General features: G+C 37.4%; 7 protein-coding genes across 7 annotated transcripts in view; 5 read left to right on the top strand and 2 right to left on the bottom strand.

The window, feature by feature from the left end:
- The first annotated feature begins 37362 nt into the window (after nucleotides 1–37362).
- Nucleotides 37363–39161, top strand: LOC140246899 (uncharacterized). The gene is made up of 3 exons (XM_072326224.1): nucleotides 37363–37455; nucleotides 37726–37790; nucleotides 38354–39161. The coding sequence occupies exons 1-3, from the start codon at nucleotides 37363–37365 to the stop codon at nucleotides 39159–39161; spliced, it is 966 nt and encodes a 321-aa protein (XP_072182325.1).
- Nucleotides 37411–51709, top strand: LOC140226409 (dual specificity protein phosphatase 3-like). The gene is made up of 5 exons (XM_072306884.1): nucleotides 37411–37455; nucleotides 40083–40252; nucleotides 43923–44034; nucleotides 47833–47947; nucleotides 51522–51709. The coding sequence occupies exons 2-5, from the start codon at nucleotides 40113–40115 to the stop codon at nucleotides 51707–51709; spliced, it is 555 nt and encodes a 184-aa protein (XP_072162985.1). The 5' UTR covers nucleotides 37411–37455; nucleotides 40083–40112.
- A 6721-nt stretch (nucleotides 51710–58430) lies between these two features.
- LOC140226410 (dual specificity protein phosphatase 3-like) lies at nucleotides 58431–70161 on the top strand. The gene is made up of 5 exons (XM_072306885.1): nucleotides 58431–58549; nucleotides 60529–60694; nucleotides 61641–61752; nucleotides 68168–68282; nucleotides 69938–70161. Exons 2-5 carry the CDS (start codon nucleotides 60564–60566, stop codon nucleotides 70126–70128), a joined length of 549 nt encoding a protein of 182 aa, XP_072162986.1. The 5' UTR covers nucleotides 58431–58549; nucleotides 60529–60563; the 3' UTR covers nucleotides 70129–70161.
- Nucleotides 70162–88458: 18297 nt separating this feature from the next.
- LOC140226411 (dual specificity protein phosphatase 3-like) lies at nucleotides 88459–94342 on the top strand. Its single transcript, XM_072306886.1, has 4 exons — nucleotides 88459–88613; nucleotides 90362–90473; nucleotides 92817–92931; nucleotides 94082–94342. Exons 1-4 carry the CDS (start codon nucleotides 88483–88485, stop codon nucleotides 94270–94272), a joined length of 549 nt encoding a protein of 182 aa, XP_072162987.1. The 5' UTR covers nucleotides 88459–88482; the 3' UTR covers nucleotides 94273–94342.
- A 12782-nt stretch (nucleotides 94343–107124) lies between these two features.
- LOC140226412 (dual specificity protein phosphatase 3-like) lies at nucleotides 107125–113364 on the bottom strand. Its single transcript, XM_072306887.1, has 4 exons — nucleotides 113220–113364; nucleotides 110105–110219; nucleotides 108739–108853; nucleotides 107125–108039 (listed from the first exon to the last, which is right to left on the bottom strand). The coding sequence occupies exons 1-4, from the start codon at nucleotides 113357–113359 to the stop codon at nucleotides 107849–107851; spliced, it is 561 nt and encodes a 186-aa protein (XP_072162988.1). The 5' UTR covers nucleotides 113360–113364; the 3' UTR covers nucleotides 107125–107848.
- Nucleotides 113365–130423: 17059 nt separating this feature from the next.
- On the top strand, nucleotides 130424–131524 carry LOC140246900 (heparan sulfate glucosamine 3-O-sulfotransferase 1-like). Its single transcript, XM_072326225.1, has one exon. It carries the CDS (start codon nucleotides 130424–130426, stop codon nucleotides 131522–131524), a length of 1101 nt encoding a protein of 366 aa, XP_072182326.1.
- A 5892-nt stretch (nucleotides 131525–137416) lies between these two features.
- Nucleotides 137417–144179, bottom strand: part of LOC140226597 (uncharacterized) — a 9991-nt gene continuing 3228 nt past the window's right edge. The window contains exons 4-8 of the mRNA XM_072307051.1: nucleotides 142659–142835; nucleotides 139902–140183; nucleotides 138801–139100; nucleotides 138227–138367; nucleotides 137417–137502 (exon numbers count right to left, since the gene is read on the bottom strand). Coding sequence (XP_072163152.1) covers nucleotides 138231–138367; nucleotides 138801–139100; nucleotides 139902–140183; nucleotides 142659–142835 — 896 coding nt within the window. The 3' untranslated portion in view covers nucleotides 137417–137502; nucleotides 138227–138230. The remainder of the gene's footprint in view (nucleotides 137503–138226; nucleotides 138368–138800; nucleotides 139101–139901; nucleotides 140184–142658; nucleotides 142836–144179) is intronic.

Raw genomic sequence — 144179 nt, forward strand, 5'->3', positions numbered from 1 at the left:
TTGCAGAATGAAAATATCTGAAGATCAACACTTATTTTTCCTCTCTTTTTTTTTTTTTTTTTTTTTTTTTTGGTAGAAATGAAATCATTATCAGCAATGCTCTCTTCAAAATACATGTATATCAGTGCTGAATAATGAATATCTAAATGAATTAGAAATGCACTCTAGGACCACAGACCTCCACAACCAGCCTGCTACTCACTTCCACCACTGATCTTGTTCTTCGAAAGAGATCACTGATTTCCATTCATGGATTCTAAAAAATCACCTACTTTCCCAATATAGAAGCATTTTGTTTGCATTGTCAGCCTTCAGCTGCACAGCACATAGCCCGAGCAGAGCACGCACATTACAGCATTACATTACAGACAAACAAACAAACAAATGCCAATGAAAACATAACCTCCTTCGTAGGCGGAGGTAATGATTATGTGTATAACAAGAACACATTGTATTTTAAGGTACAGGCAGAAGAAACTACATTGTACCATCAAGATCAAAGTACAGCTGTAGTTTGCTTTTATAAATAACCTGAATAAAGATCAAGGGGCAACGTGATAGAATGTATCTTACAAGTAATTCTTTTTTTTTATTTTTAACCCAAGAAAGAAAACACACACTTACAAGCTCACATACACAACTAACTTGAATGTCACAACGTTAAAAACAAAAGAAATGTACAGGGTCAGTTACTATGCAAATAATGCCTTTATGGCCATTTTTTAACCAGAGATCATGCATGAGATTCGTGTATTATAGCAATAAGATGATTTGCCACAGAAGCTGGACTACAAGAATTAAAGATCAACGTCAGTTTCATTAAAGGGCTTTATAAAAAAATATATTTCTAGATGAAATGTACTCAAACAATAAGTATAAGTATGCATTGTTTCAACCTCTGCCTTTTCTTCTTCTCTTTTCATTGTATCTTCCACCTTTGTTTTATAAATTGAATTTGTCTGATAATTGTTCAATTGAAATGAATTGTTTGTACAGGATCATTTCCAACAAGCCTCTTGTGTGCTTTCTATAGATGATCCCTCATTAAAAATGTATGAATTATTGTACTAAGGTTATCGTGTTTTGATATTTGTAAATGTTGTTTTAATATGGAAATAAATGAATGAATGAATGAATGAATGAATGAATGAATGAATGAATGAATGAATGAATGAATGAATGAATGAAGATTATGTTTGGTAACAGCAGCAAAATAGGACAGACTGCCAAATTGCTTGAACCTTGTACACATCCACATTGTAGAACCCACATCTCAGTTGAGGACTTTTAACTCTTTATGTGCCACGGTGTAAACCCCCTCTATGCCACATTATTCTGAGACAGTGATGTAGTCCTGCTTTGGGAAAACATTCTGTTTTTCAAATCTATGTAACTTATATAGATTTGTGTTACCCTCAACATGTAATGAGCAAAGTTGTAGAGAAAATGCCTAGCTTCAGTTTGATGTAAATTGCGTGACAAATCTATAATTATTAAAACTTTCAGAAGAGAAATAACTATATTATTGTAGAGGTATGCTTTTGCACACAATCCATTGACACAAACATATAATTTACTTGCAAATCTAGGAAGGAACCCTGGTTGATATTCAATCACCACATAAAACACCAGCTACGCATTCAGGAATGGTACCGTGTGAAATGTTTCCATTGTACTGTGGCACTGGGCGATTTACTGATCGGCTTGGGCGGGTTTGTGCATTTGAGCAGAATATGCGAAGTTGGCACGCCGTCGACTGAGTCGGACGTGCGAACGTGGCACATAAAGAGTTAATGTACGTACTTTGTGTGGTGTGCCAGGCAAGTTTCACACTTCGAGCCAGATTTCACAATGTTGACACAACAGCAAATATTAAGAATGCAAGTTCATTAATGACTCACTTGCAGATAGCACTATAACAAACACAGAACAAGGCATTTAATAAACTTGTATGTTTCAGTAATCAGTGATTACATAGGTAGCCAAGAATGTACAAGCTTTCTACCTATCAGAAACACCATTCACTAAAAACTCTCATTTGATGACAATAATCAAAACAAATAAATGTAATATACATTTTAAAAAAAAACTATGATAATGACAGTATTTAGAAGAAGACTTGAATCTATCAAAGTCCTAGTGAGAACAAAAGGGTATACTAAAATATACTTGTAGTACTGTGTCAATCTTTCATATGTACACTATCAGGCCTTATTGATGCTTTCCATATATCAATATGGCAAAGAAAAAGTAGATTTTGACCTTTTGACCTTTACCGAGAGCGAAACATCAGGGAAAGAACATCAATCAATACGAACTAAGCAGGTGGATATTTGAATTCGATATGGGAATGCCAGCATGTGTAATAAGGAAAGTCTGGTTATTTCAGCGCAAATGATGCATTCACACAGGACTGCTTCCCCCCTTCAACGAGTTCTATGCATGCATGTATCATAAATTCACTCCTCTGAACCACTCTAATTCCATGACATGGCATGGCGCGTGTTGCAGCTTTCCTCCCGAGAGACTGGGCGTGAATAGAAGGGTTGCCACGGCAACGGCTTCAAGTGCCATGCAAGAGGAGGTGTGCTATCAAACGCAGGTGGGTGAGAGGGGAAATGTGTGTGCACATAACGATACAATTTGCATTCCTCTTCCATTGTGGAGTCTCTAAACAAACTTTCACTGCAATGTGTTCTACTAATGTTGCTGCTTTCACTCAATCCACATTTTTCTTTAGGTTTTCGTTTCCTACAAACAGTGATTGAGCAACCAGCATACAATGAAATGAGATATTGTCTATCAATAATCAACACAAAAATCTTCATATAAACTCCAGCTTGCAACTGATTGACAAATTGCCCTACATCGACGTAAATAAGCACTGAATTGATCAGTGTTTTAGTACACAGTGTAGTAGCCATGATAAAAATCATGGGCATACATACTCGAGCAGGATTCGAACCTTCAATGTACCACCTCCTGATCACCAGTGATCAGGAGGTCGTAGATTTGAATCCTGCTCGAGTCGTAGGTTCGTATACTGCTCGAGTATGTATGTCCATGATTTTTATCATGGCTACTAGTAAAACACTGATCAATTCAGTGCTTATTGAATACATCAATGTAGGGAAATTTGTCAATCAAATGTAATGAAAACATCTCAACAGAAGAATTTCATGAACTTGAATAAACTCCCCCTTTTCAATTGCAAAGTTCTACTGCTGATTTCATGGGTGGTTGGACCCCATCCCAAAAGTAAAATTTCAACATTATTTTTTTTGGGGGGTTCGGTTTTTTGTTACGTTTTTTTATGGCTTTCTGCTTTCTGGAAAACATTTTTTTTTTCTAAATGGCTCGTTTGCTATGCATCTTTGAGGCGGCGGAAGTCGACTCCGGCACAAACAAAAATTGAAGCAACAGCATGTCTTGTGCTTGTGAGTGTGTGTGTGTAATGTGGGAAGAGGAAAATTTATCCATGGAGAGAGATTCAACACACTGTGAATGTTAAACACACGAGGGCTCCTATACGCCAGCAATGTCACATTCAGCTCAGCTATTTTGAGCAATCCAACCCACCGGGCAACAATCCGGACGACTATGTGGCATTTCGAACGGCAGCAATGTCACACAATGAGTATCTGATTTTGATCAAATTTCAAACATCTGTTGCAAGCGAGTTTGCCAGCGTAACTAGAAACACCTCCTCTACTTTTCCTTGTTGTATTTCTCTCATGGTTCATTTGCTGATTAAATCAGAGAGGTGCACAGAATGGGCCTCTTTTTTCTAGTTCTTATTCCAAACTTTGACAATCAACAAACTCATAGCTTTCAAATGAGAAAGGAATCATGAGTACATTCTTTTCTTTGTTGTTACCTCCGCCAAGGAAGGAGGTTATGTTTTCAAATTAATTACTGTTTGTTTGTTTGTCTGTGTGCGAAATAACTCAAAAGTTGAGAACGGATTTGGATGAAACTTGCAGGAAAGGTTGATAATGACACAAGGAACAGATGATTAAATTTTGGTTGTGATCCAGAATTTATCAGGATCTCTTTGTTTCACCTTGTTTTTGGATATCTCGGCCATTTCAAAACCAATTTTCATCAAATAAACTTTTGATACCCCTAAGAATCGCATGCTCTTTGACATCTCATAGAGTGGTTTCTGAATATATCGCAAAACGTTAAAAGCTAAATCCTCACCTCGACCAGAACTGTACACACCCTTGAACTTTAAATAATCAGTGTCATGAACATCCTGCTATGGAAACTAAGCACTTATTTTCACATCATGTCCTCAGCTGCTTGGAATATTTCTACACTAAAATGTGAACAAATTTCAGAACACCCTTTCTGAAGCTGAAATTGATATCATACTACGTTTATGAGCATCAAATTTTGAAATGAAAAGAAAAAAGCTGCAGTACACAGTCATGAAATGTTGATGTTCAATGACACAAATTTCATTTACTGATGACATTTACCTCAACAGAGCGATAATTCTACAAAAATATTCGTCAGGTTTTTTCCCTGATTTAGCAGACTTCCAAGAAAAAGGAGCATATATAAGAAAACTATATCGTCGCTGGGGTGACAAGACCTTGTATCTCAAATTTTGGTGAAAATGACTTTTTTGCATTAGTGGTCAAATAATTGGTTAACCCTAACTAGGCCTGGGGGGGGGGGGGGTGGGGTGGGGCCTCCGAGGCCCCCCCTCGACGTTCCGCGCAATGTATCGCTAACGCGAAAAGCTATCGCCGCGACGTTTCATGACTTTTTTCTTTCAAGTCTCCCGCATCTTTTGACACCAAATTTGCGATGCCCGGGCGTGCGGTTTTGAAGTTGCGCATAAATATGTATGTGCATGTCAGACCAAAAATTGCTCAAAAACGTGAATTTGTGTACAATTTCAATGCAAACTGTGCTTAAGGCAAATTTCACAAAAGCATGATTATTTGGGGGTTTTATTGATTAAAATCAATTATTAATATATTTTCTTGTTCGGAACAATGTCGCAAACAAGTTTCATCGAAAAAACAATGAAAAACATAAAGTCGAAAAAAACAAAGAAATACATAAGAAATTCAAAAAAACAATAAAATACTTAAGAAATTTTTTCTGATGGCACAATTTTTTCTCTTATATTTGCTCAGGACACTAAAAAGAATATTTACACAAAAAATGTGCCCATTTTGAGCTTTATTTAGTGATTTATACCAAATTGTCTGATTTCATGCATCATCACGCATAAATTAGCATAATTTAGCATAAATGATATTTTTTTTTCTAAATTTAACTTCATGGTACTTTAGATTACATCATAGGCAATGTGTGTGCCAATTTTTGTCGCGATCGCGCGGTCGACGGCCGAGATCTGGAGGGGGGGCCTGGGAGGCCCCCCCCCCCCCCCGGCTCTATGATCTTCCTAAATAGCCCGGCCTAGTTAGGGTTAAGTGATGTCCTGTCCAAATCCCAGCTGTCTTACCCCAAAAATGAAGCCACCACGGCATGTCAAAGGAACGGCTATCCCATTCAGTATAGTGCTTTGGCCGCCATGTTTTTTGGCTCTCCTGAACATTTGACAGTTTTGAGATACGAGGTCTTGTCGCCCCAGCGACGATATATCAACTTGTAAGGCAAAGCATAATGCACAAATTCACATAAACACAAACACACGTTTTTCACGTTTGATTCATGATTTTAAAGGGATAGTACAGTATTGGTGGAGATGAGAATCGGGCTTTAAACTTTTTTGCGAGATACCAAGAAAGTACTTATGATATAGTACAGAGCATACCATTTTAAGAGGAATTCAAAGTTTATTTGATGAAAATCGGGTTTGGAATGACTGAAACATCTAAAAAAAAGTAAAACAAAGTGATCGTAATAAAGTGTGGGTCCCACACTTTATTAGAATCCCTCTTTTTTGGATATCTCAGCCATTTGAAAACCAATTTTCATCAAATAAACGTTGAATTCGTCATTAAATTACATGCTCTTTCATATTACATAAGAGGTTTCTCATTATCTCACCAAAAAATGTTAGAAACCTGAAATTAGGTCTGAACCAAAACTGTGCGATCCCTTTAATTGTGTGTCACCGACATCCTGATTGAAATGATACATTTTGGTTGTGTGTAAATGCAAACTGCATTCCTGGAGGGTGATTTGAATCCTGATTAAATGCTAATGACAAACGGTCCGGAGGTGTTTTCCAATAACGATTCTCCAGGATTACAAAACGAAATACTGTAAAACGAGGAATGTTCGTGTGCACTTTAGTTTCGCAAATTTCGCAAGAGCCAAGATTTGCAAAATTAAAATGCACATGAAAGTTCTTGTCTACACTACACAAACTGAATGTTAGAGGCATTTCAGAGGCATTTCACGAAAAATTTCATGCTGCGAAAAAGCCCATCGCCTCCAATTCGTGAAAATTTCATGCCGTAAAAATATTGTGTTTTACAGTTGTTGCGTGTACGGCTTGACCTCCAAATTCTATTTTGAGGAGTGATGCTTACGGTAAAGTTTCACCTACTTCTCCAGAACATCCGCGATCCTCAAATGCTCAAACTACAGTCAACGTGTGCGCTATTAACCCACTGAGGACGAGTCCCAAGTATACGCAGGTAGGTGTCTATTGGAAATGTGTGTTGTACATCTATAGCAAAATAAGTCCGTCCTCCATGGGTTAAATACATGTACTTCAATACTGCTTAAGAGAGATTGATATGAACTCAGAAAGAAGTAAGTCTCATCTCTTTACTTCAGCACTGAAAACCACAGAGTTTGCCTAGCTTTCCTTCGTTGTGTGTACCGACAAAAATTCTAATCATAATTTTAATCATAACTGTAATGTAATACAGCATTGCAATTGTATATCTCGACTGGTGTGAAATGGTCTGGATATCTTCAGTGTTGGTCTGAATGCTGGAAATTTATCATCCTGTTGTTTGCCTTTTAAAAGAGTATAGGCGTTCAGCGCTTGTCCTTGGACACGCAAAAAACATATTTACAGAAATGTCATGAATGCATCAAGGAATAATACCAACACTCTTTGTTCAATGTGCAGATAATCAAAAGAGGTTGCAAATGGCATGTTATCAACTGTTTGTTTGTTTGTTTGTTTTTTATTGAAGGGATAATAATACATGATATGTATGGTAGTTATCATCACACTAATGTCTATTTCAATGTGTCTATAGTAAGCATGTCTCACATAGTTTCTGTAATTACATGTAGAGGATATAATTCCATAAGTGTCTGCAGATAACAACACAGTCACTCTTGTACATAGTATGAGTTGAATAGGGACTGTACAGTAATGGTTGAGGTGAGGATTCAGCTTGTAACATTTTGTGAGATACTTAGAAACCACTCTATGAAATGTCAAGGAGCATACAATTCTAAAGGGGAATCAAAAGTTTATTTGATGAATATCTGTTTCGAAATGACTGAGATATAAAATCAAGGAAAGACAAAGAGCTATACTAATAAAACCTGTGCCCTGTCATTTTATTTGGATCACTTTTGGGGATATCTCAGCCATTTCAAGGCCAATTTTCATCAAATAAACATTGCATCCTTCTTGACATTGTACACTCTTTCATGTTTCAAAAGAGGTTTCTCATCTCACCAACAACAACAACAACAAATATTATAAACCCCTGAATCCTCACCTCCACCAGCACTGTACAGTCCCTTTAACATGTTTAGGGTCCCATTAACTTAACCCATCCCCTCCTGGATTTTTATCCTTAGAGACAAGGCACAGGATTCATCAAGCTCTGGTGGGCAAAGGGTTAGTATCACAGCACAAACAGACAGCTATAAAAGGAATGGGTTGGGCAGCCTGGACAGTCAATCAATGGCTGCCACAAAAACCACCTGGAAGTCATCAATGTGCTACTCACTTACTTTTTATTCTCTCTCTCTCTCTCTCTCTCCCTCTCTTTCTCTCTCTCTCTCTATCTATGTGTCTCCATATATTTCTCTTTCTGTTTCTCTCTCTCTGTCTCTGTCTCTCTATAACATACACTGTATGATCAACAAATCAACGGTATATTGTTTTTCATATCTTTCTGTATGTAATATAATCATAAAACTTTGTCTTATAACTTTATAACTTTTATTTCAACTTTATAAATCTTTCTTTCTCTCTCTCTCTCTCTCTATCCAATGCATATATTGTATCTTTCTTTATCTCTCTCTCTCTCTCTCTCTTTCTTTCTTTCTAAATACATCTGGATAAAGTATGCACTACATGGAAACCTAAAAGTTAACCATAAAATGTAGCTACTCCCAGATACAGAATGTGGTGTACATGTACATGTCTCTTACAACAAGACCTGAAAAAAAGAAAAAGAAAAACCAAACATAAAAACCACTTTAAATGTCTTGCGGTGAGTTAAAAGCACCCATGTGAAGAAAGGGACTCCTTAAACACAGAATGGAGGAAAAATGCGGACTTCCAGGGATGGTGATTGAGCGGTCGCGGGGAAAAGTGCGCAAAAAAAGGTTTTTTTTAACGGGCAAGCGGTAAACAGTAACTGTGATGTTGATTGGCCGGCTGAAATATGGCATGTGGTAATTTGCAATATATCTTCGCCTTCCTGTCGGTAAATTTTTTCACGATAGCGTGCCCCTTGCCTATTGATCCAACTGGATCAGAGCCACTTAAAGGGATGATATGGCATTGGTTTAGGTGAGGATTCAGCTTTTAACTCTTTGCTTGATACAAGTTTGAAACCAATTGAGGAAATGTTAAAGAGCAAGCAATTCTAAGAGGTTTTTCAATGTTTATTTGATGAAAATCCACTTTGAAAAGGCCGAGTTATTCAAACACAAAATAAAACAAAGCGATCCTAGTAAAAGGTGGGTCTCACCTTTTATTAGGATTGCTTTGTTTTGGATATCTCGGCCATTTCAAAACCAATTCTTTGACTCAAATAAACTTCACATTCCTCTTAATTACATGCTCTTTCATATTTCAGAAGAGGTTTGTCATCATCTCTAAAAAACCATCATCAAAAAATGTTGTAGCACCATCTCAACCTTTGGGAGCAGTGATTTCAAAAAATTTCAAAATATCACATTTGATGCATACAGTGTAGGTCTGTATCACAAAACATCCTACCATATAAAATTTTCTCAATAGAGCCTAAAATATAAGGAGATATCAGTGTTTTTCTCAATAAACCGTAACTGTAGACGGTTTAGTCTGGAAACATTTTTTTATAATAACTATTGTTCACATTTTGTGTATGTAGCAACACTTAACATCAATTATACGGATTCAAATTTTTACAGTGGTTGTTTCTATCCCTAACTCAAATTTTAGAACCATTTTAAAGCACTAATGCTGGGTTTTTGTTTCATGTGCAAATGGTAGATTATGCCTTTAAAGGGTCACTTTACTTACAAACAAGAGCAGAATTCTATTAAAGTACACCAATACTGAATAAAAAGGAAAAAACAGTTTGAACTGCTACATGTACAATAAAATGCAGAAAATTAGAGAATGCCTGGAGCACTTAATCTTGAATGGAGGATGAATGTATGACATAATGCATTCAATTAATGCAGTATATTTCACCATTTAAAGCAAAAGGCCCTGGTATAAACAGGGTTCGAAATTGGCGATGGTCCGCTGGCCATTGGCCACCCAAAATCACGTCGGACTAGCTAAAAATCATAAAATTCTGAAGTTACTAGTCCGTCTGGCTAGCCAAAATATTGCTTTAGTGTTAAAATTGATTTTAAGTAGTCCGCCTGGCTAGTTGAAAAAAAAGTTAAGCGCGACCCCTGTATAAAGGAGGGCTAGTTAAGAATAAGAATGTATTGATTGGCTGGAATAGTGCATGAGACTAAGACAGCTTGCAACAGTTGTTATACTGTAGTTAGAATCATTCAGAACATTAATTTGTCAAGGCTAGGAGTATTTCCCATGGAAGAATCAAAAGCCTAAATACTATAAAGCTAGATATTATCACAGCATAAAATTTTCACAAAGTGCCACTGGTATCTAGCATTCAATATGTATGTAAACAGTAGACACAAGAAAGTTTATTCTTGGCTCTCACAAAATTTGCTGGTCTCTTACAAGACCAGCACAAAATTCACGAAATTAAAGGACAAGTTCACCTTCATAGGATTGAGAGAATGCAGCAATATTAGTTGAACACATCAGTGAAAGTTTGAGGAAAATTGGACAATCGATGCAAAAGTTATGAATTTTTAACATTTTTGTGTTGGAACCGCTGGATGAGGAGACTACTAAGGCTCGTGATGTCATATGAGTAAAACCGTAAAAGAAAATGTAAAGAAAATTTAACATATTTTCACTTTTTTTGCATAATAAAAGAGTACTTGACTTGCCTCTTTCTAAAGGCAATGTGAATAATATTACCCATAACATATCAATGTCAGTAACAAGTCCGAAAGGGAATGTGTACTTTTTTCAAAAGATGAAATTTTGTGAAATTCTCTTTATATTTTCCTTATATTATTATACGCATGTGACATCATACACTGCAGTAGTCTTCTCATCCAGTGGTGACTGCACAAAAACTTCAAAACTTAATAACTTTTGAACGGATTGTCTAATTTTCCTCAAACTTTCAATGATGTGTTCTACTAATATTACTATTCTCTCAATCCTTATGTTACTGAAGGTGATCTTGTCCTTTGGAGATGCTCACAAAACTCACGTAATGAAGATGCACATGAACATTTCTGGTTTTACAGTGCATCACAACCGTGAATTATAATGAAATCAATGAATGTCAAGTGGTACTGTATACGGCATATATTTCGCGAGTCTAAATTTTCACGAATTGGGAATTCCCGACGATTTCGCGAGTGGTTAAATCCGCGATCGTGGAGTCTTGTAATGAACGGAGAAATGTACAACTGTACAGGCCTATGTCACATCCACATTGGGATCAGAGTCAATATTTTCGCGTGTCTTTAATTTCGCGAATAGCACCTGACTCGCGAAATTCGCGCAAATAAAAACCCTCGCAAAATATTCGCCATATACAGTACCCATTCAACAAATCACAACCATCAAAGACTATTTATCATATTGTATGCAAGAGAGTTATTATTTAGATGCAGTATATAGTGATGAACATGATACAGCTTGTAGGCCTATATAATATCATTAGCATATCAAAAATATCTGGATTTCTCTGGTGATATACCCCTCTGTGTGACCCAAACTATTCCTGAACCAGCTGGGGTTGGAATCCCATTACACATGTGTACAGCAGATCCTGCCGAACAGGTACCAGCGATAAAGATCAGAGCACCAGCGATAAAGATCAGAGCAGCATCTGTACAAATGAAAATAATTTGGCCATATGGACCTGCGACACTTCCCCATCCCGCCCAAACCCCTTTCTTCAACAAAACAGAGAGAGAGAAAAAAAAAAAAATGCAGCCGATATAGAGACAAGATACTTTCAGACGTACTGACTTGTAGTTGATAGTCATGCGTGTGGAAATGCAACACAGGAAATAATTTTTTCCTGGTATCGCATCGCAATTTGCTATGCATTTTTACACCACTGCTACACAAACCAGGGAATAGCAATTTGCTATGCATTTTGGTATGACTGCTATACAAAATGTAATTTGCATAGCAGTTTCATTACATAGATTTGTATACCATTTTGTTGAAAATGTATGTCCATCGACAAAAATTGCTATTCAATTTTGAGAAGGAAAATTATTCCCTGCAAACTATCTTTTGTGTGGGAGTTTTCTTCCATAGAAGTGTACAGGATACCATTTGAAATACATTATTAATCAGCTGAAGTTGCTAATCATGTGAGTTGGAAAATTATTCCCTGATGACCCCATTCATATGCAACGCTCCGTTTATCCGACAATGATATGGGAGCATTCAGACCTCTGACTCATGCCAGTTGAATAATCATGGGAAGCTCATGTATTAAAGTCTCTTTGTTCAGCAGTAGGAACTACGACTGTATACGCCGAATATTTTGCGAGGTTTTTATTTTTGTGAATTTTGCGAGTCAGCTGCTATTCGCAAACTTAAAGACACACGAAAATACTGACTCTTTATGCCGATATGAATGTGACATACGCGTATAATACATTCCTCCATTCAGTACAGGACTCCACGATCACAAATTTAACCACTCGCGAAATTGTCGGGAAGTCCCGATTCGCGAAAATTCAGTAAATTACAGTACATGTATGTACTGGCTTTGCGCTTCATGTTTACACTTTGTGCTAGACTCATCTGTAGTAGAGGTCAGGCCCAAAGTGCATGTTGTGAATAAGCCCCGCCTACTTAATACGACATATGGATACATATATGAGAGCTTTCAGATGAAAAAAAAAAATGTATGGATGTAGGATAATTGTACAAAAATATGATCAAAACAACATTTCGAAAAACGTCCTATATACTGGAATAACGTACCAATATACAACGTATACCAGCATTGTGCAAAAAAAAAGAAGAAGATATCAACACGTCGTATGTCATACATCAATACGAAAACTCGATATCATCTGAAAGGGAGGACAGAAAGGGAGAAAAATTACGTTCAGACGACAAGCCTTAACCTCAAGGTTTTATTAGGGACCGTGTAGACGCACTCGTAGTTACAGTACATGTAGCTAACCTCGAGGTTACATGTAGCTCGATGTTAAGAGCCACAAGATATCGTAGGGTTAGCGCTCTAACCACGAGCCGCGGGGAGTCCCCACTCATCCTTAAGCACCGTGTGGACACAAAAATCAACGCACTCAAAGGGGCAGGAGTTTAACCTCAAGGTTTCCTAACCACGAGGTTAAGTTTTGTCGTATGGACGCACATCGAAGTGAAGGGGCAAGAGCTTAACCTCGAGGTTACGACTTGTCGTTTGAACGTAACTAAAGAGAAGGAAAAGAAAAAGAAAGAGTCAGGCAGACAGACAGACAGACGGGCTACAACAGTGTATAAAGATTGGAGAGTCAATTGGATTATAACCCTTTCAATACCACTGGCACCAGTATTGGTCTATACAATGGCATTTTGAAATGTGAACACTTATAGGGTTAATGCCAAAAAAAAAAAAAATGTGCAAAAATGTTTTCCTCCCTTTTTCTTTGTCTTTCTCTGTTTTACCTCTCTTCATCTCTCTCTCAGTCTGTCAGTCTTGTCTGTATGTCTGTCTGTCTGTCTCTCTCTCTCTCTCTCTGTATAATATATATCTTTTTATCTCGATCTGTTTCTCTCTTTCATTTCATTTATGAAATCATATCTATTCTGTGCTTTCAGCACAGATTGGCACAGAAATCCCCATAGCATTGAACACGCTGTCCAAAGTCCCTGGCACAGGAAGGGTTAAATATTGAGAGTGACACAGAAAGGCAGTGAAGACTTATGCTAGTCCCATCAGCAATGCACTACACAGTAGTGTCAGTGAAAGTTTGCGAGCATGCTTGTGAGAGGGATTTTAAAAGGATTAGTTTTAGTTGAGACGTAACTTCAGGTTTTTATAATTTTTTGGTGAGATAGTGAGAAACCTCTAATGAAATATGAAAGAGCATGTAATTCCAAGAGGGATTCAATGTTTATTTGATGAAAATTGGTTTTGAAATGGCCGGGATATCCAAAAAAGAGCGATCCTAATAAAGTGTGGGACCCACAATTTATTACGATCGTTTTATTTCACTTTGTTTTTGGATGTTTCAGCTATTCCAAACCCGATTTTTATCAAATAAACTTTGAATTCCTCTTAAAATGGTATGCTCTGTACTATTTCATAAGTGTTTTCTTGGTATCTCGCAAAAAAGTTAAGGCTCATTTTTTCATCTCCACCAATACTGCACCATTTCTTTAAGCTATTAGGAGAACATGTTGAAAATGATTCTTTCTTTTTTTCTGGGTCAATGTGTCATAATCCACTGAAATCATTGCCCTCTACAGTGCTTTCTATTAAGTTTTCTTGAGAAGATGAGCTTTGGTTTTTGCCCGTGTTAGCGCCTTTCTCATTACAAAATTTCGAATTTTGGTTCACAATCAAGGTCACATTCTTTTGATTTTGCAGCATTCTCACTGTAGAAGATGTTGAAACTTTTTGGGTCGAGATTATCTGCACAGAGCTAACCTAAACATTATGTTTTAATGAATGGTATGCTTCGCAGTCTATGTGACAAGGCTGATTCAATATCAAAGTGTACCACAGCTGGTAAAAATAGCAGGGAGCAACACATGCACTGCATTGTGGGATATACAATGTAAGATTTCACAGTTTTGCAGTCGCCATTCAATTTTTCACTTCATGATTGAAACTCACTTCTTTTTGCGCAAAAAAAAAAAAAAAAATCGCACTTGAAAGCAAGTTTATTGGGATTTGGATCACGATGCAAATCTAATGTTAAAATAACAGGTTTCTGTTGTCAGTGTACAATTTCAAACCAGGTTGCCATCCTGATCACGATCCCAGTAACATAAAATTCTGAATGTAATGAGAATGGTACTAAGCTGTACTAATAAGCTGTTTATGGATTTGTATTGGAGAGGGTATAATTTTCACAAATTTTGCAAATCATTGTTGGACCACAAATTTAACAACACACAAAAATATATCCATGCTCAAGGGTGATAGTGCACTTTACAACAGTCTTGGTGTCAATTCACGAAAACAACATCTCATAAAAATGTCTGTGACCTCCTCATTCGCAAAAATATCTGTACGCAAAAATAACAGCTCAAATACAATACTGTTACCTTCTGGTTTTAATGTTGTTTGTGGTGTGTTGCTCAGTTGTTTGTTTGTACACAGTATACAATCTTTATTTTCTTTTTCTTTCTTTTTTTCGGGGGAGGGGGGTTCATGTACTCTTTAACGACCTTCTGGCAATCAAGGAAATGCATGGCTTCATCTAAACGGGAAGTGTCTTTTCAATGAGGCCAGCTGGTATGTACATCACACAGAGAGCGACCGAATAAACCAGAAGAAAGAAAAAAAATATGGAGACGCAGAGGCTCAGAATCTGTGCAGGTGAACGTTGGAAAACTCATCAGCAAAAATTATGATACTATAACTTGATATGGAGACACACATCTCCCATGCTTTGTAAACTTCTCGGCGACCAATCCTGCATGGCATACGAAAAATGCCTATCTATTTAAACGAAGAACTTTTCACACTGTAAATACTACACCATACACACAGCTATACTTCATGTGAAATGAAGAATCATAGCTTTCGAGGTACGAAGTGGATTGATGTGAGGCTCAAATACAAAGTTTGCTGACATAAAAATATTCATTATTTTTTCAGACCCTAATATATCAGAATGACTTTTCCTGACAAGAATAGGCTTGCTCGAGGTAGCTTGACTAATGTATGTCGACTATCACTACCGTCAAATCAGTTTGAAATGCAATAGAGCAGTACTTGAAATGAGTATGTAGGGGAGGTGGAGGCGAATATCTCTTTACTTAATACTGGCTTCTCTCGGGAAAAATAAGTCCTATAGAAAATTATACATGTTTGAATTCACTTGTAAAATGGCCATCTGTATGGTCCCTAGTACAAGGGACAGATCAGAGTCAAATTCTTTGGCTCTATGGAGATTTGCTTCAAATTTAATAGAAACATACATAAAGGTGTGGAAAGACCTTTCCCATTTGACAGCGTTGTAAATATTACATTTGACAAGTATACTTTTTTCTTCTAATTTCAAGAGGATGAAATTCTATCTCTTGCCCCAGTGTGGCATTGGGCTGTAGAGGGCTCCCTATTTATTGTGGGCGAGTGCCCACGGATTTATTGTACTTGTCCACAGTCAGTTTTACATCAGATTCACAGGGGAAGGTTGCATGTGGGTATAGTGAGGTGTCCTGGTATAGTCAGGTTATTAAAGGTCCTGTTTACCTTTGGGAGCAGTGATTTTAAAAAAATTTCAAGATCTCACATTTTTGATGCATACGTGTAGGTCTGTTGTATCACAAAACATCCTACCATATAAGATTTTTGCAAGAAAGCCTAAAATATACAAAAGGAGATATCAGTATTTTTCTCAATAAACCGTAACTGTAGACGGTTTAGTCTGGAATCATTTTTATTATAACTATTGTTCACATTTTGTGTATTTAACAATACTTAAAACTGTTTATACGGATTCAAGTTTTTACAGAGGTCGTTTCTATCCATAACTCACATTTTAGACCCATTTTAGAGCACTAACGCTGGGTTTTTGTTTCTTCTGCAAATGGTAAATTATGCCTTTAAAGTACCTTTTTACTAAATTTGAAATTGAGCACATGGAGAAAATGGACTGATTGAAAGCAACATCACTATTGAATGACTTGGAATTTCAATGACAAAATTGCAGCATTCTATATATACCTATATGACTGAATAACAGTGTACATATGAAATCAATACAATATATCACACTCCGCAGCGAACACGTTCAGAGATGTGTACAGAATTCTCCATTGCACAGTGCTTCCAAAGGCTGACGATGACTATAGATGGAATCTCGCTGTCGCCGTCGTATCCCCGAGGATCCGGTATTGACACGAAATCGTCCACATCAATTTCTGGCATTGTTCAACTCCCTGTCAATGCCGCGCACACCTCATGCTCCGCCTTCATTAGATTAACCGCACAACCCTGGATATTTTCCTCAAAGCCACAATTGATGTAAAGCAGTAATGTACATCTGGCAACACATCGCAATATTTTGCCACTGAAAGCCTGTGTCTGTCCAGAGAACCACTCAAATACATTTTTCTTTTATCATAATTTTCCTTCCTGTACGTTACTCTCATCGTACAAAAGAGAAGGAAAAATAGTCCAAACTTCATGTACTGTACAAAGCCATAGGTGTGCATAAATTGCATGCAAGACCACTGAAACTTTTGTAATCAAATCACCAATTTGAAAACTTGGTGGAGCGGAATGTAATCTAATATAACTAAAAGGCATTATGGTTGATAGTATTGAAAGTAAAATTTCAAGCGTACCTATTTTACCATCTGGAATTTTGCAGAGTATAATCTGTATTCTACATCACGAATCATGTGGTCTTGTACAATATGTATGGCTGTCTGTTGTTTTGAATCAACGATTTCCTTTATGCCTCATATATTTAAAGCCATTTCAAACAAATGCCTGGTAAAAATTTGCTAGTTTTACTATGCAATTATTTATCTGAGCATAAATTATTAAAGCCACTGAGGATGAGCTGATTTTTCTGTAACACGCACTCCCCATAGACACTTGATCTAGTGATACTTGGACTAGTCTTCAACATGTTATCAAAGTACAAGACTTAAAACAAATTTGCAAACCTCTGCTATGTTCTGTTGCAGTTTGTTTATTTTTCAACTATTTATTGCATTTACATACACACACACACATAAAATACAGCACTACAATTGAACTCATTTCAGAATGAATGTAAATATACGAGTAGTTCTGACATTAAAATATGACCCAAATTCATGAAGGCAAATTCATGGCCAATGGATGGATTGTCTGCGTTCATTTGTGATGGATCGCACGCACCAACATACATTGTACATGCATCCTAGATGATGAATGCGTGCTGATGCGCTATAATGCCTATGTCAAATTTATGTCAATTTCACGCTTAAAACCATGGGTTAAATGTACCTACAATGTAGGATGTGAATATAGGTCTCTGTGTCCGGGCATTTCAAGCTTAAAGGACAAGTTCACCTTCATTAACATAAGGATTGAGAGAATGCAGCAATATTAGTAGAACACATCAGTGAAAGTTTGAGGAAAATTGGACAATCGATGCAAAAGTTATGAGTTTTTAAAACTTTTGTGTTGGAACCGCTGGATGAGGAGACTACTAAGGCTCGTGATGTCATATGAGTACAACAGTATAAAGAAAATGTAAAGAAAATTCAACATATTTTCACTTTTTTTGCATTTATAAGAAGAGCACTTGACTTGCCTCTTTCTAAAGGCAGGGGGAATAATATTACCCATAACATTTGTCGGTAATGAGTCAGGGGAATGTGTACTTTTTTCAAAAGATGAAATTTTGTGAAATTCTCTTTATATTTTCCTAATATTGTTGTACGCACATGACATCTACGTTATTCATACACTGCAGTAGTCTTCTCATCCAGCGGTTACTGCACAAAAACTTCAAAAATTCATAACTTTTGAACGGATACAAGTCCGATTTTCCTCAAACTTTCAATGATGTGTTCCAAATATTGAGCTACTACATTCTCTCAATCCTTATGTTAATGAAGGTGAACTTGTCCTTTAACGATCTCATTGTTGGTCACTACCAATCAAACAAATAACATATGAAGGGATATTTTACTTATATTTCATTTTATTTCTGTATCAATTCCTGAAAAATTATGTGCAACCCTAGAGCATGACATGCTAGCAAGTGCTGTATTTGAGAATACTCTCTTTTCCCGCTAAGTCGATTCTAAATCCAGACACCCGCGGTTCCCACGTGGTCGGATAATCGAGGTCCTACTGTACTACAGTACAGGGAATATTTGGAGAGTGTACGCGAATCATGCTGATAACAAAGATCTAGATATTTTGAAGTTATGTGTAAAATCTCCCCTTTCTTGTGGGGTATTAAAGTATTAACTGTAAGACACAATATTTTCGCAGCATGAAATTTTCGCGAATTGGAGCCGACGGCCTTCTTCGCGGCATGAAATTTTCATGCGTTGCCTTTCACTTGCATTTTAATTTTCGTGAATCTTGGCTCTCGCGAAATTAAAATGCACGCGAACACTCCTCGTTTTACAGTATATCACACACCTCTGACTTTGAGTGTTGCATCTGGTGCCCCTTTTCTGTGGAACTACACTTCACTGACAATTTGTAGTTTGTGGATACTGTATTTGTACTGATTGTTGAACAGTTTTCTAGCCAAGAACAGCAGACTATTGAGGATTAATGAAAGACAGGAGAGCTACATTGAGGAGGGTGGGTAACTTGGAGCAATGACCTCCATGACATCACACTTCCCATGGTTGTTGACGACGGGACAGGGCGTGTTTTCCAGCCCTCTCGTCTGGCCGCCACACCGCAGGATATCGTTGAGTCACGACCCATGCGGACCCTACTACAACTGACTCGAAAGGCGTCACACATAATGCCCTGTCCCAACAACGAGGTCAAACTTATGATTTTCTAGCCACAACAGAATTGTCCTCACTTACTTGCTGTGCTCAGAATTGGATTAAAGGCATAATTTACCATTTGCAGATGAAACGAAAACCCAGCATTGGTACTTCAAAATAGTTCTAAAATGTGAGTTAGCGATAGAAACAGCCACTGAAAAAAATTGAATCCGTATAATCAATGTTAAGTATTGTTAAGTACACAAAATGTGAACAATAGTTATAATAAGAATGCTTCCAGACTAAACCGTCTACAGTTATGGTTTATTGAGAAAAATACTGATACAAAATGTATCTCCTTACATTTTAGGCTTTATTACAAAAATTGTATATGGTTGGATGTTTTGTGATACAGCAGACCTACACATATGCATCAAATGTGATATTTTGAACATTTTTAAAATCACTGCTCCCAAAGGTAAACTGGACCTTTAAACTTGTACTGTAAAAGTGGATATTTTCGCGTGACTAATTTTTCGCGCTAGGCCGGGTCAGAAGAGTTTCGCGTGTTTTTAATTCCGCGGAATCAAGACATCACGCACAGGAACGTATGGCAAGCAAAAATATTCGCGTGTTTTTATTTTCGCGCTAGTTTCTGGTTGCGCGAAATGCGCGAAAATTTCAACACCGCGAAAATTTCCACTTTTACAGTATTACTTTTCTAGCATAATGAAAGAGCATTTGACTAACCGCTTTCAGAAAGCGGGGGGAATAATTGCTACTCTTAACATATTAAATATTGTCAACTGTATCAAGTTGATGGAATGTGTGATTTTCATGAAAAATGATTTCTTTTTTTTGGAATTCCCTTTATATTTTCTTTATATTGTTGTCCACACATGACGCCATAACCTCTAGTAGTGTCCTCATCCAGCGGTTTCACCACCAAAACTTTAAAAATTCATAACTTTTGCATCAATTGTCTGATTTTCCTCAAACTTTCACTGATCAATGTGTTCTACTAAATGTAGCTGCTTTCATTCAATCCACATTTCTCTTTGATTTCTTTTCACCCCTTCTGAGCCAATGTACACAACGCTATGAGGTTTACTACGCCAGTCAGCACTCATAGTGGCCCAGTAAGAGTTAAACCTTTCTGTAACAGGGCTTGTTTAATACAATTTTTTGTGTATACTTTGAAACAAAAGTGTATTTTTGATATTGAACGACCCGTTTCAGATAATACCATAACTGTCCAGTAATTTTGAGAAAGCTCTTGCTTGCCATCTGGATAGAACTGATATTCAAATTGGCAACATATTTCAAAATACTGAAGTTCCTGTTTCTCTCACACATTGACAAACTGTCAAAAATATTCTGTGCTCATTCAATGGAATTTTCCTACCTAAAGCCAGTCTTTCCTCCATTTAAATGAGATATTATGCAGTGAAACATTGAAACTCAGAGTTGCCAACTTAGTACCATCATGGCAAGATGACGATTTCTGCGGCAAAATGTTATACCCAGGATTTGATGAGCTCCACAGCTCTAAAGGTACGAAGCAGCTCCACAGTGTGATAGCCACAACATAGAAATGGTAAAGGATAGAATACATAAGTTTATCAATATCATGTGGCCATGAAAGACCTGGTTTTACAAGTGAATTGACCTTTATCCTTTTTGTCGATTTGTATTCACTGTTAATCGATTTATGCTTTGCAAATGATGTTCACTATCACGACAAACTTCAGACAGCATACTGCCTCCTTTTGTATTCAGTGCACAAGGTTGCAATGTACTCTATCGATATGACGGAGTTGTCCAGGGCTGGGGAAAAATTAACTTCTCCATTTCCATAATTGGCAGCATTGTCAGAAATAATTGCTTTATAATTGCCATCAACAGCAGAGTTTCCAGTGCCTATACCTACAGGGGCTGAGGGCTGAGTGTGTGCAGGAAACAATATGACAGACAAAACACAAATAAGCAAAAACAAGTAATTGCTCTATTGTCTTGAGATGGAATTATGATTAGCCTCCTAATACAGGATTCTTCCTAAATATCACAGGTTGATCTCTGGCATTCTTAGAGAGAAAGAAAAAAGTGCAAAGTCAACCTATTGGCTGGGTCTCAATGACATTAATTTAACCCAAGAAGACTAGTCCTGAGTACATACACTTGTACAAATGTTACCGCGGAGGTGTCAATGGGAAATGTGTGTTAAAGCAAAAATCAGCTCGTCCTTTTAACAGGTTAAGATTTGGAAATATATTCTGTGACTTGCAAAGAGTTGCAGCTTTACACTTTGGGAAATATATTCACATTACCCATGACTGATTGGTTCCATCATGGCTGATATTGGTAGTAAATTCAACATTGCCCAATCTCTTAACAATCAATGCCTTGATGCAAATAATTGAAAATCTGTATGATTTTGAGATAGCAAAGGGCCTTTGCACTAGTTTGCAATTGATGCATTTTGCTGTTTTTGAACGTCACCTACAACAGTAACCTGTTAGTGGGACTTCATCAAGAACAAAGTACAGTGTTTATGAAGAATATAATCCTCAGTTCTCCTCCCTTATCATGGAAAATAAACCTACACTGTATAACACGTAGAACCCCAGCTACAAACTCATCAAATTTGAGCGCTCAAAAATTTAGAAATGTTGTTGTCTCCTTCCTGATGAATGCAAATTGGCAATGTTCCAAATGATTACTATTTTTACAGAGTTGTCCATTGTTGGTTCCTCCATTTTTAGCAGAATGCAATCATTTTTTTAATACATAAATTGCCTGCTGTGTTGCATAAATTTTATGAATATTTCACAGGGAGGCTTGGTGAATTTCATTGTAGGTTGTGAATATCTATAGGAAAGAAGAAAAAGGGAGCTCTAACGACACAACAACAAAGGACCGAAAATGAATTACTCATAAAATGATCTAGCCTTCGATCAAGGAATAGACTGACTAAAAAATGTGGAGATTCTCTTTCAAGGAGATACATTGTACATAGTGAAACATGTCATAGAGTCTGAAACAGACTCAATCGCAAAACCCATCATCAAAGAATGAATTGATAAACAATGTTATCACATGTTGCTCGATGAGATATAGTTACACTGTACCAAAGTGCCCTTGAATAAAGAAAACAGTGTATGTACGGGGGGGGGGGGGGGGGGGGGGGAAACTCAATGCAATTTCATACAAAGCTGTGTATACTGTATGTACGATGTATGTCAGATCTGCCAAGATGGCCTCCGAGTATTCATATTGCATTAACCCATATTGAGCTTTGTTCATTTATTGGCAATCATGATAGAGTGCTTTCCTTGGTAAATTGGCATCAGTGTCTGGAAATCAAATTGTCAATGACTGTAGAGATTAAATCTAATCCCTATTAGTGTCAGTGTGGCCTCCTGTTGGACTGAAAAACATTACTACACCAGAACAGGCTTGCTAACTTACCACTAGGTCAAGTTTGGCCGGATTACCGAATGGCTGATGAAGTTAAGATTTGGTACCTCAGTACGTAAGGGGTTAAGGCCCTGGCACTGCCAAGTACCAGCAATTTTCCAGATCTTACCCTGACCACGCTAGAGTGGACGTGGTATGCTTTATTAAAGACACTGAACATTTCTACATTGTGGCTTCTCACTATAAGATATTGTTGAATTTTGTTTGAACTAAAGCTGAATGAGCAATATAAGAGGACTGTGTTCAGTACTGTCAACAGCGTGTACAAAAACACTCCAGCATACAAACATTTGTTTTGTTCATTTTGTTTTGTTTTGCTTTATTTTGTTTTTATTGATGTTGCAACCATCACAAGAAACTTTTATCCTACACCAAAGCTAATCATCAATTCCTAGCACAAAAGAAAAGAAAAGCAAACAGTATCAGAGTACCAAAGAACACACACTTGGGAATCTCTTTTTCTGCCATTTTAGATCATTTTTATGATGACACATAAACCTGTTACATATCTCATAAAGAATGAGCGAGGCACTAAACATTAACTCTGATATAACAAATGCAGGTACAGTTTTTCCACATTTCCTATACCCAGGGCTTACCAATAATTAATATTTTGCTCTTTTCACGATCAACCTGCCATAAAATCAATAAAGAAAACTAGCCATTAAAAAAAAAAATACCGATGTTGAGAGACCCAAACCCCAAAAGGTAAATGCATAGCACCATGGTCCCAGAGTCACAGAAAATAAAAGGTTTCAATCAGTACAGTCTTTCAGACTTTGAAACTCTCATACAGCAGTAAGTTGCTCAACTCGCCCTTTTTTTTTCTTTTTTTTTTTTTTGATCACTTTCTACTTGGTACTGTATAATTCTTGCAGTGGCCTCTTTCCAGGACATTTCTTCCTGTGACAATACATTGCTCCCATAAAATATCTGCACGCTATTAAAGCCAAACATAAATTCTACCGTCAAATATAACCCTAACCCTAATCCTAATCCTCACATCAACCTAAAACCTAAACCCTTTTGAACATAACCCTAACCATAAGGTATCGTACCCCCTGGGAGAAAATAAGAGCAGAGCAATTGTTGCAGAGCTGAGCAAATGCTGTAACACCTTTTATTTGCTGAGATCGATCATGGAAACCATTTATCACTGTGCTACAGCACAGTTAGGTTAACGGATGACATCCTGAGGGAATTTGACTGTAGAGAGATGGAAGACTTTAAACTCATGGAAGGAGAATTCATGGGAATTGTTAGGTTACTTCAAATGATTATGGCACTGAATGGTTCGTCCCTCAAGTAAACCATCTCTGGAATTAACCTTTGTCCAAGACCTTCTCACTGCATTAATTGCAAGCAAAGCAAGCAGAGATTCATCATGTTTTTGTTTTGTTTTTTATTTGGCGTTTATCATTCCCCCTAGAATATTTACGCCATCTCTGGAATTAACCGTAAGTTGGCCAAGACCTTCTCATGATTGCAAGCAAAGCAACTTGTAGAGATTCATCATAGGGGATAGTGTCAAGAGGCAAAGTAGTGTGTCCTATTTCTATCAAGTTTACTCTGAGCAGATTCAATTGACAAATTCATTTGTAGAGTATTTCAGCAGCTTTATGAATGGGTTACTAGAATTATCAATATTACTTGATTTTTGTATTAGATTAAATGTAATATAAAAAAAAAATATGTCAGAATTGAATTATTCTATATTGTTTTGAAACAGATCAATCAAATGTATCATCTTTGTGACTGTTATTTTTGTGCCCCTGTCACATATAAACAGTTTCATTTGCATAGTACATCTGCTTACTTGTACCTGCCCGAAGAATGTTCACATGAAATGCATTTTATGCTTTGATCTATGAGGAAATAAAGCACATTGTATGAAACAATTTCACCGAATTTTGCTTTGCGCATAGTACAGTGTTCTGTACAAACGCAAACACTGAACAGCATTCAAAGACTCAAATGCCAATTGTTTTCTCACTGATGGCCACTAGATGATTCTGGCAAATTCCATTGCTTGAGGCAGCCCACTGAATTATTCAAAATTTCCTGAATTTTTTAGTATGAGTGATGTGCACGTTCACTCCTGACCAACAAATAATCATAATTTTTGTATTGCGTGAACAATCCAAAAAGGGCACTTGCATTGATGTGCTCAGCTTTGGGTTAGCTTGAGGGTAGCTTAGAAAATAATATAACCTTTATGGATTGTAAGATCTTAAATATAAATCAACATAATCACACACACACACACACACACACAAACCTCAAATACCTCAATTACCTCAAATTTCTCTGTCACAAGGAAGAAATTGTGGCAAGGGTCACCATAATTTCTTAAATGGAGTATTCACCTTGTGTACTGTTTAAATGTACGAATGGTGTCCAGAATATGTATCAAAATAATAAACTCTGTGAAAAGGCTCTGAATGAATAGAAGCACTAGATCTATTCTGGATGTACACATGTATTCCCACTTGCGGAAGCTAAAATTATAAAACAAAGTTTAACTTTTTAAAGACTTGACTGAAGAGACATTGAAGTCAACACATAATTATGTAGCAACCATATCAAGAGTTGACATGCAGGTTTCTATCATTGCTATACAGATCTAATGTACAGTACATGTGTTCAGTTTTCATCTTGAATATAAACAGAAACAAAAAAAAATCATACAGTTCCAGCTGAAAACATACAACTGTTTCAGTCTCTAAAACCCGTTGAGGACGGATTGATTTTGCTACAACACGCATTTCCCATAGACACCTGCCCGAGTATACTCGGGACTCGTCCTCAACGGGTTAAAGTGAAATCTGAAAACTCACACAGGGGTTCATGTGAAACATCAACTTTTTAGCCAACCAAATCAGGTGTCATAGCAATTTGTCTCAGTCTAACTGGAAGACCATGGCGACATGCTCGTAACAAAGATAAGGGGAATTAAAGGGGAAATCCAGTCCAAATTTTAAGTTAGTCTGATAAGAAAGAGTAAAATATTACGAGTTCAACGGCAAAATTTTGGTCAAAATCGGGTGAAAAATAAGGAAGCTATGACATTTTGAAGTTTCGCTAATTTTTCAGGAAATAGTTCTTGAACAGTCTGCAACTTATGCAAAGCGAGGATGTCATCCCCTCACAACTTGCTGTATATAAAATTGTGAAATTTCCAGTTTTTCGTTCAAATCCAATTATGCCCGAGGCTCAAATCCTGGAATATCTAATTGATTATTATTCTGAAGTTATTCAACCAGCAATAATTTTAGACCTCAATGACAGTTCTAAACATTGAATTTTCGTCATTTTTTGTACATGATCAGTGGACAATTGTGAGGGCATGACATGGATAGCTCACTCATTTGCTATTCATCCACTGTACAAGAACTGTTTTGAAGAAATTAGCAAAACTTCAAAATGTCATAACTTCTTTATTTTTCATTCAATTCCAGTCAAATTTTTACTGCTGAATTTGTGAGATTTTACTCTTTTTTTATCAGATTAACTTATATTTGGACTGGATTTCCCCTTTAAGTATCTCTATTCATTGCCATCATTAGTTTTCAGGCATCTACATTGTATGCCAATCAGCTTTAATACATGTAGATGGCAGTACAGTGGGCGTGTCAATCAGTGTACGTAATATACAACGTGTAGCACAGTACAGAAGAGCCATGCCATGCCTGGTAACTACAATGTAATACAAGAATTCAAAATCCTACGTGAGGTCAGGATATACAGTGTACACTGTAGTTAACCCATTGGGGATAAACTGATTTCCCTAGGACACACATTTCCCATCTACCTGCCTGAGTGTACTCAAGACTAGTCATCAATGGGTTAAAACATCACCTCCCAACTCCCAAGAATTCACCCGCACTGCCAAAAACAGAATTCTCTAACATCCTGTTTCATGGTTTACATCCTTGTTTCAGACCAATGTACACTGTATATATCCCACTAGTATGCTTGCACACTGTGGGCAGAAACCCAGCATGGGTTCAAAGTTTACTTTGCATAATACCATTTGGCAGCATTTGTATTCTTATAATGATAACACATGTAATTCATTTTTTATTTTTATGATAATTCAGAAAAGTGATTGATACTTGGAATGATTGTGCCAAGCTAAATTTCTCACGATTAATGGTGTGAGTTCAAGCACAATCTAAACAAAACTTGATCGAGTACATCTCCATTTGCAGCAAAAAGTTAAAACATTGCATTTGTGCTCGAAAATATGCAATTAAAAAAAAAAAAACTCACAAAGTACTCTTCTTCCACATTCCATAATGAAGAGATTTGTAGAGGAGTTTTCCCCCCTTTGGGTTCCCAGTGAATTCAAAAGTATGGCTTAAAAATTCATGAGGCTTGTTTCTCTTTTGAAAGAAACAGTGTAAAATTAAAATCATTTGAATGCATACTCTTTGTTAACAAAATTATTCAATAGAAACAAATGAAAGAAAATGGAGGGCATGATATGAAATTAGCAAAATCTATAATATGAAGGCTAATTGCAACTACATTGTGCATTGTAATTACACAACAGTACTGCAGTTAAAACTACTTCATTTTGTAGTGCAAAGGATACAATAATACACTGTACTTCAAATATTCTTCTAGAGGAAAAGTGGCAGGCAGGATAGTGAAAAAACTTAAGCAGAACCAGCAATGAAACATTCTCTATTTAACAGCAACCAAAAGTAACTTCAGCCTGTCACTTTAAGTATCAGAGCCAATTGAGATTTTATGGTTACGAGTACAAGTACTGTCACGTGGTGGCTTCAAATGCAATGAGACCGCAGCAATACATTTTACACATGTTGTTGGCAAAGGGAGTACCGGTATATAACATGCATGATTTAGTACCCTACAGTGCAAAATGAAGCAGAACCAAATTTTTAACACAGCAATTCTTGAGGTTACTTTGCTGAAAAATTCATCCACTTGTCCTACATGTAACTGGCCCTCTAGTCCACAGGTCTGCAAGCTATAAATGTGATAATATGGAATTCATCTACAGTGTGGTATTGCAGAAAGGTTATCAAACTGCTCAATTTCATTTTAAAATCTGCACAAGTTCAGCAGTATAGTTGAGTGACCCGCACCTCGTCATATATGCATGTTTAAATCACATTTCGTCACTGAAATTCTATGAAATCCCACTCACATACAGGAAAAATGCTGAAGATTCCAACAGAACCACAAGTTCACTGATCGGTACCGGATATTTGCAGCTATCATCGTCAAACGCGAACGCTGCGGAATAGTTGTGCGCTAAGGAAGGGGCCTGCAACTCATCACCCGCGCTCCCATAGACAAAGCACGTAAAAGATGCGTGCGGGTGACCGTGATGATACTTAAAACACATTTCCTAATATAAATTTAAGATTTTCGCCAAAAACTGTTCCGTTTTCACCACAGTTTGCTTCATTGTGGTAACCCTGCCAAGTTTCAAGCGTACTAAAACACAGTCCCAGGAATAAATTTTTGTTCAGTGCACTTGTAACAAATTTAAGCAGGGTGACGGTATTACAATGTAGGGCCCCTGACGAGGTGCGGGCACCTCACTATACAGTGTAATTTTCAATTTCAGACAGAAATTTATATATTTAATCTTGTCAAATGTCTCACAGTAGCTGCCTAATTTAAATACACATCAATCAGTCATGAATTTCAATATACCAAGTTTGATAATTGTGCAATTTTAAAGTATGAAAGATGTTTCTACGCGCTGTAAAAACTCAAACGGCAGTGGCACTATTTAATTTCCATATAATTACATATTATATGTTGATAATCACTGTTCCATTGCACAGTGTGAGCTCTAGCGATTTTTACAGTGTATTACATTGTATTGATTGTACAAGAAGAACATGGAATACTATATCTTTTTCCAAACTACAGTTTATTTGTAGATTTTCACAGCAATTGTTCAACATGTTGGGAAAAGAAATGTTTATAAACTGTAACATATAATTTTATATACTTGTATGCATTTCTATTGTAGACAATGTTCTAGTCATATGGAAAAAATTAGATGAGGTTACCGCATAACACTGTATTTCACACTCTACATATTAAGTCTACCTGTGCCTACTGCACAGTATTAAACTCCAAATTTTTTTTGTTCAAAACTTTATATCATCACTGTATCATGTACAGTTTAGTTGTGCTGAAAAAGCCCTATAACCCACTGGGGATGAGTTGATTTTAGCAATGACATTTCCTGTCCTACAGAAAATTAAATAACTACATTTGTATGTAAATTGATTTTCATTTGTGGATATAAGATGTACAGTATAGTGGGGTTTTTTGGTGTTTGTTTTTTTTTTGTAATGTTCATTCTGGTATTTTCTTTCATGTTTGTAATGTTATGATATACTGTATCCTATATTCTTTATCTGGTCAAATAAATAAATAAATAAATAAATAAATAAATAATAACAATGTTGTTTTGGTTTTAATGCCGTGTATCAATCAATTCTATATAACGATAAACAATAATAATAGACTCCTGCCCCAGAATTTTTGGGACTAGTCTTCAAAGGGTTAAGTCTATGAATTCATCAGGCTAAACTCAATAAATTCATGCAAAAGCAGATAGAAACTTTTACGTTTGTTAATTTTAGAAAAAGGCAGGAACTGTACAATTGCAATCATCTAAAACATAACGTGTCACCAGACACAGTCAGCTATCAAGGCATAGGATTGTATTTGGTAGTGGTAGTGGTAGCATTTACAAGACTAGAGTCTTGAGTATTTTCTGGCTGGGGTAAATGGGAAATGTGTATTTTGATAGGAAAATCAGTCCATCTCCAATCCTTGAACCTTGAATGAATGAGTACTCTCCCAAAAGCGAAGACGCTGTCCCGGAGAGGGCAATGAATTATTAGTGAGAGATTTATTGTTTTTCTTGACTGGCACCTGAAGTGAATCAATGGACAATAGACCTAGGGGCCCGTTTCATAAAACTTGTTATCAATGACAACTGCCACATTTCTATGACAAACTGCTCTCAGCCAATCAGATGCGAGGATTTCAGTAGCTTGTCACATCTATGACAACTTGTCACTGATAACAAGTTTTATGAAACGGGGCCGTTAACCTACTGTATGTCATTGCGTTGCCATCCTAGAGGCTGAAGCCAATGGCAATGCCTTGTACACATTACAATTAGTGATCTGCATGCTGCAGTTGGTGCATTTCTGGCAATTGTGTTTAAACATGTATTCCTATATCCTCTGAATGGAAGGAGGGCCCTTAGTATGAGATTATGACATCATACACATTTCAGGTCTATTGATGAATTTATGTAAACAAATGCAATGGAAACTGTGATAGTTATATAAATATCAATGAAGAATTCTAATTCAAAGTTGTTGAACTGATTCATCAACAACAAAATCTGAAATGAAGTTTTTGTTCTGATGAGACACTAACCACGAATAAAAACAACAAAGGAAAAGATACAACACCAAACAACAACAATAACAAAATTAGTTTGTAGCACTTGATGTAGGTTCGAACAGACACACAGGTTTACATATTGTATGTACACTATGCGTATGTCGTTGTACACTGTATCCTGCACAGGCATGCAGGCTCCTGTTTCACCCGCACCTACCTAGCCACACACCATAAATAGCCCACATTACTGGTGTATCTAATATTCCTAATAGATCATGTGTACTAGTAGAACTAATGCTGCTGGGCCCCGGCCTCTGGGTAGTGTAGTCAGCAGAGCCAGGTAGTAAATACGACGGTGTACCGTATGCAGCAGTAAATAGGCCTACACACGCTGCTGACACTGCCGTAGTTCCTGTCCGCCCTTTGAATAAGTTTCATTTCATTATTTTCATCCCATCGCCTTTCGTTCACCAAACTCGTAACAAAGAATACATTCCATATGTGCCGGGAAGGATTCAGTGCATAGTGGCAGCAAATATTCTGATAACTTACCTTTGGATATAGGTTTTTCTTCGGGGAAACTAGAGAACGACACGGTCTTCTTCCGAGAGCGCTTCTTAGCGACATCCTTGATCAGGCTGGACCGACGGGGCAGGCCGGCTTGATCGCAGCTTCCCGCTGACTGATCGTCTCGTTCCTGCTGCGTGCTCGAATTGTCTTCCTCCTTTATTGGATCAGAACTTTGGCTAATGTCCGATGCTTCCGAGCCATTTTCAGCCATTTTCAGAATCACCTGGCTGGCAGCACACACAAGCAATGTGAAATATCCTATATAAACAATCCAATTTGGGACAAGATGATATTAAATCCTCGGGACTTCGAAGGCGGAGGTCCCTCAGTAGGATTAATTAGCACTGTCTGCATTCACTGTGAAAATTCCATGTAGGTCAAAATGCGGACCCAGATGAGCAGAATGTTATCCTTTCTTGTGTTCAGTCAAGCTAGGCTTCGTGACGCTATGACTCCCGGAGCTCCCCGCAAATGTTACCAAGACTCGTTCTCAATCTGTTACGAAGACGGTCATTGGGCAGTAGATGGCGCTATGAAAAAAAAAAAAATCTGCTTCGCCCTCGCTCGCCGCATTATTAATTTTTATCATTCTTTTCCTTTTTCATGGCCTAAATCTTCATCAAATGAAATAGATAGTGGAGTGTGATGTGTGTGTGTGTGTGTGTGTGTGTGTGTGTGTGTGGGGGGGGGGGGGGAGGGGTATAGAATCTGCATTGAATTGCTTTGGAACTTTGGAACGAGTCCCACTGACTTGACCCAAATTTGAGATACTACTCGACAGCAAAAGCGTCATTGTTTTAATAAAATACACATTAGTTACGGTATAGCACCTACAAAATTATGGATTTCATACATTATCATTTTCAATGATTATTGTCAAGTCCAATGTTGATTTTTCGTTGTTGTTGCTGCTTGTATTGATTTGTAATCATTCTTGTAAGTTGAAATCAAAATGCGTTGTAGGCCTACGTTCAATTTGACTTTAACACAGAAGCCAATTATAGTGTAAAATCTGACCAACTGAACGGCCTACAAGCGTTTCATTCAATTTGATATCGACTTTAATCCTAAAAGGGCGGGGCTTTTTTGGCTATGCTGAGACCGAGGGGGGCGGATTCCGACCCCTCCCCCCCCCCCCCCCCCCCCCCCGAGATCTCGGCCATCGGTGGTGCGATCGCGATGAAATTTTGCGTGCGTGAGACCCACGTCATAAATCTACAAGATTGTGTCATAAGATTTTTTGAAACAATCAATTTCTAATTTTAATTAATTAATTATGCAAATTAAGCTGAAGATCATATTTTAGCCTAATTAAAAGCATTGAGAGTCTAATTTTTGATCTGTAAATCTGTTTCAGCATATTCAACAATTGCACATCACAAAAACTTCCAAAACTCATTTCAATTCTTAAGTATTTTATTGTTTTCAGAATTTCTTATGTATTTCGTTGTTTTTCAACTTTTGTTTTTTCTTTGTTTTATTATTTGGAAATTGTCACTGACCACTTTTCTACCATAGTTAGTATAGAATTAATCAATGAAAGTGATAAAAGTGTAAAAATAATCAGGTTTTTATGACTTTCATGACAGAGCACTGTTTTCCATATAGGAAATGTACACAAAATCACAAAATTGTGCCCGTTTTGGGGCGACATTCCGTTACAAAAATGGGCGTGGCTTCGCAAAAGTATGCGCGGACGTTGCAAATTTGGTCTCAACAGTTGCGCGAGACTTGAACAAAGAAAGTCAAGAAGCCTTGCGACTAGGCCTTCTCGCGTTACAGATAAATAGCGCGAAACGTCGGCCCTTTTAGGGTTAATCAAGTGCTAGAATGCAACGAAATTTCACTGTCAAAAAAAAAAAAAAAAAATGCGCCCTGTGCAAATATCACGTGCAAACAATGTCATAGCTTGTGAATCAAAAGGGTGGAATATATTGCCAGGTATAAGGAAGTATAAGCTTAGCTGTATGAACACCCTCAATATGAAATTTTAACGAAGAAATTTAAAAGCCCATTCTATATTATACTGACGTAATCGTGATGGTGATGAAAGACAGTACAAAAAGTAGAAATGAGTATTTTACTGGAAATGCGCTGAATAGAAGAGACATTTTTAGCAACTTTTTTTTAATTTTATTATCATCGAAAACTTTGTTAAAGTGAGCGTGCTGAGCACCCTTGAGTGGATAATCAAAACTGAGATAGGAGCACGCATTTCAGCAATGAGCAATCAAATTTATTTCAAGCCGGAGACGGAATCTCGACGGTCATTCAAATTCGTGAAAAGGCAACTATATGTTCCAAATAAGTGCATTCAATTTAAATGAAATCTTGAATTTAGGTACTTTGCGGCCGACGTATATGAAGACCTGAATACAAGAACGACCCAAGTCCAATTTTGGCCAAATTCAGTTTGACATTGGAAATTGTAGCTTATGCATGGACTCATCTTGTGTATAAATGATAAATCCTAATTACCCCCGAAAGTGCCTGAAATGAATGAGTTAAATCTTATATTAATGTAAGAATGAAGGACTCAATTGGGTCATTCTTACATTCATATTATAGCGCCCTCTCTCATCCTTCTCTCATCTCTATAGCAGAATATCATGTATATGAATCAAAGAACGACCCAAGTCCATATGATTCAAAGAACGACCCAAGTCCATCACACAAAATGGCCTCTCCACAATTAATGTAAATGTTAATTGTCATAATAATATATGTTATAATTTGTATATACAATGTTGCCTTCCCATCACAATTAAATAGAATATTATTGGAAAAATAAAAAAAAGGTATGAAGTTTTTTTTTTAAGTTTACTCGAAATGGTCTTCCAAGGACTTGGGTCGTTCTTATATTCAGATACTCATATTATGTGTGTATATTTCATATAGCTTTGAATGGATAGGGCCTCATTATGAAGACCATTTATTTTGCCGTATTAGGTCCACCCGTTTATTCTAAAATTCAAACATCACGTGTATGACAAGGGTAATGGCAGCCATAATTATGATACAGGCATATCTGGCGCTACATACAAAAGCGCATATTAGGGGAGGTTGATTGGCACCTTCTAGAAAAACAATGTCGACTTTACTAAAACTGATAACGTGAACATTGTATACATCTTACTCCGTTGTTTACTGTTTCTTTTTGGTTTATTTTTGCGCGTTTAATGTGAAATCGTTGCGTGTCAGTATTATTTGTCCTTAAATTATCTGACTAGTGCATTGTGTGGTTATAGTGTTGGACGTTATCCTTTTTTTAGTGAGTGCATCAGGTTACTTGTCAGCTGAAGAAACCCGGAAGTGGCACCATGCATAGAAGTTGGGCTGAAGGCCTTTTTTTTTTTTTTGCTTGCTTGCTTGTTAGCTCATGAAACCCAGGAATGGGCCCCACTTTTAAAAACGTTCCGCCGGCCGTGTGCATTGTCATTAAGGAGTTATGCTTAATTGGTCATTATGTTGCTTGGATGCACTGCTGATTGGGCGTTGTAATATCAAATTTCTTGGAAAAAAAAAAACCTACAAGAATATATTAACCCAGATCAATACAGAAGCCTTTGCGATAATCATAAATAAATGCATATAGGCCTAAGCCTGATTTGTGCGTCCGTCTTTGTTCCTTTTATACTGAGATTGTCGCCCCTTTCTGGCCCCATCCTCACCCACCCTATTCTTTAAAAAAAAGACAAGGAAAAAAGATCTATTCTGTTTCCTTCATTAAAGGGATCGTATAGTTTTGGTTGAGACCTAATTTCAGGTTTAAAATTTTTTGGTGAGATAATGAGAAACGTCTGATGAAATATGAGATAGCATTTCATTTCATTTCATTTCATTTCTTTATTGTCCAAATTATGTATAGAAACATGGCATGGAAATCTGAGTTTGTCACACATTCATAAACACATATTGACAACAGATAAATAACAGTAATATAGGTTTTCCCGCCCAATTTCATCAGATTTTCATTCGAATTAATGACAAGGCGTTCAAATTCAAGGGATTTTTGTCACTGCTCTACTTTCACTGTTCATTTTAATTCTTTGAGTATTCAATTTCATTTCATATCATTCCTTTTAGATTTTATTTCATTCAATTCAGAGAGAAATTCATTCAATTTAACGGCTCAAAGTTGGCATTCAATTTCGCGCCAGCTGGATAGACGTTCAAATTCGCATTAAATACCAACTTCAACCTTTGAACGTTCAAATTCAATTGGCATAACCAAGTCCTGTAATTCTATGCAATTCTTACGAATATTTTTACGTTGATGAATGGCAAATTCATTAACTTTCAGTGTTATTGTTTCAATTTCAACATCTCTTTTCATTTTTTTTCCCGGCTAGTTTCACTTTATTTCCCCATCAAAATGGATATCACATTATTTTGCAGAATGGTTGAACTCCGACTTTGCTAACATAACTAGAGATCACATGAGAACATCGATATGTCAAGTGTGATTATAGTCGTTTTACAGATTTTGTTTTCAATCACGTTTGAGGTGTGAATTGTGTGTAAGATACATTGCACTAAATATTCTTTCATTTTCATAATTATTCATAATTTCGATGCTCAGTCTCTCAGTATCTTCAGTCGTCGATCTGTTGACGCGCCAGGCACCTTGGCATGTCTACGTCTTCTGAAAGCGGTTGTACCATTAACCATTATTCAAACGGATGGAGAAAATACAAAGAACATGAGCAGCAACGAAAACACTGCCCAGATGCTGCAAATGTTTGCCTATTCGTTAAGTTGAATTCCTTAATGTTCATTGCATCTGTGCTGGTGCGATTTTGAATGCGTTTCACGTGCATTTTTAATTTGAACGCGCTTTTTACACGTTTATGTGACAAAATCATGAATTCGAATGCTGATGAAATTAAATTGAATAAACTACTTAGCTTTTTGAATGTGGATCTCGATGATCATTCGAATTCGCTTGAAAATGAATGCTTGCATCATTAAATCGAATGCAAATCTGATGAAATTGGGCGGGAAAACCTATATTACATTACATATGAAACATCAAATGTTTCATATGCATGTAATTCCATGAGGAATGTTTCATAATATGCGTGTAATTTCACGAGGAATTCAACGTTTATTTTTATGAAAATTGGTTTTGAAATGGGTGAGATATCCAAAACAGAGCGATTCTAATAAGTGTGGGACCCACATTTTATTACGATCGCTTTGTTTTACTTTGTTTTTGGATGTTTCAGTAATTCCAAACTCGATTTTCATCAAATAAACTTTGAATTCCTCTTAGAATGGTATGCTGTGTACTATTTCATGAGTGTTTTCTTGGTATCTTGTAAAAAGTTAAAAGCCCAATTTTCATCCCCACCAATACCGTACCATCCCTTTAAATTGATCGCACGACAAAGCACAAAGTAGGAATTTGATCATCTGAAAATGAAATATATTGAACTCCCTAAACAAGCTCAGTTTGCACTATTGCGTGATATATATTTTCTTTATTTTTCTCCGCGAACTCTCCTTCTTTATGTTTCTGTGAATTTTATTGTTTAAATCACGCAAATCGTAAACAAAATGATTCTTAATATATATATATTTTTTTTTTCTAATAAAACATAAGACATAAGACAACCCTCCATCAAAAAACAAACAAAGAAATAAAGAAACAAACTTAAAAGAATGTATAGTTTTTGGTTGTGGCCCGAATATAAGGCGGGATCAACCTTTTGTTATAACCACTTTGTTTTGGGATATCTCAGCCGTTTCAAAACCGACCTTCATCAAACTACTTATAAAGTATGAACAATCATACAATTCCAAGAGGAATTCAAAATTTATATGGTGAAAATCTATTACATTTAAAATGGCGGATATATCCCGAAGCAAAATGGTCCTTATAAAAGTTGGGACCCACCTTTTATCAGGAAAACAACCAAAACTCTATACCATCCCTTTAAAGGAAGGATGATTACATTATTCTGTAAGTACAAATAAAATTTACGTCTCTCTTTAAAAAAGAAATGTACTCTTAAAATATCGAGCGTTTGCATTTTATTATTAGGTAAATTTGTATGGAATTTCAAGTTCCTACTCATGCCTTCGTAACCTTTCCAGAAAACTGAATAGTAGACACTTGTTTTTGTTTCTCTCTTTTCTTTCTTATGGTTATCTTAAGTTTGTTTTGCTGCCTGTTCCGTCCCTGCTTTCGTTCTTGTCCCTAATTGTGTAGTCCTTTATTTCTGTTTGTTTCGCCTGACGTCAAGATATAAACATTTTCACAGATGGAGTCCTTGACGGATCTTGAGATGCCCTCATCTCCTAGAGGAATTTACAAATTTTACAAGCTATGCTTCTCTTGTGAATTCATCTTTTCCATAATACAATTTATACAAAATAGCTTGCTTACTTGTTTATCTACCTAAAAACCAAAGTTGATATATTGTATCCATGTTTTGTTGAAACTTATGTGATTCAAAGTTCCTTTAAATATTATGTACTCATATAAGCGTTATGTTTATTGCTTTGTATTACTTATGTAAAATAATATCACTTGAATTGAATTGAATTGAATTGAATTGAATTGAAGACAGTTTTGCAGCTGTAATAACATTATTACTAACCTGCACAGTCAACGTCTAAACGCCCCGCCCTCAGTGATTTACGTTGTACGTAAGATCAGACACGCCCCTCGTTTCCTCCCACCGCCCTGGTTGCGCAATCCACCCTGTGTTTACAGCCGCACCGTGGAGCAAATGACGTGTGTTGCGTGATGTTGATCGACACTGTTTGTTGTGGTACATTGCATGTCGTTGGTGCAACGCCTCACCACTAGCACATCCAGCTCCAGCGACTTTGGTAGCTCGGAAGCTCTCAAAACATCGACTTTTGGCGACGTGGTGAGTACTCGTGCGAGTTTATGTACACTACTTTTCAAGAGGGTAGGAGATTAACGGGCCCGGCGAAGAAATTACTTTGGATCGACTGTACGGGATCCAATGCAATACATCTGTACTACTGCAGTCCCACGCGTTGTGTTTTTGCGAGGTGAGACCATGGAGTTGACTGAGTGCCGTGAACGGCGGTAATGCTAATACCTTGGAAATATACCTTGGAAGTAGGCATTTAAAGTTAATAACTTATTTGCCTCTCGTTGACGTTATCATCAGGACGAAGAATCCACATTAGGACACAAGTCTAGTGGCGCTGTACAGCAGTTGCTGAACATGGACAGGCAAAGGACTCTTCTGGGTCAAATTGGTCTTTTCTTAACAACCAAAATTTATGATACGTAAAATTGTATTGCTTGGGATTGATTATTGTTACGGCTATCGTGGTATCTACTTCGTAGTTTGAATGACATTTACGTGTGCAAGAGGGAATTTTAAAGAAGAGGGAACATGGCTTGTCATTCTTCTCTCAACTTTTCTGGTTTTACTCTTGCTTAGAGATTTAGACCATCATCATGAACAGTCATTGTCATGATGAATGACACCATGCATGGACATTGGAACTCTCAACACACTTGCTACAACAGGTGTGTATGCTATAGCCTGGCTATAGGATAGATCTAGGTTCTAAACCATACATGGCATGACCTGGTGAATTGCGCTTTGTAAATAGAACAAAACAAAGAATATACACAGAATTGATGGTTGATATTTGACAAGAGGGTGATGAAAAAGAAACAGACCCCTACTGTTTTGATTTCATTTTCTTGTTGTTGCTGTTTTATGATACCAAATAGTTCTAACTCCCTGACCTCCCTGAGTATGTCTCGCTCGGTTGCACCGTCAGGCTCTTTGCTGATGACTGCATGCTCTATCGAAGAATCAACTCAGAGGCCGACGCAAAACACCTGCAAGAGGATCTGGATGCCTTGCAAGAATGGGAGAGTGACTGGCTTATGGAATTCAACCCCCTCAAGTGCCAAGTCCTCACCATCACAAACAAGAGGAAACCTGTCCAATGGTCCGACAACATCCATGGCCAGATCCTGGCAAAAGCAGACACAGCCAAATATCTCGGAATCCATCTCAAGAACAACATGAACTGGACTCCCCACATAAAAGCTGTCACCAAGAAAGCAAGTAGCATCAGTGCATTCTTGCAACGAAACATCAGACCTTGCCCTCGAAAAACCAAAATGTTGTGCTACTTGGCATTAGTTCGTCCCATCCTAGAATATGCTAGCACAGTTTGGGACCTTCATACCCAGGAAAACATCCAGAGGCTGGAAATGGTTCAACGTCGATATGCCCGCTTTGTTGTAGGAGACTATCACAGGACAAGTAGCTTGACAATGATGTTGCACCAACTCCAGTGGCCATCTCTTCAAGAACGCCGAGCTCAGCTCAAGATGATGGTGATGTATCGCATCCTCAACCGACTCACAGACATCCCTCATACCAACCTACTTCCGGTAACAACATCAAACCGTGGACACTCTCAACAGCTTCAAGTACCCTTTGCAAGAACCCTACTCTACCAGAAATCATTCTTTCCTGACTCCATAAGGCTGTGGAACTCTCTGCCAGAAGCCCTCATCAAATGTACCTCTACTGACAGTTTCAGGCAGGAGGTGCAGAAACTCCAGCTCCGATAGAAGGGGAATGCTGTTTTTTTTAGCTGCACTTAGTTATCATGTAGTTATTTTATATATGGCACTGTACATACACCGCACCAGACCCGCCAAACAGTGCGAAAATACACCAGATGGTGGACTGCACTTACTCAGAAGAAGAAGAACTGTAATAGGTTCTATAATTGTACATAGAAAGTAAATTTCAGTAAGCTGCCTAGCATTAAATAATTTGTCGTTTGTGTTATGCTCACTATTCCCACAATAACTGTCTTTTCATGAAGCAGAAAAATGTAGAAATGTGCCAAAACTTTAAAACCAATTAAAGGTACAACTTGTATCTGAGTGCCACAAACATGTGTCAGCTTGGTGGCCATGAGATGGCAAAACAATAGATGTCAAAACTTTTGGAAAATTGACATAATCACATATTTCTGTTTGTTTTATTGTAAGCTAACTCTTCAACCTGATCACCGGGTAAACTACAGTATGTAAAGTTACATGTAGCCCTAGCTTGGCCATGTTCATACATCGTTGTACATGTATATTATGGTAGGACAATGTATGTTTTGCTTCATGCAAATTATTCACCGAATAAGGGCTCTATGGAAATTGATTTGAATCATTCAAGATGTCATTGATACTGTTGGTCCTTCAAAGGCAAAACATGAAATATTAAACAGATAAACAAATTATATAAAAAGAGTTGAAACTTTGCAAATCTTTGAACTCATTGCTGGAAAAGAGGCTGTATGTGTGGAAATGTTGTTTTGCCATTTCATAGCTGTTGGATGGGGTAACTAAATTACTCCTTGTTGGGGAGAAAAATGAATTGATATTATCCTGCTTTGTGTATAGAGCCCTTTGTCAAAATTCGGACAAATTGGAGAAATGATTTTCCTGATTTCATACTTGTGCTGTAAATTTGCATTGCTGCATCCACAGGTGTTTTCTCATACAGGTCATCTTGTTACCATGGCAACAGAATCCTCGACCACATCCTCTTCATGCAGCGTGGAAGAGCTACAGGAGTTGCTGAAGAAAGGAGGAAAGAGCATTTCGCTCCCACTAAACCCGATAGATGAAGTCTACGAGAACGTGTACGTCGGTGGAAAGTATGTGCAGTACAAGTACTAATAGGGAGCTTTAGATTTTTGCAACGGGGACGTTCAGAGGGAAAAAAAAACCTGGTCTGAGCATGCAGAATCGCGTATCAAAGTCGATCTACATAGCTTGGGTGCCTGGGTTTTCACAGATGTGTTCCGGGCCATTTTTACATTCACACAATTTACGACGTAGAGAGCTACTTCATGCACCGATCATATGGTGGCGCCATTTTATTTCAATTGTATTTAAATTAATCTAAAGCTACTTTTCAACACGGCGCAGGAAAGAGGAGAACGTCCAGCTCAAGCGTCGTCTCAAACGTCCGCGCTGCAAATCTAAAACTCCCTATTCAATCCAATGCTGACAACATGTATGCATTTTATAACTGACAAGCAGAACATATGAGTGGCTTATGAAGGAATCAGACAATCCATTCAGAAGTTTCAAGTTTTAAAAGTGTCAGTGCTGCCAATCGTTGGAAGTCAAGACTAGAATGGCATTTTGTAACATCATGCGTGGACAGTGATGTAAAGAAAACATAAAGAGAACTCTGCAGAATTTAACCTTTTTGCATGATAAAGAGCACTTGACTTTTAAAATACCTCTCTAGAAAGCAGGGGAATATTATACCCTTTTCGTATGTCAGAAACAAGTTAAAGGGATCTAGACTACTATACATTTTTGTAGAAAGAAGACAATACAATTTTGTGAACAAAAGAAAAATATCCTATTTTGTTCTACAGTTACATTAGAAGCTGTACTGTAATATTCTCATGCAGCAATGGCAGCACGGAATCTTCAAAATTCCACTTTAAAAAAGAGTGCCTGATTTTCCTCAAACTTTAATGACGTGTTCTGCTAGTATTGCTGATCTACTCAATCCACATGAGGTTTCATTCCCCTATCTTGGCAGACATATTTTGATGATGAACAAGAAAAATTAGGGCCCGTCAATTTTGTTACTGTGTTTATTCTGCCAGATTCGGGCAGTAAATAAGGCCAGTTTCCCACTTGTTGATACAAGACGAACTTTGCACACATCAACAAAATGTTGATGGCCACAAATTTGTCCATTGTGGAGTTCCATGGTCTTCATGAATTCCTTTGCTTCTGGATTGGTGCCAAGTTTCTCTGTTGAAGTGGTTTGTGTTCTGATAGTCCCGTTGAACTAATTTCAAAGTTAAAGGACAAGTTCACCTTCATAAACATAAGGATTGAGAGAATGTAGCAATATTAGTAGAACACATCAGTGAAAGTTTGAGGAAAATCGGACAATCCGTTCAAAAGTTATGAATTTTTGAAGTTTTTGTGCAGTAACCGCTGGATGAGAAGACTACTGCAGTGTGTGAATAACTTAGATGTCACATGCGTACAACAATATAAGGAAAATATAAAGAGAATTTCACAAAATTTCATCTTTTGAAAAAAAGTACACGTTTCCCCGATTCGTTACCGGCAAATGTTATGGGTAATATTATTCCCCCTGCCTTTAGAAAGAGGCAAGTCAAGTGCTCTTTTATTATGCGAAAAAAGTGAAAATATGTTGAATTTTCTTTACATTTTCTTTATACTGTTGTACGCATATGACTCACAAGCTGTAGTAGTCTCCTCATCCAGCGGTTCCAACACAAAAATTTAAAGAATTCATAACTTTTGCATCGATTGTCCAATTTTCCTTAAACTTTTACTGATGTGTTCTACTAATATTGCTGCATTCTCTCAATCCTTATGTTTATGAAGGTGAACTTGTCCTTACTTTAAAGAAACTATGCTGTGATAATGCATTCTTATATTGATTCATATTTGATACGCATTTCCTTCAATGTTTTTTGTTCGTCATAATATTACAACTTACATGGAAACTTGCAAGTTATACTCTGTCTATGGGAAGGTGCATTCCAAACATTTTTTGATTTTGGAAAATAATATCAGTATTCTACCATTGATTTGGCAGATGACGTTATTGACAGAATCTTGGTATTCAAGGTTTATCATTATTATTTTTTTTTTAATGTATGTGTGTGTGTATCCAAGAAATCTGAAGAAAAATAGTAGAATATATGGCACATTATTTAGATATTCATTTGGCCACATAAGTGATGCTGAGCATATCATGCACTGTAAATCATAAGTCACTTAGATGCATTTGCATCTCGTAGTTCCTCTGTGTTGGTAGAGGTCGATTATGTTTGGTTTAGTTGATAGCACTCTGCTCTTAAAGGGTGTGTACAGTTCTGGTCAAGGTGAGGATTTAGCTTTTAACGTTTTGAGAAACCACGTTCAGAAACCACTCTATGAGATGTCAAAGAGCATGCAGATCTAAGGGATATCAAAAGTTTATTCGATGAAAATCGGTTTTGAAATGGCTGAGATATCCAAAAACAAGGTGAAACAAAGAGATCCTGATAAAGTTGTGGCATGTCGCCTTTTATTATTAGCACTTTTTTGGATATCTCAGCCATTTAAAAACCAATTTTCATCAAATAAACGTTGAATCCTTCTTAAAATTACATGCTCTTTCATATTTCATAAGAGGCTTTTCATTATCTCACTTAGGAATGTTCAAAACATGAATCCCCACCTCAACCAGTACTGTACAGTCTCTTTAAGACAGGAAGGTCAGGGTTTCAAGTCTTGCCACAGATCTTGTGTCCTTGGGCCAAGACACCTTGAAATCTATTCACCCTCGGTCAGTAAACTGGTAGGCAGTAGGTACGTGTATTTGAAGTCAATGAAAGGAATTCACAGAGGTACTTGTGGTAGTTAAGTATACATCGTATCAGGGCAATTACCCCGGCTAAATACTGGTCAGTCAGTGATAAGGTTAGAGTAAAGAATAGCGTTAGGGTTAGGTTTAGTGTTAGAGTTTGGGTTAGGGTTAGGATTAGGTTTGGGATTAGGATTAGGGTTAGTGTCAGAGAGGTTAATGGTCTGGGGTAATTGCCCAGGGGGTAATTGCCGTAGACCTGTGATGGATGCTTTAACTAATAGGAAGCAATGAAAGGAAGTACTATAAAACGTGATATTTCTGCGGCATGAAATTTTTTGCGAATTGGAGCCGACGGCCTTTTTTGTGGCATGAAATTTTCGCGAATTGTCTCTAACATTCAATGCGTATATTGAAAACAAGAACTTTCATACTATGTGCATTTTAATTTCGCGAATCTTGGCTCTCACGAAATTCGCAAAATTAAAATGCACACGAACAATATACCTTGTTTCACAGTAACCATGGATCAACAGGCCTCTGCTTGGTTCCATTAGAAGGACTATTTAAATGCAAATTTTTGTTAGCTTTCAAATGTGTGCGACAAGACATATATGACAACAGTGTTGCCAACAGATGTTTTATATAATGAGCTGACACCCACATGTAAAAGGTACTACCTCTTACACTTCTTTAGTTCATGGACCAAATGAAAACAATAAACTTGATTAAAAAAATTATATATATACATGTACTTGTGATATGTAGATTCGGACCAGTCAGCCGGTTCACAGACTTTACTTTAATACAATCTGAGCATGTTTAATAAAGGCCAATGCAGACTCCTCTCCCCAGGGTTGATGGGTTTAAAAAGTATACAGCTGTGTCATCTAGCTATGAATTGATGAGGCGGATATTGCTTTATTGTTAATGGACCGTGATATTGCATTGTTTAACCCCTTGTGTGCCAGAACTGTTGCAGGAGACAAAGACAAGCTTAAGGAGCTGGGGATTACACACATCTTAAACTGCGCCCAGGGAGCAAAGTTCTTTCACGTCGACACCAGTGCGGAAGACTACGCCGTAAGTCGTAATTCAGTCAACCATGAAATAAATCTGGGGCCCGTTGCATAAAAGTTACTATTATGGTAACTTTGCCATCCAGTGGTAACTTCCATGGAATTCTTGATTTTGATTGGCTGTTGAGTATTGTTGCCATGCAGGGGCGTCACCAGCTTTTTTTCAAGGGGGGTGCGTTTTGACACTAAATGTTTACGAGATTTTTTGGACAGACATTTGGAATATAGGAAGCTCTCAATCCCTAGTCTTTGACTGTTTATTGAGGGAAACCAAGCGGGGAAAGGGCACCGGCGTAGCTAGGATTTTATCTTGGGGGGGGGGGGGGGGATGTTAGTATACGAGGGAGCGAGCAAGGGTGGGGGGGGGGGGGAGGGTGTGGAAGTGCCGGAGGGGGTTGTACCCCCTATAAATGGATTATGCAATGACGGTGTGACACACCAAATTACTGGCAGCGATATCAGGAGAATGGCATAACGACTACATGCGAGCGAGCGGAGCGAGCGAGCTTGAAAATTTTGACATTTTACAAACTGCCGTTTGTAGCCGTATTCTTTTTTTTTTGCTTTGGAAATTAAGGGGGGGGGGGCGCACCGGGCGCAACTGCTGGCAAATACTGGCAGCACTAATCAGGAGAGCATAATGATTACATTCGAGCGAGCGGAACGAGCGAGCTTGAAAATTTTACATTTTACAGTCCAAAAACTGCCGTTCTTAGCCATATTTTTTCGCTTTGGAAATTAAGGGGAGAGGGGCACCGGGCGGAACTGCTGGCAATTACTGGCAGCAACATCAGGTGAATTGCATAACGATTAAATGCGAGCGAGCAAAGAGAGCGAGCTTGAAGATTTTACATTTTACAGTCCAAAAACTGCCGTTCTTAGCCATATTTTTTCGCTTTGGAAATTAAGGGGGGGGGGGGGGCACCGGGCGCAACTGCAGGCAATTACTAGCAGCAAAATCAGGTGAATTGTATAACGCTTGAAAATTTTGACATTTTACAAGTAAAAAAAAACAAACTGCCGTTTGTAGCTATATTTTTTCGCTTTGGAAATTAAGGGGGGCGCACCGGGCGCAACTGCAGGCAATTGCTGGCAGTAACATCAGAAGAATGGCATGAAGATTAAATGCGAGCGAGCTTGAAAATTTTGACATTCTACAGTCCAAAAACTGCCATTTGAAGCTATAGCTTTTTTGCTTTCGAAATTAAGGGGGCGCACCGGACGCAACTGCTGGCAATTACTGGCAGCAATATCAGGAGAATTTAAATGCGAGCGAGCTTGAAAATTGTGACATTTTACAGTCCCCAAACTGCCGTTTGTAGCTATATTTTTTCGCTTTTGAAATTAAGGGGGGCGCACCAGGCGCAACTGCCGGCAATTACTGGCAGCAACTTCAGGAAAATGGCATTGCGACTAAATGCAGGCGAGCGGAGCGAGCGAGCTTGAAAATTTTGACATTTTACTGTCCAAAAACTGCCGTTTGAAGCTACATTACATTTTTTTTTTTTCGCTTAGGAAATTAAAGGGGAGGGGGGACGCCCGGTGCGCCCCTACCCCTGGATCTGCCACTGGTAGTCAAGGGTGTGGGTTCTGTTCATGACTGGGGGAGGTATGACCAGCGAGGTGGCGTCGAAGTGACCAAGCAGGGGAAGGATGTCCAAAATCTGCACTTTAGAGCATCCCCTAAACTAATTGTGCGTTTTTGTTTGTGTGTGTGTATTATGTACATGGAAAAGTTAGGAATTAGCCCAGGTCAAGTCTTTTTATCGGCAATGCAAGACATTTTTATATAGAGAAAGACACGTAAGGTACAAAGGTGTACATTATACATCACATTGCGCAACATTGTAGCGACTCTTCGTTCGATGTACTGAGTACACTGCGCACATCCTGCTTATTATGCAGAATGCCAACCAGGAATCACGCTGAATCACAATCTTTTGTCGGGTCCGGGCTTTTTGAACAATGTTTCACACTATATACCTATTCAATTATGGTTAAAAGAAATCATAGAAAAATATGTTATTTCTTGATCACCCTTTCATTCAAAAGCAGTTTACTAACACTTGAATTACTATTTCGGTAAGTCTTCTTTTTTTTTTTTTTACCAGCGGATTGGGAGGGGGCGCACCCACCCCCCCCCCCCCCCTCCGTAGTTACGCCACTACTTTTGGGTGAAATAATTGGACAGATTTCTTGAATTCTAACAAAAAAGCAAGAAAATCTTTTCATCGCGGGAATTATGATTATTTGGGGTGGGGCAAATGGTGCGCTTGTCTTCCAATATTTTTATGGGGGCAACATTTTCTTTTTTCTTTCAAAAGGCAAGAAAATCATCTCATTTCGGGAATTATTAATTATGGGGGGGGGGGGGCAAAATTAAAATATGCTTGCCCCTCCAATATTTATATGGAAGTAACTTTTTGTTTTTCTGTCAAAAAAAAAGATAAGAAAATCTTCTCGTCTCTGGAATTATGGAGGGGGGGGGGGGGGGTGGGCAAAATGATATGCTTGCCCCTGCATTTTTTTTTCCATTTTTTTTTTTTTTTTTTTTTTTAATGAGGCTAAGGCTCGCTCTTGGGCTGGCAATATGGATTGGTCAGAAGTAACGTACATAGACCCTACATACTTGTAGGAAGCACACGTACATGCAAACGTGTATAAGTGCTCCATATCGTACGGATGTACAGTACGGTCGATAAATAGTAAACACTGTAGAATACTAGTAGATAATATGTATAAAATCAGTGCTGCCAGAACCAGGGGTGCGAATTGTTTTTTGCCGACGATTTTTTTTTTTTTTTTTTTGCCGACGAATTTTTTTTTTTTTTTTTTTTTTTTTTTTTTTTTTTTTTTTGCCGACGAATTGTTTTTGCCGACGATTTTTTTTTTTTTTTTTTTTTTTGTCCCTGGTGCAAAATATAAAAAAAAAAATAGAAAAGACTAATTATTTAGCGTCCGGCGTTGAGGTCGCTCGCAGACTGATTTTTTTTTTTTTTTTTTAAGGATCTGAAGGGGGGTGCGTTCGCACCCAACGCACCCCCCCTGGTGACGCCCATGCCATGGTAGTTACCATTGGATGGCAAAGTTACCACAATAGTAACTTTTATGCAACAGGACCCAGGTGTGTATTGCCACTGATTAATAAATCACGCTTCATGGACGTCAATCAATTGCAATTAAAACATCCTGCAATGTCGATGCAAAGTCTATCAAAAGACTGTATGATGTCTTGTGAATGGGTTGAAATCAAATCAGATGACTGAATGGATGAATTGATTGATTATAACATAACTGACTGAATGAACCATAAGTTACTAATGGAATGAAAGAATAAATCAATAAATGGATAGTGGTATATATGGATGGATGGATGGATGGATGAGTGCTTGTTGATTTTGAATCAAAAGGAAAGTGCAAATATGTTCATTTTCTGTCTTTGAAGTATTCTAATGATTTGTTTTCAATGAGTAACCTTTTTTGTGATAAGTGTCAGCTTGAGAGAAAAAAGCAACAACAACAATAAACAGCTATGTAAAGATGTCAGCTTGGAAAGACAAAAAGCTCTGGTCTTTGCTATTTTTCATTCAGTATGATTGTTTTATTTCTCTTAACAAAATTAATCTTTTATCTTAACTCGTTGAAGACGTGTCCTAACAATACTTGGGCAGGTGTCTATGGGAAATGCATGTTATATAGCAAAAGCAGTTCGTCCTCAATGGGTTTAAGAGATATATTGCAAATCACTGGCAGTCAGAGCTAAATGATTCAGACTGTTCTCTACACCATTCATTTTTACCAGGACGTGGACATCAAGTTTTGCGGTCTCATGGTCTCCGACTTCCCTACGTCGGACATCAAGCAGCATTTTGACACAGCTGTTTCATTCATTGATGAAGCTCTGGCCCAAGAAAATGGTAATGAGAAAAATATTTTAACAGTTATAGAGTGGAACCTCACTGTAACTAAGGAGGACGGATGTAGTGAGATAGTATTATACCTATAGCAAGGTAATTTTGTAGGTCTCATTCATTTTATACTCTTTAAGTCTCTCTAAGTCTTTCTCCCTCAGATATCAAGGAATATTTCTCTGGTTCCAAGCAGCTGTTTCTTATGAGGTTCCTCCCTCTGTATGAGGATATCAGAGATAGCTAACACCACAAAATATAACAAGATTAGTTGTGCAAATCCCATTCCTTTTCTGTTCTTGTTTTTATCCCTGATAAAATTAGATGCTTGATATTTTGAGAAGATTTGGCAGGCCTGAGCAGCATAAAACAGCTCCCTCGTACCTGCTCAGCATCACCTGGGCTTACCCTGTCAGTTGATGGGACTTTTAATGGTATTTCAATTGATGTGGCAGGATCTAACAAACAAACAAACAAACAAACAAACACACAAACAAACAAACAAACAAACAAACAAACAAACAAACAAACACACAGTTTATATGAAAGTCAAGTCTATTACATGACAGTACATACTCATCAGGATGTCAAAGTATCTTTTTCTTTTAATCACAGATTTCACATTTAGAGTGAAAAAGTGTAAAATATGAAACCAAGTCAGTTCCGTGTGCAAACAAAAAAGAACTTGTGTAACCAAGGAGGTACTTTAGGTGCTTGCCTGGTACCTCCTTGATGTAACTTAACCCGTTGAGTCCCAAGTATACTTGGGCAAGTGTCTATGGGAAATGCGTGTTGTAGCAAAATCAGCCTGTCTTCAATGGGTTAAAGTGTATCAATGAAACGTAATGGAATTGACTGTGCCCGAAACTTTGGATAGTGTGTACACTGATGTGTCAATCAACATACAAAGCACAAAAAGCGTTCTTTAAAGGGGATGGCTAGTAACTGATCAGTGGGAATGCTGGGGAATGATTATTCCAGTCCTTGTGGGATTCATTTAAGAGTACATTATCTATCTTGTGGAGGCACATTATAATTCATTGCAGACTTCGGGCTGGCTGGGTACTTTCATTTATTAACACTCAACAATGCGAGGTACATATCATGAGAGGCATTGGTAGCATTGTAGGTAAAACAAAAGTTTCTCTATCCTGGGGCTAGGCCCTCTCCGTACTGCCATGTTTCCCTGACCGAAGTCCCGTACAACCTGTGTATTCACTTAATCTTGGTTCTCTATATCTATGGTATCCTTCAATGAACATTTTTTATTTCATCTTATCTCTACATATCTATTGTTGTGTGAAAATTATTTGCTTCAGAATGGTCTCATATTCAAGTAATGTGCAATTTAATGTTTCCAGGTTAGCATGCCTGTACAGTGACAGGGCCTTAAACTGCACATTACTTGAATATGAGACCATTCTGAATCAAATAATTTTCACACAACAATAGATATATAATGTACTGTGAACGTGGAAATTTTCGCGGTACATTAATTTTCGCGGATTTCGCGCTACGCTCGGCTAGCGCGAATTCAAAAACGCGCGAATATATCTTCACAATTTTCTACGCACATTTTGAACGGGATGAATAATTGTGTGCGCTTCATCGATGTGCGAAGAGACGATACCCTAGATTGCTGTGTACTGTAGCATGCATGTGTGCACCGCACGCATCCCCCGTGACTACGGTACTAGAGTCACAGCTGTACTACGTATTTGAGTGCTTGTACTCGCAGTCGAGCCGCTCGCTACGTCGCTTGTCGTACGCTGGCATAGCAAGCTATGTAGCAGAGGCTTTGGATGAAAGCAGTGAATGTGTACTACAGTAAAGTAACCTGCTGCGGAGCGCGAATTTAAGAACCCGCGAATACGTTTTCGAGCCGCTCAGCGCGAAAAATTAATCGCGCGAAAATATTGACGTTTACAGTACTCTTAAATGAATCCCACAAGGATTGGAACAATCATCCCCCAGCATTCCCACTGATTTCCACTGATCAGTTACTAGCCATCCCCTTTAATGACTGTGTTCTTGATTTAATTTTCTGCTTTTTCCTGTTTGGAGTCAAAATAAGGAGCAGACTACACTCATATTACTCTTAACGCATATATATGATTGTGTAATTATGTTTTGTAGATGATTGACACATTTTTTTGTGAGCTTAAAAAAGAAGAAAGAAAAGTGTTACCTCGACACTATTTTTTTTTGTATTCCTCGTGAATGCATGATTCAATTTGTAACCAAACTAACACAGCAAGTATGAACTGATACATTTTGTAAATGCCTGACAAATTTATTGTGAGCTTTAAAAAAAAAAAGAAGAAGAAGAAAACTTAATGTGTTACCTCACCACATTTTTTTTTTTTTTTTTTTTTAAATCCTGAATGTATGAGTTACTTTGGAGAATTCAGCAAGTTTGAACTGGTTGTGTTACCTCACCACATTTTTTTTTTTTGTCCCCGCCGAACGAGTTCGAGCAGGGGACTATGAAACGGGCTCCGTACGTGTGTGTGTCCGTGTGTCCGTCCGTCCGTGTGTCCGTCCGTCCGTGTGTCCGTCCGTCCGTGTGTCCGTGTGTCCGTGTGTGCGTCCGTGTGTGATCAAAATGTTCAAAATGCTACTCCTTCGCCATTTCTAACCCGATTTTGATTCTGTTTGCTTTATATGATAGCACTACATGGGAGCTTTGAAACTTTTATACAGAATTTCAGTTGTGACCTTTGACCTTGACCTTTGACCTATATTGTACATTTTGCTTCAAAATGCTACTCCTTCGCCATTTCTAACCCGATTTTGATTCCGTTTGCTTTATATGATGGCACTAGGTGAGGGCTTCAAAACTTCTACACAGAATTTTGACCTTTGACTTCTTTGACCTTTGACCTTGATTTTTGACCTATATTGTACATTGCCTACAAAATGCTACTCCTTCGCCATTTGTAACCCGATTACAATTCCGTTTGCTTTAAGTGATGGCACTAGGTGAGGGCTTCAAAACTTCTACACAGAATTTTGACCTTTGACTTCTTTGACCTTTGACCTTGATTTTTGACCTGTATTGTACATTTTGCTACCAAATGCTACTCCTTCGCCATTTCTAACCCGATTTCGATTCCGTTTGCTTTATGTGATGGCACTAGGTGAGGGCTTCAAAACTTCTACACAGAATTTTGACCTTTGACTTCTTTGACCTTTGACCTTGATTTTTTTTACCTATATTGTACATTGGCTACAAAATGCTACTCCTTCGCCATTTCTAACCCGATTTCGATTCCGTTAGCTTTATGTGATGGCACTAGGTGAGGGCTTCAAAACTTCTACATAGAATTTTGACCTTTGACTTCTTTGACCTTTGACCTTCATCTTTTTACCTATATTGTACATTTTGCTACTAAATGCTACTTCCGGCGGGGACATATATTACGCACCGCGTAATTTCTACTTTTCCTTGTTTTTTTTTTTTTTAAATCCTGAATGTATGAGTTACTTTGGAGAATTCAGCAAGTTTGAACTGGTTGTGGTGTAAATCACTGCACATGTGCAATAATGATTGTGAAACTAATTCCTCATTGATTCTCCGCAGGGAAGGTGCTGGTCCACTGCGTGCAGGGCTTCAGCCGCTCCGCCTCTGTTGCCGTGGCGTACCTGATGCTCCGCCGCGGCATGACGGTCCAGGAGGCGGTAAAGACCGTCAGGGAGAAGAGGGAGATCGGACCAAACAGTGGATTCCTGAAGCAGCTGTGCGCCCTCAATGACGAACTCCACAAGTGATGACACAGCGGGATGACGATTCCTTTTCTTCTCACTTGAGCTATTCCTAGACAAAGTCATACAGATCTGCATTCGCACAATTGTTGCTCTCATTTTCCTCTTGTAGTGACAAAACGTCTGTAATGTGAGACTATAGTTGTTGTTTTTTCCTTCAACATTTACTACTGTTGTTTCTTTTATTATACTTAAAAGGGGATTCAAAGATTATTACTTCTTTTATGGTAAACTGCTGCTTTTAAGTTCCATTACTTGCAAAGAGCTATGTGGAAAGACTGCTGTATTCCTTACATTTGAAAAAAAAAAGTAGAGAAGATTGTAATGAAAGCAACAGGCTATTAAGCAGTGGGGTAGAAAGGGTAACAGTGTTGGAATTTCAGAGCTTGGCTATTTCTTCCAAGTTCATCGTGTCACTGCCGGCAACCAGGGACAGCCTGGTGGTAGTGTTTCTGCCTGGAAAGCAGTAGATGACAGGTTTGATTCCCGCCGGTTCCCATTTTCCGATATGTTTGTTACAAATGTAGATCAGCAGTTGCAATTTTACAAAGTTCATTTGTACAGATGGAGACAAATTGAAGAAATCTCATACCTTAGATTGTAATGGGTCACTAATTCTCTTGTATGAATTAGTTCTGTTATCTGAAAATGCACAAAAGGAATGAGACTAAACAAAAAGACAAGATGACATGGTTTAGTCTTCTTGAAAGTGTTTTTGACATCTTGCATAGTATTCTGAAATCTTGATTGTCGTTATCGGTATTCCTGAAATAGTGCAATGTTAACGTCGTGCAAACGTGCTCATTTACCAAATATTCATGGTGGCGTGACAATGTGTTTACAGTGTACTCATAGTTCATATTATTGTCATCACACACTTAATCCGCTTTGTGGAGTAGACAGGACATAATATAGTGTGCGTGATACTTGCAATATTGTTATACCCGGAACTTATGTAGGTAGAATGTATTTAAACTGTTATCATGCTGAAAGAATCACACTCTTGTGGATTGTATGTATATCACATGGTACGTACTTGCAACTGTTCTTTACCATTCTTTGTGGAGACATATGCAAGAGTGCCTGCATTTGTGGCCTAAATTCATTTTTATTTGTGTTATGCTCGCAAGCAATTTGACTTTGATCAAAAAATTAGAGCTTCTTCTATCAATATCTGTTATTTTTCTGTATCAAAACTCTATATTTCTGTCTAACCTTTTCCAATAAGGTAGTGCACTTGTTTTGCTATAAAAGTTGTGTGAAGATGTACATAGCTGCAGTCAATCCTGAGCTCACTTGATTTTGACTTTCGCTGATCCCATGTGGGTGCCATTATAGTGTACAACAAAAGAACCCAGCCCGCGCTCTATTTACACTATTTACATCTCATGGCTAATCGATCATTTGCATTGTTCCCAAGATGAAGACTAGAGTGCTTGCTTTCGTGGCCTAAATTCATGTTTCTTTGTATTATAGTGCCAAGAAAATTTGTTTGATAAAAAGATAGGAGTTTATCCTATCACCATAATTTTTATTTTTTTCTGTTGGAAAAATGCGTGTATCACAGTGTTATCTACTTTTTTTCTGATATAGTTTCCGCTTGTTTGGCTATAAAACTCATATGAACATGTACATATCGATTAAAGCTGAGCCCAGTACAATGTAGATTTCCTTTTCTCATACCTCTTTTTCACTGGTATTTTCTTTCTGCTTCTCTTTCTTGTGCCATGAGCATCTATTCATGATGGATACCGGCGCTTTACAAGTGTTCATATTATCATTATTATTATTATTATTATTATTATTATTATTATTATTATTATTATTATTATTATTATTATTATTATTATTATTATTATTATTATTTCTCTGTTTGCTGACCTCAGTCATCCCATTCAGGTACCTGGTTTTGTGTAGAACAAAAGAGTCTGTGAGCCCATCAGCGCACGCTCTATTCATACCTCACGCCCGATCGATATTTTCATTGTTTGATGGCACATGTAGTTGACCGTAGAAAGGGTATACACGTACCGCTTGACTACCAACCTGTCTGCTCTCTGTCGACGGGCGAAAAGAATCTTGTTTGGGGGCATTTGAGGCATTCAGAGAATTGCGGAAGGAATGGGTTCAATCATAAGTACAGTCTGTAGTACTGAAATAATTTTTAAGACGTACATAATGTAGTAGTATTTGATATTCTGAGAGTGGTGTATGACAAATTTCCTTGTCGTTAATGGAACACTGTATTGCTACAGCTATTGTGTAACAATGCACTGGAAGTATTTTGCTGCTGTTGCTCTTACTTTCATTTATGAAAGATGGAAGATAATTGTCATGAAGCTACATTTGTAGGTAACAGTCTCTGATAACTTTTCGTATTTGTTGTCTCTGATTTTGTGACGACAATAGGTCTATTACTAGCAGTTTGTCAATAGAAATCAAGTTTTTGTTTTATGAAGACATAATGTAGTCAATGACCAGTGGCGGATCCATGGGGGGGGGGGGGGGGGGGTGCGCGCTCCCTCTTTACTTTTTTGTCAAAAAAATAAAAAATAAAAGGAACAAAATAAAATGAAAGCCGGAAGTACCACCAAAAGTATTCTTTGCACCCCCCCCCCCTTTACGAAATTCCTGGATCTGCCCCTGATGACTGTGTATCAAAGAGCAAAGGATAAAAAACCAAGTAGCATTGGGATTTGTGAGGGCCCCATTCATTTGCTGACTATTGGGGTGCTTTCAAAAAAGAACAGATAGTACCAGTCAGTGAATACATGCTCCAAAGCGTACGCTCATCGGTATTCAATGGTCTGCTCCACTCAAGATTCTATGGCTATGTGTGGTCTTATATCAGAGAGTTTTTTCCCAGTAAGTACTAGAGTGCGGAGTATGAATACGCCTTGTACTATTGTTTTGTGAGCGCACGGGAAGCACTGGATGACAACGAGGCTGTAGGCTCACCCCTCGTGCTAACACGCTAGCAAACGAGCAAACGAGGAGCAGCCAAATCTAGAAGTGCGTAGTCGCATAAAAGTTCAAAAGCTCAAAATACGCGCTGTAAAAATGTTACTTCACTATGCAAAAAGTCTGCCATTAATAAGTGGGTACCATAATGGCAGCCCCCATGAAATCTCAGACACCATTATATAGTTTGCCCTCTAGTGGTTGAGAGGAGAAAAATCTCTATACTCGGGTTCATGTCACATGACCAACACCTACAAGTCATTCAGCTCACGAGTCATGCTGCCCATGAGTTATACAGGTCACGAGTCATACAGCCCATGAGTTCGACACTCGGCTAACAAGGCCCACGAGACTGACACCCACATTAAGCCCTGTGTTGTATCTACTGAACTCGTGAGCTGTTTTTACCTAGTGTCGAACTCATGGGCTGTATGACTCATGGACCTGTTATCAGTGTTGAACTCGTGGGCTGTGATGTCTCATTGGTGTCAATTTTTTTTTTTTTTAAAGTGGGATGACCCCATATACTCGGGCAGGTGTCTATGGGAAAAGCGTGTCATAGCAAAATCAGTCCGTCCTCAACGGGTTATCAAAGCAGATAAAGGTTATCCGTACTTGATAGATGAAGCAATCATACCCAACTAAATGTAACAATAGTCCAGGGATCAAGTTCTGTGCATGGCTGCAACAGTTTTGTCCCTATCAACAATTTGCTGTATGCTCATTGCATAGTCCTTTTGAACGGGCTTTCAAGTGTTGGTCACATGGGGTGGTATTCTGAAAATCTTCCTAAGTTTCTTCCTAAGTTTCTTCCTAAGTCAGAAACTTAGGAAGTGCCTAGGAAAGACAGAATTGGTATTCTGAAAGTTCTCCCTAGGCACTTCTTAATGCAAATTAGGCCATCCTTCTCCCGCCCACGTCCTTTCTTATTAGCCAATATGAAATGCCGTCTCATAAGGAACTTACCAATGACAATCGCATATTATTATGACGTAGGGTCAAATACACGTGTGTGCGGCACATCCCCTTTCTCATGCTCATTTCGCGCATCAAAGTACATGTGCGCACAGTTACTGACAAGTGCGCCTATCACGATGCTTGCAGTTTGCTATTCTTAACAACGTACTTAGGACAGGGGTGGAGCTTTTCTAAATATTTTCATAAAATTCTTTCCTAAGTGCATTCGAGAATACCAACTTCTTCCTATAAAGTCAGAAATTTGCATACTCCGGCCCCTTTCAAGTTTCTTCCTAAGTCTAGGAAAAAACTTATGAACAGAATTAGGAAGAAACTTAGGAATATTTTCAGAATACCACTTAGGAAAAAATCCTGACTTAGGAAGAAATTTCTTCCTAGGAAGGATTTCAGAATATCACCCATGGTTGCTTGCTAACAAATATTAATTTTTTTTTTTTCTCCATAGCAGCCATATGAAAAAATGCAAATCATTTCTGATCTACTCGTATGAATTCAAGCTGTGGTGCAATTACAATTATCATGTCTTCGTTTGATTTTGGCGATATTGGTGAAGTGAACATGTTCATAAGTTGTGGATGAAACTACTTTAATATATTGAATTTATATTTTTGGTACAAATTCAAATATCTTTTTAAATCTTTGCATGTTCAATCTTTTGTAGCTGTTCCATGGAGTATGAATTTCGCTACGACTCTCAAGCCATGTAATATTCCATGTTAGCAATGTGTCAGTTTGCTAATATTGTGCAATTATGGAAATTCAAACATACCAGAATATTATTTCCCTTGAAAATTTTATAATGAGGTATAAAATCACATATTCCTCTTGATTGCATTTCAGTACTTACAAGTCCAGTTTGCATCATATTGCTATGTTTTCCAAGCATCAGTTGTGATTTTTGGATGTCAAAAACAAACCTTTTTTTTTAAAACTAATTTATACATGAAACTAAAAGAAAAAAAAAAGAAGAAAATAATGTAAATCAGTCTTTTGCATTATTGTGATTCCCTTCGTGGCAAATGAATTGTTCTTTCAAGATTTGAATGTCTTTATGAAATTGTACAAACATGATGGTTAACATATTTTTGCACGTTTTTATGTTTGTACGTTTTGTGATGCAAAGTTCACATTTCATTCCTCTGCATGAAAAGACGCACAAAAACTTTGTTTTTATTCTAGAGATGGACATTACAAAATTGTACATACTTATTTCATATGTATGCAATATGCTGCTTGCACAAACTTGGTGTAGTAAATATTATCATGTGTATACACTATTTTGATATATATGTTTGCATTAAACATGACTTACAAGTATACACAAAGTGGAAAAATTATCTATTGTGTCTCATGTTTCTATTACAGTTCTGTGTTAAAAAGATTAAAGAGAATTGATGCATTGTGTGAGGAAAGTAGTTTTACTCTCTGACAATAAAACAGCTTTTATTTTTTATCTTTTAGGCAGAATTGAAAGACATATCATCTGTATGTTTGTACATGTCTTGATTATGAAGGAATAATTTTTAAAAGCTTTTATAAGATTGAAAAAAAAGTTATGTTTTTATTGCATTTCGAGTAATGAACAAGACCATCATTGACAAAACAAAACAAAACAGAACAAAGAACAAATCTTATTAATTTCAAAACCTTGCAACGGATTGTCCAGTTTTCCTCAACTCTTCACCGACATGTTCTACTGATCTTGCTGCATTCACTCAATCCATAACTACACATTATATTTGGCTTTATTCTCCAAAGATACTTAAGTTAGTGTGTGTGTGTGTGTGTGTGTGTGTGTGTGTGTGTCTGTGTGTGTCTGTGTCTGTGTGTGTGTGTCTGTGTGTGTCTGTGTGTGTGTGTGTGTGTGTGTGTGTGTTTAAGTTACCATATTTCGAGCAGAGTCAAAGAATCAATGGTCCAGCAAATGCTGTGATCCCTATTGTTAAAAAAAAAAAAAATAATACTTTTCCCCCACTGGGATATTTATTATTTTACATCAAACATATATATTCATCTAAATACATGATACATCATAATGTTTCAAACAAAGTACTTTGAAAAAAAAAAAACAGGCAATGAAATATTGTGACTCAGACCATCATATCATACATATCAAGAGAACAGGTGACTATTAAAACAGACAACATTTTTTTTTTTTTCTGAAGCACTTGAAGCTTGTGATTATTTCTTGCAATAAATTTTCCTTATCATAATATTCCCTTATGTTTTCTTTACATGAATTAAAACAAGGAATTATTCCTTTTGTATTACAAGCATAAATGTTATATCTCACAAGCATACAAGATAATTATGATAGAGAAGAGAGAGAGAAAAAAACCCAACATGAATTGCAATTATAAGTTTTAGGCAGCTTGTCCTTTTTCCACATTATGATTGTCTTTTCCATTTTGCAATAGTGTTGAATGTCTTACACATTTGAACGGATATTTGGCATTTTCCCTCGCTTTTTATTGATGTAATCATACCAAATTAGATTTCAGTTTTGGAAGATGAGAGCTGAGACCAGAAGTGAAGAAGAGAATAGTGGTAACGATAAAAGATATTATTGTGGCTTATGTTATCATTATATATTACTGATTGCTATTGCTGTTATTATTAACATTACTATCAATGTTATAAGATTTATCACCATCGTTTTTCGTTATACAGTATTGCAGTTATTCGCTGCGATATGTTATTCATTTTCACTCAGTTGCACGTGCCACCTGTGAATCGTAGTGCAGGACACGCCCACCCTGGAAACGGAATAAGCCACTCCCATTTGTAGGAGACTGGATTGTGTGATCGAATCAAGTGACGCTTTGAAATAAGGGCTCGCAGACCAAGGCAAGGAAGAGCTGTGTTCTCATAAACTCGCGCTTGTTAGATCCTTTTACTTTGGTGTTGGTAAGTGTTTATTTGACGTTCATGATTCATAATTGCAGTATATCATCAACTTTTTCTCTCTTTGTACGAGCGAATAACAGTAGGTCCACGCAATGTGGTGTCCTTCATAGTCCGATACATGCTCGTTGATGTTTGTAAATTGTATCTTTTTTTTTTTTCTTTTTTTTTTCAGTTGCGGACTGCGGCGTTAGTATTTCCGCTGTCAATAATGGCAATGAATAGAAAAAAAAAAAATGTTATTTCATGGCAGACTGTTTTGTGTTGCAAGCAGTGACGAAAGTGGCATTCTATTCCATTATGATGTGGTGGTCCTGCATCCTGATCCCTGAGTTTCTTTTGTGAACAGTTCATGTCACACACTGCCTTATAACCTGGTTGGGGCGCTCCTTAAAGTAGTCACTGCCGTGCCCAAGCAAAATTTCTGAAAAGTTGTGTTAGGTCTAGATCTAATGTAAAGTCGCTTAAGATTTATTCTAGAAGTAATGGAAGTCGAGCTCGAGATGCTTGATGATAGAATTTCTACTGTTTTTTTGGACCTCTCTTGTCAGTCTTGATACTATCTGTAACTTGTAAGATATTTTGATGAGACTCAAACCAAAGACTAGCTAGAATATTCTTGGAAATGGGAGCTATCGTCTTGTCTATTGAATACACAAATAGCCACAGGCCTGAGCTGAGAGGTTTTGGTTGAAACTACATGTACCGGTATATGCATGAGGTGACTTCAATATTCCTATTTTCTGAGAGGCACATTCTCTCAGAAAGTATAGTACTATATTGTACATTGAAGTCACTGAAGACTTGTCTTGTAGTTTAACCAGAACCTTGAACAATGGCCTAGGTTCATATCCCTCCCAATGAATTTTAAGAGTAACAGCGAAGTAAAGAGGGTGGTTGACCGATCTCAAAGTTATTTTTTTCCACGCACAAATGTACACATAAAAGTGAATGCATGGCGTTGACTGTGCGATACTCTTATCTACCATCTTCTCTTGAAAGAAGTGTAGATACCGAGCGTTTGGTGGAAAACTGTACTGTGATGTGATGTTGTCCTATGCACTACGTACTTGTGACATGAGTGCAGCGCGTGTATTTAGCAAACATTGCCATGGCAGTAGAATATCTATATTTTATATTGTGCTATTTTCCTTGGGAAAATAGTTAGAAACTGATTTACATAAAGGAACTATACTTTGTAACTTTCAATGCTTGACCAATCAATGAACCAGAAATGCATGTAAGTTGTGAGGAATATAATTCCAGATATGTGGATCCTCAGTCGGTGGGTTGTAGAAAGGGGGGGGGGGGTGATAATTGCCCCTTGATGTTACAAGTTTTCTTTAACTTGCTATAAGAATGGTAGGAATCAGCTCAGGCCCGAAAATAGTAGACCTATCAACCACATATCAAACGAAAAGGAAGTTGGGATACTGTTTAAATAAGATCTTAACATTAAAAACATTGACAATCTAGTTTAATATTTTATTTTATTTATTTTCTTTTTTTTTTTTTGTGGTGTTCAGTTCAGTAGTTGAGTGTCTAGTGTAAAATGTACAAATTCATACATTACAGATGTACATGTCCTGCCTTGGGAAATTCAAATTTTATATTTACAAGTCACTTATTATCATAACATCCATATCATGCACCAATCATTCAGTCAGTTCATTCAATCTGTTAACTTTTTCTTGTTAGCTGGTGCTCAGCATAATTGTTAGAATGCTTTATAGCAAAAATTCCTATCAGATCACTTTCAGATGAATCATTGTTCTTGGACTTATGATTCTAACAATGTGCAGAATTTCTCACATACCTTCCTTCAATACCCAGAACTTCTCGACTATCAATTAGTGATTTTACATAGTTCTAAAATGTTTATTTGTCCTGTGTATATGCATGTATATAGCTTTTTTTTCTGAGTGTGTGTTTGTTTTTTGTTTGTTTGTTTTTTTATTTGTTTTTGTATCTTTTGACTGCAGAGATAAGACTCACTACTTGCCTCATTTGTGTTGCCATGGCAGCTGACTCCGATCCCTGCACTGTAGAGGAGCTCGACAGGATTTTGTGGTCCTCTGAAGATGGGCTGCTTCGGGTCCTGAGGAACGACTGTGATGAAGTCTTCCCCAATGTTTACGTCGGAGATGAGTGAGTACAATTGAATAAAGACAGTTTAGAACACCCTCCACTTTGCAAGAGACTCCAACTCTCACACTTTAAGATGATATTTGCAAAAGCTTCCTCTTGACTAGGATCTCCCACTTGATTTTGAATTTTTCCTGCTCTAGGTGTAAGTTTCTCACTTCATCAAAGATGTACTATTGATCTTGCTTAAATTTTAGCTTTCTCCTGGCAAACTACATTTGTATGTTGTTCAATGTTCACAGAAAAGGCTAAGATACTGTAGAACCAGAAATATTCACGCCATGAAACTTTCACCAATTTGAGCAGACAGCCTTTTTCAGTGCATGAAACTTATTTCCAGTGGTAGTTAATACAGTACATTGTGCAGGAAAAAAAGATGTGACTACGTTTGTTTACTCTTTCTTTGACAAAATTTGGCTCCTCACAGAATTGGCAATTGAAGTTTCAAGCACCCCAAATTTCTGATTTTACAAAACACTTTCTGTTAGAATCAGAACACATAAAACCTTTGGAGCTTTTACAATCCTTACACAGAACTGGACCCTGCCACAAGGCCAAGGGACATAACCCTTAGACTAGTTGGTGATGTACACACATAATATTGTTTGCGTGCTCATGTGATCTGAATCTGTACTAGCCTGTTGTTATGCCTGAGATAGTACTACATCATGGGCCACACAGTTTGCTAGACTGACAATAGTTGCTACTGGTACTATTGTTGTGCACGGTCCAGTGCTGACTTGCATTTTTTTTTTTTTTTTTGGGGGGGATAATTCTTGCATGTTGTTGTTACTGCACATTTTTACTTTCGCCGTTCAAAAGCAATTCACTAAGTTCAAGAAAACAAAATCACCATGAAAGTTTTAGCTCATATAATACAATGTACATTCTATCTCTGTCATGTTCATTATAATCATTGACAGTTTCTAACTATATCCTCCTTCTATAGGAGCATTGCCAGGAACAAGGACAAACTGGTCAAGCTTGGTATCACCCACGTCTTGAACTGTGGGCAGGGGAGTGCAGCCTTCCACGTCAACACAGATGAAAGTTATTATGAGGTTTGTGATTGCATGCCGTCAATCCCTCGTTTGAGGCGAGACCCCACTTCCACAAAGCTGATGGGGTGCTATACCTCGCTAAAGATTTTTCGTTTGGGAGTTGGGAGTCGAAGTATTTGTCCATTGCAAATTAACTTTCTGCTCAGGCGTGACAAACCTGGAGGCCAAGCCAGGGTTTAATGACTCCAGCTGCTGTCGTATTACGTAAGAGCATGATAAGGATATCTGCCTGTGGCAGACCATTCAAAGTGAACTCAATTTTCTCTATCCTTTCTAAAGTTTTCAATTTTATATTCTATTGAGAAATTCTATGGTCATCCATTTTACATTTCGAACGAAAAAAAATTGACCCGTAAATAACGAAAATACAGGAATAAGAAGGAGCTACATAGCCCATGCCAAAACCAAAACAATCTCCTCCTCTCGCCCCCCCCCCTCCCCCCCCGCTGTGGCGATGACTGATGCTTAGATTAGGCCAGGGTCAAGAAACAGGTGTTTTATATCTTTGGTTTTTAAGTCATTGATTGCCAAGATATACACTGGCATTATTTACGGGGGTGTAGCCTCTTCAAACGAGAGATTTGCGTCATGGGTCCAAAGTTATTATGAAGTTTGTGATTGGTCCAAAGTTATTATGAGGTTTGTGATTGGTCCAAAGTTATTATGAGGCATGTGATTGGTCCAAAGTTATTATGGGGTTTGTGATTGGTCCAAAGTTATTAACATTGGAGGTATGTGATTGGTCCAGAGTTATTACGAGGTATGTGATTGGTCCAAAGTTACTGAGGGGACATGAGCATAAGACTGGCAATGCATGCTATTGGTCTGTAGATGCACAACTAAAGTTATGAAGTAATTACTAAATTAGTGGTTTTAGGTTACAGATTGTGAACAATTACTCAAAATGTAATGGATCCTAGCCACATTTATTTTGAAGATTTGTATTGGCTTTAGGTTCGTCAACAGAATACAGTGTATAAGGAGTATAGGACTTGAAAAGACGCTCTAGGGCAATTCCGTATGGGAAGGGCAAAAACAGCAAAATTCAAAGTTAAGTAAATGCTCAAAAATTGAAGTTTCCTGTACAGACGGATTGTTGTATTTACGGAAACAAAAAACCCTTTTCCAATTACTTTCCTCGTTTTTGTTGTACACACTTTTAAAGTTGGAAAACTATTTATTATATTTATCTTAAATTTCACAATATCAAATGAAAATTCAAAATGACACAACTTAAATATCTCTCTGCTTTATCCATACTTCCACATCTTTCTTCCTATGCTTCAACAATCACATTTAATGAAGCATTCAGTCACTCTCATTATGATATCTATTTGAGAAATTTTCAAAATCTACTGACAAATTGACGTAATTCCGTTACCATAAAATTGAAAAAAGTTTTCTCCTGAACAAACTAATCACTGATTTTTTCTCCCCTTGTAAATTTTTTCACTACATGTGACTCCCTGAAAACTCACAAAACATTTTGTGAAATATCTCCTTTAGTTCTTCTGTAATTGCGGTAACGGAATTACATGGTAACGGAATTACACGCACATCTAATATGGAAGAGAATGACATAACCTACTTTCGTGCCAATATGTATGTGAACTGTTCATGAAATAGCTTCAGGGCATTATCCTTGAGCTTAACAGTGTTAGTGATTGGCAGTAAAGCAGTGAAAGTTGAAATATGGTATGATACACTGACATGACTCAGCATAGCTGGATGCCTCTAACAGTGAGTCCTGACATCAGGGTACATGCTGAACAAGACTTGTTGTCCTGAAAGTCTCCTCCCTTCTTTTACCTTTTCTCATATGTACAAGAACTACATGGAGACTGTGCTAACTGATAACTTTATAAGGTTTGCTACATATACTCATTCTCAAATGTTAAAAATCATACTAAATTCTGAGATATCAATGTATATTTACTTGTTAAAAAGTCTCATGGTTTCATACAAAATCTATTATATAGTAAGTATAGTGATGAGGGACTATTGAATGGGTGTGATGCAGCATAAATTAAACAAAGGTTAGAAAGATCAAGAGGAAGGACATAAAATTTCTTTAAAAGGAAAAAAAGAGCACTGCTACTGACAGAGAGAAATAAACAGGATAATTTTTGTGAGGAAAGATCAAGAATTCAAGAGAAGGATCATACACAATGTGATAGGAGTCATTATTTGACACGGGATGCCCACAGAATGTGACGCCTTTGATCTTTCTGTATGCTAAAGGCTTTATTATCACCACGTCGATAGTCTGACCTCAAGTCCTTTATCTTTAATGGTAAGTGTATGACTATGACCTTCTTTCATCTGTTTCTTAGATCTTTCCTCCACAGAGACATGTATTTTGATTTTCATGCCCATTTGATACAGAGCATCTGCTACCCTTTGAAATGTGTTCTTTAATCCTTTCTTTTTAAAATGAATAAAGACAAAAACACCATTTGTAATGAACATTTACCCAGTCAGTAATTGTGATACAGCTCTAAAATAAAATATTTAGGCCTATACTTTCCCATCCTAAGAAGATTTTAAACATTAAAGTCAATGGGCTTCTGCTTCTACCTTTACTCTTCATGTTACCATTTGCTGTACAATCCAGTTTCCTTTCATACAAGTGTCATTACAGTGTATTTTATCATTTGCTTTCAGGCAGTCAAAATACAACTTACTGCAAAAGAGAAGATGCACATTTCTTCTGAGTAAATATATGGCAACACTCAGGATGAGAAAATAGACAAAGTCAAAGAAGAAAGACAGAGACAGGAAATTTGTAGGAAATTTATAGGCCAAGACATGATTACAGTCAATGATTAAATCACTGTCGTGTTTCTGAAGACGTCATTTTGAAAGTTTGTGTGGTCAGAAGTAAATACTAACATAATTCACAGGTTGATTAATCTGACTCTAACCATGTAACACAGTGAGCTGCAGATGGATAAAAGAGGCCCTCTTACCTTTCTATGAATTAACAGAATTTGATGGACTCACTCTAATGGTTCAAAAAGTTGTAGTTTGTTAACGTTATTTTGCTGTATTCTATTTCATTTTAGTTTAGTTCATTTTATTCTGGTGGGCTTAAGTAGGACTTACACTGTAAGGGAATTATCAAATCATGCACTACATTATATACCAGGGGGCAACTTCAGCTATTAGTAAAATGTCACAAATTTTATAGTGATTAATATAAGCTACAACATACAAATAATAATGATTGAGCACTGGTACAGTACCATAATCATATAAGAAAATTTTCTTTTCAATATGATTGAATTGTAATTTCTTATATTTGTCATTGAACCACAACTGCATCTTTTCACTTAACAAATTAAAAGTTTCAAGCATCCTCTGTGTTCATCCTTAATATTAAACATTGTGTTCAATGATGGGGCTGCACACTGAGCTCTTGCACTGTAAATTGGCACTTTATGATTTACATTTAAATTCAGTGTCAATCCGGACAGTTTTTATTATTTTCTTGTACATGTGCCCATAATATTTATGTACAATACTTGTAAGTAATTCACACATATTATCAATTATTGGCATATTTAGAAAGAAGAAAACAGAGAAATCTGTCTTGCATGATATCAACAAAAGAAATACAAGAAAATTTGAGTATTGTTGACTGGATTTATAGAATTGTACTTGTGTAGGGCTATTCTAGCGCAATTCCGTTACCATGTGTCTTAGATGTCATTTACTTGCAGAGAGTGAAATTCTTAACTTGAAAGTAGACAAATTTTGATGGATGTGGTACTTACAAGTTACGAGATCTTGACTGACATAGTTACAACTTCAAATCACGTTCGTTAGCATGAAAATTTTATGTTTTTTTGACAATAAAAACTCATTTGGCACCTATACACTTGTAGCAGTTCAAGGTCAAAGGCTAGAGAGTACTTATTTAGTGGTTATATTATAGCTAAAGGCATAAACAATCTTTATCAAGACATTTCAGAATACAGGAGTACCAAGAATGTGTATTTTTTCTAGTGTATTTCAGAAGACGTAATTCCGTTACCATTTGTGTAATTCCGTTACCACTGACTTTACAGGGAAAAAGCCTGCTGCTGGAAAAATGTGATGAAATATTTGAAAAACAATACAACTAAATTGAAGTTGACACAATCAAAGATGAAATCAGACAACAACCTACAGTATAGTGTATGTGTTATAGATTTCAGAGAAACAACTCCCAAAGTCAGAGTTGAAGTTGTGACTCAATTTTCTGGTAATTCCGTTACCATCGCACATAGACCTCCTTTGTAACCAACCAAGAGACAACATTTAACAAATTTGTATTTGGGGTGACAGTGTGAGTACCTCTGCATCTTTTAAATGTGTCAAGAGAAGGCAAAGTAATCAATCCAGTATACAGGGTGAAAGAATATGAGCCAAAATTCTCTGATTTGTAATTCCGTTACCGCGGAATTGCCCTCTACTTAAGCAGTTATTGGACTTATGTGAGGTTGACTGGTTGTAAGCAAGGTGCACTGTTTACTGCTAAGGTGATTTGGAATATCTGAAAATGTTTTAATGTAGATGATTGTGCATTTGGGTGAGATCTACCAAACTTTGTAAATATCTTGTGCAGCTTCTGTACATTTGTTACTGAAAAGGAGTAAAAACATCATAAATGGTTGAGACAAACTGATATTGCTATATTAAAATCACATTCCCTATAGACACCTGTCCTAGTATACTCCGGAATAGTCTTCAGCTGGTTAAATGTATCTGACCAGGCATTTAGCTTTCGAACCTGACAAGCTCTTTCATTAGCATATTAACCAATCCATCCAAACCTGATCTAATTGTAAAGTTAGCAAGCCCCCTTGGGTATAGCAATGTTCCTCAGTTCAACAGGAAAACAATGGTGGCACATTTAAGATTAAGGTTACAATCTCTATCCATTGATGAACATGTTCCAGACATCTGTGCCTATTTGTAAAGAAAGTATTTTATTCCACATACTAAGAATGATGCAATAGGATTGGTCCAGAGCTGATCACGTGATGAAGCGTAGTTTTGCCCATCACATCACCTAAGAAGAAAAATTTGTTACCCTCTATGTTGATAGTCCCTTTTGTTTTGCTGATCTCCACACAGTCCACACAGTCCTAACGCAAGATGAGTAAGCGCGAAATAAAAGTGCTTGCACTGTGGACCATCATGTGACCTAGGTCACTTGATAGTACACAGTGCAACGCACTTTCACTTCGGTGCCGCGCGGTGCAAATTCATTGTTTTGTCATCTACACGCGCACACATAGCCTAAGCCCTAAGGATACCTTAAGACAGCTAAAACGGTTTCAGATGTGGAATAAAATGGGAATTTCTAGGACCCTAGATGTGGAATATAAAGCAAATAATCAACTTTCCTCGGCAATCTGAATGTGTACGCTATCTTTCCTCAGCTGCGCTTCGGAAAGATAGCTACATCCAGATCGCCTCGGAAGTGATAGTTTGTCCCATCACCTTCACCAACGTTGATTATTTGCTTTTTATCAATGGATGTCCCAATCAGTGAACAAAGCAGAGTTTATGTGTTGTTTTTAAATGTGAATGGTGATGTTAATAACAAAGAGAGGTTTGCGGTAACACCAACTGTATGTAACCATGAAAGGACTGTTTTTTGGTGAAAGTCCCTAGATAGAGGAGAGTGAGGAAGTAAAGTGACTAGGGAGTGTGTAAGTTGTATAACAACAGCCCTTTCAGAGACTACATACAGAGTGTCACCGCGAAACTCGTCCTCATAGCACAGGGTTTAAACCGTTCCTGATGGGAACCTGGTACATCAGGTTTCCAAAATGTACGCAGAGTGCCTGCATTCGTGGCCTAAAGTCATGTTTATTTGTGCAGTTTTGGCCAGTAAAATGACTTTGATCAAAAGATTACAGTTTCTGAAATATCAATATCTGTTGTCTTTCTGGATGAAAATTGCATGTATTGCAGTATTATTTACCTGTTTTCCAATGAAATATGCACTTGATTTGCTATGAAACTCATATGAAGACGTACATAGCAATCAAGGCTGAGCTGAGTAGATGCTCACATATGGTGACCCCATTCAGGTGCTTCTTTTGTGTATGACAAAAGAGTCTGTGAGCCCATCAATGCACGCTCTATTCATACCTCGCACCCTATCAACATATTTCCATTGATGGCACATGAAGTTGACTGTGGAAAGGGGATATACAAATGTGTACCACTTGACTGCTTTCGCACAGGTGGATTACCAACCTGTTTGTTCTCTGTCGACCTGCAAAAAGAATCTCATTTGGAGGCATTGAAAGCTGTCAGAGAATTGTGGGAGGAACAACCACAATGTGTTCACAGCTGTGGTCTCCTCAGAAGATGGGCACTGAAATTCTGAATTCATGGCTTTGGTTATTCATTTCAGGATGTGAAGATCAAATTTTGTGGCCTGAAGGTCGCAGACATCGAAGGTGCCAATCTCAAGGAACATTTTGGCACCGCTGTGAGATTCATCGATGAAGCACTTGATGAAGGGAACGGTAAGAACATCCTTTTATCTTACCTCAAAGATAGCCACCCTTGCCCTGTGGGAGAAATATACATGTGGGGGAAAAAAATAACAGTCAAGGTTGGATATAGCAAGATGCCTGATATAATAATAGAAATATACTAGGCCTGAGGGGTTTTGATTGAAACTACAGCCTGTACATGCATGAGGTGGCTTCTGGAGTACTATTTACTGAGGGGCGCAGCACAAAGAAAATAGTAGCATTGAAGTCACTGAAGGCACATGGTTTTTTTAATAATAACCAGAACCTTCAACAATGGCCTGGGGCCTGTTGCATAAAAGTGACTATTATGGTAATTTTGCCATCCAATGGGAACTACCATGGCGACAATACTCAACAGCAAATCAAAATCAAGAATCCCATAGAAGTTACCATTGGATGGCAAAGTTGTCATAATTGTAACTTTTATGCAACGGGCCTCATAGTAGTCTAGTATATTGTTTTGTATCCCTCCCAATGAATTTTTAGAGTACCAGCAAAGTAAAGTGGATGGTTGACAGATCCGAGGTTACTTCTCTTTCCATGCCCAAAATTATACATATGTAAAATGTTCACATTGCTACCCTTTATTGTCTTTTTGTGAAACATAGCTATGGCCTGCATGGTAACGTGCAGCTGTCTCATGCACTACATGCTTGTAACAAGAGTGGTGTGCATGTGCTTTCAATAACAAATGTCGCAGTGGCAGTGTGATATAGTCTTTATTACTTTTTCCTTAAAGGGAAATAGTTGGACTAGGATTTTCATGGTGGAAATATATATCTGTGACTCTCAATGCTCTCGACCAATCAGAGGACAAGAAATAATTTGTGAGGGATATAATGAGATGATTATTGCAGGTTCCATGCAGTCCCGAAATGATGAGATACCCAGAATAATAGAAAGAAATTCTGTGATCACAAGCAGCTTCGTTTTAACTAGGTTTCCCTGCACCTGTCCTACCAGGAGAAACATGAATATAACCTAGGGAACCACATAAGGAGGATCTAAAAAAGGTCATGACAACTACTTTGTTCTATCTGGTTTCTAACTATGTCAGGATACAAAAACAAAGTAATATAAAAAGTTGGACATTCAAAAAACACTTGAACATATAAAGAAGATTTTGTTTTATCTCTCCTCTTGATAAGAGGTTCCGAGTGTGTACGTACCAACATCCATTCTGCTATAATGAGCTTTACATTGATCTGTGAAGAAGCAATAACTGTGCATTCTTTTGAATGATTAAGGAAAAGGTTAAATCTAGGAATGATAATCCTTTTGCCAAACAATCAAACAATTTGTGTGAATTTACTCCTCAATGACATATCTACTCATACTTTTTTTTTTTTTGCATAAAGGGAAAAAAAGGAAATAGTGGCAAAGTAAGAAATAGCTATTAGTATCGACAAACCACACCTCAATAAGAATGGGAGTTACCAAATAAAGAAATTGACCAAAAAGTCTTTAAATTGCACACAAACCAAAAATGTAATGATACATCATAATTATTATTATATATTTATTCATCTTCCATAGGTTAACCCTTTTGTCATATGAAAAAAAAAAAATCCCTCAAACAGTGATGTCTAGATACCAATGACTTTTTGATTGTTTGATTTATTCTTTGATCATTTGGTCATCAGGAAAAATCTTGGTCCACTGCGTTGCTGGCTACAGTCGTTCTGCTACCGTGGCGATGGCTTACCTCATGATGAGGCGGGGGATGCGGGCACGCGATGCGGTCCGCGCGGTGAAAGAGAAACGGCACGTGGGACCAAACGACGGATTTCTACTGCAGCTTTGCCAACTCGACGAGGAACTACGCCAGAAATAGCACTTGCCTTGTGTGCTACGACTAGTCTACTCCTCAGCGATATTTTATCCCGTTCCTTACGGGAACCTGGTTTACCAGGTTCCCATGGGAGCAACTGATATACGGGAACCTGGTTTACCAGGTTCCCAAAATGAAGACAAGGGTGCCTGCTTCAGTGACCTAAATCCATGTTTCTTTGTGTTAAAATGCTCAGAAAAGTGGGTTTGATAAAAAGATCAGAGTTTATTCTATCAGGATTTGTTCTCCTGCTGTTTAAAAAAGGGGGTTTTACAGTATTATGTACCTTTTCGTGATTTAGTGTTTTGCTTGTTTTGCTGTAAACTTGTACGAACATGTATATAATGATCAAGGCTGAGATCAGTTAGAAATGCGGGTTCGCTGACCCCAGTCACCTCATTCAGGTACCTGGTTTTGCGTAGAACAAAAGATTCTGAGAGCTCATCAACGCACGCTCTATTCATACCTCGCACCCGATCGATATTTCCATTGTTCACGGGCACAGGGGGACATAATGAACCGCTTGACTGCCTTCAAACAGCTGTATTACCAACCTGTGTGCCTCTCTGTCGACGGGCGAAAAGAATCTCGTTTCGGGGCATTAAAGGCACTCAGAGAATTGCGGAAGGAACTGGTTAATAGAGTGCTCTTATTGGCTGGATTTATGAAACTGACAGCTGTCAGTCTGTATGAATGATGTCATATGCTGACCATGGGCATCTCCATGGAACAGGCAGACGCAGGGTTCCCAGCCCATCAGGGAAAAGTCAGGGAATTTGATGAAAATGCCTCAAATCAGGGAAAGTCAGGGAATTTTGATCGGCCCAAAAATCGAAAGTAGTTAGTGAGACTCTGTCTGCAGAAGGTGAGAAAGGGATGGTTGTAAGGGGCGAAGGGAGGCCATTACATGCCTGTGTAATAGTACTAATTAGTTTTATATTACAGTGCTTTATACTGCAAATAGTTCACTACAACAACCTAGAAAACATGTGAAACTGGAAATGAGTTGAAATAATTATCATGGAATTTTGAGACTTCATCAGGAAAACATCAGGGAAAAATCAGGGAATTTTGTTTTCGTGAAATGCTGGGAACCCTGATTTCACGTAACAAGACGTAGATTGTGTAACATGATGGCCTCGATCCCACAATCACCATCCTAAAATTTTGTGTGTGCATTTCATAGTAGAATCATCACATATCATGTGATATCAGGGTCATTGACCTCAGCATCAGATGGGGTGCACAAAAAAGCTCAATGTCCATTTCATACCTCAGATCACATCATTCATACAAAATGAAAAGCTCACCAGGAATAGATCCAGAAAATCTACGCAATGCTCAAAGGACGCCCCAGTCTACCTTTTATAATGTACCGTATGTCCCCCCCCCCCCCAAAAAAAAAAAAAAAAAAAAAAAATACAATGGTACCCTCCGCTACAATAACTTTAAAAATCGTTACCGTATTCAATCCAAACACAATTTCAGGGCATAAAACTAATAACTCATAGCCTACATCTTACAGAAAACCCCGTTCAATTTGCTTCAGTGGTCAAAGAGAAATAAGGATTTTTGTAGAGCATGTCAGGAATCCCTTCCCTCCAAGTTCTGTCTATTGTGTTTACACATTAATATGCAGTTCCAAGAGCATCTGAGTGCTAAACATGGAAGAATCAGACTCATGACATGATTTACAACAATCCACATTTCCTTGTGACTGCTTAACCAAATTGACTGGGGTTTTCTGCAAAATATAGCTACGATGTTATATTTTAAGACCCTGAAGTAGGAATAGATGGTTTAATCATATTGGTTGCTATCTATGCAAAAATCTGATTGTATTTTTTTTTTTTGGGGGGGGGGGGAACGTACGTACTGTACTTTATAAAATGCATGTGTAATGAAATCTTGATATAGATACCTCAACTGCTTGTTTGTTGAAACGTGTAGAAACACAAGGAGGACTTTAACGTTTGATAGAAAATGGATTTACGTAAATTTAAGTTTGATGGAATTTTAGTGTGAAGAGCGGCTTGGCAACAGTCAATTTTCTTTATTGTGCCAGGTACTTTATCAAATCAAAATGTCTATTAAAAGTCATTGAGAAATAAGGGAATATTTCACATGGGACCTAAAAAAAGAAAAGAAAGACAGTTTGTCATAATTATATTCCATGCTTAATATCTGTCAGATCTGTCTAGACTGAGATCTGAAATTTTCACATCAGCTTTGGAGGTCTCTGGAGCAGTTTCAGCTATTAGTCACTGTCCTTTAAGACAGTAGTATTGTCCAAGCAACTTGGCCACAGGAAGGAGAATGTTGTGTGTAGGGCTTTCATGTGTCTCAAGCAATAATTTATGCTATGACTTTGACTGACTAATGATACTGCTTCCAAACATATGACAATCATCATTGCCAAACATAAAATGTGTGGTTTTTTATGCCTCCGCCACGAAGTGGTGCCGGAGGCATTATGTTTTCGGGTTGTCCGTCCGTCCGTCCGTCCGTCCGTCCGTCCGTCCGTCCGTCCGTCCGTCCGTCCGTCCTTCCGTCCGTCCGTCCGTCCGTCCGTCCTTCCGTCCGTCCGTAATGAATTTTGTGGACAAGGTAGCTATCAAAACCTGTTGAGGTATCCTAATGAAACTTGGCATGTATGTGTATTAGGGGGTGAAGTTGTGCCTATCAACTTTTGGGTGCACATGCTCAAGGTCAAAGGTCAAAAGGTCAAGGTCAAATACATAAAATTTCACTATTTCCACCATATCTATTGAATGCCTGAAGATATTTTCTTGAAACTTAGTGTATACATGTATTACCCAATTAAGATTCTCTGGTGAAAGTTTGCGTCATGAGGTCAAAGTTCAAAGGTCAAAAGGTCAGGGTCAAATACATGAAATTTCACTATTTTTGCCATATCTATTGAATGCCTGAAGATATTTTCTTGAAACTTAGTGTATACATGTATTACCCAATTAAGATTCTCTGGTGAAAGTTTGGGTCATGAGGTCAAAGGTCAAAGGTCAAAAGGTCAAGTAAAAATATCAAAACTTCTTTTTTTTCTCCGTGCCTTGGAAAATTGTTCAAGGTATCTTCATGGAACATAGTATACATGTACTGACTGGAAGTGATTATCTAGAGAATGTAGGGTTCATAGAGTCAAAGGTCAGGGGTCAAAGGTCAAGTGCAACACTTCAAAATTTACTATTTCCCTCATATTTATGCAATGCCAGCAGGGTTATTATTTTTTTACATTTGATGTATGCATGTGTAACCTAATAGAAATTCTCTGGAAAGTTTTTTTTTTCTTCTTTTTTTTGCCTCAAAGGTCAAAAAGTCAAAGATCAAGTGAAAGTGCTGAACTAACTTTTTCCTCCATATCTCGAAGTGGCTCAAGTTATCTTGAAACTTAGTACATATTATGCCTGTTCTACCTGAAAGTGATTATCTTATGAATTTTAGGGTCAAGGGCCAGATGAAAATGGTAACAATTTACTATTCAATTCAGAAATTGCACTTTTTCTCCACACCTGTACCTTGAAAATTACTCAATGCCTAAATGTTTGAATGGGTCAAAGTCAAGTTAAAGTCCTTAAATCCCTAGATACATGCTCTCCTATTCATCCAATTAAACCTAGGTCAAGGAAGGTGAACATTCAACACATTTGCGACAAACTTGTCATTTCAATATTTTGCCAATTTTGTGAAAATGTAATCACACATTGTCCACATGTACTATCATCTAGACCTATTGGGAAAATCATGCATTATGGCGGAGGCATACCAGTCGCCAAAGCGACATTTCTAGTTTTTTTTGTGTGTGACTGCACTATCCCCTGCAGAGAAGTCGTTGATTCTTTGTGGGACATTGCATCTTGCCAACTGTGAATATTTTGCTCAAACGCACAACTACACGCACAAATCGAAGTGGCACACAAAAGGTGTTTAACACAGTTGCACACAGAGTTTAACACTGTTTTGAACAGTGGCCACATATTTTGTCCCAAAAGGTGATATTTTGCTTTGCACAGCAGCCCCTGACGGTGGGTTCAGCCTTAGTGGCATGCTAATTACATATAGTTTTCTAGTCTCCCTGCCTTCGTAGTATTCTTCGTGACTTTGTGTTTTGTGCACTACTTGGGTTATGTGCACATATCATTATGGACATGCTACCACTAATGACACTTCTTTTATTTTGATTCATACCATTTTCAAAATAGAATCTATCATTGACTTGACAAAGCCCTTAGGGCGAAAATTTGCTAAAACATCGTCTTTCACACAGTTTTGGATTGTATTGTTGATGTTTGTTAGTCTTCTGTGCAAATCTTACATCTCATTCCTCTCTTCTTGAACTACAGCTGTCTGCATGAAATCATGCACAAAACTTATATATTTTTATTCTCATGGTTGACATTACAGAATTGTATGTTTTATTTCTCAAGTATGTATGCAATATGCTATGTGCACAAATATCTAGTTATTAATATCATCAAGTGAATTATTTTGATACGTATTTTTGCATCAATGTGACTTATAAGTAAATGGAAACTGGAAAAATGATTGAATGTGTCACACATTTTTCATCACAGTTCTGTCTTAAAAGGATGAAAGAGAAGTGGTATATGAAAGATGAAAGTATATTGTTGTTTTCTTAAAAGTTTATTTTAGAGCCCAGAATTGAAATACATGTACATATGAAGAGTTTGTTTGCAAAAACCGATAAGTCCATATTTGTCAAATGGAGATACATGTATTTGCAATTAAAGGTCAAGAAAAATAAAGAGAATAATAAGAAAATTTTTGCTTCTTTTGACCATAACTTCAAAAATATACCTTTATATGTAGCGACCAATATATCATTTAAAAGGTATTATTTTGTACTTTATGACAGAGACCGTACTTCAAAATCTTCAAAAATGGACTTATCGGTTTTTGCAAACAAACTCTTCATATATATGTGTATCAAACATGTCTATACTGGCTTTATTTTGGTAGTGAAGGAAATATTCTAAAGGCATGTGCAGATTGTACAAAAGTTAGGTTTTTGCCATGTTGTGAGTGATGAACCAGACCATCAATGACCCTCCCCCCTCCGTGCATCAAAATACAGTAAAGTAAAACAGAAACACACCTAGTATCATCTACTTGGACTCAATTGACATGAACATTTGAGTTCCATTCCCCTTTAGAAGCTGAAAAGCCTCTTCCTTCATACAGCTTACATTTAATTAATGGTTGATATTGGTGTTTGAAGAACTGGAGTTATTCACTGTCAAACCTACTAAAGTGTTTGGGTTGAAAGAGAACTGCCCAAGGTGTAAGAAACTGCTCATCTGAAAAACTAAAATGGACTTTTATCATATTTCTAACATATGTGACCGTGCACCTCAAACGAACATAAAGTCGCACACACTGATTTTGCGTGAGGACTGAAAATAAGTGAAATGGGTCAACCTAGCCGAACTTGACTTTTTCATATTTTCTGAAAGAGCGGGTCTTCTTTTACATTATGCTAAAATTTGGTATTGTGGCAACCCAGAAATGAGCATCCCAAACAGTGAATATGATAAATTTAGTAAGTTTACCCCCCCCCCTACAAAATTTGTTTGAAAACATTTGATAACAATAATGCACATCAGTCAGAGGTATAAATAGGGAAATTTACCCTCACAAGTCTATTTCACCCACCCCTGAAAACAGAGTGGAATTTACCCAGTCTCTTCAAATTCTAAGAAGACTGACTCCATCCCGATGGATGTGGTTTTGAGCTCCACACATTCATTCCCGCATTCATTGTGACTGGACGTCATTCTTCCTTTCTTTCAGGTAAGAAATCTGTATTTTATTCCTGTTCAATTATTCTACACCATTCCTTTTATTTTGGGTAAATTCTGTGATATTTAGTGTTTTGAAGTTGAAGTGCAGAGTTCCTCCTTCAGGAAAAGAGGAATTTAGATCACAAATGGTGTTCACAGTGAAGTTATTGAATAGATATTCATTATTGTTTAATACCGGATATGACTGCTTGATTATGATGTGCTAGTGATTATATGAATATGACTGCTTGTATGATTATTATTTTTCTGTAGTGATTTAATCGCTTTCATTATGAAAAATGTATAATTACTACTTAAGCTGATTTAGTTTCGGATTAAGTACTACCAGTGTGAGTATGAACAAGTCATAGGCTGTGCAATCCAGTGTAGAAGGATGAGTAGAGCAGTCAGTGTAAACACTCTGCTGGGTGGTGCGTCCGCACCAGAGTCCACTGACCTTAATATTGATACGGCTCTCTTGGGATTGAGTGTAAAGTGACTGATGTATATGTTATTCTGACTGAAAGCCTGAATGCCTTAACAAGTGTAGTAATTGTAATTACGTGGATACTTGGTATGATGCTTGTGGAGTAGTTGTATAGCATTGTACAGGATAGAAACAGTGACGGATGATAATAGAGTACATTTATTTGTAGATACATGTAGAATAGAGATAGAGACGGAGGGTCTGTGTGAACACAGTCTGGATGAGTCACAGCAACCTCCGCACCTTATCGGCCAGAGCGCTGACCACTAGCTCTCTGGACGGTGTGTTTATAGTTGGGGTCAGTGTCTCTCTCACTTTCCCAGCCTCTCAGTTCCTCACTTTTTGGCCAGTTCGTAACTATGGTATAAACAAACTGAAAAGAACCAGTAGTCAGGGATCGTCCCCAAAGTTTGGTTTTCAGAGCGATTGTCGTAAAAATTTTTGAAATACTTTCGCTTTTGCCTGACGGCAGGGATCATCTCAAATGTTGTTAAAGTTTATGTTGTAAAAGATTTTACAGAAGCGTTTGGTTTTATATCAGAGGAATAAAATACAGAAACGAGCAGGAAAGAGAGAGAAAACCTGGCTTTTAGAGAAATAAAGGGAAACTAAAGAAGTCAGATTTGTTTTGCAGTGTATTAAGATTACCGGTTTTCCTTCTTGCTTTTAAAACAATTCTTGCCAAAGAAATGAATGCATCCCAGGTTTAGGTTTATTCAATCATTTGCGTTTCAATTCATCGATACAAACAGAGATTAATCAAATGATATGTAGTTGCGTTTATTTGATTAAATCATTAATATTTTAAATGACTGGTTAAGGTAAAGCTAGATTGCTTTATTAAAGGAGAATCTTACAGTTAATTATGCTTATATACAGGAATATTAAGATTGAGTGTTATGAGTAAGAGCTATAATTAACCTTTGATTTTAGAGACTCTTTGAAGTATAAATCAAGCATCATATTGAGCAAGGTAAATTATCAATTACACTGATGAAGAATTAGACATTCATATCAGCAAATTGCATGTGTCATTCACATTGTGTTGATGAGAAGAAATGTTTGATAATTATTTTGAGTGCGGTTTATATGATTATTATTGAGACTCGGTATGATTTATACCAGAATAAAGAGACACACTTTCATCCCTGCATCCATTGTGACTAGACGTGGCATTTTTCCCTTCCTTCAGTACACAGTTTTTAAACACCCCTTGCCGCATCGGGACGGGTGTAACAGTATCATAAAACGGGCAGGAAAGTGTGTCTTTTTAGCAGTTTATCTCGAACATTTTTTGTAGAAAAGTGTGATTAGGTGTGTCTTTAGAATCCCTTTTTAATTTCTGAAAAACCTTGTCCACACTCTTCACTTTCAACTCTAATAGTTTTTGAAAGGATAGTGCTACTGCTTTGAAAGTTGGCATTAATTATGGACAGAATACGTTAATGAGGCATGCTTCGTTTTCAGTTTAATCTGATAATCCCTTCATTTTTGTTACTCTGGTGGTTTACTTCCTGTTTTTTGTCCCATTCATCGCACAGCCAGCACGGTTTGGTAAAGATTAAGCGCTTGAATAGACACTGTACTTCAAAGCCTCTTTTCTCAGTTCACACTTTTCTAGCCCGACCAGACGCTGTCGCGACGTACCATGTACAGCGACTGGGCTGTGTATAGTTAACACTTTTCCTGAGTTTGTGCTTTCTTTCCAATATTTAGATAAGTTAGGAGAGTCCATTTGATTTGAGTTATACATCATTTTAAAGCTTAAAGTCTGCTCTTTCAGAATATGGTCTTAACTAAAAAATCATGTCTGGCGACTTTTTGTTTGTATTGAGGTGCAGGGTCGCATTTGTCCAATATTATTTCACTACTACTACTTTTACTACCAAGGTACTACTTCTGCTACTACTACCACTACTACTGCTGCTACTACTACTACCACAGCTAGGCCTACTACTGCTACTAATGATTGTAATAATGATGATATTGATATTAATGATAGTAATACCAATCATTCATATAGCCTATGGAGTCCAATAAAGCATTAATCAACATATCTGAACACAATCAATTATGCCAGAATCATATGTACTTTTTAAAAGTATTTTTCCCATTAAGTAGATGTCAAAGATGAGAGGAGTTCTTTTGTCTCACTGAAAAAAAAAACAGTTAAACAAAACAGTATTTTCTTTTTGGACTCATGGTATTATGAAATAAAAGAACTCCCCTCAACTCTGGCATCTACTTAGTGGAAAAAAAATACTCAAAAGTACATAGATTCTGGTATGATTTATCAACCAATATTTTATTGGAAATAGGCTATATAAATAATTGGTATTACTATCATTAATACTATAATCATCAATATCATCATCACCATTATAGTCATCATTAGATGTAGTGAAAGCAGTGGTAGTAGTAATACTAGTAGTCATGTAATCATTTAAATTATACAAAAATGACAAAAACATGACAAAAATTAATGGCATTTAATTATCGGATGAGCAGGTTCTTACAACCCAAACGCTTTAGTATTAAAGTTTGACAGTGAATAGCTCCAGTACTTCAAACACCAATATCAACCATTAATTAAATGTAAGCTATACAATGGAGGAAGATACTTGTTCAGCTTTAAAAGGGGAATGCAACCCAAATGTTCACCGCAATTATGAAGAGGATACTGGATGATCTTTGATCACGTAAACAGTGGTTTTATTCGTGATTATCAACCGTAGTGCCAGTCCCAGATAAATTGCAATGAACTCTAGTTGGCGCTATTGCGCTTACATGTACATGTCTACATAACAATACAGTGGCGCACGCACGTCAATTGAGTGAATGCAGCACCGTACATAGCAGAACACAGTGATATATGTTGGCGGAAGATCGGACCATCTGTTCAAAAGTATCAGATCTTCAAAGTTTGGTGCTGCCATCGTTGGATGAGAAGACTATTGCAGTTTGTGACGTCATTCATGGACAATCATATAAAGAGAATTCCACAAGCTGTCATTATCAATGAAAAGTACACCTTCCCATGACTTGCTAATGACATTTTATTATTATATCAAAGGTAACATGTGAAGAGTTTGTTCGCAAAAACCGATGTCCATTTTTTAAGATTTTGAAGTATGGTCTCTGTCATAAAGTACAAAATAACACATTTTAAATGATATATTGGTCACTACTATTATAGAGGTACATTTTTGAAGCTATGGTCAAAAGAAGCAAAAATTTTCTTATTATTCTCTTTATATTTCTTGACCTTCAATCGCAAATATCTCAATTTTGCAAATATGGACTTATTGGTTTTTGTGAACAAACTCTTCATGTATTCCCTATGCTTTCCAATAAGCTAAGAAATCAAAAATGTGTGTCATTTTCTTGCTGATCATTTGCTTTGCGATGTCAATGCATGGTACCGTGTACATGACACAAAATGTAGTCTTGTCATCCAGTGGCGGCAGCACCAAATCTGGATCATTTCAAAACTTTCCAATGGATTGTCCAATTTTCCTCAACATTCTCTGACGTGTTCTACTATTCCTGCATTAACTCAATCCATACTAGTAACCACACAATATACTTGGCTTCATTCTCCAAAGATACTTAAGTTAATGTGTGTGTGTGTGTGTGCGTGTGTGTGTGTGTGTGTGTGTGTGTGTGGGTGGGTGTGCTTAAGTTACAGTATTTGCAGTATTTTGAGCAGTCAAAGACTTAATGGTCCAGCAAATGCTGTGATCTGTATTGTTCTAAAATAATCATAATAAAGAATAAAGAAACAAGTGAAATCCAGTCATGAGTATGAGGCCATTAAATAATGTCCTTTTCCCCACTATGATTAGAACTGCCCTTATTCACTTTTTTATTTCAATATAGTTCCGAATGTCTTGTGCATTTGAAAATATTTGACTTTCCCCCCGCTTTTATTGATGTAATCATACCATATTAGATTAGATGAGAGTAGTAAGAGAAATAGAGTAAAATAACGCCAAAAATTAGTATGTTTTTTATGGTTTGTTTTGCCATTATGTATCATCATTGCTATACTGTATTATTATCGGCATTAAATGTTGCTGTCATGATAATAATCATCATCAACCTTTTACTTTCATTATAAGGTAAAGCCTATCAAGAACGTATAACGTACAGTTATCCGCGATAATACAGTATTCTGCTCATTCAATTTCACGAGTTGCACGTGAGACCTCTCGAATCTTAGGGAACGCCCACCAATTAAGACTCGCCCACCCTGGAAACGCAACGGAGAAGGTCCCGCGGGAGCTTTGTGCAGCATACCCACCGTGATACATCTTGCGCCCACCATCATCGAAGGAAGTAAGCCACACGATTGCGCTTGAAAGGCAGACCAGAGAAGAGCTGTGTTCTCATGTTCAACTCGCCCTTGGTAGATTCTTATACTACTTAGACTAATTCAGCGTTGGTAAGTGTTTCTTTGAAGCTAACGATTCTTAATTGCAGTTTAATCGTTGTACGAGCAATTGGCAGTACTAGATACGTGGTGTCTTCCTTAGTCCAATACATGCTAGTTGATGTTTGTGTTTTTCTTCTTCCTGTCGGTGGTGTGCTGCTTCCTCCAACGTTGAAGATTCTTGCAGAACTTGGTGACAGTGCGTGTCATATTAGGGTGCATGTCTGGTAGTGGTGGATTTGGTGATGGAAGCCTCACAGTTGAACGGTACAAGCTGGGTGTGGATCTTGTACTAGTAGAACATTACAGGATGGAGATGTTCTCTTCACTGTTTTGTAATATCAGAAATGGGAATTAAAGGGACTGTACAGTACTAGAATCTAGTTTAGGTGGGGATTCATGTTTTGAACATTCCTATGTAAGGTAATAAAAAATAATATGAAATATGAAACTTTGAAAGAGCATGTAATTTTAAGAAGGATTCAATGTTTTTTTTTTTGATGAAAATTGGTTTTCAAATGGCTGAGATATCCAAAAAAAGTGATAATAATAAAAGGCGACAGGCCATGCCTTTTATTAAGATCACTTTAGTCTTTGTTTCACCTTGTTTTTACATACCCGGTATCTCAGCCATTTCAAAACCGATTTTCATCAAATAAACTTTTGATACCCCTTATAATTGCATGTGCTCTGACATCTCATAGAGTGGTTTCTGAATATCTCGCAAAATGTTAAAAGCTAAATCCTCACCTCGACCAGAACTGTACACACCCTTTAAATTTATATTTTCAGGAAGTATGTGGATCCTCAGTCAGGGGGTCGGAGAACCGGGCAGGGGGGAGGGGGCGGGGCCATTGCACCTTAATGTTACAAGTTTGATGAACGTTAAGGAATTGGCTCAGGTCCAGAATAGGCTTATCAACTGAAGATGGAGGATGTTAGGATGCAAAAATACCTTAGCAATAATGTTAACAATCTACATGTTCTTTATTTTGTGGTATGCAGTAGTAAAGTGCGATGAGTGTGATCAATGTATACATTCGTACATTACATGCCCTGCCCAGAGAAATTCACATTCCGTGTCTTTCTCATGATATGCATGTGATGCATCACGCGTTACCCCGGGGTACCGTAGTACCCCGGGGTACCACGTTGCGTAGCGCCACCTCATGTCCGCTTGAGGACAGCCGCAGGCAGAGAAATACATGCACTGCCCAGCTGTGTGTGCGTCTACAGTCATTCCCATGCCACTGCATGTGATACTGTGCATGCATGGTATGTGCTGGCAATACAGCGTGTGCTTCAGTGCAGTGCAGTGCAGTGCAGTGGCTAGCGCGCGCTAGTTTCAGCACAAAAATAATTTCCCACTTTTTGGCACCCTGGGTACAACCTTTAAAAAAAATAATAATTCAACAAAATGGCTGATTTTTATTTGGTACCCCGGGATACCATTTATATCATATATCAAGCACCAGTCTTGTAATTTCAGTCAGTTCATGAATAGACCTTATGCATTGACGTCATCACTCGCTTGACAACCTCTCGCGACGCCATCTTAGAGGGCAAGCGAAGTCCTTTACATCGCAGAGGCGTGCAGCTAGTTATGTGCTTTTCCTATGCGCGCTAGCGGCGATCGCCTCACTCGCCGCCAGTCCCCAGGCTAGTGGCAGGTTTTTTTTTTACCATCAAACAAATTTGACATGACATGACACATTATGCAGCAATATTTGGGTAATTTTCTCACATTGTGCAATCGAAATACTCACAGCAACTACAGAATTCCTAGGTTATATCGCAGAAATTTGTATCCATAGCGCAACATTGCCCTTCGCTGAATGTATGTCGCCATTTTGAATTTCATTAGCCAATCACATGCGAGGTACGTGTTTTAGTAAAAAACACGTAGAAATCTACCTCGCATGTGATTGGCTAACGGATTCGTAGGTTGATGAGCTGTTACGACCGCTGGTAGTTGCATCTTTTTTTCATGAAAATTGTGCCAAAATGTTGGATATATCATTAACCTGGTGAGTGCAATGCATACATCAAATGTCGATTTTGCTATACAAGCTTGAATTTCCCGATCTAGGGCTGTAGATTACATGCAATAGAAAAGACAGTAAAGGAAACACCGATGTTGTGTGTAAATGCCCATTGCCTCGCGTGTAAAAGCACGCTCTAGCAACGCATCGCTTGCCCTCTGAGGGAGGGCGCCCTTCAGTTAGTAAGACCGTGTGACGTCATATGCATAAGGTCTATTCAGTTCAGCTGGTGTTTAGCATACAGTGTAGGCCCTACTTAACAGCTATATGGCCATTTTTACAATCAGTGGTGTAAAACACGGTTTTGGCACTAATTGGTGTGTAACTTTCTTATACACTGACAGATATGCATTATTTTTTCTCACAAACTTACCACCCACAGTGTCTACCTTGGGTACCTTAATGAACTTTCCTCTCTTTTTCTTTCAGATGTGGCATGCACTTACATGCTTGAAATCCAACACTTTTGGTGTATGCACTCTGACATGGTTTTTTTGTCAGACCTAGCATATTAAATTGTTTATTCCTTTTCATTATTTTTGTTGTTGTGGTGATAGACAGGTATCCAACATTAAGAACTATTATGTTTACCAGGTTCTGCTTTGTCTTCTTTAAAGACTGAAATTGTCCAAACTTTATGTTTCGGAGGTGACATTTTCCGTTAACAATTAACCCCTCTTTTGAGTTAGCTCTTGCTCACAATTATAAAATTCAACTTTGCTAATTTCCATCAAAACAGAATAGTAATCAATCTGACTTAACTTTGATCCAAAGATTATTTGATTCAAATAGCTTATCATTTTTTGGTAAGTGTTTATAAATTTATGCAACTTTTCCGTTAACTTTTCTGTCACCTCCGAGACAACAGATTTATGTATTTGATTTTTTTATTCTTGACATCAGTTATACAGTACATTTACAAAAATGTACCATATCCCCTCACATTATCTCTGAAGGAAGGTAGTAGAAATATAGCCTGTTGTTTTCATTTCGGAGCAATTTACAATTTTCCGTTAACACGTGTCACCTCCGAAACAATTGTCACCTCCGAAACAACAAGCGTATTATATTTGATAATTTCTCGAAGACAAAGCAATTTTGTTTGATTCTGTCCAATTGACAGGAATCTCTTTTGGATGAAAATAGTAATATGGCAACAGGAAGTGAGAATTTTCTAGAGATTAATAAAAGATCTAATAAAAACTAAGAATTACTGTTTCGGAGGTGACAAAACACTGTTAACAAGAGTTTTTGCTCATTTCTATTGAAGAGAAACCATATCATGTACACCAATGGTTTCATTTATTTTAGTAACATAAGTCTCAAAGTGGAGAAATCAACTAACACATTCTCACTCTTATTTTTATTACTATACTGTACGTTTTAGGGCAAATTTACATTTTTTCACTTTTTTAACAAAGAGAATGCACAAAATACACCCATCTGTTGTATATAAAATATTGTAATCAAGATCAATTCTCCTGCTTTAGTTAAGTAAACATATAGATGCTTTCATCTTAGAAGCTTGATTTCCAATTTAAGCAATTTAGTTGTGAAGATTTACCAATCAAAGCTTTCCATGTAGGTTGCTTTTTCTTGTGTTTCGGAGGTGACATTGTTTGTTAACACCATATTGTTATGTGGTAGTGAAAGGCAAGACTTCAGTTCCTTTTCACTATCTATTAACATTTTCAAATACATTAAATATCTACAAAATCATCACAATAGAAGTGACTTTTGTATACCTAGCTCACCAGAATTCCCTTGATACTAAAGTGATACATGTGGCAGTTCATGCATGCCCTAGTCCACAATCTTAAAAAAATCATAAAATAATCAAACTCCTCAAAAAGGCCACATGCCTATAGCTGGTGCACATCTTATTCTTGAATTCTTAGTTGTTTTTCCATGTACAACGTGGTAATCATAAACAAAATTATGTGACTTTTTTTTTTTAATATGACAATAATTATTACACTTTCCAAGTTGAACCAACTGTTTATGACATTGTATTTTTTAAGATTATTGAAGTTATCTGACAACTAAAGTGAACAGAGGAACAAGTCCCCAGGACTGGAAAGGGAAAGATCCAAAAACAAGATTTGTAGTTCTATCTCAATATAATTTCGATGACGTGTTTACCTTGTTTTGTTATTATGTTTTATCTTAGAATTTGGCTTTAAGTACTGGAATTTCAAGGAAAGAAAATGGTTTCTTAAAGGACAAGTCCACCTTCATATACATGTGGATTGAGTGAATGCAACAACATTAGTAGAACACATCATTGAAAGTTTGGGAAATTGGACAATCCATTCAAAAGTTATGGGTTTTTTAAGTATCTATGCAATCACTGCTGGATGAGACGACTACGACAGTATATGATGTCACATGCATACAACGATATAAAGAAAATATTAAGTGAATTTCACAAAACTTTACTTTTGGAAAAAAGTGCACATTTCTTCAACTTGCTACTGATGTATGTTAGGGCAATAAAGGAGAGAAGTCAAGTGTTCTTTTGTTATGCAAGAAAAGTGAAAATATGTTGAATTTTCTTGATACTTTCTCTATATCCTTGTACACGTGTGACATCACAAGCTATAGAAGTCTTCTCATTCAGCTTTGACTGAGCAGAAAATTCAAAAATTCATAACTCTGGAACGGATTGCCTTATTTTCCTAAAACTCTCACTGATGTGTTTTTAAATTACTAATATTACTGTATTTACTCAACCCTCGTGTCTATTGAGGTGAACTTGTCCTTTTTCGGTCCCTTATAGGGTTATTTGAGACCAGTTTGTGTCCGGGACCTTCTGTGAAATTGACGGGTAAAATTACTGAACAAAAAAAAATGTTAACCATAAGTTCACACAAAAGCATTATGCTGCTCTCTTCAGCTGGGAAACACAAACTGTTGTCTTAACCAAACTGTAAAAACTTGCTAAAGATTAGTATGAATTACAATCTAAAACAAAATATGAGCTGGTATCCACTATCATGAAAGAGAATAACTAAACAAAATAACAAGTAAGAACTGAAAGAAAGAGCTTATATTTGAAAAGTAAAGCCATGAGGAAAGACATGAATGTTCACAATACATTAGTAACACCTGAGAAGTTGGGTTGTCTCTGTGTTGTGTCACCTCCAAAACAATAAAATGATTTTTCTTATCTTATACTTTTTACTCTCAAAAGTGACTAATATATATGATTTGCTGGTAATTTTCAAGCAATTCAGAAAGATACATAAAATATATTAATGTCAACAGTTTAAATGAATCTGGTATATAGAAAATTTATCCCAGATGAACCAAACACCTTTCACCAGTATTATAACATTTGTATGGTGGCTATCAAGAATGATGAAGAAGTCATGAACATCCTTGAATTAATCTATTTATAATACTATGTGCAAACAAAAATATAATACAAGTCAAATAAGAATTTTTGCTTTTGGCATTCATAACCTATGTCCCCACCAAAAAATTACAATGGTACCCTCCGCAACGATAACTTTAAAGATAGTGAATCAATCTAAAATACAATTTGAGGGATTGAAACTATAACTCATTGCCCACACCTTACAGAAAACCCCATTCAATTTGCTTCATAGGTCAAAGAGAAATGAGGATTTTTGTAGAGCATGTCAGGAATCCCTTCCCTCCAAGTTCTGTATATTGTGTTTACACATTAATATGCAGTTCCAAGAGCATCCAAGTGCTAAACTTGGAAGAATCAGACTCCTGACATCCTTTATAACAATCCACATTTCTTTGAGACCACTTAACCATATTGACTGGGGCTTTCTGCAAAATAGAGCTAAGATGTTATAATTTAAGACCCCAAAGAAGATTTTAGCTGATTTAATCATATTGTGTGCTATCAATGCAAAAGTCTAATTGTATTTTTTTTCTTTTTTTTTTTTTGGGGGGGGGGGGGGACATACTATATGAATACTTGAACACAATGTTAACATTGAATGTCACCTCCGAAACAAAGTTATTCTTCCCTGGTGTTGTGGAATAAAATGTTCTGAGAGCAAAGAAACATTACTAAAATGATCTTACACCCTCATTTCAATTTAAGGTAGAAAATGGAATGCCATGTTTCTTTAGGTTACAATATCTAGCTTATGTCCGTCTTATTCTTACTGTAAATGAATATTTCAACACAATGTTAACATTGAATGTCACCTCCGAAACGAAATGATTCTTCCCTGGTGTTGTGGAATAAAATGTTCTGAGAGCAAAGAAACATTACTAAAATGATCTCACACCCTCATCTCAATTTAAGGTAGAAAATGGAATGCCATGTTTCTTCAGATTACAATATTTAGCTTACAACCTTCATCCAAATGGAAGGCAAACTACCGGTGCCCATGCTAATCAATGAAGTGTAAAAAAACACTTGTTCTGTGTGGTTTATCTGCTTGAAACAGGAGTTAATTTCTTCTTCGCGAGTTATAATTATTAAAAACGTTGATAAAAAGAAGAAGTTTTGTGTTATTGTCACTTATTCTAAAAACAACTGAGTGTTAATATTAATGTCACCTCCGAAACATTCTATTATGTTAACTGTCACCTCCGAAACATCTATGTGTGAAAAATCCAAGATTTAAAGAAATGATTGGAATTTCATTTAACCTACATAGGAGGGTAGCCCTTCTTAAAGACTTGTTATAGTATAGAGTTTGGCCTGGCTTGCCCTCCAATAAATAGTTAAAATCTCAAAAATTGCATGTCAATTGGTATTTTTACCAAAAATTTATAAATCTCATGTATTTTTTTTTAAATTCACTTTATATTCAACCCCCAAATAGTTTTGATTCACAAACTATATACTGTTGTTAACCATATAAACTTTGCATGGTGAAGTTTGACTACAGAGTTTTGTCATTATGGTGCAATTCATGAAAACAAAATTTTGCTTAAATTTACTTCAGGTGCCAGGGTTTTCCTTAAATTACACCAATAACTCTTCAGCTTTAAGGTCTGAAATGTTATTTTTTCAAAAATTTGAATACTTTCCAACAGGAATCAAACAGAAAAATGAAAAAATATTTTGTTTGAAATTTTGACCCTCTGAGTACAAAAGTTACACCACTGATCGTAAAAAAAGGCCATATATGTTTTGCAAGGTTTTTAATTTTGGGGAATTTTGTGAGTCAGCTGAGCCTATTAAAATTTGTTAATACGTTAACTCTTAAATCCAGATATAAATGTGCACACATCTATATTTTCTATTCAGCACTGTACCCACGATTGCGAATTTAACCACTAGTGAAATTGCCCTCAAATTCTGATTTAAGAAAAAAAAAAATAGACGCGCGACATATATGGCGTAAAGTATTTGAACGCTTTAATACAGAAAGTTCCTATCAATCTCCATGAATTGATATTCTAGGATGTATAATTCCAACATGTGTGTAATAAATGAAAAAAAGATATTATTCAGAGGGGTGAAGGCTCAGGTTTGAGTTTCTTCAGTTGGTCTCCCTCTACAAATTTGTATAATCATTCACACACCTTTTGTACCTTTTGACTGCACAGATAGGACACACTACCTGCCTCAATCTTGTTGCCATGGCTGCTGACTCTGATCCCTGCACTGTAGAGGAGCTTGATGGGCTTTTGTGGCTGTCTGAAGACGAATCGCTCGGAGGCCTCCGGAATGACTGTGATGAAGTCTTCACCAATGTGTATGTGGGGGACGAGTGAGTACAAGCCAGATTAGGAAACCCTTCCCTCCGTCAGTGACCCCATCTCTCCTGCCATGAGACAATTTCCGCAAACCGTGTCCCTCTTGGTAGCATATGTTGGAACGATGCTCAGCCGAGGATATGAATATGCTTTTGGATTAGGGTTAGAGTTTCCTCAGTGTAGGAAGGTTAGGGTTAGGGTTAGTGTTAGGGTAACATTAATCTTGTTGTCCTAAGGTGATAAACTGAATAAACTCTAACCTTAATCCTAATGTATTATTTCGATATCATCAGCTGAGCATCGCTCCAACATATGCTACCACCCCTCTCCCGCTTGAGTTTAAATTCCTCCAGGAATCTGTTTCACAAAGAATTTAGAGTTGATCTTGAATTTTAAGATCACCTGAAAATTATTGTGTACCATGCCATTGGTTTTCCTATTCAATTTAATATGATGGTTTTTATTAGAGGCAACTTCAAATTTCAACAGTTCTACAGAAAATTCCTTTGTCCCTTATTTTATTTTGTATATGTGACCCTGCACCTCAAAACAAACAAAAAGTCGCCAGACATGAATTTTTAGTTAAGACCATATTCTGAAAAAGCAGACTTTAAGCTTTAAAATGATGTATAACTCAAATCAAATGGACTGTCCTAACCTATCTAAATATTGGAAAGAAAGCACAAACTCAGGAAACGTGTGAACTGAGAAAAACCGTGCTGGCTGTGCGATGAATGGGACAAAAAACAGGAAGTAAACCACCAGAGTAACAACAATGAAGGGATTATCAGATTAGAGTGAAATCAAGCTTGCCTCATTAACACATTCTGTCAATGATTAATGCCAACTTTCAAAGCAGTATCACTATCCTTTCAAAGTTATTCCAGAGTTGAAAGTGAAGAGTGTGGACAAGGTTTTTCAGAAATGAAAAAGGGATTCTAAAGACACACCTAATCACACTATTCTACCAAAAATGTTCGAGATAAATTGCTAAAAAATACACTTTCCTGCCCGTTTTATGATACCAAATTTTAGCATATTCATGGCTCGACACTAACTTTTTTGTTTGGTGGCCCGAGAGAAAAATTTGGTGTCCCCCAAAAAACAACTATAAAAAACATTAAAAGTCCTTTTCTTTTAATGAGTCAAATATTTAAGATTTATGATAGTAAGAATTAGAAGTTGGACATATCTACTCATAAATAAACTTCAACAAACTTGCAACACTCACTCTCAGGCACTCATTCAGTCCTTCTCATCCATCCTTTGAACAAATTTAACTGCTAATTTCCGGCGCAAAAAGTTACGAATTTATTGACATACTTTTCAAAAAATTTTGGTGGCCCGAGGCGGGCCACCAAATTTGCCCTTTTTTAAAATTTGGTGGCCCGACTTTCATTTTTGGTGGCCCTGGGCCACCGGGCCACCGTTAGTGTCGAGCCCTGGCATATTAAATGTGAAAGAACACCCTCTCTTTCAGAAAATATAAAAAAGTCAAGTTCGGCTAGGTTGAGCCACTTCACTTATTTTCAGTCCTCACGCAAAATCAGTGTGTGCTACTTTATGTTCGTTTTGAGGTGCACGGTCACATATGATACCTGCATGAAAATGTCTCCAGAGTTTTTGTTTTCATTTGGAAATTTGAATAAATTTGCAAAAATTGAGAAAATAAAATCACCATGAAAATTTTAGCTTACTTCATGGCATATCTCTGCTGTGTCCAGAGTCTCAGACAGTTTCAAACCACATCCTCCTTCTATAGGAACATTGCCAGGAACAAGGACAGACTGGGCAAACTTGGTATCACACATGTCTTGAACTGTGGGCAAGGGAGTGCAGCCTTCCACGTCAACACAGATGAAAGTTATTATGAGGTTTGTGATTGGTCCAAAGTTATTATGAAGTTTGTGATTGGTCCAAAGTTATTATGAGGTATGGGATTGGTCCAAAGTTATTATGAGGCATGTGATTGGTCCAGAGTTATTTTGGGGTTTGTGATTGGTCCAAAGTTATTATGAGGTTTGTGATTGGTCCAAAGTTGATAAGAGGCATGTGATTGGTCGGAAGTTATTATGACGTTTGTGATTGGTCCAAAGTTTATACTGAGGGGACATGAGCCAAAGAGTTGCAATGCATGTGATTGGACAGTAGATTCACAATGATTGCTCACCAAACTTATCATGCAGTTATTATGATATTGGTGTGAAGTTTTAATACAGATTATGAACAATAACTGAAAATGTATGGATGATAGCCACATTTATTTTTAAGCATTTTGGGTTAATATTGGTTTTAGGTTCATGTGCACACCATGAAAGCTGGTCTGTGATTGGTCATACAGATGTGGATGCTGACCTAAGCAATGACAAAGCATGTGAATAATCCAAATGTTCATACCGGGTAACTCAATGAATAATGATTGATATTCTAAATAATGTGAATATGTACCAAGCATGATGGTGATCATATCCAGGGATTGAGTTGCCAGGCAAGACGTCTTTCTGCATTTAGTACTGTTCAAGGTGATTTGAATATCTGAAATTGTTTTAAAGTACGTGTAGATGAATTGTGGACGATGGTTACCATACTGTGTAAATATCTTGTGACTCTTCTGTACTGTTGTTTAACTCGTTGAAGACGGATTGATTTTGCTACAACACGCATTTCCCATAGACACCTGCCCGAGTAAGTCGGGACTCGTCCTCAACGGGTTAATATTGAAAAGGACTAAAAGTATCATTAACCGTTGAGGATGATCTGATATTACTATGTATCAGGCATTTCCTGTAGAGATGCCGCCTGCCTGAGTATACGAGGGACTAGTCTTTAAATGGTTTGGCATATTTGACCTTAGCTTTCGAACCTCCCAAACTCTTTAAGTACCAGTATTCACTAATTCATCTGAACTTATTCTAGTAGTAACGTTAGCAAAGCCATTTGGGTGTTGGAATGTTCTTCAGTTCAACAGGAATACTATGATGGAACCTTAGAAAGTGCCGTAAAGGGATTAGGTAATCCAACGCTACACACTGGCACTGGTCGGATGGTCTCTGACCAGTAAAAATTACTGTCGGACCAGTAAAAAAAAAAATGGGTTAGCGTGCAGCCCTGGGTAATCTTTATTCATTCACAACATTTTCCTGATGTCAGTATCTACTGTAAACGGCAAATATTTTGTGAGGGTTTTTTTATTTTTTGTATTTTGCGAGTCAGGTGCTATTCGCCAATTTAAAGACACATGAAAATATTGACTGTGATCTTGATGTCAATGTGACATGCAGGCGTACATTTCTCCAAACTGAGTACTGTACTCCACGATCGCAAATTTAACCACTCGTGAAATTGTCGGAAAGTCCCAATTCTTGACAAATTGGACTTGATAAATGTATGGCACATACAGTATTTGTGAAGAAAGTATTCCATAGGATGTTCCAATCAGTGAACAAAGCAGAGTTTATGTGTTGTGTGAAAGGTAGGTGGTGGTTTAAATAAGGAAGAGAGATTTGTTGTAACACTAAATATGTATGTAGTCCTTGAAAAGACCTAGGAAGAGGGAATGAAGAGGGGTAGTGACAAGGGAGTGTGTAAGTAAGGATGTAAAGGCATAATTTACCATTATTTTGCAGAAAAAAACAAAAACCCAGCATAAGTGATTTCAAATTTACTTTCTGAAATGTGAGTTAGGGATAGAAACAACCACTGTAAAAATTTGAATCCGTTTTATAATCGATTTTATATGTAATTGTTAAATATGCAAAATGTGAACAATTTAGTTATAATAAAATACTTTCCAGACTAAACCATCTACAGTTATGGTTTAATGAGAAAAATACTGATATCTCCTTATATTTTAGGCTTTATTGCAAAAAATTTATGTGGTAGGATGTTTTGTGATACAACAGACCTACATGTATACACAAATGTGATATTTTGAATGTTTTTTTTTTTAAATCACTGCTCATAAAGTTAGACAGGACCTTTAACATCAGCCCATAATTATGAGGAATATGTACTGGTAGGCAGTTATACTGCAAACCTGTTCCTCAAAGTGCGTCATATAAGGACCATGATGGGCTTATAACTGTGGTCTTCTCAGCAGACGAGAACTCAAATCCTGAATTCCATTTCACACCAGAAATCATTACATATTTAATGTTTTTCTCTTTTTCTTTCTTTTAAAAAAAAATCAGTATTTTGGTTTTGTTTGTTCATTTCAGGATGTGAAGATCAAATTTTGTGGCCTGAAGGTCGCAGACATCGAAGGTGCCAACCTCAAGGAACATTTTGGCACCGCTGTGAGATTCATCGATGAAGCACTTGCTGAAGAGAACGGTAAGAATATCTATCCCTTATGCTACCTTAGAGATACCGGTAGATATCCATCCTGTCCTTGTCGGGAAAAAATGCATCCTGTGAAACCTTGTCGTAACAGTAAAAGTTGGATATAGTGAGGTGCCTGATATAACAAGATAATGTTGTAGGTCCCTTGTAGCCCTGAAGTAAAGAAAGACCTAGAATATCAGGGTGCTATATAACTTTTTTTTCCCGCTCTCCATTACAGCCTGTCAGGTTGGACAAACAGATATTCAAATTATTGCAAAACACTTGCTCGCATGTGAATTTTACTTGCCTGAAAAGAAAAAAAAAAAAAGAAGATGTATGTTACATGTTAAACCTTTTGTACCTTGAAGAAATAAAAAAAAAAAGAATGAATCATACATACATACATGTATGTGACCCTGCATGACAAAATCAACAAAAAGTTGCAAGACATGGATTTTTAGTTTATAGGTAGATATTGAAAGAGCAGATTCTAAGCTTTAAAATGATGTATAACTCAATTCAAACGGACTCTCCTAACCTATCTATTTGGAAAGAACTCTGGAAAGGTTTGATCTGAGAAAAGAGGCTCTAAAGTAAAGGGTCTATTCAAGCGCTTAATCTTTAGAAACCGTGCTGGCTGTGCAATGAATTTGCAGACACACACACACAAAAAAAAACAGGATGTAAACCACTGTAGCAACAACAATGAAGGAATTATCAGTTTCAGCTGAAATTAAGCATGCTCAATTAACACATTCTGTCCATAATAAATGCCAACTTTCAAGGTGCTATCTATTCAAAAGTTATTAGAGTTGAAACTGAAGGGTGTGTAAAGGATTTTAAAGAAATGAAAAGGGACCTCTGAAGACGTATCTAATCGCACTATACTAAAAAGGGGTTGTAGACACACTTGAAAACATACTTTCCTGTTTGTTTTATGACCCGAAACTTATGAATAATGTAGATGAAGTATAACTCTTTCAGAAGGTATGAAAAACTCAAGATTGACTAGGTTGACCTGTTTCACCCGTCTGATGTCCTCACGCAAAATCAAAGGCTGCGACCTTGTGTTCGTTTTGTGATGCATTGCCACATATATACAGGTATCAGTGATTTTTTTTTAATTGTTTGATTTATTTTTTGATCATTTGGTCATCAGGAAAAATCTTGGTCCACTGCGTTGCTGGCTACAGTCGTTCTGCTACCGTGGCGATGGCTTACCTCATGATGAGGCGGGGGATGCGGGCACGCGATGCGGTCCGCGCGGTGCGAAAGAAACGGGACGTGGGACCAAACGACGGATTTCTACTGCAGCTGTGCCAACTGGACGAAGAGCTGCGCCAGAAATAGCACTCGCCTCCTCGTCTGCACCTCGGCAATATTTAGAATTTAGAGTGCTCTTATTGGCTGGATTTGTGCAACTGACAGCTTTCAGTTTGTGTGAATGATGTCATCTGCTGATCATGGGCATCTCCATGGAACAGGCAGATGCAATGATTTTATGTAGATACTGTAAACATGATGGCCACGATCGCCATCTCTAAAAATTTTATGTGCACTTTGCATAGTAGAATTGTCACAAATGAGATTTCAGGGTCATTAACCTCAGCAGATGGGGTGCACAAAAAAAAAAAAAACAAAAAAAAAAATCTCAGTGGCAATTGCATGATCTGCCGTGGACCACATCATTCATGCAAAATTGAAAGCTCACCATGAATAGATAAAAACAACAACAACAACAACAACAACATCAACAACAACAACAACAACAACAACAACAACAACAACAACAACAACAACAACAACAACAAAACAATCTATGCAAGGCCCAAAGGAGGCCCCAGTGTGCTATAGCTTTTATAATGCACAAAATACATGTCTTATGAAATCTTGGGAGTATAGGCCGAGATACCTCAACTGCTTGTGTGTGTGAAGAATATTGCGAATGAGAATCTGTTAAGACCTGTACAAAGACTAGGAGAAACTTACTTACTGTAAAAGTGGAAATTTTTTGTGGTGTTGAAATTTTCGTGCATTTCGCGCAACCAGAAACTAGCGCAAAAAGTCAGAGCACACAAATATTTCTGCTTGCCATATGTTTCAGTAGTTGATGTCTTAATTCCGTGGAATTAAAAACATGCAAAACTCTTCTTACCCAGCCGAGCGGGAAAAATTAGTCGCGTGAAAATATCTACATTTACAGTATTTTCTTACCCAGCCGAGCATGAAAAATTTGTCACACGAAAATATCCACTTTTACACTGTTTATATATATGATGGAATATTCCTCATGAGATTAAGTTCTGAAATATTCACAATAGATTTGGAGGAGCAGTTTGAACTTTTGATATTATTGTCAAGTCCACCTTCATATTTTATATCAATTTAGAGAATGCAGCAATTTAATTTGCTTTTAACACATCAGTGAAAGTTTAAGGAAAATCGGAAAAAAAAAAACTGTTGAAAAGTTATGATTTTTAAGTTTTGGCAAAGTCACTGCTGGATGAGAAGACTACTGAAGCTTGTGATGTCACATGTGTAGAACGATGATTATATAAAAGATATAAAGAAAATTCAACATATTGTCATTTTTCTTGCATGATAAAAGAGCACTTGAATTGCCTCTTTTAAACAGCAAGGGAAATGATATTACCCTTTAACATACAGTGTATGTCGGTGACAAGGCAAAGGTATGTGTATTTTTTTTTTGTCAAAAAAGTGATATTTTATGAAGTTCTTTTTATATTTTCCTCATATAATCATACTTGCCAACTAGTAAGATTTTATCAGATTCAGTAAGATTTTTTACGTTAGAAATAGCAAAATCAGATTTTCTGTCAGAGAAATCAGATTTTTAAAAAATATTTAGATATACCTTTCATGTGTATTTTCTGAAGATTTGACCGAAAGTAAGATTTTTAACTTCAGTTTGCATAGAAAATAAGATTTTTGCAATCCATGAGTAAGATATTTCATCTTGAAATGTTGGCAGGTATGTATAATTCTATGCATGTGATATCATAAATTGTACAAGTAGTAGTCTTCTCATCCAGCAACGACTGCACATAAACTTAAAAATTCATCACTTTTGAATGGATTGTCTGATTTTCTTCAAACTTTCACTGGTGTGTTCAACTAATATTGGTGCATTCACTCCATCCACATATTTTTTTGAAGGTGACCTTCTCCTTTAAGGCAGTAGTGTTGTTCAAGTAACTTGCCACAGGAGGGAGTGGTGTATAGGGCTTTCATGTGTCTCAAGCAATATTTTATACTTTCACATTGAACGATTCATGATATTGCTTCAATAAATGTCATTCATCTTTAAGTGAATGCAATTATGCTTTGTGTGACCACACAATCCCCCACAGAGAAGTTTTTGTTGATTCTTTGTGCACAACCATGTGCACAAATGGATGTTACATGTAAGTTGTGCTGACAGTACAGAAGCACAAAAAGAGTTACGTTACAGACCTTTATGTACAGTGGCCATCTATTTTGTCCACAAAGGCAGAAACTCCAACCCAAAGCACCTTCTGATCTGGAGATTCTCCCGCCCGAAACCCCTAGCAAACAGGAGACTCTAAGTTGATGTGTGTGAAGCACGAAGTTCTTAATAGGGTTCTAGATGTTCTCTGGTGCTATCTAAGGCTTATTTTTTTTCAACATACGATAGCAATTAAGTAAGAAATCCTTTCCACCGGGAGACACAGAGCCAGAGCGGGAGAAATCAAATCTCAAGCGGGAGAACGGGAGATTTCGCAAAAATGGGCTTTAGGCGGGAGATCTCCTGTCGAAAACGGGAGGGTTGGAGTCTCTGCAAAGGCAATATATTGGCTTGGGTTTGGCCTTGGTGGTATGCTGATTAGTTTACTTGTTTCACTGCCAGTCTTTCTCATGTAATATTTAGTTAAATCCAGTCATAAACTTATTGTTAAAACCCATATCGGGCCACCTACGGGATATTCCGTAGTTCATCCGAACGCCCCAGAGGCCACATACGGAATATCCCGTAGTGAATGAAATGACATATGAACGATGTCATTCACTTCTGCTGAGTACTGTGTCTGCACTGTGAATTGAATGGCAGCATATACCATTTTAAAGGTAATTCTATCCTCTTTCAAATGACATATAACTTTTCTATGGTTTGTTCATTGCTTGCTAATGAAGAGCAATTGTTTGGAGAGTTGTCTGCCTGTCCGCATGTGTGTGCAAACGGTGCTGGGCCACTGCGGTGTACGTTTAAACACAAGTGCGTTGGCCCGATATGGGTTAATTAAAACCACTGTGAAGGAAGCTTGGTATGTGAGAGTACATGTATAGCTGAGTGTATAATTATTCCCAGTATCTGTTGACCTTACCACTTTGCACACAGATTTGGCTAAGTGCTACTTGATTTACTGAAGAAATCCCTACCAGGTAACCAGAAACTGCATTTCTCTTGATGAGTGGTGCATCTTTATAGGCACATGGTCCCGGTGGTTTAGTCGAATGCGTATGTGGGTGCATGGCACAAGTTTCCCATAGAGACCTATGCTATCGACTCCTCTTCAGCACTTATGCTTTGACCCATTTTCCCTGAGTCCGAAGAAGTCCGCTTCTCTGTAGTCAGTGGTCTGATCACAGTTCGGCTCATGATTCAGCCGAGGGGGATGACCGCTTTAGCAAACTTCTTTTGTGAAATCACACTAAGAAACACATAAGCACGCTTCCTGGCATCACTACAGACTGCGCAATGCGCAGAGAAGACAACTAAGGCAACGTTACCTAGCAACATCTACGCGCTTTGCTCTTGATGACAGCTCAACTTCGGCAATCTTTGTATCATGGTAACGGTGATCGGCAGTATCATCAACAGCGCCCACTCACCCACTGGGACTATGCACCTTTAAATCACTTCTACCAAGGGAGGAGGTTATGTTTTCATCAGCATTAGTTTGTTTGTCCGTGTGCAAAATATCTCAAAAAGTTTTGCACAGATTTGGATGAAACTTGCAGAAAAGGTGGAAAATGACACAAGGAACAGATGATTGAATTTTGGGAGTGATCCGGAAATTTTTATGGATTTTATGAAGAATTTTCAATATTTTGGCAGGTAGGGCCAATGAACTTGGGAGTTCAAGGTGCCCATTTTTCAGGTTTTCAATGAACTTGGGAGTTCAGGCTGCGCATATTTGAGGTTTTCATTTGCGCACTAAAGTGCGTGCTCTAGTTCCTGCTAGGGCGAGGCGTGCCACGCAGCTGAGGGTTTAGGACATAACAAAGGTGTCTATATTGGGAACTTGGGTGATTTTTCAGCATGCATATATGTATGAGTGGAAATCAAGTCTGATCTCTATGGAAGAGCAAGATCATCAGTGGAAAGTAGCTGCTTGGCGGAGGTCTGCGCTCTCAGAGTGCTTTTCTGGTGTGATTTGTGTTATTTATTAGCTCTAGAAGCCTTTAATCCATTTGTTGCTCACTTCCAAATAATTATCTTCTTTTTTTTTTAGTCACCACAGAAAATTTTAACTCAAACTTCAATGCATTTGCAGAATTGGTGGTATTATGGAACCTTGTTATAAAGAAATCAGCTATCAATACAAGACCCTTTTTTATTGAAATTTTGTGGATCCCAACTGCTTTTTATTTTTTCTTTTCTGTTTTTGCACCCTGATATCATGATATAACTATTTTAAAGAGGTAATTGTGGTTTTTAGGTCCTGGTTATGAGGTTCCCTGTATACTAGAGTCTTTTTGTTAATTGGACTTGAGTTGAGACTAGCAGTTTTGTTTCACAGATCTGTTGTATTGAAAGCACATGTTGTACATGTAGCAAATTTATATGTGCTATAAAGCAGTGAGAAATACAGTCAACCTTGCTTATGTGGACCTCGCGGAAGTCAAATAATCGTCAAAGTCGAAGGTCTTTTTAAGTCCTCTTCTCTTCATATTCTACTGATTTTAATCCCTCGTAAGTCGAATTTTCTCTAAGTCAAAGCTATTTCTTCAGTCCAAATAGATTCGACTTAAACAAGGTTGACTGTACCATCTCAAGAAACTGAAAAATAAGGAATCCTCAGAACAAACTTTGCTGAGAGTTAAAAACTTTAATATATGTGGATGGCTACTCAATCACCAGATAATTGCTAGATCATGTAGATAAGTGAATGAAAGTTACAATTTTTTAACTCATTTCACATTTCAGTACCATTCCATACTAATTTTGTACACTGTATCCGTATGCCATATTTACCTACTAAAGTTCTGCACTCTATTTTTTTTTTCAAGATTATTTACCAAATCATGTCAATGTAATGATCCTGTTCTGCATGCTGCTGTAGTTGAATGTTGTAATGCCATTGTGTGTATTTTACTACCGTACAAATGACATAATGAAAAAATAAATAAACTGAATCTATAGATATTATATGAATGTGTGGATGATATTTTTCTATCTTTTTACCATTTTACTTATCAATGACTCATTTGTTAGGCTGGTACAAATGTGTATACATATGTAATTATCTATATCTGTAACTATCTATCTAGCTGTATAAATTATACAAATGATGCACAGGACAAAGTGGATTGGTGAGAATTAAATGCGCGAGTTTAACTTTGGAACTGTTTAAACCCAGTGGGTTTTAGACTGTTCCAGAGTTAAAGGAGAGCATCCAATTCTCACTGATCCACGAAATAGGCCTGTGCATCATTTGTTTTATAAAATGGGCCCGTAAATTTATGAAATACAGCCATTTTCCCCATCATGCATCCGGTACACCTACCACACTATAGGCCTAGCTACAAGATTTGAGCCATGCATTCAGACGGATTTTAGCGGACGCATGTCTCGGTGTGGATCGGGAAAAGTCAATGCATGATCAGTTTGCAGAGATTCTAAAGCCCATTAAATATATGCATAATTGACTGATGGGGGAATGTGTTCTGTTCATTGGTTTTCACAATGTGATCTGATGTGAAAAAAAAAAAGAACATTTTTGCTGTCCAGGACATTCTATACCTGTCACAGTGAATGACCCCCCCCCCCCCCCCTCAAAAAAAAAAAAAAAATACACACACACATAATCGATGACAATAATGAAAATGTGTGTATTAATGCTTTAATATGACTATTGCACAGTTTGCATGCAGACATATAATATAATACTAATCATTTTGCAAAATGACATTTCACTTTATACTACTATAGATTCTATTTATAGTCACATCGAACATAATATGATCTGCAAAGATTTGTGCTGAACTCTGAAACAAAATTAATAAAAGATAAGAAAGGAAAAAAAAATACTGCCAACAGCTTTGCCTGTTGACCTTTGACCCAACCTTATTGTATCAACTGAAGCAATGGCTGAATAATAATAACTTTTTGGCCAATGCTCAGAGCCCTTATAACATTACCTCTAGCAGTTTAGCCAAATGAGTATTATTTTGTGTTTCTTATTGTTCCCCTCAAATACTAATGCCACTGAACATTCCAAAATCTGGTTACTACCAAAAAATAACATTTTTCGCCAAAGGTCAGTCAGACCTGACCTTTGGAATGGAGGAACTCTGCCAAAAATCTCTTCCTTATGCTTTATACACCTCATCTTGCATGACTTGTGAGAATTAACAGCAAATACAGTCAACCTCGCCTAAGTCGAATCTATTTGGACTGAAGAAGTAGCTTTGACTTACAGATAACTCGACTTACAAGGGATTAAAATCAAGACAATATAATATAGGGTAGAGAACTTGAAAAGACCTTTGACTTGGGATATTATTCAACTTAATATGCGAGGTTGACTCAAGGTTGACTGTATTTGGAGTGAAGACATAGCTTTGACTTTAACAGAGAAAATTCAACTTATGAGGGATTAAGGTCAATATAATACAAAGAGGAGTGAACTTGAAAAGACCTTTAACTTACGTGATTATTCGAATTATGCGAGGTCGACTTAAGCAAGGTTGACGGTAGTTTTTTTTTTTTTTTTTTTTGATAGACAAGGATATAAGCGAACAAACTGAAAACATGTCCACTATATTCTTCAGGGTTCAGGAACTTCAAGGGATGGTATAGTATTGGCTGAGAAGAGGATTCACCTTTTAACGTTTTGTTGCGAGATGCATAGAAACCACTCTATGAAGTGTTAAAGAGCATACAATTGTAGAGGAATTGAAGGTTTCTCTGATGAAAATTGGTTTCAAACTTACTGAGATCTCCAAAGACAAGGATGTAAAACAAAGCAATTATAATAAAAGTTGTGGCCTGTCACATTTCTTCTACTTGCTCACCTTTCCTTCTTTCTTTTTGTCAACATTCCTAACTGGATTCCATCTTTAAATGTAAAAGCCATTTCTTTCCCATAACTCAAGAGTAACATTTCACTGAAAGCCAATAACAAGCATTTACACTGCATTCAAGTAGATGTTTTAATTCTGTACTATAAATACCCTAATTATGACAACAATGTAAATAGTAATGTAAATAATAACAATGATGATAAAGAAAAAAAATTAATAATAATAAACATCATCGTCATAATCATCATCATCATCATCATATCAATCATGTCATGATAATAACAATAGTGATGATAATAATACATACAAATGTATCATACCGGCAGAGATAATAATCCACTACTAAGCACATTGTTCATAAGAGCAGGCATTATTATTTTCCACATGGTGGGTGTTTCATGAAGCTGTTCACAAAGTTACGAACGACTTAAGAATGACTGGTGACCAGTTCTGATGTGCTTTACTTACCAGAATTTCAATAGTTCAGCACAAGAACTGATCACCAATCATTCTAAAGTCGTTTGTAATTTGAAGAACAGCTTTATGAAACACCCCAGGTAATAAACATAAAATAAATCATAAACAGCCCACAATAACTGCCACTGGTTTTCAAATTACTTCGTAAGGCAAATATCATACATCCTGGTGAAGTAAGGGATAGGCAGTGGATATAATGGAACATATAAATCAATGTGACCATGAATCTCAAAACCACAAAGTGTTGCCTAAGTTGATGTAATGCTTTTAAAGCCTATACATATTTTTTAAAAATTGCTAATTTTCAAATACATGTATTAATCTTTTTCTCTTGTTTTGTTTTGTTTTGTTTTGTTTAGTTTTGTTTTGGGGTGGGGTATGGCTGTTCCATGACTGATCAACCGTTATTTCTGTGTCAAATTCAGGGCTGCCAACTCCCAAGCAAATAGCGTGAGACTAAAGCAATTATATCAAATTGTAACTGTCTCACTGTGATGAAAGAATGTTCATGCTAAACCACAAAAACAATAAAAACACCCAAACAAACAAATGTCCACCCCCAACCCATGATAATCTTAACATTCAATACTATGCCCAAGCCCAAATTTTCCAGATTTTTGCACAGGCCCACTCTCTCTATACCTATAGATGTTGACATATTTACTGAAGAATGCACCACAGTGCGCCATTTAAAATGTAAAATATTGTCAAAGCTCCCTCCAGCGGAAAAAGGGGGAGGGGAGAGGGGAGACATTCTCCCTTCCACACCATCCCCAACCCCACCGCCTTAGCTTCAATCTCTCGGGTTTGGTCGCTCCCTCTCTCACAGTGTCCCACTTCAGTCTCTCACGCGAGGATGGCAGCCCCGCAAATTTGGAAAGTTTGGTAGCACTTTAAAAGTTTTTTGTCTGTTCTTACAATCACATCATGAGATCGTACATAGACTGTTGTCAATGAGTAAACCTAGAGTTGTAAATTTCCCCTTTTGTTCCAATAAGTGATGACTGGATGTAATAGGACTGCCACTTCCTGAATTTGACCACAAACTAACAAACTCACATGGCGATATCCTTTTGGTTTTGTGATGCAAGGTCATAAATTCAGTCAACATTAACACAATGGTCTTAAATCAACTGATTTTTGTACATACAAGAATAAAACTCTCCTTTTTAAGTAATAAAAGTAAAATATATCAATATATATCAATATATAATATGTACACAGCACCGTTGGAATGACTTACTACAATATGAATGCTACACTAGACACCCAATAAATATTGTGGTACAGTGCACTCCCGTTATAACGAAATGCTCGGGACCGGCAGTTTTCTTTCGTTATAACGAAATTTCGTTACAACCGAACAAATACAATATATAACGAAAACAAGGAAACCACGTATATATATCATATCCTGTTTGCTGAATAGTCATCATACACTAGAAAGCTATGTGAAATGTGATGGGATAACTGTATTACAATAATAAACGCAAGTTCCCCTCAGAAACTGCGTGTGACACAAGGAGCGAACTCACAGCAGTGTGAAGCGTTCACTCATGTAGAGATGCTATATATGCTTGTTCCGCTACGTATTTTCGAAAGCAATTCGCATTTCGTTATAACGGAGCACATTTCTTTTGTTTTTCTTTGTCTGTGACGCTCGGAAAAGACTTCGTTATAACAGAAATTTCACTATAACCGTGTTCGTTATAAGCGAATTTTGTACCATAGACTTTAATGGTGATAATTTTGGGACCAGAAGATTTACTTCGTTATAACGAAATTTCGTTATAACCGTGTTCGTTGTAACGGGAGTGCACTGTATCAACTTCTTTAATACCATATTTCTTTAAGCTTGGAAAAAGAGGCAACAAAATTACAAATCTCACATAGCTGACAAAATATTAACATGACACTGCTTATTCACATATCATTTTTGCACATTAAACATCTACACAGAGAACAGCAGAGGAACATTGAGTGGGCTGGCTAACACTTAGGGTGGTCTTTATGTAATTATTTGAATTATTCACTTATTTACTTTTTTCATTATCATTTTCCCTTTTTGTTTGGGGGGGGGGGGGATTGACCCGTTGGAGACTACATTGTAGTCTTGTGTATTGACCGATTCTGTGATGCGCTATGTGTATTTCTGGCATGGGCAGCGCCATTACTCGGTGTCTCAGTCGACCCCCCCTTCCCACTCCCCACCCCTCTCCCTACATTAGCACGCGCGCAGAATGAAAAACTGCTTTAGCCAATGGGTGTCTCGTACTGAGTGCGCGAATGCTTGCTTAGTGCGCGAACCTTTGTTACAGGTGCGTGATAAACATGTTGCCCGGGGTGGGGGAGAGTGGGGGGGGGGGAGGGGGGGGGGTCGGCTGAGACACCCACTATGGCTGCGCCCAGTGCCATGAAATGTCTGCTGCCCTCAACGAACCCGAATCGGTCAATATGTGGTCAGGTATCTTTGGAAAATGTGTGTTAAAGCAAAAGCTGCCTGTTCTCAAGAGGTTGGCAGATGCACATGAAAATGTTTGGCAAGCTGTGGCTAGGAGCCTAGGTACGCAAACTGTTCATGAATGTGGTAAAAGATTTCAGAGTCAATAGAAGGCTGGTTCTTGTGCTTGGATAATGCACTGAACTTCACAAGTGGTACTTCCTATTATATTCTTAAACACATGTTTCAGCATCAAGAATTCGGTGAGAATATTGAACAATTGAAAATGTGGCAGCTAATTTTGAATCAATTATCATCATTGTCATTGTCATTGTTACTTTGGAAAACTTTTGCCTCCTGATCGACCGCTATGGTTGGTCTTTTTCCATGATGGACTCGGAATATGCATGTCTCTCTTCAAAATAACAATTTTCAAAACTGAATAGACATAACAAATGTATCAAATTTCACTTCAAAATAAAGTTGACTTGTTCTTGATATGCAGAATCTTGCCTGACAAAGAACTGAATTACTCTCCTGTTTTATAAATAAGGTCAACTGAAAACAAACAAACACCAAAACAAACAAACAAACACACACACACACACAAACTGAAACACACAAACATGCATGGCAAGACTGTGTTACCATAGCAACCAGTTGTAGTACTTTCTGACATTACATTGATGATTCAAACACACACACACACACACACACACATACGTATACACAGAAACATACAGGCATATCATGATATACAAGAATATACATACCATGCAGTTGCTATGCAAATGCATTGAATATGAAGGCAAACACTTTGAATGAAAGGGGAAATGTAATCGACAGGTCTGGCTGACTGCTTTTAAGACCTAACTCGAAAAATTGAGGCATAAATTCAGAAATCCGAAACCGATAAGTCTCGCATGTAAAATGTGCATACAGGACTTCAGTGATGACTGAGCACGGGAGTACAGTGCTGCGCATTATTGGATAAAAAAGCTACAGGTAACAATTTAATCAATGAATGATACAGACCTTGATGTAAATCCGACCAAGGGGTACAAAAATCTCCTTTGATTTATACACGATCATGATTTTATCAAATGGCCTAATTACAGGCAACACCATAGCCCTAGTTCATTAAAAAGAAAAAAAAAAAAAAAAGTTGCAGCAATGATCGCAAATAGCGTTAAAATGGCAAGTGTCGTGGTAATGACCAAAATCTTGCTTCCTGACTGGCTGTTGCTAGGAGAAAGTGCTATTCTAGCAAGAGTTGCTACCCTTACATCTTTTACGCAATAGGATCCAGAAAATATTGTGCTCATTAAAGGCAAAATAATGACTGCAATCCCATCAAAAATTATCAATCATAATAAAAATGTTTCCTTCTTCGCTTAGTTGTTTGTTTGTTAGCAATGGGTCTAGGGCAATTACCCCCTGGGCAATTACCCCGGACCGTTCCCCTGGCCCTAATCCTAATCCTAATCCTAATCCTGAACCTAATCCTATGCCTAACCCAAAATCCTAACCCTAAACCTAACCCTAACCCTAACCCTAATCTTAACTCTTACCTTACCACTAACCAGTATTTAGCCGGGGGGTAATTGCCCTCTGGGGGTAATTGCCCGGATACGGTTAGCAATAACCTCTTTCTTCGCATTTACGTGTAAAGATCTAAACATGACAAAGACAAACAAACAAAAGTACTGTATTAATTGGTTGTTGAAAAAATAAGACACATTACAGATAATTCGCTATCAGTGAAAGATATGTAGATCTTACTTGCACATATTATAGTGGCTTTAAAGGGAAGATAAACCCCAAGAACAATGTGGATTGAGTGAAAGCAGCAACATTAGTAGAACACATCAGTGAAAGTTTGAAGAAAATCGGACAATCGATGCAAAAGTTATGAATTTTTAAAGTTTTGGTGTTGGAACCGCTGGATGAGGAGACTACTAGAGGTTATGACGTATGAGTGGACAACAATACCAAGAAAATATAAAGAAAATACTACAAAAATCCATTTTTCATGGTTGTTGAAAAAATAAGACACATTACAGATAATTCGCTATCAGTGAAAGATATGTAGATCTTACTTGCACATATTATAGTGGCTTTAAAGGGAAGATAAACCCCAAGAACAATGTGGATTGAGTGAAAGCAGCAACATTAGTAGAACACATCAGTGAAAGTTTGAAGAAAATCGGACAATCGATGCAAAAGTTATGAATTTTTAAAGTTTTGGTGTTGGAACCGCTGGATGAGGAGACTACTAGAGGTTATGACGTATGAGTGGACAACAATACCAAGAAAATATAAAGAAAATACTACAAAAATCCATTTTTCATGAAAATTACAAATTCCATCAACTTGATATTGACATATGGTAGCAATTATTCCCCCTGCTTCCTGAAAGCAGTTGGTCCACTGCTCTTTCATAATTCTAGAAAAGATAATTTTTGTTAAATTTCCTTTATATTTTCTTTGTATTGTTGTCCACTCATACGTCATATTCTCTAGTAGTCTCTCATCCAGCGGTTCCAACACCAAAACTTTAAAAATTCATAACTTTTGCATCGATTGTCCGATTTTCCTCAAACTTTCACTGATGTGTTCTACTAATGTCGCTGCTTTCACTCAATCCACATTGCTCTTTGGGTTTACCTTCCCTTTAAAGTAGCTGGGAGAGTAGTTACTAGCTACCTTTTCTCTTTTTTTTTTCACTTTTTCACCATCACAGTATAATTGAGATGAGACTGACAAACTACTGGCAACCTACGTTGTCAATGATGATGCAGGAGGTACATGTAATATCTTTTTTTCCTTTTTGCCACGTTTGGGTTTGAAAGAAAAAAAGTTGTTCTTTTTTTTTTTGCATGTTACGTACCACATTCACAAAACATAATGTGACCCGCCACATCAAAAGGATCTAAAATATAGTTCAGCCCAGTCAGATCATCAAAATCGGACAAATTCCTCATCTTTCTGTTTTTTACATAATTTCACAGTGTAATGTTTTGTCTATCATCTTCCAAAATTAAGAAGGCAAGTAACAAAGGATAGGGAAGAAAGTAACATTTTTCTGGGCCATGATTTTCCGGGTTTAAACGGAGCAGAAATGTGTCCTAAGATTTGGATATAGAGCGCAGATAGACTCTGCCTCTAGCAACGAGGGAGTGATCTTATTGATGAGTTCATGGCATCCTGGTTACTTATTGGTCGTGCGTAGACCACTGGTGCTAAGGTTGAATGAACATCACAGAGGTTGCTAGGGGCATTCCTTTTATTGTCAAGAGGTGAAAACTGTCTAATACCTCCCCTCGATCACAATTGCTTCGGAAGGAAAACTTTAAAGGTGTTTTTCTCAACCTCCCATCCTCGACCTTGATTTCCTACACCAGATGACATGCTCTCTTAAATCATTGATATATGTGTTGTGTTATGTATGCAATTAAAGCAGAAGAGTAACAGAATAATGTCATGTCATTTTCAGAAATTCAACCTCCCCCGACTTTCGGATCGTTTTGTTGTAGCGGGTCACATAATATGTTTATATACAAGTATTAATATCATTTTGAATCCATGATTATATCTGATATCAGTTAGTAACATACACCAGTGAAAACATGAAAGGCAATCTGATCACATGACGGACGTGTGAAGTGGAAGTGTCCCTTCCCGTATATCACAGAAGAAGTACAGGTCGGGAGGAGAGAGCTACTTTCGGTGGAGCTTACGGTGCAGCGTGCAGAGCTGTTGGAGGAAGCCGCTGTTGGGCGAGATGTCGCGCCGCTCTCGCACTGTGCGCGTGGCATCCTGCGCAGTCATCCCGTGCCGCAACATGAGGTATGCGATGACGATGGTTGCCGACCGACTGATGCCCTGGTAACAGTGCACCAACACCCTTCCTGTCAATCAGCGAGGTTGTAACACATAATTCATGTTAGATATATATGTCGTTTTTTTTTTCATTTCTAACCAGAGCTTTATTTCATTTTTATCCTTTATGAAAATTCTGTATCAGGGCAATTACCCTCCCCCCCCCCTTACCAGCTAGATAGTGATTTGATAGCGATAAGGTTAGAATATTAGAATAAAGATTATGGTTAGTGTTAAATTTAGGATTAGATTTCCGGTTAGGGTTAGGACTAGGTTCAGGATTAGGATTAAGGTTAGGGTATTAAAAGGGGAGGGGGTAATTGCTCTAGACCCAAAAATTCCATTCAATAATATCAAAATCATATTTGTGTTGACTAAAATACATGTTATCATAAAAGACATATCACATACTCATTTCTGCTTGCTGTGATTGCATATCGGCTGCATGCCCCATGAAACTATGCATCTAATAGCCCGATACTTCATGATTGAACTTGAAACAATGAATTAAGTCAGTATTTTTGAATAAACCACTTTCTGCCTTGGGCTATATAAAATACCACACAAGAACAGTACAGACACTCACGCAGAGGTCAAAGGTCAAAAATGAGAAAAGAGGTCAGCAGGGGGTCCAATTTTCACCATGTCTCCACGAATATATCATTGAATATCAACCCATCACAGTATACCATTTTTGGTCAGAAATGATGAAAATGATCGTCCCCTACCCTCACCTTTCTGGAGAGCGTCGTCCATGAACCTTGCGGCCGTCTCGAAGTGCTGCTTGATGTTGGCCATGTGGGTGTCGCAAACAGGGAGGCCCAGAAACTTGATGTTCACATCCTGTGCCATAAGGATACCAAAAAAAAAAAAAAAATAAAGATAAAATAAAATGAACTGCATACTGTAAAAGTGGTTTCTTTCGCATACAGAAACTTTCGCGGTTTCCATCGTTGCGGACTTTTTCGCGTGTGTTTAAATTCGCGGTCGGTAATGATAGCGTTGTACAAGCGACGAGTTCAAAACATTTTCGCGCGATGTCAATTCGCGGTTCAACCTCAAAGCGCTAAAATAAAACCACCGCGAAAGAAACCACTTTTACAGTATATCGTGTGTGCCATTACTCGTGTGTCGGGCTCTCCTAATTCCGTCATGAACAAACTTGAAACTATAGTCATTAAAGGACAAGTTCACCTTCATAGGTGGGTTGAGTGAATGCAGCAATATTAGTAGAACACATCAGTGAGAGTTTGAGGAAAATCGGACAATCCGTTAAAAAGTTATGAATTTTTGAATTTTCTGCTCAGTCACGGCTGGATGAAAAGACTACTATAGCTTGTGATGTCCCATGACTACAACGATATAAGTAATAATGACTAAAGAAAATTCAACATATTTCCATTTTTCTCGCATAATAAAAGAACACTCAACTTCTCTCTTTCGAAGGCAGGGGAATAATATTACCCTTAACATACGTCAGTAGCAAGTCGAAGAAATGTGCACTTTATTCAAAAAGTAAAGTTTTGTGAAATTCTCTTTTTATTTTCCTTATATAGTTGTACGCATGTGACATCATACATTGTGGTAGTCTTCTCATCCAGCAGTGAGTACGCAGATACTTAAAATATTCGTAACTTTTGAAAGGATCGTCCAATTTTCCTCAAACTTTCACTGATGTGTCCTACTAATATTGCTGCATTCTCTCAATCCTTATGTATATGAAGGTGGACTTGTCCTTTAATGTACAACTCATAGTATTAACTGAGCTCTATCACTTCTGGTTCTGGAGAAGGAGATTTTTAAAAATTCCTTAATTTTGGAGGGTTCGGCCCCCAGGTTGGGCATGGTGCCCATTAGAACAAACTGTGATCCTATCCCCCTAGGGATGCTACCTGCCAAGTTTGGTGAAAATCGGTCATGGGGTTCTCAAGAAGAAGATGAAAATGTAAAAAGTTTATGCACGATGGAGGCCGGATGAAGAATGATCACAATAGCAGGTGCTCACTTGAACCTTTAACAAGCTTGATTCCTGTTGTCAATGGCAACCTTTCCTTTTTCTTTCATTGTTTCTTTTAATGTCCAGTATGGACGTACCTCATAATACTCCTGGTCAGTGTCAACTAGAAAGGCATGTCCTGTACCCTGGGCACAATTAATGATGTGCGTGATTCCAAGCTGCTTCAGTCTTGCTTTGTCCTTGGCTATGAACCTATAAAATAAAAATGATGTGTTGTTTGACAGTTTGCAGAGTGATGTAATTGAAAAGGAGAGGTGTTCACTGATATAATGTGTAGATGTGACCCTGCATCACAAAACCAAAAAAAGTCACCAAACATGGATTTTTAGTAAAGGGCAGATTCTGAAAGAGCAGATTCTAAGCTTTAAAATGATGCATAACTTAGTTCAGATGGACTCCCCTAGCCTACCTAAATAATGGAAAGAAAGCACACACTCTGGAAAAGTGTGAACTGAGGGAAAAAAAAAAGGCTCCGAAGTACAGGGTGTGCGATGAAAGGGACAAAACACAGGATGTAAACCACCAGTGCACCAACAATGAAGGAATTATCAGATTAAGCTGAAATTGAGCATGTTCTATTAACACATTTTGTCCATGATTAAAGCCAACTTTCAAAGCAGTAGCCTTATCCTTTCAAAACTTATTAGACTTGAAAGTGAAGAGTGTGCAAAGGATTACAAGAAATGAAAAGGGGGCTCTATTATATACCTCAGGATCATTCTACTCTCCCCTCAAAAAGGGTTGTAGAAAAACTGGTGAAAACACACTTTCCCATTCATGTTATGATCCCAAACTAAAGAATGATGTAGAAGGATAGCTCTTTCAGAAAATACAAAAAACTCCGGACTGACTTGGTTGATCCATTTCACCTTTTTTTAGGTGATCCGAGTATCCTCTCGGATCACCTTCTGTATCTGTACTGATTCTTTGTTTTTTTTATTCTTCTTTATTTCTGGGCAAAATTTGTGCAGAGGTTAGCTCAGAAAGTGCATTGCCTCTCAATGTCAAACTTATACCATATATGTATCATGTCGCAAAGACGACAGCGCAAGTAAAATCACAGTGCTCAGTCGACCGTGACGTCACTATGACGTCATTATATGAAAACACATTTTCATGCATATCTCATTAATGGAATGGAATATTTCAATGAAATTTACGTCACATATATTTCAAGACAAGCGGATTCTACTCATATTCTCAAAATTCATTTTTATTTCAAAACGCGCGCGTACGCGCGCGTTGAAATATTTGTATGCTCAAATCGAGCTCAAATTTTTTTTGCACACGTTTCCGACCATTTGGAGCATTTTTTGAAAAATTGAAAAAATTGGACGGACGCGTACGCGCGCGCACATATTCGCACGCACAGCTCATATGAAATAGAAATTTTCAATTTTTTCACACGGATCGGATGTCCGAAGTGTCAAGGAATATTTCTACCAAGTTTCAAGTCGATCCGATTCAATATGACGTCAAACGGGCCCGTCAAAGTTGAAATTCCGCGCGCGCGTCAATGGCGATACACAGTGCAACTATGCCAAAAAACCGCCAATTTTAAATCCGATTTTACTCGTCAGGATGGACGGTGACCCCCAATTTTCTTTACATATTCTGAAAGCTGATGAGTTGTACATGTCATTTCATGGGCTGGCTATGCTGACAAAATGATTAAAAGATATCAAATTTCTTAATAAAGTAAAAAAAGTAAATTTTCAAAATGACGTCATCAAATTTCAAGTTTACTCGAGCGTATCTCACTTCTCCTTTGTCAATTTTCACCCAAATTTCAATATGTTGTAGCTTATGAAATGCTCTTTCATAAATGTAATTACGCAATTTTGATTAGATGATCACATCACCTCGAAAAGATGGATTGAAGGTAACCTTGTCAAATTTGACCAGTTTACGTGTAATCTCTATGGGAGCGCAATTTTTATGGAAATGAAAATTGACATGACTATCTTTATCGAGCACTAGCTCACTTATGCTTCGGTGAATTTCTCTGAGATTTTAATATGTTGTAGCTGAGACGTAGGGCTATCGTAAATGTGCCCTTCGTTTTTTCATACGATGTCGGGATCACGTCAAAAAACTTACTTGAAATTAAAGTTTATCTTCGATGTATTGAAATATTTCTTTCTTTTTGCAACTTTATGTGCAATAACTCAAGAAAAACATACCCTATCACCACCATATTTTACACATATTTAGTTCATGTCACGAACATTATTTCATAAAATAACAACTACTTGATCAGACGCCATCTTGGGTATGTAAATTAGGGTCAAAGGTCATAGATGTTTCATCCTGTATCTTGGTGAATACATGTCCTATCTTTCCCATATTTTGCACACGTAAAGACCATGTTACAGGGATCATTTCATAAAATAACCACTTTTTGCTCAGATGCCATCTTGTCTGTGCAAAGTGGGGTCAAAGGTCATATGTACTTCTTTTTCTATCTTCGCTATGACGTGTTATCTCTATGGGAGGGAATTTTTTAGATGTGAAAATTAAAGACATGACTCTCTTTATCGAGCACTATCTTACTTATGCTTTGGTGAATTTCTCTCAGATTTAAATATGTTGTAGCTGAGACTTTGCAGTATCAGGACTCGAATCATTGATTAAAAAAAAAATTGGATCACCTTAATTTGTCAGTGATGACAAATTACAATCTCTAGTTTAGTCCTTCTAACCGTAAAATCAAGAGGTGCGACTTTTTGTTGGTTTTGTGATGCATGGTTTCATGCATAATAGTATTAAACTCTTTATGTGCCACATTCACATGCCTGACTATTAAGTCAACGGTGTGCAAAGTTGCATATTCTACTCAAACCCACAAACCCATCCAAACCGTTTGATAAATCGCCAAATGCTACCGTGCAATGAAAGTAGTTCTAGTGACACCATTCCTGTCACATGTCAGCTTGCTTTTTCTGAGGAGATTCTGACTATCAAGCGGCGTTCATCTGAAAGAAGACAAAACCCTAGATTTGTTATACAATGCACAATTAATTAAAGATTATATTTTTGTCTCTATGTGATGATGGCCTCACTTTAAAAACTTTGAAAATATCATTCATCGATTCTGGAATTCAAATTCTTCAAACATCTTAGTACATACTTCCTTTTGCCAAGGAAAGGTAGAATTTGACATTTAAGCTGAGCTAAAGATGGGGGACCTACTCGCCACCTATGAAGATATCTTTGTAGACCAGGTCCACACTGTTCAGTCTCCGGGAATACGACATTCCATTTGCCCACAAGATCTCCTCCAGCTCATGCACGGTACAGACGGGGGTGGATGATGTCATCCTGTTTCCCATGGATGTCCGTTGTCACAGCAACCACCCTCCCGGCACGAAGATACCAGAAAGAGAAGTACCTACTCGTGGGGTCGTAATTTGCGTGAGTTTACATTCACCAAGTAGTAGCTCTGTTTTCTGTGAATATTAGGCCATATCTGAAATGCACAAAATTACAAAACAAACAAGGAAACAAAAAAAAAAAATTAATGTTGGGATGAATATACTGTATGTTATCTGTTGTAGTCATCATTCTACTCATAGCCAGTAATATGAAAATTAAACTTTAATTTTAACTCTTCATGTGCCTCGTTCACACGTCCGACGGCGTGACAACTTCACATATTCTGCTAAAACCTACAACCCCCCCCCAAACTGATCAATAAATCACCAAATGCAGCAGTACATTGAAAGCTTTTGTCATGCCTCCATTTGTCTCACATATGATATCAAAGTTTAATTTTCATATTACTAGATATGACTAGAATGATAGCTACAACAAATAACATCACTCGCTAGAAATCATGTAAACTTTAAATTTCAGTGTAAAAGCATGAAATTGATCCAAAGATCTGTATCAAATTCATTTTCCTGTTAGCTTTCCATCTAAGAGTTTATTTTCCATACATGCTCCTTATTATTTCCTCTCACACTTAGCCTCCCATACATCCAAATTCCTTTCCCCTTCCTAGCTAGCGCCTATATGTGACCCGCTACAACAAAAGGATCCTAAAGTCGCTGACGGGCGAGCCAAGAAAATCAAGTTTGAAGTCACATCATCAAAATTGGTCAAAACAATCAGATTTCTGTTTTTGGTATAATTTTTGTAGTCTAATGTTTTGTCCATCATCTGCCAAAATTTAAAACCTAAATGATCAAAAGAAAGGCAAGAAATTAGCATTTTTCTGGGCCACGATTTTCCGTCTTTCAATGTAAGAGAAACGTGTCCGAAGATTTAGATTTAGCGCTGCAGCTAGACTCCGCCCCTAGCAACGAGGGAGTGATCTTATTGGTCAGTGCGTGGCATCCTGATTACCGAATGGTCTTGCGTAGGCCGCTAGCGCTAAGCTTGACTGAACATGACGGAGGTCGCTAGGAGCTTGCCTTCTATACTGTCAGGCGGTGAAAACTGTCTCCCCTCCCCATGACCATGATAGCGTCGGAAGGACAACTTTGAAGGCGTTTTTCTTGAAACTCTGATTTCCTCAACCACTTGACATGCGCTGATAAAATCATTGATATCTCTGCAACCGAATACTTTTATGAGTTGTGCTATATATGAAATCAAAGCAGAAGAGTACGGGAATAATATCATGCCATTTTCGGAAAGATGTCCTCCCCCGACTTTCTGATCCTTTTGTTGTAGCGGGTCACATATACACTTTCCAGTACCTTCACATCTCACCAATCTGCATACTTTATGACTCTTTTGTTCCCATTCATGTTTAAGTTCAGCTCATGATCACCTCATCTTTACTTTCCATTGAATGGTTCTTTTTTTTACTTTGACCTCAGGCTCAGGTCACACTCTTTTCCCTATTTATAGCATTTTGATTGGTTTGTTGTGCATTCTATGATATACTGTAAGGGAACATAATGTGTAAATGGTTGTAACAGATACGCCGAGAGAGGGCGAAAAGAAAAAACGAAAGATGGCGACTGTCCTCGAAGGACCTATGTTGACGATTCGGTACCGAAGATCGAATTAAAGTGTTCAAAGGCAAACCCTGTCTGGTTCTTCTACACACCTTCTAGTGTCATTCCCTGTTGTGCAAAGTTGTCCCCTTTCAATACAACTGTATATGCAAATGGAATTGGAAGACCCCTGTGTGTGGGGACGAGTCCCGAGTAGAGAACTTGGGCATGTGTCTGTAGGAAATGCGTGTTGTAGCAAAATCAGTCCGTCCTCAACGGGTTAATAAAGAATCAGTCTACCACCACCACTGCACCAGCACCATGACCACACAGCGCTGGAACTCACTGAAAACTGAGCTCGAGAGAGGAACTCCTTCTTCTGCAATCTGCCATGCCTCTCCCTTGGCCCAGAATCGAATAATTGTTTGACTTAGAGGTTGACTAAAAAAAATGCTGCTCAGCTCTCGATTCCCTCTCTTTCTGATACTGAAACAGATAGGCAAACAAGGTCTAGAATATCTTCTAGGCCGATTGCAAATGCCATTGCAATGCATGAAGACAGTGCAGCAGCCATGAAAACAAACATCAAATGCAAGCTATGGGACTATAGTAAAGAAACCCGTTATCCTGATTTCAGGCTGAAGTCGAGCATAAAAAGCCGCATAAAATTTTGGCTCAATACTGTTAACAAAACGGTTTTCATCCTAGATGCTCCCAGATATTTTACTAGAATACAAAGCATTGTCATTACAAAGCAATTCACTCACAATTTCGTCCGATGGGGCGACGAAGCACAGTCCAGTACCAGCAGGCTAGCTAGTCTGACGCTTGTACTGCGCCGCTTGTCATTTTATGGCAACTTACCGGGGGCATTTTTTTTTTTAAGACGGCACAGATTAGGGCATGGCGCGTGTTAAACCTATGGGAAAAACGTTGGGTTAGGGTTTATGGTTAGGGTTAGGGTTAGGGTTAGGGTTAGGGTTAGGGTTGGGGTCAGGGTTAGGGTTAGGGGTTAGGGTTAGGGTTTGATGGTTAGGGTTAGGATTAGGATTAGGGTTAGGTTTAGGGATAGGGTCCCCAATCTGTGCCGTCTAAAAAAAACACGCTACCGGGAGGGAGGAGCGCCGCTAGTTTTTTGCATAGCCAGCTCTGCGTGCATCCATAGCCCAGTGCACCGAACTATATTGATGGATCCAATGCCGTGGCGGATCTGGTGGGCGGGGTGCGGTCACAATTTCTGTTCTCTATAGTCATAATGGTATTGACGTCTCCAGTTTCTCTTTCTCAGTAGGGCCTACTAGTATACTAAGTACTAAAGTATACTACTACTACGATGTAGTAGTAGTAGGGCCATTCTCAGATTAAGTGTTCAATTCCATGTGAGTAAAACCGAAAAATCATCCACAAAGTAATACATTCAAAGATGTGTTTTCGGAAACTTCAAAACCGGTCAAATACGAAACAAAAAGTGGAACATTCTAAATGATGGCCATTCATTGAGTAAAAATGAATTGAAATAGAGCATCATATTTGATTTTTGATCACCAATCAGATACGTTACCGCAAATTTACATGTTGTAATGGACTCCTATAACTCTGAATTAAATTTATTGTTTTGATCCAATTTCTGTTCAGGAAAAGACATCTGTCCCCCCTAAAGATATTGGGTTTTTTCAAGAGGTAAAGATGTTGTCATCCCTTGCTAATTGGTAGAAATTATTTCTGTGTGGTAGGTTGAAATATGCTTTTTGCTGAAATGAAATATAACCTTAAGATTCACTTTGTATTTTTAGCAAATTTCGCTTACAAATAAAGTTTCGAATCCCACAAATCATGCAAATGGAACGATCCGATCTGGAATTTCCACAGGAAACAAATATGAATTGCTTTCCTGGGGAAATAACTACTGAAAAACATCGAATCACCTTTGGTAACGTATCTGGTAAAATATAAGTAATAATTTTAGTTGTGTATGAATTAATAAATATCACCTGTTTAATTATTTACCTCATTAATTGATGTAAAAATGAATGATGTAAGCCCAAATTAACCATTTTAAACATTGTACGTAATATTTAAACTATGAAATGTAGTTGAAAAGAGCCCTAAATGTGAAAGCTGAGTTCTTCATTCACAGAATATTCTCATCTTACGTCTCAATGTATTTATCCATCTGACTATAAATATCCATTAAGTTTTGATGGATAATGCAAACAAGGTTTAAAAAATAAACTTTGATTTTGCAGGCACTTAGAAGGAAGTAGGTACAGTTTCTATGAACTCGATATGCTAAACAGTTGTTTGACCTATGGTAACGTATTTGGCTCATCCCTTTTAATGAAAATGAATAAATAATTGTTCAACTTATCAATGAATCTTGAGTTGTTCTTCATATGTTGAAAAACACTAGAATAAATATGCAACAGAACACTGAAACTTTTCTCGGAAGCGTTTCATAAACTATTATACTTTTTACTATTTCAAAGTTTGGTAACGTATCTGGCGTACCGTAAATGAATCTGTCGGTGAAGTTACAGAGCAATTTCTACTGAATATTCTTCATCTGAACATAACTTTAATTTTTTATGAAAGCGTCATTCTATGCAGAATTGTTTTATGAACACTTTGTTTTACATAACATTATTTGTCACCGTGGGTGCCCTGAATTATACGTAACGTATCTGCTAAATCTGAAAAGCAACAAACTGATATGCTGAATCTTAGCTTCGTCTTGTAAAATAAACGTTCAAAGTTGTTGCATAGAATATGAAAGTGGCTAGGTTTTATAGAATAGAACTTTGGAGTTTATGAGCACACAACGATTTGTTTGTAAAAACATTTACAATTTCTTTTCAGCATTTTGATTATGTGGTAACGTATCTGTCGGAAAACTTGGCATTAAGTTGTGAGACACTGACGCAGAAAGAAAAATCATGTGGAAGTGTTGCTCTTTTTCACCTCTCTGTCCTTTTGGTGTAAGAATATAATCCTGAGGTCCAACAAAACGAAGCATGTAATGTGTAGGCCTAGGGATGAATTTTGACCAGATTTGATCCCCAGAAAGCACAAGACCAATGAGCAAAATTCGGTCACGTATCTGGGGTAACGTATCTGTGGTAACGTATATGGTCGATCATATTATTATGAGAGCGATATCTACCAAATATTTCTCACTTGTACTAAACTTTAATGTTGAATCGATGCGTCATTCCGAGGAGTAATGTATTACAATTTGTCTGACATTGCAATATCTGTCGCAGTGGGTGGCGTGAAAAGTATGTAACGTACCCGTGCAAATAAAAGTGTAGAAAACCGATATTTCAAACATTATACCGTATTCTCAATAAAGAGCTGTTGCACAAAAAAATCTAAGTACTTGCAATGTATGAAGTATATCCTCAGGGTTTCATATACACAAGGTCATTGCATAGTCTTGTCATTTTCGCAATGCTGTAACACTAAAGAAACTGGTAACGTATCTGGCGGTGAACTTGGCGACAGGTTTCAAAAGGCTATAAAAAAAGTCAATAAAAATTTTAGAACTTTTTGAGTATTGTGATTAGCACATTATGATATGCTCATCGTCCATGAAAATGATTTGGAAAGTGTGTTTGTGGACGGAGAGGAGCAATAAAACATAATTCTGAAATAGCCGGCGACATTGCGTTTTGGGGGTCTTAACGAAGTTTAACAGCAAAATTTTATACAAAAAGGCAGACAACCGCATTTGATCGTGTTTATTTTTGATAAATAAAGTCCTCGTGATATATTATAAACATGTAAATAGTATCTAATAGGTTTCAGGGAACCGCAAACTGTCATGGAATGTCGGCGACACCAAAATTCCGTATTTGAACGCTTTTACTGAGAATGGGCCAGTAGTATATAAAACAGCATTATCATGATTGTATGAGGATTCAATTGGCGTGCGATGGTTGGTTTTTTTTTTTTTTCAAAACTGAAAGACAGAAATACTTGTAAATACCCTCAACAAAACAAACACAACCAAACAAACAAAACACAAAAGAAAAATGAACCCAAACAAGAAAGAAATTCACCAAAAACAAACAAGCAAGTAACAAAACAAACAAACTTAATACTTAGAAATTCCCCAAATAAATTCCTTCATATAGGCCTAAATGCACATCTTCAGCCGAGTATTCGAGTCAGTATCCCTTTGTTTGTCACTTTAAGTGTGTACTTTCGATTCGTTTATCTTCAAATTCTCCACATAATTTACTCAGAATATAACATCAGAGAATGTCCATTGTATATTTAAAACATTTACTTCTTTTTGTATAATGGGGAAAACAACTGTTATATATGACAAGAAATAGACACAAATTCTGTATAGCCAATTTGAAATGATTACCACCACAATAATCAAACCAAACATTAATTATATTTAAAGTCCATGCTATTATTGACTCTTCCAAGGCCGGGGGGGGGGGGGGGAGCAAATTGTACCCATAATTTCGTTATTATTCGATGTATCACAGTCACATTTGGCACCTGGGTAGAGCAACTCAAACTCTACATGACCCTGCATCTGAACTTTTTCAAGCTCACCCATTTCCGTGGAGGGCACTATTTACCAAAATATAAAGAAATACATATTTTTTTTTTGATGATAAAAGCATGGCTTTTCTGTATAATTTATTCCGCGTATATATATATGTCTTGATATAGACCAAATACTATTAATATATTTGCCACAAATAATGAGCAAGTCAAACTTCTTTATTTATTGGTGAAATTTCCCTTATGGAAAGAACACAGTTTTACCACAATATGTAACACAGTGTGCAACACAGTGTGGAACACCATGTGTAACACAGTGTCGAACACGTGATTTTGGGACGTGTGGTAACACTGTGTAAACTATTACCACAGTGTGAAACACAGCGTCACCACACTGTGCAACATAGCGTTACCATGATGGTCCAAAACACATATCAAATACACTGTGAATCAAACCACAGTCTCACACACTGTGACCACAGGGTTATAACCACATAGTCCATTACACTGTGGTAGTCACCACATAATCCACCACACTATGGTATTCACCACATAGTCTACCATACTGTGGTAGTCACCACATAGTCCACCACTGGTATTCACCACAGTCTACCACACTGTGGCAGTCACCACATAGTCCACCACAGTACATTGTGATAGTTACCACATAGTCATCAGGTGTATAGATATTTGTAATGCATGAAGGCATGGTAAACTGACTAGATAACACTGTTATTGAATATGAAATTACCTTTTCATAACAAAATTTATGACATTGGGTATAAAAAAAAACATTATTAGACAATAGTTCAAAGGAAATCCCATCATAAATACTTCAAATTTAGAAGTATTATATGAATTTTCTAAAATTTAGGTTGCTTTTTATGAATATTCATGAGCCATGCAAAAATCTGTACCACAGGAATACCACAGCAAAACCACAGTGTTACCACGGGAATACCACTGGAATACCACAGAAATACCACATGAAGTATCACATGCTGTACCTCAGTACTCCCACTTAATAGGTAATACTGTAGAAGTATAGGACAGGTTAAGTACTGCTTAAATCAATTGGCATAATTCACAGCATAACTCACCTATTAATGAGATTCTGGAATATGCGTTTTGCTTTGTTTTTGCTTTGTTTTGTTATTCCAGTTGGTACTACTGTGTGGTACTGCTGTGTGGTATTGTCCTGCGATACTCATGTGGTATAGCATATCAAGAAATAAAACCCCACAAGAATATCCTGTGACATTTTTCTGTAATGAAAGTGTACAAGAAAGCAGTTGTACACAGTGTGAATCTATATTACTGAATATTCTCTGCACACTACCAGAAGAAATCATTGTGTACACAGGCAATGAAGTGGCATTTGTACATGATTTTGTGGTTTTGGAAGATGATGGTGATGCCTTGGTTACAGCTCGTTATTCCGAAGGTTCGTTATTCCGAAGGCTCTTTAATCCAAAGATTCGTTATTCCGAAGGTTCATTGTTCCGAATTTCATTTTCGGATTAACCAATCTTCGGAGTAACGAACCTTCGGAATAACGCCACAAATTTTCGGATTAACGAACCCTTTTTCATTTTCGGATTAACGAACCTCTAGGAATAGGGAATTTGCGTGTTTTGGATTAACGACCCTTCGGAATAACGAACCTTCGGAATAGCGAACCTTCGGAATAACGAACAGCACCCGATGCCTTTGCTCTCATTAAGTATGTAGAGCATTATGGCCCATTTTGTAAAGAATAGAGACAGGGAGAGCCATGCTGATGCTGGACACATCAGAGTAGTGAAACGTGTGACCAATCGATTGTATGCAATACCTCCTGGTGAAATCAAAGGAAAGCATGTGATTTATGAGAGAAAAAGGGAAGTTATAACATGTCACTTTTTGTTCTCTTTTCACAGCTACAAACACTCCTAGTATTATATCATTTCAGGTGTTTGATGTTATGCATCTGTAAACAGTATTAACACAACATTAAATGCATGATTTATTCATCTGAACGTTGGATAAATGACATGTATAGGTCATATTCTCACATTAAATGAATCTGTTGTTCCATGCCAGTATTTGAAATTTGAAAGGTATCAACTGAAATTAGAAAAATAAATAAGTATTGAACATTTGCAACTACCTTGAACTTAAATTGTGTTGTATATTGTCCAGCTATAAGTTATTGGTTTATTACTTCATTAGATAATAAGACCAGTTAAGTTGCTTTACAAACTTGATAAAAATCTCTGGGGAGTAAATGTAGTGATGAGGTATATTCTTTTAATTTGATACATACATGTACATTTATTAATAAACTACAATACTTGAATCCTTTGACCACACTGGTAAAATGCTCTCCCCCAACAAAACCAGAAATAGCCTGGTTTTATAAGGATTAACATGCCATGTGATAGTACAAGATCTGAAATTCCACACTGACAGTACCATAGCAAAATTCAATATACACCATAATGTGGTAAACATGAGTCATTGTGTGTCAAAGCACCTGATGTTCAAAAAAAAAATAGTTTACGCTTTTGATTGTGAATAACTGAAAACCCATGAAAATATAACTTTCCAAAAATTTACACAGTAGGTAGCTAATATAGGCATACAATTTTGTTGTATGCTGTTTCCTGCAATATTTTGAAACAGTACCCAACAAAATCGTTATTAATCGGCTACCTACTGTGTAAATTTGAGGAAAGTTAATTTCATTATTTTTTAGTTATTCAAAACAAAAATGTAGTGTTTTTCCCTAAACATCAAGTGTGTGGATATTATTGTGTTAAATCAATGATCTGAAATCCCACTGTGTAACAACATTCATGGACACAGGAGTACACATATTTCTATGTATACCACACTGTGTGTTCAGTATGACAAGTACGTGGATGATGTAGGTGAATGATCTGAAACCCACAAAGTGACAACACCGAGCACAGGGTTTACACATACTTCAATATATACCACACTGTGGTAAGCAAAAGTCACAGTGTACGGTATACCAAGTCTGTGTGGATTATGTGGTAAATGAATGATCTGAAATCCCACAGTGTGACAACACTATCAACCAGAGTGTACACATAGTTCAAAATATACAACACTGTGTCAAACATGATTCACAGTGTGTTCAGTATATCATGTGGGGATTATGTGGTAAACCGCTTAAACTGACATATCAGACTGTGGTAGCATTATGAACACAGGGTTTACACATAGTTCGATACATACCACACTGTGGTATACGTGTGCCACTCTGTGTTCAGTATGCCAATAATGTGGTACACTGTGTGATCTCAAATCCCACACCGTGACAATGCTGTGACCACATGGTTAGCACATTGTTTACACATAGTCAACTATGTGAACACACTGTCATAACACTATGCCACACTGTGGTATATGTGTGCCACTCTGTGTTCAGTATGCCAATTATTTGGTACAATATGTGATCTCAAATACCACGCTGTGACAATGCTGTGACCTCATGGTTAACACATTGTTTACACATAGTCAACTATGTGAACACACTGTGGTAACACTGTGTTTGTTCCATAAGGGTTCTCAAGGTCACCAAAAATGGACTTTTCGGTTTTTGCAAACAAACTCTTGATTATAGAAATTTACTGAATCATCACGTACCTTCAGGAGATGCTAAAAGAAGAATACGAAGAAGAAGTAGTAGTAGTGGAAGTAGTAGTGGTATTGTAGTGTAGTAGAATTAGTAGTAGTAGTAGTAGTAGTAGTAATAATAATAATAATAATAATAATAATAATAATAATTATGATGATAATGTAAATTTACCCAGGGTAGGCTCTTTTGTGTTGACACTGCTCCTACTAGGCAGAGGGCCCCGCCATTATCATTACTCTATAGCGTTGCCAGGTACCCATTTATACACCTGGGTCGAGAGGGACATCGTGAGTCGAAACACCATGTCCACGGGCGAAAGCACTCGGCGGGAATCGAACTCGGCTCCTCCGATAGGAAGTCAGGAGTCTTATCCACTATTCATTCATTCATTCATTCATTCATTCATTCATTTTTTTCATTTTCAACAAAAACATATAAATATATTACGAAAATTGAACACAGCACATACATTTCATTATACAAAGTAAAGGATAAGTTTACAGAAAACTTGTAAGTATACGAAAATGTTGGAAATGAGGAGGAATGCTAAAAATCTGAGCTTGTAGGGTGCATTCCCCCACACGTAATACAAAAAATTATATGATCGATTGACTGATATACATTGAAAATGGATGAAACAAAGAAACTAAGACAAAAAGACCTATAACCGGACTTATCCGAAACAAAACCCCTGAACAAATCCCTACACCCAAGTCGCTGTCATGCAGGAAGAGAGAGGAGAGAAAGAGAGACAGAGAGGGAGAGAGAAATAGAGAGAGTGTATGTGTGTGTGTGTGTGTGTATGCGAGAGAGAGAGAGAGAGGGAAAGAAAGCAACTTATTGCGTGGAGTGAAGATAAAAGACAAAAAAAAAAAATAGAAGGACACGAGAGGTAGTGGATGGATGGAGCCGCTTAGCTGTGATTTCAACAGAATATAAGGTTGGATTTTATACTTCTTTGCAACCAATAAAGAATCAACACAATTTTTCAATTTCATAAAATTGATAAAGAATTAATTTTCATAATGATATTTAGATAAATTCTCATAACTGTCCTAAACATTTTTCTTCAGATTACTCTTAAAAAAAAACCAACAACTTAAACTTGGGGATGTCCTTAAACTGTTAGAAAGTTTGTTCCAATATTTAGGTCCAGCAAATGTATATATAGGTTGTGTAAACACAGTTCTAGTTAAAGGCAGATGGAATTCATTAGAGTGACGAGTCGGATATTACCTTATATAACGAGCGGTTTCTCGCAAACATGCTTGTGAAAACAGACGGCAACAAATATACATGACAAATTATTCGAAGAGCTTTTTTCTGGAGACGGGACAGTCTGTCGAGATAATTATGTTGGATGTGTGTTGCCCCAAGCTATGATGCCATAATTCAGATAAGGTAAAATCAAAGCTGCCACAGCGCCCCCTACCTTTAGAATCAAGCAGGATATGCAACTTCATGCATTATCAGACAAGTCATTGTGAATGCTGGAATACGTTATATTATGTACCATATAAATAACCATATAAATAAATTTACCATAATAAAGAAGAAAAGAAGTAATGGTCGAAAGGACAGGACAGGGTGCACGTCACAAGTTTGATACCCACGAATCATACAGGTAACGAGCTCTATTACAGCCCACGAATCATACAGCTAACGAGCTCTATTACAGCCCACGAATCATACAGCCCATGAGTTCGACACAAAAATCAAACAAGGCCCACGTGACCGACAACATTAAGCCCCGTTTTGTAATATCGAAATCGTGGGCTCTATTTACCTAGTGTCGAACTCATGGGCTGTATAACTCGTGGGCTGTATGACTTGTGGATGTCGGTCTGTTGGGATGACCTCGAAAATGCAAGGTCCGAAAGACAGAAAAAAATGCTTGTTATTCATTTTAGAATATCAGTGGAGGAGCTGTAATCACAGAGCAAAATGTGTTAACTATTTAAGGGTAAATTATCTTATGATAGAAAAACAAGGAAAAGTAGAAATTACGCGGTGCGTAATATATGTCCCCGCCGGAAGGAGGATAGCATTTTGTAGCTAAATGTACAATATACGTCAAAAATCAAGGTCAAAGATCAAAGAAGTCAAAAGTCAAAATTCTGTGTAGAAGTTTTGAAGCCCTCACCTAGTGCCATCACATGTATAAAAGCAAACGGAATCGAAATCGGGTTAGAAATGGCGAAGGAGTAGCATTTTGTAGCCAATGTACAATATAGGTCAAAAACAAGGTCAAAGGTCAAAGAAGTCAAAGGTCAAAATTCTCTGTAGAAGTTTTGAAGCCCTCACCTAGAGCCATCACATAAAGCAAACGGAAATCGAAATCGGGTTAGAAATGGCGAAGTAGTAGCATTTTGTAGCCAATGTACAATATAGGTCAAAAATCAAGGTCAAAGGTCAAAGAAGTCAAAGGTCAAAATTCTGTGTAGAAATTTTGAAGCCCTCACCTAGTGCCATCACATAAAGCAAACGGAATCGAAATCGGGTTAGAAATGGCGAAGGAGTAGCATTTTGAAGCAAAATGTACAATATAGGTCAAAGGTCAAGGTCAAAGGTCACAACTGAAATTCTGTGTAGAAGTTTCAAAGCATATAAAGCAAACAGAATCAAAATTGGCTCATAAATGACAGAGAAGTAGCAAATTGAACATTTTGATCACACACGGACGCACACACACACGGACACACGGACACACACACGGACACACGGACACACACACGTACGGAGCCCGTTTCATAGTCCCCTGCTCGAACTCGTTCGGCGGGGACAAGGGAAGGATGATTACGTCATTTTTTATGCCCAACTACAAAATGTACGAGACTTATATTGTGATCCAATGTATTCGGGTAAAGAGGCGTTGTAAGTAATATTGTCCGATTATTGTGATAAGAATAATTTTCATACATCGGAAATTTTGCGTATATGCTCCAGATCCTCATCGGATTGCCTACTTGTTGCACTTGCAACAAAATTAATTTAGTTCCGGGCATCAATGATGACATCTGGATTATCTGACGTTTAAGTATAGCAGAAGTTTTACGAACAAATTCAATAAACAATTTAGCTACAAATTGTTGAACTTTCTCTCCCGTATGGATGCTCCATATCTTGCAGGGATCGCCACAATAAAAATAAATTATCTCTTACATAATAATCATCTTTTATTTTTCAATCCATACAGGTTTATGTCTTGGAAATCGAGTTGTTCTTATTACGATTGTGTATGGCAGATCATCAGTCTTCCGCAATTTTTTCACTCTTTTTATCAACCATGTTAACGGGCAGTTATACTCTTCGCGTGTTCAGAGTATAACATAATAGTGTTTGGAAAGAAACGATAGTGTTTTTCAACCGGTTGCATTCAAGACTCATCAGAGATCGTCTGAAATAAAACGTTCGTAAATCATCCTCACTTTCAACACATAGACACAGATACAGAAACACACACACACACACGAACATAAACACACACGTGTAGGCCTAAACCCCACGCATATCATGCTTTATACATTTCAAATAAAAAATTTCAACGTTTTCAAAAAGGGTGCAACATTAACGCACCATAAGCATATATCATGTAAGCTTATACTTTGTTATTTTGCCCAACCCTTATAATCATTGCTAAAGGTACTTAGGGTAGTAAAACTTATGACAAAAAATATATATATCAAACGATAATGTTCCATGGAAGGAAAGAGGCCATGGTTATTTCACAAAGCTGTTAGTACAGATACGAACGACTTACGAACGACTGGTGATCAGTTTTTGTGCTGAATTATTGAAATTCTGATAAGTATAGCACATCCTGATCACCACTACTCGTAAGTCGTTCGTAACTTTACGAACAGCTTAATGAAACACTCGAGGGCCCAGGGTTGCGACAGGAATGAAAGTGTTCCTGATAACAAGCTGGAAATCTCCATCCCCTTAAACAACCAATATCTCCGTTTTTATCAATAAATCGAAATTTTGAGAATAGCTTCTAGTATATCAACTTGGAATAACACTGAAATTAAACTTCTGTTCCTTAAATAAGGAAATACCGCATGAGATACGCTGACAAATATTGCGAGAAACTTTTCACTACAATGTATAATGTTAAGTGCTGAAGAGACAGAACATAGTCATGATAGTAACACACATGTATGCCACAACAAACGTGTTGAAGCTTGACAAAAGGGGAAAAAACAAACAAACTGAGGCCCAGCTATAAAGAAAACTTCATGGTTTCAAACGAGGAAAGTGTGTAAACAGCAAGAAAGTCAAACACCTTTGTGTCAGAAGCCTGTAGTCCATTGTTCAATGAGGCACGAGAACAGCTCACTGCTACCTCTTGTTCTTTTTTTTCTCTTTATAATTCTTCTTCTGTTTGTTTTTTATCCGTTATCGCGTCAGTAGCAATTATGTACAAACCAGAGCAGTGTCCTATAAAGTGCTTCTCTCGCTTGCATGGGACACTTACCGTTGGCGATCAACGCAAGCAATCCTTTAAAGATAAAACCTCTAAAATGGCAAGGTTGATGTACTAAAAGCATTGTGGCTGTGGCATGATAAAAAAATGCTCATGCCAACATCAATGTACTGAAAGGAGACCTATCCGGTGAATGATGACAGTCCAGCCGTGCATCATGTCTGCATATTGTTATCTCGCTGTTCAAGGGTCGCCATCTTGTACGATGTGTACACAGGTAGACTGACCAGCCTAGGTGGACTATTGGAAGAAGTGACATTTCCCTGCAACTATTAGCATCAGACTAGTAGTGTTGATAGGTTCGTATAGACAATGATGCGTTCTATTATACACGATAGTCACAAAATAATGAGTGTGTGCGCGCGCATGATTATATAGTTTTGTGCATACTGATAATAAGCATGGAAGTGCGGGATATTAATATCTTTATACGTGCATTATCTTGTCTGAAGATTTGGGTCTGTAAGGCTTAAGGGAAAACACAAAATAATAGGTAGGAATTACCTATTACATGACGTTGTATCGTAATTTTTTTTTCATGTTTTTATTGTTCGTTGCACCAATTACTACTGATTGTTCTTGCCACCTATTTTTTTTGTCGGTATTCTGCAACTTTATCTAATACTTGGAAATCCTGTGTGGATATCTGAGGCAGTGATGCATTCAATGGAAATGGCGTGGTAGTATTTACCTGTATGTACTCTGGGGTTTATGTCTTTATCTTTCATAAGATTCGTTTGCAGCAGAAATATAAAAGTAAAAGAGGACATTTCTCACTAAATCATTATGTTCTATTCCTCGTTTAATACTTCGACTATATAACACATAGGCGTACGGTACGCCTATGTCTGTACCTATGATCCTAACAGATTAGTAGGTCTACTTCGTGAGAACACCTGACAGTTTAAGTTCCCCAAAATGTTTCATTTTTGGTCGGAGTTTTTTGGGAACTTTTATTGCTTTTTTTCCTTCTTCTTCTGGTTTATCTTTTTTCTAGTTTATATCAAATGATATGGAATTGCCCCTTATGCCTAATATGCCTGCAGCCCTTATTACTTATCGACAAAGGTGGAAAAGAATAATATATCATTTAACAAACAAGGGATACAACGTATCAAATCATCAACAAAATATGGGATTTATAGAAAATTCTTATAGATTATGGGGCAAGTATGGACGGTAGTCAGAGTATTACAAGAAATAAAAGTCAAATTAGTATTCTCAAAGGAAAGTCTTGAGTGGTAATAAGCTGTCTTAACTACGGCATATATCACTTTTGTTTTTTGTTTTTCACTATGCACAATATACAAATTTCATTTAAAAGGGTCATAATTCAACCAAGAATGCCAAGGCATGTATAGTCTTTGCCTCTTATATCATGTGGGAAAATTCATGTGTGTTGTTATTGTTTTTTTAATGACAAATTGTCCACTTGCGGTGAAAACAGGATCTAAAGATTATCTAAAGTGTGATCATGGCATATAGGTAGCAAGAATCTTGTGTCTCTTTTTATACATTTTATTGATGATATTGACTTTAAGAAAAGCCACTATGAAAACAATGTCCTCACAATAAACTAACTTCGAAAAATGTTAATGACTTCACAAAATAGAAGAGTTTTTCATGATATTTTTGTTTACGTATCTAGGTCCTACTACTATCACGCTTCTAATACATTTTCATGATTTCATTTCATTTGCATGTAAAGAATTAGCATCTGTCTAGGGCCTACTGAAACATTATATAAAGCAATTTAGAGAATTCACAATGATAATCAATGATCCACATTACACACACTGCATTATGTATTTCAATTTCGGCTCATTTAAGGTATAGCATCTTTATTAAGAATGAAAAATGTCTCCCTTTTCTATCATATTTTTACAAACAAGTATCAGGTGGATTTCACAGAAAAAAAGAATCAGGTGTTATTTCATTTGTTATGTTCACAGACATAACCGTCCGACTCCTTCCTTCGCTCAATCTGTCCCGACTGGCACGAGATACAGTCGTATAACTATCGTACTCCTGTTGTTACATCTATGCCATCATACGCATGGAGTACTATAGTGGTGACGTCAAAGCGAAGACATCATCACTCTGATTAATTTCGAATATTGGTATAGAAACAGTCTGTGCTCCAAACTTACATTTCAATGGCCTCCTGAATTGTTTTACCGTTCGTTTGTATTTTGTGTGTTCTTCTTGCTGCTTTTTTAATGGTTTTACCCTCTGTATAAGGTTACAATCTGAATATAATGATGATAGAGTCAACTCTCTATTGCAACCTTTGAAGTTTTAATATGTTTAGGATGACTCCAGTTAAATGTTTCAGAATCCTCGGGCAATGAGGATTCCAGACTTGAATCATCCAGATTCGGATTCAGCATTCTCGAAACAGGAGAACAGTTTTGTTTTTCTTTCCTATTTTTCTCCATTTTATTTCTAAGGAAATGTATAGGGTAAGCATCTTGAAGATCATCTTGAATATTTCAAAACCTTCAAGGATGCAAGAAATTCCTAATCCAGATTCGGATTCATCACAAACGAAATGGGATGAAATCATTTGACAGACGGTAAAATAAGGTTCGGCGTCTGGCATTCAGACTATATAATGATTATACTCTCTTCCTTGTTCGTGTTGTTTATGTTACTTTACTCCGATGATTATATCCGATGCACTTTTACTCTATACCTACAACCACTGTATGTTACCAGTGCTTTATTGCGTTTCATTTGTCATAATACTCTGCATTTAAATACAGGTTGATTTGAACGGCTCCCCTCCGACGTCACGATGTTGGTGAAGAATGAATGGTTGAGGGCGTTTGCCATCGGAGCTCTTGTTGGTGGGTACATGGTTCTTAACATCGGACGATTCCTGTTTCATTGCTCCTCCACCGAATTCAAAGGACAATATGAGTACGCACCTTATAGCACAGCATCGAGAGGGGTGGCCGCTGTCATAGTAGGTGCAAATAAAAACGAAGAAAATAAAACCTCAAAATCTGCAAAGGATTTCAGAAATTTATCCAGAACTCTTCCCATTGACGTGAGGTGTCCCACGGACTGGAAAACAAATTCATCGGCAGCGGAGAAACTGGAATGTCGAAAACGATTACCAGATGTGATCGGAATCGGTGTATCGAAATGCGGGACGGGGGCGCTCTCCTTCTTTCTCGACATGCATCCGTATCTTGTGCACTCGCATAAACCGAAGGAAGTCTACTTTTGGAACGACAACTTTAATCGTGGCATGGATTGGTATCGCGATATTATGCCAGTTTCGTCGAAGTATCAGCTTACAATGGAAAAGACACCAACTTACATCCGTGACAAAAGGGTTCCACTGCTTATTAAGTCCATGCTGCCCTCTACGACTAAATTCATCGTAGTAGTTCGTGATCCCGTGTTACGGTTGGTATCGAGCTATGTTCACAATATTGTCACTGGAGGCAAGCCTCTAAAAAGGGCGCTAAACCCCGCTGGCTTCAAAAAGACCTTCCTCTCTAATAAAGGTGATGTTAAAGAGACTAATACGGCTCTCCGCCACGGGCTTTACGACGAGCTTTTGCGGGCATGGCTGGAGGTCTTTCCCCATGATCGTTTTCTCGTGGTCGATGGTTACGAACTGGAAACAAACCCTCTGCCCGTCCTTCAAGAGGTCGAATCCTTTCTCGGACTGCCGAGGTATTTCGACGAGTCGAAAATATACTTTAATAAAACCAAAGGCTTCTATTGCAAGCATCACGATGGTGAAGGTGTCTGCATGCGTGAAGGTAAAGGGCGCCCTCATCCCTTCGTAGCTGAAGATGTTGAGCGAAAATTGAAGGACTTCTATCACCCACACAATCTCGTCTTTGAACGAATGGTTGGGAAAAATTTTACTTGGGCATAGAAAACAAAATGAAGCAAACACTAAACGTCTTTATGGTAGTCAAAATTAAGACCCTTCTTGATCTATAGTGAAAAATCCATGGGTACTTTGCACTCCCGTTACAACAACACGGTTACAGTGAATTGTGTTAATATAAAGAAGTAAGAGTTCAGGCCCCCAAAATCATCGCCATTTAGTATATGGCACAAATTTTTCGTCAATATGCTATCTTTTCAAAGTGCCATTGACAAAGAAAAACAAAAGAAATATGCTCCGTTATGACAAAATGCGGGTCGCTTAAAAAGAAAATAGCGGAAGAAACGAAGAGTTTGTTTGCAAAAACCGATTATGAGTCCGTTTTTGAAGATTTTGAAGTACGGTCTCTGTCATAAAGTACAAAATGATACCTTTTAAAATATATTAGTCACTACATAATAAAGGTACATTTTTGAAGTTATGGTCAAAAGAAGCAAAAATTTTATGAACATTAACAAAGCGTCTGCATGGGCAGACGCTTCAAATCACTCTGCGTGGATTGCGTAATAGTTATACTGTAATTGTTATGTTATAACGAATAACGAAAGAGAAATGCTGGTCCCGAGGATTTCGCTATAACGGGAGTGTACTGTGCCTTCATTACAGAGTGATTCACCGAAGTAACCACTGTTACATTGGACTTTGTGGTGACTGACGAACTGAGGCAGAGTCGACAGCCAATCACACTCCGGTATTTCAACTCGATGTTGCTGTTTTTATGTCTGCATTGTGTGTTGTATTTTTTTATCCGTTCCTTGATATCAACAGCTCGTCGATATTATAGCGTTTGATAAAACATCAATCTTGAGCTTAACACATTGTAATCATTGACAGCGACAATCTATAATAATATACGTATTGCGTAAAAGCCGCCTACTCAATCATAGTCAATTATGGCTAATAAAAAAAACTCTTACTGAAAAGATGGTATCAGACTATAGTACTCGCTTGCAGTGTCTGCATTTTATTTCAACATAGGTCAGTATACAAATAATGCATGTTTATGAGTGCAATGGACAGAATATTTGATGAGGTGAAAGATGAAATGATCCATTCAACGAGGAGCAGCCTCGTTGAATGGATCAAAGATTTCATCTTTCACCGAGTGAAATATTCTGTCCATTGCACGAATGAAAAACATTTATTATTTGTTTTATATAACGCCTAGAAGAGATCCTTGTCCTTTCATGTTTTATCAATAATTTAGAAACAAGAGAGAATCTGAGATGGCGAGAATGCTCAGTGGGCGCTTTATACGCTATGTAGCGCGCTGTCGCATGTACATACACTGCAAAACGCATGCAAGCGTATATGCGTAGTATGCCGGGCTCTCAGCAGGGAGGTGGAAGAGATTTCCACCTCCCTGCTCTCAGTGAGCGTGCAATGGAGCAAATCGTATGGATCCAAAATTGCACGGTAAATGGAACCACAATTGCACGGATGATGACGTCATATTGAAATGGGCCGAATAATCAATGTCAAACAACCAATCAAATTACAAGGATCTCTACAGGCGTTAATGTGAAATAAGTTGGATTAAAAGGATCGTATAGTTTCGGTTGAGATCTAACTTCAGGTTTCCAACATTGTGTGTGTTTGTGTGTGTGTGTGTGTGTGGTAATGAGAAACCTCTTATGAAGTATGAAAGAGCACATAATTCCAGAGGGATTCAACGTTTATTTGATGAAAATTGATTTTGAAATGGCCTTTGTTTTAGTTCTTTTTGATGTCTCAACCATTTAAGAACCAATTTTTATCTAGTAAGCTTTGAGTTCGTCTTAGAATGGTATGCTCTACCTATTAAGTGGATTTCTTGTTATCTCGCAAAAAGTTAAAAGCCCCATCCTCATCTCCACCAATACTATGCCATCCCTTCAAATAACTTAAATTTGATGGATAATGTGGGTCCACCAAGAATTATAAATTGATCTATAGTGGCATGACATGTATTTGACACGTCATCGCAAAACTCGCGGATATTCTGTCGTTAGTATTATCGCATTTTCAGACTTGAAGCTTTTTAATGTACAAGTATTTAACTCATTCTATATTCAATGCATGTTATATGATTACATCCCCCATCCCCCCCCCCCCCTCAAAAAAAAAATGAAATAAAAACAAAAAGTACCACAAAATTCATGTTGCTTAACTGGGCCCTAGATTAAATCTGCGTCGGAAAATCGGCTAGGACGTTACAGCGCATGGTTTATAAATTCGTAAATTTAGAATATTAATACACCATCTGCTTTTGATTTTAAAGACACTGGCTGAAGCAGATATTCTTGTCTTGGAATATAAGTCAAGTATTTAACGGGAACGTAATGATAATGGTTAATGGTTAACGCATAATGTACAATGATTATGTAAACAAAGACAGAATAAATTGGTTTCTTGAATAGTAAGGTTTAACTTTTGATTTCAGACAAGAGGTAATAAGAGAAAAGAATTCAAAGAGTCCTCGATAGAGCAATGTGGAGAATTATGTAAACAAAGACAGAATAAATTGGTTTCTTGAATGGTAAGGTTTAACTTTTGATTTCAGACAAGAGGGCCATCCATTTCACGTAGATCTTTGTGAACACAAACTACTCTTTGGGAGACTATCCGCGCAATATCTAACCCATGTTTTATTATAGTACTGTATACGCATGTGTATAAATGATATACCAACTTCATAATCCGTTTGTGAATACGTCTTGGATACGTGAATGAATCCGTCTTCACACTCTCATAATAATGTATGCATCAATGATACCTACATAGCTACGCACACTGATGATAGATGATACATACATACAACGTTGTACAGTACGTACACTCTAACATAAATTTGATAAAAGCATACATCCATACATACATTTGTATATAGGGGCCTATACGCGCATTGGTTCGTCATGTACGTACAGACTTACATGAATTTCATTGGTAAGGATATACAGTGTACAATACATACAAACATACATTCATACATAGCTACGCACACTTATAAATGGTACATACACACGTAAAGTCTTACATGAATTTCATGAGAAAGGAGTTGCAATCATACATCCATTCATCCATGTATGCATCTAGCTTGATCTCTTTATTCCCCTCTCAAACCATTCATTCATTCTCTGTCGTCAAATTAAACAAAGTTCTGAACACCATCAATACACTCACATCTTAAGACCTGCAACAGTTTGCCTTACACATGAATAGTATTAGCATCCGTCTCTTACTTCACAATTATACACGAAATTACACGGTTTTCACCTACACATGTGCACACAATCATACATACGTACATAATATACACGCATACATACATACATACAAACACAAGCGTCTCGATGTCACGTCCGTCACGCATACATACATACAAACACAAGCGTCTCGATGTCACGTCCGTCACTCGCCTATCTTCGTTTTTCGCCTTCAAACCATTGCTCTACTCTTTTAGTTTAAAAGTTAAATTACAGGCGCTTTTGTCGATATCCTTCCCTATACACTTGAATAAACTGTTTATAAATCGTATAAAATTCGTCACCGTGATTTCTATTCTGCCCTTCTCTTCTCTCTGTCGGACAAATTGAGAATTTAAACAACTTTAATACACACTTTAAATAGAGAAACGAGACAAGTTTGATAGAAATGTGATTGTTCAATCTTCAAAAGAAGTCTTTACTGCGTAAAATGCGTTTACAATGACAATCCTATATACTATCGCATTAAGGCTTAATTGTAATCATGCAGTCCTTTCATCACTCAAGTCTAAACTGATCATGCTTTGATCCAATAAATTGGAAAAAGAAGCAAAGTAATGCCGGGTTTTGAAACCAGTAAACCATACTTGTGAGGGTTTCAAGTAATTGTCCTCATGTCGGGGACTAAACGTCTCTTCCTTCAACTGTCTTTCAGCACTAAGAACAAGGTCTGACAACAACAACAACAACAACAACAAAAATAGGAAGATGCAAGATCCAATACTCAGAAACATAACTTCTTCTTTTTTTTTTCTTTTTTTTTTTACCTATATCAGTTCATATACAGTCGACATCACTTACGTTATTACAAATATGAGAAATATTTTGGTTTTCTGTTCATCATCAATTCTGTTCATCATCATCAACCTTACTGCTCTTAAATCTCGCATGTTGATGTGAAAGTGTGATTTTTTTTTTTCTCCGTGCGGGAACCCAAACTTGAGTTACGATTAATTTGAAAAAAAAAAAAATGAATAAAAGAGACCAGTAAATTTATTTTGATTACAGATCATGCCCATTTTAACCCTTACTGTACTGGGCTATTTGGCTCCATGAAAATGCTGGGGGGGGGGGGGGGGGGGGCTGGGAGGGCCCCCCCCCCCATTGATCTCGGAAACGCAATGGCCGATGAACTTGCATGATGAACTTGAAATTTTCATGCTGATAGATCTTCGCGTGCTGAATCTGATGGTGTAATTTATTTTAATCAATTATGAAATTTTTGGCATAATTAGCTAATTAATTATTCATAATGCATATTTTATGCATTTGGGGGATATTTTCATAATTTCAGCCTAAACAGGTACAAAATTACATGAAAACTGTGTAATAATGAAGAATGATGTTTCCCAAATGTGAAATAAATCAATTCTTATCTATTTTTATAATTACAGCAGATTTGCATAAACTATTAATATGCAAATTTAATACTTATGAATTTTTGCATACTTTTGAAATGTATGACGTACTAAAATGAAACTGGAAGTAAAATTATCTTTTTACAGGACCCAATGGGCACTACCATACTTTTCAACTGTATTCTAATGTCCCTGATATTGTAAACTTGAAGTATAATTTATGCAAATTTATGTAAATTTATCATTTTTAAAATAAAAATTAGCTTATATGTGATTTTGCGTGCAAAATATAAGAAAAATCAATGAATACAAAAAGTATAGAAATGTGAGAAAAATTTAAAAGTTATTTGCCATAATTGAAATTAACTTTACAGAATCATGTTTTTTGTCTCAAAAAGTGAAAATATCACTGTAATTCTTTTGTTTTTCCAATGTTTTTATTTCTTTTGTTTTTACTGTTTACATTTGTTATGTATTTTATTGTTTTCTAAGAGTGCCCAGTAAATCATGTGGAAGGATAAGAGTTATTTGAATCATCTATGTGGATAAAATCTCAATTTCCCCCTCAGAAAGAGAAAAAAAAAACGAGAAAAAAAAAACTTTTTGTTATGTTTTGTATTGTTTTTATTTCTTATGTTTTCTATTGTTTGATATTCCTTATGTATATCATTGTTTCTAAACTTTGCCCAATTTATTTCAGAACAATATAGAAGTATGAACCAAGTGGAAAACCAATTCCTGAGCAAAATTTATAAAGTAATGCAAGCCATGGTCTATTGACAGTATGTAACTGTACACAAATATATGCAGCAATTAGCCGTTTTAATGACATGCGCATACTAATTGGCCCCTAGGTAGGTCCGATATGGACAATCGAGTGGTACCAAAATGTGCGCAAGACTTCAGGGGAAAAAGTCATGAAGCGAGAATCCGAAATTCCCAACGGTCGCGATGCAATCGCCAAAAGTATGGAGGGGGGGGGGGGGGGGGCTTCCCAGGCCCCCCCCCAGTGCAGTTAGGGTTTAATACTAAGTAAACAAAGTATACCATTATGTAATTCAGGGGCGGATCCAGGAATTTCGTAAAGAGGGGACGTGCTTACAAAAATAAAGGGGGGCGCAGGCACCCCTCCCCCCATTTTTTTCTTTTTATTTCTTTTGTTTCAACAAAAAATGAAGGGGGGGGGGGACGTGCGCCGGTTGTGGTCCTCCCTGGATAGTGTAGGATCGATCTCGACTGAAATATGGATCTAAGACTTTATGAACTACACTCCTGTCACATCCGTCAGTGGGGAATTTTCTTTGTCGAACGAAATGGCAAACATGAATATGAGACCACGACTCGAGTTTATGCTCTCCATCTATAAGAAAAATACACAAGATAAGGACAGAAACAATTTGAAGGTTAGGACATTAGACGGACACATCTGAATATAGGAAAATGCCTCTATCATTTAAAGCGTTCAGATATACAGGTAAAGCCTCAAGAGGCTATACAAATTAGGTTTTTATGTTTGCATGTGATCATTACTACATCAGCAAACCGCACAAAACGCTTTGAAAAATCGCATTGAAATAGAAAGCTCAGTTATTCTTGGTTATTGTTACGAGGGAATCGTTTCCAAGGCCGTTGTCTCAAAATAGTGTTGCTACTCTACACTTTGATAGAAACCGGTCACGGAGGACGAGTACAAGATGGAGACGTATTTCTCTCATTCACGCGTCGAGTCAGTATTGAATAAAGCTTTCAAATTATAAAACCTGTCACCCTTAGCTCTCCTTTGCTATTACTTCCATCCATCTTAAGAGTGGCAATAAGGAAACTTCAACAAAGCTAAATATCAAAGATCCGAAGGAGAGGAAGAGGAAGATGCCAATGAGAAATAAGAATGAACTGAATAGGCAAGAAAAGAGTGGGAAGAAGAAGATATAGGCAAAGAGGTAAAAGAGTAAAAAATATTTTGAAGCACTTCAAGGGGGTGTAGGAGGCAGGATAGAAAAAGAGAAAGAAAAAGTACCGGTAAGGAAAAAGAAATGAGAGGAAGAAAATGTAGTAGAAAAGGAAGAAAAGGAAGTCTATAGTACCTCTTCAGAGGATGATAATTTTTCTCCTTTTCATCACCACGATTACATAGGTCATCACCGACATGAACAACGCTGTGAAGAGCAAGGCGTACGTGGTCGACGACTTCTGAAGAGCTCCGCGATGTAGACAAGCAATGGGACCTGTATGGCCAAACCAAAATAATGACCGTAATGTTTTGACAGAGCACAATTAACGGGATAATCGAGGATAAACGGACAAGTCCCAGACTATTCTGTACACACGTCTTTTCATATACTTTATCTACGTCGTACATTGTCATTTCAAGAACATATCATAACCATATTCAAAACAAGAGTGAAAAAATGACACAAAGCCTCGAAAGTAAATTGAATTAGTTTGAATAAATTTTTTAGGTATAAATTTGAATATGATAGGAATATTGAAAAAAATATATCATTCAGCATGTATGGATGAAGGTTAGAGTCAAACATAAGACAAAATTGGAGCTATCATCCACATTTTTTTTTTACATTTTTTATTTTTTTTTTTACACGCGTGCTCTATGAAAGTCCAGAGGCGAATGAAATCATATAATAACAAAAGTAGATTAACCTCTCTCCGAGCCGAAAGTCGAACAGTACTCGAGACTGGTGAAGGTCCAACCAATCCCGTTCGTCCCCGAGCATGTGATATTGATGCACCTGTTGTGTGGGTGTGGTCTGAAGAGAGCCGAGGTGATGCTGGACGAGGAGAGCGTGGTGTTGTCGACTGCGATGGTGTATGTGTGAAGGTGTGGGGAGGGCTGGTCCTCGGGACTAATGTGACACGTGATAACGAGAATGACCTGGCTTCCTTCCCCATTGATCTCCTGGGTCTCGATGGAGAGTATGTCACTCGCTGGAGGCGCGTGACCTAAGAATTAAAAGAAAAAAAAACACAACGCATATAGTTGTACATAATCTGTTTGTTTTGTTCTTTTTTTTTGACTGTGTCTTTAATTTTCAGGTACTTCGCAATCTCCCCAACTCATGAACATCCTTGATGAACAAAATGAAGATCCCCCATCAAGAATTTGAGGAGTCAAAGGTGAACAAAGTCCATTGAACGGTTGAAGGAGAATTATCCTCATTGTATTCTATTAACGGGCCAGACACTGACGAGTTTGGTTGACGATGCACATAGAATCATTATGTTTACAAAATTTGCATTGTTTATCCAAAAACATGTAATTAACACCTTAACACTCCCGAGAAACATTTGAATCTTAAAATTTAAACCTTCCTTGTATAAAAATCAAGTACAACAACCTACTCTACAACCATGGCCCTTGTGTTCACGTGAACAAATTTGCTACTGCCAATTGAAAACAGACTAGTTCGGGATATGAAAAAAGATATTAATATAAAAATCTTATAGGGATAAGACCGATACTTGCCTGGATTTCTTTAATCATAGCAATTGCATGAATGGAGTATAGACTACAGTATATAATACTAGTGGATCAACGTGCAATTACCAGCAATAAAGGTATAGTACTAACGAGTTTGGTATATTGTCAATCCTTACATAAAAAAAAAAAAAAATGGCTTCATGTCAATCGCATTTGGAGAGAAAAACGTATAATAATGAAGTGAAATTGATTTTTCCTTGTACTAATCACAAAAGCTTTGGGATTCAAAAATTACGATATCATGGAACGTTTTATTGTCTTACGGTTGCGTCTTGGACAGTAAATCTTTGTAGCGTTCGTCCTTCCGATGTCGTTGATACCGGTGCAGGAGATTTCAACGCATTCACTCGGAATGGACTCAAGGATCAAGGAAGGGGAGCTTGAAGCTGACTCGATGACGTCATTCACTGCAATCTCGTATATTCCCACTGGTGGAAATGGTTGGTCACGTGGGTCGACGTCACATGTGATCCTGAGGCCATTAATTTCTTGTCCGTCCTCGTTGTCAACGATCTTGATCAAGATGATATTGTCTGCTGGACGGTCTGTCGAGACGACGAGAGTTAGATGTACACGGATGATAAAATTCATCCTCATATTTCATTCAACGATGTTGATAGAATTGAGTACATTGAATAATCAAAAAAGTATGATCCAATGTTATCTGCTTTTTAAAGTTAATCCTGAAATTATCCATTAAATTGTCATCAGCAAGTATTGATATAGCTTTTAAAGCATGTACGTAAAATCTGCTCATCATAGGGTGCGTTTATCAACTCCTTTTCTCGGCAGAAACAGGTTTTCCAAACAGCTTTCAAGGAATTTTTACGGGCTGATAAACGCAAAGCTGTTTTGAAAGCCCTTTCGGAAAGCCTTTTCGAAAGGGTGCGTTTATCAACTCTCTTTTTCTCGGCAGAAACAGGTTTTCCAAACAGCTTTCAAGGACTTTTTACGAGCTGATAAACGCAAAGCTGTTTTGAAAGCCCTTTCGGAAATCCTTTTCGAAAGGGTGCGTTTATCAACTCTCCTTTTCTCGGCAGAAACAGGTTTTCCAAACAGCTTTCAAGGACTTTTTACGAGTTGATAAACGCAAAGCTGTTTTGAAAGCCCTTTCGGAAAGCCTTTTCGAAAGCCGCAAATTTGTGGCTTTCCAAACAGGTTTCCTAAACAGGTTTTCAGAAACCTGTTTGTAAAAGCCTTTTGAAGTTGATAAACGCAAAGGTGTTTTGAAACGGCTTTGTAGTATTGTACTGCAGTTACGAACGATGCGAACCTTATGTGACCTCTTCTCCTCGGGTCGAATTGCGCAATGCAGCTGTGCAGTGACATTCCAGTTATCGTGTTCGCGAAGAGAGTTGATAAACGCAACTATTTTGGAAGCCGTTTCTAAAGGGCTTTGGAAAGGGCTTTGGAAAGGGCTTTGGAAAGAGCTTTTGAAAGCCGTTTAAACAGGAGAAAGTTGATAAACGCAGCCAAAGTCTCATGCCGCCACTAAGGCTGCGTTTATCAACTTTCCCCTGTTTAAACGGCTTTCGATAGCCCTTTCGAAAGCCCTTTTCATAGCCCTTTCGAGAGCCCTTTCCAAAGCCCTGACTGCCTGTACTATTAATGTGCCGCTTGTTTTCTAAGAAGGGACGGCGAAAAGCAATTACCATCATAAAGACATATCTTCCTTTGAGAGTGACGAGTCATGATACAATGCCACATGGATCAATTGTCTTCCTATCTGTGAGGCTGCTCCAGTTTAGCATATACTTCAAATATTTCTGAGTGGCGGCATGAGACTTTGGCTGCGTTTATCAACTTTCCCCTGTTTAAACGGCTTTCGATAGCCCTTTCCAAAGCCCTTTAGAAACGGTTTTAAAAATAGTTGCGTTTATCAACTCTCTTCGCGAACACGATTTTTTTTAACTGGCCTGTCACTGCACAGCTGCATTGCGCAATTCGACCCGAGGAGAAGAGATCATAAGGCGTGCTGAAGTACGAGACTACAAAGCCGTTTCAAAACAGCTTTGCGTTTATCAACTTCCAAAAGGCTTTTACAAACAGGTTTCTGAAAACCTGCTTAGGAAACCTGTTTGGATAGCCACAAATTTGGGGCTTTCGAAAAGGCTTTCCTAAAGGGCTTTCAAAACAGCTTTGCGTTTATCAACTCGTAAAAATTCCTTGAAAGCTGTTTGGATAACCTATTTCTGCCGAGAAAAGAGAGTTGATAAACGCACCCTTTCGTAAAGGCTTTCCTAAAGGGCTTTCAAAACAGTTTTGCGTTTATCAACTCGCACAAATTCCTTGAGAGCTGTTTGGATAACCTGTTTCTGCCGAGAAAAGGAGTTGATAAACGCACCCTAAGAAATGTTTGAAGTATGTGCTAAACTGGAGCTACCTCACAGATAGGAAGACAATTGATTCATGTGGCATTGCATCATGACTCGTCACTCTCAAAGGAAGATATGTCTTTATGATGGTACATGTAATTGCTTTTCGCCGTCCCTTCTTAGAAACCAAGCGTCACATTAATAGTACAGGGCTTTGGAAAGGGCTATGGAAAGGGCTTTTGAAAGCCGTCTAAACAGGGGAAAGTTCATAAACGCAGCCATAGACACGAACAATCATTTCCCAAAAAGCGACAAAGCTTCCATGCATGTTGCCTAACGAACAGGTAATATAATTTTGGCGCCTCGTGTGTCCTGCACTAAATTGCAGCAAGTTCGTTCTGAACACCAACAATCTTTAATTTTACATCATAAAAAATAACCATAGGTATTTTTTTTTTTTTTTTTTGGGGGGGGGGGGGAGGGCTTGCTACTTTACATTTCTGGGATCAAGGACATTCTTAATAATTGCATCATATGCATATTATTATCTTCTCAGGAAAGTTATGTAATGTCATAATCATCGCATGCCTGGCAAACCTGCATAGCTTTCAACAATACTCCGAGAGAACCGAACAAACATGATATCATTTGGACTTCCGCGCAGATCCTAGTAGATCAGATATTGAATTAAATTAAATTACTTACGCTGAACTTCCAAGGTTCGGGACCGTTCACTGCCGATGAGATGACACTGAAGTATGCCCCCATTATCAGCTGCGGTTGGAGCGAACGTCAGTTCGCTACGAACGTTGTAATATGTAAAACGATTGATACGGTAGGCGAGACCAGAACTAGCAGACTCGTTGACAGCATTATCGCTTCCTTTAATACATGAGGAACAGAGTGGGAAGAAACCAACAAACCGAAAAGAATTTTAATAACATTGGAAGATTTACTTTGTATTTGTACATAGATAATCGTCAGAAGGTTTGTCAATGCCTATTATCGAGCTTTCGATTAAGGACGAAAGAGAAAGAGGAAGGGAAGCATGGCGTGAAATCATTTTCCGCATTTGCAAAACCAAACATTTCTCAATCCTGTTGATTTTTAGGACGGTTTTCGGTGGAAATAGCTTCCGGTCGGAATAATAGAACAGCGCAGCTACCCGCCACACGTTTAGGTTTACAGCAAGTGCGCGTGTATGACAGCTACGCATTCAATATGTTCGCATTAACTCTCGCCGGATAGTTTAGTTGGTTGTTTTATTGTTCTTTTAGTGATGAACAAATTTTACAATGACACTCGTTTCAAGCAAAACAGGTCGAATTTCTGAGGTTCATGCCGTTGAGATAGCATCACCACGTACGTCGTGAAAGAACAAGTTGTCTTAACACACTCGTATGAGCCAGGGTAGCTTGGTTTCAAAATGTTATGTACTGGTAGTCGTATTTTGAAAACATTTTTGGTAAGATTTTCTTCCTATTCTAAAATCAGGAATTTTTCCAAAAAAAAAGTACACCGTATTCTGAAAATCTGTCTTACTTTATTCCTAACCTTTTCAATAACTTTTATTTCCTATCAAATTTGCCTACAGATGGGAAGAAATGGGAAAATATTCTAATGAGTATGATATCTAGGAAGAAAATAATTTCTGACCTTGGAGGAAATTGTTATATTCTAGAATGCACTTAATTGGAAATGATTTAAGAAAAGCTATTAGGAGAGCCTTTACCCTGTCCTAAATTCCGTTAATATACTAATTAAAGGAACAGGCGAATAAATAAAGGCAAAACATCATGCCAGACCTTTGATTTCGCCGAATAACAAGTTAACGTATTATTCAGTTTTGCTCTCTGGTTATTTCAAATATAAAAACTATTAACTACGTTCATATGAATAAACTGTACAGGTGAATCATCGTTTAAAAGTGTTCCTGTTTATTATTCAATTCATTTTGGTTATTCATTCATTTTTTGTTCAAATGTTCTTGTTATATGATTGTTTGCCACGAAAGTTTTTTTTTCTTTTTCTTTTTCTACTGACAAAACAAATACATGTAGTTACGTATTCGGTTGTGTAGACCGGCAGGTCCCATTCCGTGAATTTGTGTTTAAATGGTGTTAATGTGTTGGCCAACATGTTTTATGGAGTTTGTTTTTTTTTTTTATAATTATTCTCAGGCTGCACAAAATGCATGAACTGAGCTTTGATAAATGCAAGGCAAAC

This window comes from Diadema setosum, chromosome 3 (genome assembly GCF_964275005.1).
Source record: "Diadema setosum chromosome 3, eeDiaSeto1, whole genome shotgun sequence".
NCBI classification, from domain to species: domain Eukaryota; kingdom Metazoa; phylum Echinodermata; class Echinoidea; order Diadematoida; family Diadematidae; genus Diadema; species Diadema setosum.

Bases quoted from the DNA above. Each gene is read 5' to 3' on its own strand.
- LOC140226412 (XM_072306887.1), bottom strand. From the start codon at position 113,359: ATGGGAAACAGGATGACATCATCCACCCCCGTCTGTACCGTGCATGAG. The intron at 110,220-113,219 runs GTAGGTCCCCCA...TTTATTTTATAG, and splicing joins GATATCTTCATAGGTGGCGA to GTTCATAGCCAAGGACAAAG. The intron at 108,854-110,104 runs GTACGTCCATAC...CTTATGGCACAG, and splicing joins CTGACCAGGAGTATTATGAG to GATGTGAACATCAAGTTTCT.
- LOC140246899 (XM_072326224.1), top strand. From the start codon at position 37,363: ATGTCGTTGGTGCAACGCCTCACCACTAGCACATCCAGCTCCAGCGAC. The intron at 37,456-37,725 runs GTGAGTACTCGT...CGTTATCATCAG, and splicing joins CATCGACTTTTGGCGACGTG to GACGAAGAATCCACATTAGG. The intron at 37,791-38,353 runs GCAAAGGACTCT...TTGCACCGTCAG, and splicing joins CAGTTGCTGAACATGGACAG to GCTCTTTGCTGATGACTGCA.
- LOC140226409 (XM_072306884.1), top strand. From the start codon at position 40,113: ATGGCAACAGAATCCTCGACCACATCCTCTTCATGCAGCGTGGAAGAG. The intron at 40,253-43,922 runs GTATGTGCAGTA...CTTGTGTGCCAG, and splicing joins AACGTGTACGTCGGTGGAAA to AACTGTTGCAGGAGACAAAG. The intron at 47,948-51,521 runs GTAATGAGAAAA...GATTCTCCGCAG, and splicing joins AGCTCTGGCCCAAGAAAATG to GGAAGGTGCTGGTCCACTGC.
- LOC140246900 (XM_072326225.1), top strand. From the start codon at position 130,424: ATGTTGGTGAAGAATGAATGGTTGAGGGCGTTTGCCATCGGAGCTCTT.
- LOC140226410 (XM_072306885.1), top strand. From the start codon at position 60,564: ATGGCAGCTGACTCCGATCCCTGCACTGTAGAGGAGCTCGACAGGATT. The intron at 61,753-68,167 runs GTTTGTGATTGC...TATTCATTTCAG, and splicing joins CAGATGAAAGTTATTATGAG to GATGTGAAGATCAAATTTTG. The intron at 68,283-69,937 runs GTAAGAACATCC...TTTGGTCATCAG, and splicing joins AGCACTTGATGAAGGGAACG to GAAAAATCTTGGTCCACTGC.
- LOC140226411 (XM_072306886.1), top strand. From the start codon at position 88,483: ATGGCTGCTGACTCTGATCCCTGCACTGTAGAGGAGCTTGATGGGCTT. The intron at 88,614-90,361 runs GTGAGTACAAGC...CTCCTTCTATAG, and splicing joins AATGTGTATGTGGGGGACGA to GAACATTGCCAGGAACAAGG. The intron at 92,932-94,081 runs GTAAGAATATCT...TTTGGTCATCAG, and splicing joins AGCACTTGCTGAAGAGAACG to GAAAAATCTTGGTCCACTGC.